Source organism: Salvelinus alpinus, chromosome 23 (genome assembly GCF_045679555.1).
Source record: "Salvelinus alpinus chromosome 23, SLU_Salpinus.1, whole genome shotgun sequence".
NCBI classification, from domain to species: Eukaryota; Metazoa; Chordata; class Actinopteri; order Salmoniformes; family Salmonidae; genus Salvelinus; species Salvelinus alpinus.
In genome coordinates this window covers 49334386-49478564 of record NC_092108.1, presented here as the reverse complement: position 1 = coordinate 49478564, position 144179 = coordinate 49334386, and the positions used below count along the sequence as shown (strand labels likewise).

General features: G+C 42.9%; 4 protein-coding genes and 1 pseudogene across 8 annotated transcripts; all 5 read right to left on the bottom strand.

Moving 5' to 3' along the window:
- Nucleotides 1–4710: 4710 nt before the first annotated feature.
- On the bottom strand, nucleotides 4711–17011 carry LOC139551201 (uncharacterized; annotated as a pseudogene).
- Nucleotides 17012–66053: 49042 nt separating this feature from the next.
- Nucleotides 66054–67859, bottom strand: LOC139551365 (B-type lectin plumieribetin-like). Its single transcript, XM_071362853.1, has 3 exons — nucleotides 67636–67859; nucleotides 67194–67287; nucleotides 66054–66552 (listed from the first exon to the last, which is right to left on the bottom strand). The coding sequence occupies exons 2-3, from the start codon at nucleotides 67281–67283 to the stop codon at nucleotides 66286–66288; spliced, it is 357 nt and encodes a 118-aa protein (XP_071218954.1). The 5' UTR covers nucleotides 67284–67287; nucleotides 67636–67859; the 3' UTR covers nucleotides 66054–66285.
- Nucleotides 67860–74466: 6607 nt separating this feature from the next.
- LOC139551364 (B-type lectin plumieribetin-like) lies at nucleotides 74467–76279 on the bottom strand. Its single transcript, XM_071362851.1, has 3 exons — nucleotides 76057–76279; nucleotides 75615–75708; nucleotides 74467–74971 (listed from the first exon to the last, which is right to left on the bottom strand). The coding sequence occupies exons 2-3, from the start codon at nucleotides 75702–75704 to the stop codon at nucleotides 74705–74707; spliced, it is 357 nt and encodes a 118-aa protein (XP_071218952.1). The 5' UTR covers nucleotides 75705–75708; nucleotides 76057–76279; the 3' UTR covers nucleotides 74467–74704.
- A 6466-nt stretch (nucleotides 76280–82745) lies between these two features.
- Nucleotides 82746–104958, bottom strand: LOC139551199 (tetratricopeptide repeat protein 19, mitochondrial-like). 2 transcript variants are annotated; one of them, XM_071362657.1, is made up of 11 exons: nucleotides 104859–104946; nucleotides 104494–104585; nucleotides 104145–104236; nucleotides 101220–101330; nucleotides 100999–101037; nucleotides 98431–98487; nucleotides 98106–98167; nucleotides 95001–95095; nucleotides 84525–84679; nucleotides 84111–84273; nucleotides 82746–83543 (listed from the first exon to the last, which is right to left on the bottom strand). In XM_071362657.1, exons 2-11 carry the CDS (start codon nucleotides 104507–104509, stop codon nucleotides 83335–83337), a joined length of 999 nt encoding a protein of 332 aa, XP_071218758.1. In that variant the 5' UTR covers nucleotides 104510–104585; nucleotides 104859–104946; the 3' UTR covers nucleotides 82746–83334. The 2 variants fall into 2 exon arrangements, with proteins under 2 accessions (XP_071218758.1, XP_071218757.1); XM_071362656.1 differs by having other exon boundaries at nucleotides 104494–104958.
- Nucleotides 104959–113508: 8550 nt separating this feature from the next.
- On the bottom strand, nucleotides 113509–136250 carry phb2a (prohibitin 2a). 4 transcript variants are annotated; one of them, XM_071362653.1, is made up of 12 exons: nucleotides 136106–136250; nucleotides 133781–133910; nucleotides 132300–132384; nucleotides 131921–132000; nucleotides 130842–131026; nucleotides 130372–130501; nucleotides 126078–126181; nucleotides 124695–124772; nucleotides 123492–123577; nucleotides 122498–122685; nucleotides 122240–122440; nucleotides 121776–121913 (listed from the first exon to the last, which is right to left on the bottom strand). In XM_071362653.1, exons 1-11 carry the CDS (start codon nucleotides 136124–136126, stop codon nucleotides 122247–122249), a joined length of 1281 nt encoding a protein of 426 aa, XP_071218754.1. In that variant the 5' UTR covers nucleotides 136127–136250; the 3' UTR covers nucleotides 121776–121913; nucleotides 122240–122246. The 4 variants fall into 4 exon arrangements, with proteins under 4 accessions (XP_071218755.1, XP_071218753.1, XP_071218756.1 ...); XM_071362652.1 differs by having other exon boundaries at nucleotides 120829–121913; nucleotides 122240–122685; XM_071362654.1 differs by lacking the exons at nucleotides 121776–121913; nucleotides 122240–122440; nucleotides 122498–122685 and adding an exon at nucleotides 113509–113620.
- Nucleotides 136251–144179: the final 7929 nt, after the last annotated feature.

Genomic DNA, 144179 nt, shown 5'->3' with positions numbered 1-144179 from the left:
TTCCACTACAATAGTAAAATTGTCATCTCCCTGGGGTATGAATGTACAACAGTGATCTCCTATCATTTGACACACCCCTCCTTCACGTGCTAGCAACATGTCAAGTGCCACCCTATTTTGTGTTGCCATGAGTCGAGTGGCTTGCAACTCTGGTCTTATCATAGAAAACCCTGCAGTGGTCAAATTTACCAGGGATTCCAAATGATATCCTAGCCTATCCAACTCATGTGCATTCTCCGATGCCCCATACCAAGGGATTAAACCGCGCCAGAACTTTTCCAATTTCGAGGATCGTCGCGAGTCACTGGGGACATAATTGGATTGCGAGATGTCCCTCTTAATTAGTCTTAACCTACTTGGAATTGAGGAATTAGTCTTATGCATTACCACAAGGGATATGTTTAGTTTACCAAAAATACAGCACCCTGTCCAATTTGTGGGTAGGTAGAGATAGGCTTTATCACCACAAATCCAATAATGATCAGTAAATGTTGCCGAGCCAAATTGATGAGGAGAACGATCGTCAGTTTCCGCATCAATAATGGTGTGCCCCATCCTCAGTCTAATGGGGTATCCAGAGCTGCATGTTCCCTTCTTCCAGCTACATCCTATTGGGAAAACACTATAATTGACACATGTTGACATTCCCAGATAGGATTCATTAAATTGTGGTATGGAAATATTGCTTGGATTGTGACAATGACAGGTCCTAAATGGGGTTCGCCGGGGTTGGACTTGAATAGGTTCTGGTACACGGGATCTAGGTTCTAAGATGATTCTACTGCACCAATGTGAACAATCAAATCCCCCTCGTAAATCTTTTGTTGGTGACAAATTACCATTAATGCATTTATCCCTCAGTGTTCTACTTAGTGAGGGTTGACCCCCTGTGTTCTCATTGGACAAGAGCACTTCTAGTGCACATAGAGTGTCATTTATGCTGACCTCTACTGAATACTGTAAGAATGGGGAGATCGCTGAATGTGGAAACAAGCTACATACATAACAGGAGGTATTTCCTAACATCAGTTCAGTCTTTACTGTATAGTTAACCTCTTGGCGCTAGGTTTTTTTTATTTTTTAAATAACGTTCCCAAGGTAAACGGACTATTTCTCGGGTCCAGATCGTAGAATATGCATATAATTTACAGATTAGGATAGAAAACACTCCAAAGTTTCCAAAACTGTCAAAATATTGTCTGTCAGTATAACAAAACTGATTCTGCAGGCGAAAACCTGAGGAAATCTAACCCGGAAGTGTTTAAAAAAATAATAATCTGTTTCCTTGCCCGTCTTTCTTCCGGAAGGTGGTGATTGACTCCGCTGACCTGGCGTCGTGAGGGAGTTTGTTCCACCATTGGGAATTCCACCCTGTTGCCGCCATCATCCTCCAAATCCCACCAACATCAGCCGCCTCAGTGCAATTGGTCCTTGTTTGGGAACACACACACCAAAGCACGCAACAGGCTGACCAATACAAGGGTTGAAAAATTGGTGGCCATCTAGGGAAATTTGAGGCTTTTTGAGCCTGACAACGAGCCATCCTCAACAAGGTTGGAAAGTGACAGTGAAGATGAGGCCTCAGAGTCTGATGTTCAAGAGGTGGACATTGAGGAGGTCCAGGGAGAAGATATGGAAGCCTGAGAGGAAGACAACCAAAGCTTTAGTTTCTCGAGTATCATTTTACAGATGTATGTGGAAAATGAAAATTGGAAGGATTTAATCATTTGTAATTATGTCTACTTATGATAAGGTAAAAGTTTTATGTTTCTGTCTCCATATGATATGGTAAATATATTCAATGCAAAAAACATCTACATTTAAATGCTATTAATATTAATTAGCATATATTTCCGTTAATTCCCATATATTCCTGTTAATTCCCATATATTTCTGCTAATTCCCACGGAAAGTTTCCACTTCTGAATATTCCCCAAAATGTGCAACCCTAAAACTCTCGTTATTTACCGACTGCCTCAGACCACGCGTACAACAACTACCTTATACACAGAAGAGCTGTACTAAACATAGAATCAATATTTATCTGTCTCTCTGTGACCGCCAATATCTTCACAACAAAGTTGAGTAGAAATACAAAGTTTCCCAATGTCTTTGCAATTGTTACAAACAAGTGAAAGATAAAACTGAAAACTGAGATGAAGGCATTAAAATATAAATAGCCTACAGTATAGGCTACATAGGCCTATATAATTCAATAATATGTAAATCAATTTAATGTACATTCAATTAAGTTCTATTTTGCTAATTGTTGGCTACTGTCTGTAATTTTTTTCCTCAGTATATTTCGTGATGTGTAACAATATGTGCAAAATGATGTGCCAAATCTTGATTTAGTGCATTATTATAAGGTAAGTGTCAGGACCCGGTGCGAGAAACAGTCACTAATAATCGTCAGAACCCAGAAGATGAGGCAGACACAGCAGTACTAGAGATGGTGGTTTAATTAAAGAACAAAATCTTCAGGCAAAGAAACTAAATCCACAATGTCCAAAAATAAAGCCAAGAGGCACAAAATGGAAATCCTCCAAAATACAAAAGAAACTCCACAAAGTGGTAAAAAACAGCAGGGAAAAACAAACCTCAAAAGACTACTCAAATAATACACAAGAACTAAACCAGAGAACCTCTGGAAAATCCAACAAGAGAAATATCTATATAAAACAAGGCTTGGGCTGGGGCTGGGTGCTAACTTACAAACACTGAGCAAGGAACTGAGGAACACACAGGGTTTAAATACTAACAAGGGAATGACCTACAGGTGCAAACAATAATAAGAGCAAGAAAAACAAAAGGTACAAAAAAGGTGCAATGGGGACATCTAGTGACCAAAACCCGAACAGTCTTGGCCAAAACCTGACAGTAAGCTTTAGAATAAGCAGCCTCAATATGTGCAGCCATAGGTGATATAATCTTTCTTGGAGCTGATCCGTAATCAGTAGCCTATTGTTGAATAATAATAATTTGAAGGTAATTTTTATTTTATTTGTATTATTATTCTTTTTTTTCTCCCCAATTGGTAGTAGTTACTGTCTTGTCTCATCGCTGCAACTCCCGTACGGACTCGGGAGAGGCGAAGGTCGAGAGCCATGCGTCCTCCGAAACACAACCCAACCAAGCCGCACTGCTTCTTGACACAATGCACATCCAACCCGGAAGCCAGCCGCACCAATGTGTCGGAGGAAACACTGTACACCAGGCGACCTGGTCAGCGTGCACTGCGCCCGACCCGCCACAGGAGTCGCTAATCCGCGATGAAACAAGGATATCCCTGCCGGCCAAACCCTCCCTAACCCGTGTAACAGTTTAACTTTAGTGCGTCCCCTCGTCCCGACCGCGAACCAGGGACCCTCTGCACACATCAACAACAGTCACCCACGAAGCATCGTTACCCATCGCTCCACAAAAGCCGCGGCCCTTGCAGAGCAAAGGGAAACCCTACTTCAAGTCTCAGAGCAAGTGACGTAACCGATTGAAACGCTATTAGCGCGTACCCGCTAACTAGCTATCCATTTCACATCGGTTACACTCACCCCCCTTTTGACCTCCTCCTTTTCCGCAGCAACCAGTGATCCGGGTCAACAACATCAATGTAACAGTATAACTTTATGTCCGTCCCCTCGCCCCGGGCGCGAACCAGGGACCCTCTGCACACATCAACAACGGTCGCCCACGAAGCATCGTTACCCATCGCTCCACAAAGGCCGCGGCCCTTGCAGAGCAAGGGGAACCACTACTTCTAGGTTTCAGAGCAAGTGACGTAACTGACTGAAAGGCTGCTAGCGCGCACCACCGTTACACCCGGACACCCGGACAACGCTGGGCCAATTGTGTGCTGCCCCATGGGCCTCCCGGTTGCGGCCGGCTGCGATAGAGCCTGGGCTCGAACCCAGAATCTCTGGTGGCACAGCTAGCACTGCAGTGCCTTATACCACTGCTCCACCCGGGAGGCCTGAAGGTTAAAATGTGAATTAATTTAGCTGATCTGAGAGCAGCACTGCCTTTCTGCCTTTGGGCTCCCGAGTGGTGCAGCGGTCTAAGGCACTGAATCTCAGTGCAAGAGTCGTCACTACAGTCCCTGGTTCAAATCCAGGCTGTATCACATCCGGCCATGATTGGGAGTCAGTTTACTAAACGATTACTGATTTAGAAGCACGGAGTTACCTCAAGTCAGCACAAAAACAACAGGAGCACTGCCTCCGCTATTCCAGCACCATTTCAACTTAAACATTTAAATATCATCAAATCAACAAGGCATATATGCTTAGTTTAATACACTGAAAACAAACTTAAAGACACCAAAAACAATTTTTTCCAATCAATGTTGCTAAATAAGGTATTTATTTTTAAGGTATTTGGTGCTTGCCTACGGAGCTGTGAGGGGAACGGCACCTCCGTACCTTCAGGCTCTGATCAGGCCCTACACCCAAACAAGGGCACTGCGTTCATCCACCTCTGGCCTGCTCGCCTCCCTACCTCTGAGGAAGTACAGTTCCCGCTCAGCCCAGTCAAAACTGTTCGCTGCTCTGGCACCCCAATGGTGGAACAAACTCCCTCACGACGCCAGGTCAGCGGAGTCAATCACCACCTTCCGGAGACACCTGAAACCCCACCTCTTTAAGGAATACCTAGGATAGGATTAAGTAATCCTTCTAACCCCCCCCCCCCCCCTTAAAAGAGTTAGATGCACTATTGTAAAGTGGTTGTTCCACTGGATATCATAAGGTGAATGCACCAATTTGTAAGTCGCTCTGGATAAGAGCGTCTGCTAAATGACTTAAATGTAAATGTAATGTCGCTAGGTTCGGAACTTTTGTGAAATAGCACAGTTACAAATAGAACTGGATGGACATCAGAAATAGAGGAAGGACTAAGAACAAACAAGAGAGAACTATTGTAAAGTAGACTGTGTCTGTAAAATGTGTATAAGATGTATAAATTGAAGGTAAAAGCAGAAGTGTTTATTAGTTTACTCCAATTGGGGGATCGGTGGTAGGGTTTGCAGGGAATAATAATAAAGGTATATTCTTTAAAAAAGTATGTATGTCTATATACAGTGGGGAGAACAAGTATTTGATACACTACCGATTTTGCACGGTTTTCCTACTTACAAAGCATGTAGAGGTCTGTAATTTTTATCATAGGTACACTTCAACTGTGAGAGACAAAAATCCAGAAAATCACATTGTATGATTTTTAAGTAATTAATTTGCATTTTATTGCATGACATAAGTATTTGATAACCTACCAACCAGTAAGAATTCCGGCTCTCACAGACCTGTTAGTTTTTCTTTAAGAAGCCCTCCTGTTCTCCACTCATTACCTGTATTAACTGCACCTGTTTGAACTCGTTACCTGTATAAAAGACAACTGTCCACACACTCAATCAAACAGACTCCAACCTCTCCACAATGGCCAAGACCAGAGAGCTGTGTAAGGGCATCAGGGATAAAATTGTAGACCTGCACAAGGCTGGGATGGGCTACAGGACAATAGGCAAGCAGCTTGGTGAGAAGGCAACAACTGTTGGCGCAATTATTAGAAAATGGAAGAAGTTCAAGATGACGGTCAATCACCCTCGGTCTGGGGCTCCATGCAAGATCTCACCTCGTGGGGCATCAATGATCATGAGGAAGGTGAGGGATCAGCCCAGAACTACACGGCAGGACCTGGTCAATGACCTGAAGAGAGCTGGGACCTCAGTCTCAAAGAAAACCATTAGTAACACACTACGCCGTCATGGATTAAAATCCTGCAGCGCACGCAAGGTCCCCCTGCTCAAGCCAGCGCATGTCCAGGCCCGTCTGAAGTTTGCCATTGACCATGTGGATGATCCAGAGGAGGAATGGGAGAAGGTCATGTGGTCTGATGAGACAAAAATAGAGCTTTTTGGTCTAAACTCCACTCGCCGTGTTTGGAGGAAGAAGAAGGATGAGTACAACCCCAAGAACACCATCCCAACCGTGAAGCATGGAGGTGGAAACATCATTCTTTGGGGATGCTTTTCTGCAAAAGGGACAGGATGACTGCACCGTATTGAGGGGAGGATGGATGGGGCCATGTATCGCGAGATTTTGACCAACAACCTCCTTCCCTCAATAAGAGCATTGAAGATGGGTCGTGGCTGGGTCTTCCGGCATGACAATGACCCGAAACTTACAGCCAGGGCAACTAAGGAGTGGCTCCGTAAGAAGCATCTCAAGGTCCTAGAGTGGCCTAGCCAGTCTCCAGACCTGAACCCAATAGAAAATCTTTGGAGGGAGCTGAAAGTCCGTATTGCCCAGCGACAGCCCCGAAACCTGAAGGATCTGGAGAAGGTCTGTATGGAGGAGTGGGCCAAAATCCCTGCTGCAGTGTGTGCAAACCTGGTCAAGAACTACAGGAAACATATGATCTCTGTAATTGCAAACAAAGGTTTCTGTACCAAATATTAAGTTCTGCTTTTCTGATGTATCAAATACTTATGTCATGCAATAAAGTGCAAATTAATTACTTAAAAATCATACAATGTGATTTTCTGGATTTTTGTTTTAGATTCCGTCTCTCACAGTTGTTCCGTCTCTCACAGTTCTCCCCACTGTAGGTATGTGTATTGTTGTGACAATTTCCTGTATTACCAAATGATGAGAGAGCAAACCACACACCAGTCAGAGTTATACTTAAACTTCACCTTTAATAATAATTAAGATTTTGCAATAGCATTTGACTTTCAACATTTCAGTATCTCTAATGAAAAGTTGAGAGTGGTCAACATAATGGCAACTGAGATCTTTTATAGCAAAGATCCACCCCCTAGTCGACATGACAAACCACAGATAATAGGAACTGTTCACAAAGAAAGACTTTTACTTGAGAGAGGAGTATCCCATAGCCAGACAGCATTCGCTATAAATTATCGTTCAGTTTGGTCTCCTAAACGAGGTTCTAATCTCGTTCTTGGTACCAAAACATTACCTCGTCCAATGGCATATATCAATTGTCAATTCTAGATACTCTCATCTCAAATACACCCCCTCCTGGACAAGCTCAGGGAGGAAAGTGAGCCTCTAGGTCATATACTAGGTCAAGAGAAGGGCAACATCAGAGGGGACATACAATGGTTCCAGACACTGCCATACTCCTCCCCCCAATGGGAAAAGGAGGGAGTGACTGGCGTACAGACATTGTGGAGATAACTAACTGGTTCCCCATTAATCACGCCATCCCTTCACATGCTTTAGGAATAGTTACAGACACATTCCCATAAGAAGACAATGTTCCATTCTGTCCTCCTCCCCTTCTGATATTCTGCATAGCACCACATTGTTTAACAGATACATTCACATATGAAGACAAGCCTGACCTCTCCCCTCTCTGGGCCCCACGTGTCTGAGCCCTAGCTGAGAAGGGATAACTACAACTGCCAACCCTATAGTCCAAAGGGAAACATTCTAATGACAAGTATCTCACAAGCATATTATGAAAATAAAACATATTATCTATGTTTACCCAACTAATTCTGATTCATCCCCAACATTCCCCTCTCAAGGGACTCCGTCCCTTCTGAAGAATCAGAACAGTAGCATGGTACCTTACTAACAGTAGTTGCAGAGTATATGAAAAAATATATATATATACATAATCAAAATTTAAAGATAATAGGGAATCAAATCCCTTCAATGTCGAGTACCTTATTTCCATGTGAGCTTTCTCCCTTCAGAAACTGAGTTTACAACCTTTATACCACAAGACTTGCACATGTTTAATCACACAGAATAATACATTTGTTGAGTAAAATAAAAAATAACAGAACATATAAATGCTTCCTAAATTACAGGAGAACCAGTGTCTAAACACAGGCCTCATCACAACATATAGGACAGTCATCCCTCTAAGTCCTCATGCTCAAAATTGGGTTCCCCACTATCAGAGATATAGTCAGGAATAGGTCAGGGAAATCATTCATATACTGTGAACCCTCTCTATCTACACTGTCCAGTGAGAATATTTCACTGTGTTCACCTGATTGTCGTCCATCAATCTCAGATTCTTCAACTTAATTTGCAAGCAAGGGCATAGTAAGAACAACATCAACCACTTTATTAAACAATTTCTTCACACAAATTATAATTAGCAACAGAGCAATCAGTAATATTACACCATAGATGAACCAGTGGAAAATAGTCGCTCCCCAAGCACAAAACACTGACTGAACCCACCCTAACGGATTCCAGTCGATGTCAGGCTGGTGTTCCCTTTCGAGAACACCACTAAGCTCTTTCAAATGTTCCACTACAATAGTAAAATTGTCATCTCCCTGGGGTATGAATGTACAACAGTGATCTCCTATCATTTGACACACCCCTCCTTCACGTGCTAGCAACATGTCAAGTGCCATCCTATTTTGTGTTGCCATGAGTCGAGTGGCTTGCAACTCTGGTCTTATCATAGAAAACCCTGCAGTGGTCAAATTTACCAGGGATTCCAAATGATATCCTAGCCTATCCAACTCATGTGCATTCTCCGATGCCCCATACCAAGGGATTAAACCGCGCCAGAACTTTTCCAATTTCGAGGATCGTCGCGAGTCACTGGGGACATAATTGGATTGCGAGATGTCCCTCTTAATTAGTCTTAACCTACTTGGAATTGAGGAATTAGTCTTATGCATTACCACAAGGGATATGTTTAGTTTACCAAAAATACAGCACCCTGTCCAATTTGTGGGTAGGTAGAGATAGGCTTTATCACCACAAATCCAATAATGATCAGTAAATGTTGCCGAGCCAAATTGATGAGGAGAACGATCGTCAGTTTCCGCATCAATAATGGTGTGCCCCATCCTCAGTCTAATGGGGTATCCAGAGCTGCATGTTCCCTTCTTCCAGCTACATCCTATTGGGAAAACACTATAATTGACACATGTTGACATTCCCAGATAGGATTCATTAAATTGTGGTATGGAAATATTGCTTGGATTGTGACAATGACAGGTCCTAAATGGGGTTCGCTGGGGTTGGACTTGAATAGGTTCTGGTACACGGGATCTAGGTTCTAAGATGATTCTACTGCACCAATGTGAACAATCAAATCCCCCTCGTAAATCTTTTGTTGGTGACAAATTACCATTAATGCATTTATCCCTCAGTGTTCTACTTAGTGAGGGTTGACCCCCTGTGTTCTCATTGGACAAGAGCACTTCTAGTGCACATAGAGTGTCATTTATGCTGACCTCTACTGAATACTGTAAGAATGGGGAGATCGCTGAATGTGGAAACAAGCTACATACATAACAGGAGGTATTTCCTAACATCAGTTCAGTCTTTACTGTATAGTTAACCTCTTGGCGCTAGGTTTTTTTTTTTTTTAAATAACGTTCCCAAGGTAAACGGACTATTTCTCGGGTCCAGATCGTAGAATATGCATATAATTTACAGATTAGGATAGAAAACACTCCAAAGTTTCCAAAACTGTCAAAATATTGTCTGTCAGTATAACAAAACTGATTCTGCAGGCGAAAACCTGAGGAAATCTAACCCGGAAGTGTTTAAAAAAATAATAATCTGTTTCCTTGCCCGTCTTTCTTCTATTTAAAGGGGTATCAACCAGATTCAGTTTCCAATGGCTTCCTCAGGCTGTGACCAGGCTTTAGACTTAGTTTCAGGCTTTTATTTAGAAAAATGAGCGAGATTTTTCAAAAGTAGGCAGGTGTCCTTTGATTAGTTCCTGCGCGCAAGAGGGGAGCTCTCCATTTTCTTTCTCTCTTTTATTGAATAGGTTACGGTTCGGTTGAAATATTATCGATTATGTTTGTTAAAACCAACCTGAGGATTGATTATAAAAACCATTTGACATGTTTCTACAAACATTACTGATACTTTTTGGAATTTTCGTCGAACGGAACCAGGCTTTGGTTTTCTGAACATAACGCGCAACCCAAATGGCGTTTTTTTGTTATAAAAGTAATATTTATCGAACAAAAATAACATTTATTGTGTAACTGGGAGTCTCGTGAGTGCAAACATCAGAAGATTATCAAAGGTAAGCGATTAATTTTATTGCTTTTCTGACTTTCGTGACCATGCTAATTTGGGGCTAGCTGTTGTAGCATTGATTGATACACTCACAAAAGCTTGGATTGCTTTCGCTGCAAAGCATATTTTCAAAATCTGACACGATAGGTGGATTAACAACAAGCTAAGCTGTGTTTAGGTATATTTCACTTGTGATTGCATGATTATAAATATTTGTAGTAATATTTTGCGCCATGCAATTCAGCGGTGTTTAGGAAAATGATCCCGCTAAAGGGATCCGTAGCACAGAGAAGTTAAGCAGTGACCACCAAGTGTTTCCCTCGTGATTCCTACTGTGATGCTCATCCAGTGGATGCATCGACCTTCTTCTTCTTTCGATATGGGAGCGGCTATTGTTTGCTGGACTCCTGTCCTGAGCCTGCCGTTGGCTTGAGCTGGAGTGGCTGTTATTTAAGTCCCGCAGTGGGACTGAACGGTCATCAGTCAAGTCCGTACCATGTTGTCTTTCCAAGACCAGTTGTCCTTGAGTTACTGTCCATATGGCAACTGTAATGAGAAGGCTCAAGACAAGAGCAAGAAACATTATGCGTAGAGTCTGGGCCTGATCCTCCCATGGCCATCTAGGCGGTGACTTCCGGCGTCTCTGTTCCTCCATCCTCAGGGTCTGGTGGGCAGTATGGCACCTTCCTGCAGTGGCTGGCGTGGATCCAAGTAGACTTCTCAGCTACGCGAACAGCAGTGGGGGTAATCAGCATCACCTGGTACGGTCCAGTCCACCTCTGCTGGTTCCAATGCTTTCGTCTCAGGTCCTTCACCACCACCCAGTCACCTGGTTGCAGTTTGTGCAGGATCCCCACCAGAGGCTGGGGTAGAGCCGCTTTCACCCTGGGGAAAATAGCCTTCAGAACATTGTTTAGAGCAGTTCAATAACTTACCATGTCATCGTCACAGCCCATCAGTGTCAGCTTGTTCTGTGGGAAGGGAGAATTAATCATCCTCATTGGTCTACCTGTCAGAACCTCATGAGGAGCCAATCCAGTGGTTCTGTGGGGCCGCCCTCGCATGTACATCAGAGCCAGGGGCATCACAGTGACCCAGGAAACACTGTCTCTGCCATAAGCTTCACCATCTTAGATTTTAGGGTTTGATTAGCGCGTTCAACTAAACCGCCGGAATGCGGCCTATAACTACAATGGGTCCTGAGGTCTATCTGCAGACTCTCAGACAAGTTCTGTATCACCAGGTTTACAAAGTGGGAGCCATTGTCGCTGGTTAATTTAGATGGTAACCCCCACCTTGGGATGATCTCCCTAAGGAGATTCTTGGCTACTGCCATAGCAGTGGAAGGTCGACATGGGAAAGCCTCTACCCACTTGGAGAAGGCATCCACTATCACCAGACAATATTTGTAACCTTGACAAGTAGAGAGTTCAATAAAATCCATCATTATGTGTTCAAATGGTCCTTCAGTGGTTGGATGTTCCCATGTTGTTAGTCATACAAATCACACATTTTGCACAAAATTGTTCAGCAAACACAGAAAACCCAGGTGCAAACCAAAATGTATTTACAAAATCAACAACTCCCAGCCAGAGTTTCTGCACCTGGTCATATGTACATAGTCGTTTCCACTTCCTCAACTCAACAGGACCTACAGAGGATTGCAAGTCAGAGATATCAGTGGGAGAGAAGAGGTTATGATCAGGAAGTAAAACCATCTGTAACACAGGGGCCTCCAAGGAGACAGCTGCTGCCTTAGATGCCAAGTCAGCCATAGCATTACCTTTGGAGACAGGGTCGGAAGAGTTAGCATAAGCAAGGCACTTATAAAACAGCAATTTAAGAAGGGAGCAAAATAGCTTTTAGCAAGTTATCAACAAGTTTTGAATGAGAGATTGTCTTACCAGAAGAGGTCAGGAAGCCGTGCTGTTTCCACAGAGTACCAAAATCATGTGCCACACCAAAGGCATATCTGCTATCTGTATAGATAGTAGCAGACTGGCCTTTAGCTAATATGCAAGCTCTAGTGAGTGCAAAGAGTTCTGCTGCTTGAGCAGAAAGGTGGGAGGGTAATTTAGCACTTTCCAGTGTGGTTGAGGCAGTAGTAACCGCATACGCAACCAATGGTTCTCCTTTCTCAGAACGCTGAGCAGAGCCATCTACAAACAGTTCCAAATGTGCATTTTGCAAAGGGACATCAGTTAAATCCGACCTTGGTTTAGAGACAAGCTCCACCAGGGCAGCACAGTCGTGCGGCTCTCCATCGTCCCCGGTGGGCAACAAAGTAGCAGGATTGAACACAGTGCACCTCTTCAGGGTCACATGACACATTGTCAGAAGAACATTCTGATAATGGAGCAGTCGAGCTGGTGTTAGATGGGCCGTCTTTGCCTGTGGAATAAGAGCATGTACAGCATGAGGAACGTGTACAGTGAGTTCACACATGGCAACAATGTCTGCACAAGCCAACACAGCTTCAAAAGCAGCAGCCACAGCTCTCAAACAACACACCAGACCTCTGGCCACACTGTCCAGCTGTTTGGAATAATACCCAACCGGGCGCTGCTTTCCTCCATGTTCCTGTGTTAAAACAGATGACATAAAACCATTTTTCTCACAAACAAAAAGGTTAAAAGGTTTAGAATGGTCAGGGAGTCCCAAACAGGGAGAAGTAGTCATGAGTTGTTTCAGTCTGGTCAGAGCAGTCAGTCCCTCTGGTGTCCACTTAACTTTGTCAATCATAGCCATTTTGTGGCCATAAATAAGGTCAGCAAGCGGCTGCACCACCTCAGCATAGTCAGGTAACCACGCCCTACAATACCCTGCCTTACCAGTCAATGACATCATGTGTCGTTTAGTAACCGGCTGTGGGACGGAGAGAATAGCCTGTATCCTCTCTTTACCCAGCTGCCTGCCATTGGGAGAGATGTCATGACCCAAATACCTCACTGTCTGTGAAACCAACTGTAACTTCTTCTTAGAAACGTTGTGGCCATTCTCAGCGGGAAATATCAACAGAGCCCGAGTATCAGTTTCACACGTTTCCATTGAGCTGGAGCACAACAACAAATCATCCACATACTGAATCAGAGTGCTGCCCTCAGGGGGTATAAAACCCTCCAGATGTGGTGCTAAAGCCGCTGAAAAAAATAACGGAGGATTCCACGTAACCCATTGGAGCCACAGTCCACGTAAATCTCTTTCCTAAAAACGTGAAAGCAAACCAGAACTGAGATTCTGGTGCCACTGGAATACTGAAAAATGCATTCGTCAAATCAATCACAGAGAACCACTCTGCTGTGGGTGGTACCGCCCCCAACACTGTAGTAACATTAGGAACCACCGGGGCACGGGCAAAAACTGCATCGTTCACAGGCCTTAAGTCCTGGACCAATCTCCAATCACCTGAAGGTTTTCTAACAGGCAAGATAGGGGTGTTACAGGGTGGTTCTGGACAGGGAATTAAAGCACCATTAGCTAACAGGGAAGCATGAACAGGAGTAATACCTGCTATTGCCTCCCTACTGAGTGGATACTGTGCTCTAGATGGGCGCCTGGTATCTTTAGGAGTGACCACCATTGGCTCAGCTCCCTTTATTCTCCCAAAATCATACTTGTCCCTTGCCCATAGGCGTTCAGGGACCCCTCTCAGGAGGGTTGAGTCTTCACTCAACAACATGATATTGGTAGAAAAAGAAACCTGATCAACACCATGCACACCCCTCTCAGTTGGAATTTCCCAACTGAGCGGGTAACAACTTGTCAGTGTGCTGGGTGAATAAGTTGACCCATCAGGGCGCATCTCCCAGTCTGTAGCATCAACCAAGCATTTCATCCAAATTCCAGTATCCACCCATTCTACTCTGTCTGATTTTGCCAGTGACACATGTGGTGCGCTATCCTCAAACAGGTAGAGCTCTTTCTGTGCAGGGGTTAGATTAACCCCCAAAGCACAGAAATCACTGCTACAGTATAAACCCTCACACTGCACTGACTCATCCTGTAATGTAGCACACAGCCATTGTTTCTCATAATGGAGATCTCTTGTCAATGGTGAAAAATGTGAGGTGCAATGTAAGCCTGCTTCAGACATGAAACTGCCCTCGTGGCCCCAATGGGTTTTGGTCATTGAGAAAACACAAGCAATATTGGGCACCTCATCATCAACATCCCATGCATAATACCAGTCACAAAACTCAGACATTAACATCAATTGCTCCCCCCCTTCCTCCACTTCCTCATGAATAACAGTTAAACCGGTTCGGCCACATGTTATGCTGATGCCAAGTTTACACAGGAGGTCCCTGCCCATCAGATTGACAGGACAGTGGTCAGAGTAGAGAAATTGATGTTGACTCTTCTCCTCACAAAAGGAGACAGGCATAGTTATCTGCTCTCTGAGTGGGAGGCCTAAAGCCCCTACAGTTTTGACTATTTCATTAGACATGGGAGGTGTTTTCATAGCCTTGCAGTTAATCACAGACATAGCAGCCCCAGTATCAACAAGAAATATTAGTGACTCACCATTGACGCAAGCCTCCACGGTTGGCTCTACTCTCGGAAGGGTGTGACACTTTAAAAACAAATGCTCTTGTTGCTCTGAGGATTTTAGCACAACTGTCCCTGTCTCCTCATCATGTCAATACACCTCCTCCTGTCCCTGTCCTGGATTGTACAGGGTCGTCTGTGCCGGCGACCCCGTCTGCCAGGCTCCAGGTTGTCCTCTGCCTGGAGGGACTCCTTGTGGGCCCCACTGTTGCTGTTGCTGGACCCCGTGAGGTGGCCCGACCTGCCATTGGTTGGGAGGTGGCTGCCACGGCTGTTGTTGGAATGGGGCTGTCCATGCATGTGCTCCTTTTCCTCCTCTTCTTGCCCCCTCCCTTTGGGCCCCTCTTCTCGGTCCGCCCCTGCCTTTGTTCCTCTGTGAATTCGTTGGCTCGGAGCAGTCAGCAGTAAAATGACCCGGCTTCCTACAGTTGTAACACTTGCGCACTCCACCCCCTTGTTCTGTCCCTGCTGGGGCTGCTCCCTGGTAAAATGTAATCTGGGCAGCCTGTAGTTTCTGTGTCTTCACTTTTTCTTCCTTTATTTTTTCTTTGTTGTCTCTCAGCATGCTTGCAGTGCTGTACCACCGTTGCTAATGGCTCAGTCTCCCAACTGATGCAGGTAGTCCTCACAGCTTTCTCCAGGCCCGGTGTCAGACCCCTCACCAGGACGTCTTTCAGCAGATCCCCATATGCATGTTTGTTTGGTCTGATACCACTGTGTAGCCTGAAACAGGTCTCAAGTCTCTTTCTGAAAGCCTCCAGGCCCTCATCTTTCTTCATAGTGCATTCTCTGACGGCAGTCCAGTCGGTCTTAGTTGGATACATCTCCACAATCCTGGCCTGCAACGCCGTTATCTGGTCCTGATATGCACCATTCACAGTCCACAGGTAGTTGCAATCAAACTGTCCCTGTACATCCGCCCACCTGAGTCCCAGTTTCTTTTTACAGATATGGGCTATCGCAGCAGCAGATGGTTTGTACTGACCCACCAATACCCTAATTTCTGCTGAATATTTCACAGCGTCCTTACTTGGGTCTGGTAGGTCTTCTACAATGTCTTTGATTTCATCATGTCTCCACGTCCTCTGGACATACACAATGGGGTTCCATGCTGCGGCGGCAGCAGCATTAGCATCATCAGGTCGAGGCTAAGGGTTGGGACAGGCCATCAGAGGGTATTGTCGATACATGTCTGATGCTGGGTCGTATGGGGAGGGGGTAGAGACACGCCTCTCCGTCCTGGCCCGTAGATGGTCCTTCAACGGGGGAGTCAGCTGGGATGCCCCTCCGTCCTCACTTTCCTCACTGGAGCTAAGTGGAGGAGCCTTGAGAAAAGGATTGTTGATCTTTTTACCCTTCTGGCGTGCTCCCCCCACTGCGCCTCCGGAGTCACTCCAGACCCTTTCAGGACTTCAGCCAGGCTCCGTGCCAGACGATCAATCACCGTGGTGTTGGGAGAGACAGGGGGTGGGGCTGCAGGTTGTAGTGGTCTTGCATCCAGCGGATCAGCAGGAGGCGGCTGAGGAGGAGGGAGGTCCGGCAACACTGGGTAGAGAGTTTGAGGAGTACAGTAGGGAGTGGGACAGTCTCTGTCATCATCATCCTTCCTATTCCTTCTCACTGTTTCATCTTTCCCCTTCTTTTCTCCTTCCTCAGTCTGAACTACCATATTCTGACAGGGTTTTCCCCAAAATGGGTCCTGTCTCTTCTTTCGTTTGTCAGCTTCCCTTTCCTGAATTTCACCCAGTAAATTTGATCATTTTCCCCTAGTTTACCTTCCTTCTCTACCAATCTCTGTCTTATCTCGTCTAACAGCGTCACACTTAGTGTCCCTGTCAAAGGAAAACCACTCTCTCTATGCCATAGAAGTACCTGTTCCAGAATATCCCTACCCCATTTATCTACTGTTACGGATACAAATATTCTGTGTGTATCCTGTGTGTTTCTTTTCTCTCCTTCTCCCCTACTCACAGGTGACAATCATCATTCCCCAATCAGTCATCAATTAGTCGCTAATCAGAAGACACCTGCTCCTTTTCCCTTACCCAATCACAGTTCCTTTCCCTTGGTTTAAAAACCCTGTCAGTTGTTTTCTCTGTAGCTCAATCTCTCTGTCAATGCCTTCTGTCTGTAGATCTCTTGTTTGTTTTGCATCTACATGTCACTTTGTCCCCACCTGTGAGTATTGTTTTGGTTATGGTGATTGAGTGTTTGTGTGTTTGTTTAATGGTGGGAAAAGGGGGTAACCAGATAAGTCGCCCATGGGCATACATTACCCGTAGGTAAACGTTGTTAAAAACACTAGTTAGAACTGGGCGGACCACCCCCTGTATTTATTGGTTAGTTAGTTAGTTGTTGTTGAAATAGGCTAGTCTAGCTTAGGGGTGTTTTTGGATTATTATTGTTTCATTCCTTGGGTCCAGCTCAGCCCCTTTTCCTGCCCCCCCCCCCCCCCCCCCCCTTACCGTGTGTTTATAAATAAACCTTGAGTGTTTGACGGTAGATTTAAGTTGTCGTGGTTATTTGTTCTCACTGTTACGTTTTCGCTATTATAATTTGCGTGAGTTGTGTTACGGGTCCCATTACCATCCCCCCCAGATTGTCGGGCCAAAGGGATTCGTAACATCTACCATAACCTTCAAGGCTCCAGTATGAGGGTTCGGAATGCCTGGTTCTTTGCACCCGCACGCACCCATGGCTCCTTAGTCACACACACACACACAAACACAAAATCTCACTCACACACACACACACAGACACACACACAGGGAGAGAAAAACAGTTATAACATAAATTCCTTAAGTACTCACACAGAACTTTAATGATCACCCACACAGGATTGGTCAGATGTCCACACAGAACATCAGAACATAATTGAAAGGTTACCCACACAGTCAACCTACCGCGCCCACACAGAATGCTTCTTACAAAACAAAACACTCCCACAGAGTAACCCAGGGCATACCTGGCTAGCACATTTAAAATAATTGGAAATCACCACCTCTGAGGGTCACTTAGACAGTCACACAGACACCTTCAGAATGAGGTCCTTCTTCCAATAGGGCTTCACAAAAAAGAAACTTGAGGAGGCGGGTGAAGTAGAGAGCCGACTGTACCCCTGACGCAAGGATTCAGAGACATATGTCTCCATAGCCACCGTCTCCGCTAGCGACAGGGGATACACGTGACTCCTGGGAAGCGCAGCGTCTGCCAGGAGATTTATCGCACAATCCCCCCGTCGATGAGGTAGTAATTGAGTCGCCTTCTTACAGAAGGCGAGAGCCAAATCGGCGTATTCTGGGGGGATGCGCACGGTGGAGACCTTGTCTGGACTTTCCACCGTGGTAGCACCAACGGCAACCTCTACACACCTGCCCGAGCACTCTTGCGACCACCCTGTGAGAGCCCTCTGTTGCCAGGAAATGGTAGGGTTATGATGAGCCAGCCAGGGAAGGCTTAGTACCACAGGAAATGCAGGAGAGTCAATGAGGAAGAGGCTGATTCTCTCCTCGTGATCCCCCTGCGTCACCATGGCCAAGGAGATGGTGGCCTCCCTAATTAGCCCGGACCCTAATGGTCGACTATCCAGAGCGTGTTCCGGGAAAGGTCTAACTACATGAAAAATGGGAATCCCTAAACTAAGTGCTAACGCTCTGTCAATAAAATTTCCAGCTGCGCCTGAATCGATGAGCGCCTTATGCTGGGAATGTGGGGAAACTCAGGGAAACAAACAGGTACAAACATTTGGTCAACAGAGGACTCAAATCAAATCAAATCAAATCAAATTTTATTAGTCACATACACATGGTTAGCAGATGTTAATGCGAGTGTAGCGAAATGCTTGTGCTTCTAGTTCCGACAATGCAGTAATAACAACAAGTAATCTAACCTAACAATTCCACAACTACTACCTTATACACACAAGTGTAAAGGGATAAAGAATATGTACATAAAGATATATGAATGAGTGATGGTACAGAACGGCATAGGCAAGATGCAGTAGATGGTATAGAGTACGGTATATACATATGAGATGAGTACTGTAGGGTATGTAAACATAAAGTGGCATAGTTTAAAGTGGCTAGTGGTACATGTATTACATAAAGATGGCAAGATGCAGTAGATGATATAGAGTACAGTATATACATATACATATGAGATGGGTAATGTAGGGTATGTAAACATTATATTAAGTGGCATTGTTTAAAGTGGCTAGTGGTACATTTTTACATAATTTCCATCAATTCCCATTTTTAAAGTGGCTGGAGTTGAGTCAGTATGTTGGCAGCGGCCGCTAAATGTTAGTGGTGGCTGTTTAACAGTCTGATGGCCTTGAGATAGAAGCTGTTTTTCAGTCTCTCGGTCCCTGCTTTGATGCACCTGTACTGACCTCGCCTTCTGGATGATAGCGGGGTGAACAGGCAGTGGCTTGGGTGGTTGTTGTCCTTGATGATCTTTATGGCCTTCCTGTGACATCGGGTGGTGTAGGTGTCCTGGAGGGCAGGTAGTTTGCCCCCGGTGATGCGTTCTGCAGACCTCACTACCCTCTGGAGAGCCTTACGGTTGTGGGCGGAGCAGTTGCCGTACCAGGCGGTGATACAGCCCGACAGGATGCTCTCGATTGTGCATCTGTAGAAGTTTGTGAGTGCTTTTGGTGACAAGCCGAATTTCTTCAGCCTCCTGAGGTTGAAGAGGCGCTGCTGCGCCTTCTTCACAACGCTGTCTGTGTGGGTGGACCAATTCAGTTTGTCCGTGATGTGTACACCGAGGAACTTAAAACTTTCCACCTTCTCCACTACTGACCCGTCGATGTGGATAGGGGGGTGCTCCCTCTGCTGTTTCCTGAAGTCCACAATCATCTCCTTTGTTTTGTTGACGTTGAGTGTGAGGTTATTTTCCTGACACCACACTCCGAGGGCCCTCACCTCCTCCCTGTAGGCCGTCTCGTCGTTGTTGGTAATCAAGCCTACCACTGTAGTGTCATCCACAAACTTGATGATTGAGTTGGAGGCGTGCATGGCCACGCAGTCGTGGGTGAACAGGGAGTACAGGAGAGGGCTCAGAACGCACCCTTGTGGGGCCCCAGTGTTGAGGATCAGCGGGGTGGAGATGTTGTTACCTACCCTCACCACCTGGGGGCGGCCCGTCAGGAAGTCCAGGACCCAGTTGCACAGGGCGGGGTCGAGACCCAGGGTCTCGAGCTTGATGACGAGTTTGGAGGGTACTATGGTGTTAAATGCTGAGCTGTAGTCGATGAACAGCATTCTCACATAGGTATTCCTCTTGTCCAGATGGGTTAGGGCAGTGTGCAGTGTGGTTGCGATTGTGTCGTCTGTGGACCTATTGGGTCGGTAAGCAAATTGGAGTGGGTCTAGGGTGTCCGGTAGGGTGGAGGTGATATGGTCCTTGACTAGTCTCTCAAAGCACTTCATGATGAAGGAAGTGAGTGCTACGGGGCGGTAGTCGTTTAGCTCAGTTACCTTAGCTTTCTTGGGAACAGGAACAATGGTGGCCCTCTTGAAGCATGTGGGAACAGCAGACTGGGATAAGGATTGATTGAATATGTCCGTAAACACACCAGCCAGCTGGTCTGCGCATGCTCTGAGGACGCGGCTGGGAATGCCGTCTGGGCCTGCAGCCTTGCGAGGGTTAACACGTTTAAATGTTTTACTCACCTCGGCTGCAGTGAAGGAGAGCCCGCAGGTTTTGGTAGCGGGCCGTGTCAGTGGCACTGTATTGTCCTCAAAGCGGGCAAAAAAGTTATTTAGCCTGTCTGGGAGCAAGACATCCTGGTCCGCGACGGGGCTGGTTTTCTTTTTGTAATCCGTGATAGACTGTAGACCCTGCCACATACCTCTTGTGTCTGAGCTGTTGAATTGCGACTCTATTTTGTCTCTGTACTGGGACTTAGCCTGTTTGATAGCCTTGCGGAGAGAATAGCTACACTGTTTGTATTCGGTCATGTTTCCGGTCACCTTGCCCTGGTTAAAAGCAGTGGTTCGCGCTTTCAGTTTCACGCGAATGCTGCCGTCAATCCACGGTTTCTGGTTTGGGAATGTTTTAATCGTTGCTGTGGGTACGACATCGTCAATGCACTTCCTAATGAACTCGCTCACCGAATCAGCATATTCTTCAATGTTGTTGTTGGACGCAATGCGGAACATATTCCAATCCGCGTGATCGAAGCAGTCTTGAAGCGTGGAATCAGATTGGTCGGACCAGCGTTGAACAGACCTGAGCGCGGGAGCTTGCTGTTTTAGTTTCTGTTTGTAGGCTGGAAGCAACAAAATGGAGTCGTGGTCAGCTTTTCCGAAAGGAGGGCGGGGGAGGGCCTTATATGCGTCGCGGAAGTTAGTATAACAATGATCCAAGGTTTTACCAGCCCTGGTAGCACAATCGATATGCTGATAGAATTTAGGGAGTTTTGTTTTCAGATTAGCCTTGTTAAAATCCCCAGCTACGATGAATGCAGCCTCAGGGTGTGTGGTTTCCAGTTTACAAAGAGTCAGATAAAGTTCGTTCAGGGCCATCGATGTGTCTGCTTGGGGGGGAATATATACGGCTGTGATTATGATCGAAGAGAATTCCCTTGGTAGATAATGCGGTCGACATTTGATTGTGAGGAGTTCTAGATCAGGTGAACAGAATGACTTGAGTTCCTGTGTGTTGTTATGATGATCACACCACGTCTCGTTAATCATAAGGCATACCCCCCCGCCCCTCTTCTTACCAGAAAGATGTTTGTTTCTGTCGGCGCGATGCATGAAGAAACCAGCTGGCTGCACCGACTCCGTTAGCGTCTCTTGAGTTAGCCATGTTTCCGTGAAGCAGAGCACGTTGCAATCCCTGATGTCTCTCTGGAATGTTACCCGTGCTCGGATTTCATCAACCTTATTGTCAAGAGACTGGACATTGGCGAGTAGTATGCTAGGGAGTGGAGCGCGATGTGCCCGTCTCCGAAGCCTGACCAGGAGACCGCTACGTTTGCCCCTTTTACGGCGTCGCGTAGGGTCGCCGGCTGGGATCAGATCCATTGTATTGGGTGGAAGGCAAAACACTGGATCCGTTTCGGGAAAGTCATATTCCTGGTAGGAACGATGGTGAGTTGACGTTAATCGTATATTCAGTAGTTCCTCCCGACTGTATGTAATGAAACCTAAGATCACCTGGGGTACCGATGTAAGAAATAACACATAAAAAAACAAAATACTGCATATTTTCCAAGGAACGCGAAGCGAGGCGGCCATCTCGGTCGGCGCCGGAAGTACTCTGGATGAGTGTGGTGCAAACTCACCTGAGGTGACGCCAGAGTGCCCTGTCTGTTACCTCGACTCCCAGAGGAACCGACACGGCACCGACTGGCAGTGTGTCTTCTGCGGCCACAGATAATGCACGTGATGGCTCCACCTCCAGTCTTCCTACACGCAGCCCCTCCCAACTCCATGGGCACCTGAGCGTTGGTGCTGGAAGATGGCACCGACAGAGCCCCCTCTGGACGTCCGCGGTTGACCAGCAGGTTATCCAACCGGATGGACAAATCTACCAGTTTGTCGAAAGAGATGGTGGCATCCCTGCAGACTCCTCGCCCCCTGCCTCAAATGGAAGAGCTGTTCTCCCGCTGCTTTCCCTTCGGGCAGATGGTCGAAAACGGCCCGGAAGCGACAGGTGAACTCCTCGAAGTGGTCTGGCACCGCGTCATCTTCTCCCCATACGGCGTTTGCCCACTCCAGAGCTCTCCCTGAGAGGCATGAGACGAGGGCTGACACTCTCTCCCTTTCCGAGTTAGCTGGGTGCACAGTGGCCAGGTAAAGTTCCAGTTGTAATAAGAATCCCTGGCACTGTGTGGCTGTCCCATCAACTATGACGTTAGCTAATATGGTGACAACGATGTAGGCTGTGTGTAGTGGTTAGCGGTTATGGTATGAAGGTTAAGCTTGGAACATTTTTTTTATCTGGTCACAGACAGCAGTTGTATTTTACACTGAAGTCCACAAGCGAAGGGAAAAGGTGAGAGGAGTTAAGCGCGTAGATGCGAGAAGGAATTATACAATGAGAAAAAGTGATAATGCTGTTTGTATGTGGCTGCTCTGAAAGTGAAATGTGTTTGCGGTAATCAGGGGTGTAGTCATTCCGCCGATTCTGTTGAAAAACATTTATTTAACGGAAGTGAAAGAAACAGAGATCAACACACCTGAATTTGTCCAATAGAAACTCTCTCGTTTGCAACTGTTAGACTAATGATTACACCGTAGATCAGCTAGATGCAGGAAAGAGTGTGCAAGGAGGTATTGAATGTGTCCCAGTCGGTCACCTTGACTACAAAAAATGTTCTCTCGACCTAAGTTGTAAACTTTCAGTCATACAATGGAGGCTCCTCAGAGAAGGAAGGGGAGGACCATCCTCCTCAGTGAATTTCATAGAAATAAAAATTGTATAACATTTAAAAAGTTTTTAGATAAAACTATACTAAATATAATCATGTCACCAAATAATTGATTAAAACACACTATTTTGCAAAGAAGTTCTACAATAGCCTCAACAGCACTCTGTAGGGTAACATCCTTGTGTAGCCGGAGGACAGCTAGCTTCCGTCCTCCTCTGGGTACTTTGACTTCAATACAAAACCTAGGAGGCTCATGGTTCACACCCCGTTCCATAGACTTACACAGTAATTATGACAACTTCCGGAGGACGTCCTCCAACCTATCAGAGCTCTTGCAGCATGAACTGACATGTTGTCCACCCAATCAAAAGATCAGAGAATGAATCTAGTACTGAAAGCATAAGCTACAGCTAGCTAGCACTGCAGTGCATAAAATGTGAGTAGTTGATTGAAAGAGAGAGACACAACAGTTTAACAATTTTGAATAAATTCATTTCTTCCAAAATGAAGAAGCAAGAGAGAAATAGAGAGAGATTGTTTTTTTTCAGTTTCACTTACTTAGCTAGCAAATGCAGGTAGCTAGTATAGCCTACTGAAACACCCTGCTCAAACAGAGGGATGCTATGTTAGCTAAGTTAGCTGGCTATGACTATCCAACACAACACTGGAACTTTTCCAAGTCAAGATAAGCTTTTGGTTTTGCAAATGTATTGCTACCGGGGCCCGCCAGTGTACCTGCTTACTGACTGTATACTGTAACGTTACTGCATGATTGTAGCGGGTTTTCTAACGCGTTAGTCCTATTAGCTATGCTGACTATGATGTTACTTTAGCTAATATGGTGACAACGATGTAGGCTGTGCGTAGAGATTTGGCTTGGAAAGGTTTTTTCGCCTGGTCACATACAGCTGATGTGTTGTGCATTGAAGTCCACAAGCGAAGGGAAGAGGTGAGAGGAGGAGAGCGCATAGATGCAAGAAGGAATACAATGTGGCTGCAATGAAAGTGAACTGTGTTTACACGTGATCTGGGGTGTATTCATTCCATTGATTCTGTTGAAAGACATTTCTTAAACGGAACAAAACAAGGATAAACATACATGAATTTGTCCAATAGAAACTGTCGTTTGCAACTATTGAACTAATGATTACACCCTATATCAGCTAGATGCAGGCAAGAGTGTGCAAGCTTGTATAGAATATGAATGACAGTCATCCAATGTGCTGAAATAGACATAAGGCAATGCTCATGATTTTTTTTGTTGTCCTCTCTGATCTTACCGCCACTGCATTCATAGACTAGGTTGTAGCAACCTCATGATGAGTATTGGGGAAATTTGAGTAACGTAGTAGCCTAAACCTGTCGATGTTACATTGAGCTTGGTGAATGGAATATGAATGATAGTAATCCAATATGCTGTAATAGAAATAAGGCTATGCTCCTAAATAAAAAAATCTACCTCCCTCATCTTAATATTGCAGTGGGCTAAATCAGGGTCACACAGAGTGTTTCTTGGTAGTCTTAAACAAATCTACTTTGAAACAAAAGTATACACCCCACACACATGGTTGTGGCCTTAAAAAAAAAAAAGTCCCCTGTACCATGTCAGATATAGAGTTGAAATGTATTACATTTTGAGTTCGCATCCCAATACTACACTTTATATATACATCACAGAAGACTGAAATATTAACAAAATCATTTGACACAGAAACATCGGATTTTCAGTCGTTTTTTGAAATTATGTTTATTAATTATGAAATTATGAAAGATATTAATAACATTCCAACAATGAGGCCACTCGATCATTTGACTGCAGGAATGGGCTACACGGCACCACTGGTAGATGGGTAAAAATAAAAAGCAGACATTGAATAGCCCTTTGAGCATGGTGAAGTTATTAATTACACTTTGGATGGTGTATCAATACATCCAGTCACTAAAAAAGATACAGACGTTCTCCCTAACTCAGGTGTCCTTCCTTTCTTGTCCTTCCTACTCAGGAAGGAAACCGCTCAGGAATTTCACCATGAGGCCAATGGTGACTTTAAAACAGTTACAGAGTTTAATGGCTATGAAAGGAGAAAACTGAGGATGGACCAACGACATTGTAGTTACCCCACAATACTAACCTAAGTGACAGAGTGAAAAGAAGGAAGCCTGTACAGAATAAAACTATTCCAAAACATGCATCCTGTTTGCAAATAGGCACTAAAGTAATACTGGAAAAAAGAATATGACAAAGCCATTCACATTTGTCCTGAATACAAAGTGTTACACATGTTTTCCATGTATTTGATGCCATTCCATTTGCTCCGTTCCAGCCATTATTATGAGTCGTCCTCCCCTCAGCAGCCTCCACTGTCCTCAACGTATCATTTTTCAAAATACATCGAGACTCGTGTCCTCTCAATTTACAGCTTTTCCCTTTCCCTCACTCAGAAAACAAAACATTTGCAAAAGTTGCCCAATTAGTGGGAGGAATGGGGGCAACTTCTTGTCGCATGTGGTGTCCAAGTTCAGAACGGCTGTCAGTCTTAACCCATATACCTAACCAAAAACAAAAGAAAGGCAATAGAAAAAAGAAAAAGAAGAACTCACGATCTACAGCAATCCTTTAAGTGGGCCACAAAAAATATTCAATACTTAGGATGCTTAATAAGTGACAACAAACAACAAATATATGAAGATAACTTTCTTCCAATACTCAACAATATGAAAGCAGATTTATTAATTAAATGTAATAATCTTCCCATAAATCTTACTCGGTCATAACAGACTTTATATGGTCTAGTAAAATTCGTAGAACAAAAAGGAAAGTTTACATCTTCCTAAGTCTGAGTGTGGTTTTAACCTCCCAGGATTGTATCAACTAGCTACCCAAGGCTTTTACTTGTGACTAATAGTTAAATGCACTAAAGAGGAACTATGGGTACATATTGAAGATGCGCCTTCTCCTCCCCAGAATCTTTTGACGTGTCTATTTTCAGAGGATGAAGCTAATAACATGAACAACTTCATAGTTAAGAGCACCTTAACAATATGGAAGAAAATGAAACGTATTCTACAAGAACCAAAATCACTCCCAAAAGCACAGCCTTACACTCTTAGAAAAAAAGGTGCTATCAAGAACCTAAAACAGTTCCACGTCTGTCCCCATAGAAGAACCCTTTAAAGAACCCTTTTGGGTTCCATGTAAAACCCTTTCCACAGAGAGTTCTACCTTGAACCAAAAAGGGTTCTACCTGGCTGGAACCAAAAAGGTTTATCCTATGGGGACAGCCAAAGAACCCTTTTTTCAGAAGTCACCATAGAAATTGGTCCACATGGAAAACTAAAGGCTAAATGACTTGGTAAGAGGAAATACATTTATTTCCATGACAGAATTAAAAAGTTATTTGGAACTGACCAGTTTAGATAGTTTCAAATACACAATATTTTAAATGAAATATTTTAGACATTAGAGCAACCTTGAGGGAATCTTATTTGATTCAGAAAAGGATGTTCATATGATAGGGACGATATACAAAACCTTCCAAAGAAAATATCCAACAGACAATGTCTTACAAAAAATATGGAACCAAGACTTAAAAATAACTGATGTTAGAACAAGATGGAGGGAAAGTTGGAGCTTAACTAATGAAATTAAAGGTTTACGCTTAATTTACGCTTAATTGAGTATATCAATTGTCTGAGAATTTATTATACGAGACAAAATTCACACATTCTACAGCACAACGGTAGACCCATGTCTTAAGTGTAAAACTAACAATGATTCAATAATCCATGCATTCTGGGAATGCTACTAAGTCCAAAAGTTATGGCCAGAACTAGAAAGTTGGCTGATAGAAGTATTACAATGTAAACATACCTTTAATACATCTGGCTGCATATTTTAAGACATGGCATATGGGGGTGTAGTGAGATACCCAATGATTTACTATTGAAATATTGAAATAGCATGGGCGACCGAGAAAATGTGTCAAATGTAAGACCATGTGGCAAACAATAATGCATGCACTAGGGATGGAGGTGTGTGCATGCGTGTCTGGGCAGAGGAGATGTACTGTAGTCGTTGTTTGTGTGTGTCTATAAGTTGTTCATATGTGTATGTTTTGTATTTGGTGTAAAAAATAATAATAAAAATGGAAATAAAACATTTACCCACACAGCCACACTATAAGAAATTATTCTGGGGTGAATTGAAATAGACACTGAGTATACAAAACATTAAGAACACCTGCTGTTTCCATTACATAGACTGATCAGGTGAAAGCTATGATCCCGTAATGATGTCACTTTTTAAATCCACTTCAATCGGTGCAGATGAAGGGGGAGACAGGTTAACGAAGGATTTCTAAGCCTTGAGACAATTGAGACATGGATTGTGAATGGGCAAGACAAAACATTTAAGTGCCTTTGAACAAGGTGTGGTATTAGGTGCCAGGCGCAACGGTTTGTGTCAAGAACTGCAACGCTGCTGGGTTTTTCACACTCAACAGTTTCCGTATCAAGAATGGTCCACCACCCAAAGGACATGAAGCCAACTTGACACAACTGTGGGAAGCATTGTAGTCAACATGGGCCAGCATCCCTGTGGAACGCTTGACACCTTGTAGACTCCATGCCCTGATGAATTGAGGCTGTTCCGAGGTCAATTATTAGTTAAATTAATTTGACCAAAATAATGTAAATCCAATTTAATATGTTGCTCAAAATGTAATCATCTTTCATGGGGTTAACCAAAGTGAGAGTGATAATAGAGTGATTGGAATTATTTGGTTTATTTTTATTGAATATTAAAACAATCTACTTGCAGTGAAGCCGCTCAACATTTACATTACATTCGGTCATCTACTGTAACAGACTCCCATCCAGAGCGATCCACAGAAGCAACTAGTGTCAACGGCCTGCTCAAGGGCACATAGACAGATTCCCCCCCACCCCCCACCCACGAGAAAAAATAATACGAATAAAATAAAATAATTAAATTCTCCCAACAATGCTATTTCTAGGGTCAATTTAATATTGACGTTATGCTTTTTCAGCCATTCCTGAACCTGAGACCAGAACTTGGATTAAGCAGACCTTCCCATACAATTATGATAACTCTATGAAATAACTCTCCCATTCCAATTTACAATATAATTTAAAAACAATACAGGTCTTTTATCAACCTGCACATTTAAGTTCAGCCATTATATTTGATTCTGCATCATCACAACAAAATCTGCAGAGACGCAATGATTGTATGCCCCACATATTTAACATTTTGTCAGTGGCAAGAATTCTGTACAGTGATTTTCCTGAAAAGCACAAAGTCTTGAATCTTGTCTTGTTTAATATATAAACTCATACACCCTGTACCATGGAATCAGTACATCAAAAATATCTTCCAAACTATTTTGCAATCTGTATGACACAGCTGTCAACATCCTGGTCCTCAAATGAAACTGGTATACTTTCCTATTTATGCTATTTTTATTCCTCCACCAGTTTTGATCTTTTATATTGAGCAGACAGACCAGTTCCCTACCTACTTTTGGGGTAACTGTAATCAATTGGTTGTAATCTTGGATTAAGCAGACCTTCCCATACAATTATGATAACTCTATGAAATAACTCTCCCATTCCAATTTACAATATAATTTAAAAACAATACAGGTCTTTTATCAACCTGCACATTTAAGTTCAGCCATTATATTTGTTGTAATATTTGCTCTGCAATGCTTGTTTGAAAAAGAGATACTTTGAAAGAGGTTTAATTTTCAATTAATCGAAAATGAGACATGGCAATCTGCACTAAGCTTGTTTTAGTAATCTACTTGAGAACCATTCAGGGTTCAAGTAAAACGTTTGTATGAGTGAAGCTTTTAGAGAGATGTTTAGTGCTTTTATATTTAATCATCTCAACCCACCCAGTTCATATTCGTTATATAGATAGGCATGCTTTATCTTGTCTGGTTTAGCATCCCAGATGAAGCAAAATATTTTTTGCTCATATGATTTGAAAAACGAATCATCAGGAGTAGGCAACGCCATAAGTGAGTAAACTGATATATGACTAAGGAGTTAATCAGTGCAATTTTTCCATAAATAGACAGTTAATTACCTCTCCATGGTTGCAGGATCTTGTCTATTTTTACTAGTTTTCTATTGAAATTCATTGTGGAGAGCTCATTTATATATTTTGTGATATGAATACCAAGTATGTCTACTTCACCGTCAGTGCATTTTATAGGTAAACTGCAGGGTAATGTAAAAGTTGTATTTTTTTAAAGTTCCAATACGTAATATTGTACACTTATCATAATTAGGTTTTAGTCCATAGAGACCAGAAAAGTTATCTACATCTTCAATGAGACATTGCAGGGATCTAGCTTGCGGACTTAATATAGAATTTGAGTCGTCGGCATACATGGACACATCTGTTTTTAAGCCTTGGATTTCTAATCCTCTAATGTTGCAATTTGATCAAATTTTAATAGCTAGCATGTCGATGGCCACAACAAATAGATATGGTGACAGCGGACACAGTTGTTCAACTCCTCTTGACAATTCTAAACTCTAAGAAGTAGCCTCTATTTACTATTTTACACCTGGGGTTGCTATACATTACTTTTACCCATTTTATAAGAGAAACTGAAAAAATACAGCCATTTATAAATAAAATCCAGTTTTACTTTATCAAAGGCCTTTTCAAAATCTGCTATAAATACCAGGCCTGGCTTCTTAGATGTTTCTAGTAGTTGTCGTATATTATCTCCGATGTATCGTCCATGTAAAAACCTGTCTGATCAGGATGAACAATACCTGGTAAAACCTTTTCAATTCTGAGTGCTATGTAATTCGCTAGTATTTTTGAATAACAACATTGAAGTGTAAGAGGCCTCCATTTCTTTTTAGATAGACTGGATCTTTATATTTGCCACCTGGGTCTGGTTTTAATAATAGCGAAATCAGACCTTCCTGTTGAGTACATGACAGACTAACATTTCTATAGGAGTAGTTAAAACAAGCTAATAATGGAGCTTTTAGTATATAAAAAAAGGCTTGATATACACTATTGTTCAAAATGGCCTTGTTTTTGAAAGAAAAACATTTTTTTTGTCCATTAAAATAACATCAAATTGATCAGAAATACAGTGTAGACATTGTTAATGTTGTAAATGACTATTGTAGTTGGACACAGCAGATTTTTTATGGAATATCTACATAGGCGTACAGAGGCCCATTATCAGCAACTATCACTCCTGTGTTCCAATGGCACGTTGTGTTAGCTAATCCAAGTTGATCATTTTAAAAGGCTAATTGATCATTAGAAAACCCTTTTGCAATTATGTTAGCACAGCTGAAAACTGTTGTTCTGATTAAAGAAGCAATAAAACTAGCCTTCTTTAGACTAGCTGAGTATCTGGAGCATCATCATTTGTGGGTTCGATTACAGGCTCAAAATGGCCAGAAACAAAGACCTTTCTTCTGAAACTCAACAGTTTATTCTTGTTCTGAGAAATGAAGGCTATTCCATGCGAGAAATTGCCAAGAAACTGAATATCTCGTACAACGCTGTGTACTACTCCCTTCACAGAAACGCGCAAACTGGCTCTAACCAGAATAGAAAGAGGAGTGGGAGGCCCCGGTGCACAACTGAGCAAGAGGACAAGTACATTAGAATGTCTAGCTTGAGAAACAGACGCCTCACCAGTCCTCAACTGGCAGCTTCATTAAATTGTATCCGCAAAACACCAGTCTTAACGTCAACAATGAAGAGGCGACTCCGGGATGCTGGCTTTCTAGGCAGAGATGCAAAGAAAATATCAGGAATCAAGGTAAGACCCAAGTGCAGACTGTGTGAAGTAACAATGTTTAATGTAACCACAGGGGCAGGCAAATGACAGGTCAAGGCAGGCAGGGGTCGATAATCCAGAGTAGGAGCCAAGGTACAGGACGGCACGAAAGGGTCAGGGTCAGGGACGGGCAGAGTGGTCAGGCGGGCGGGTACAGGGTCAGGACAGGCAAGGGTCAAAAACCAGGAGGACGAGAAAAAGAGAGGCTGGGAAAAGACAGGATCTGACAGGACGAACGCTGGTAAGCGAACTGGCAACAGACAGACATAAAACACAAGTATAAATACACAGGGGATAATGGGGAAGATGGAGGTGGATGGAGACAATCACAAGGACAGGTGAAACAGATCAGGGCATGACAGAAAAAGCCATACAGTATCTCAGACTGGCCAATAAAAATAAAATATTAAGATGGGCAAAAGAACACAGCCACTGGACAGAGGAAGATTGGGAAAAAAAGTGTTATGGACAGACAAATCTAAGTTTGAGGTGTTCAGATCCCAAAGAAGAAAATTCGTGATACGCAGAAAAATGAGAAGACGCTGGAGTGCTTGACTCCATCTGTCAAGCATGGTGGAGGCAATGTGATGCCCTGGGTGTGCGCTGGTGGTGGTAAAGTAGGAGATTTGTACAGGGTAAAAGGGATCTTGAAGAAGGAAGGCTATCACAGCCAATTTCCTCCTACAACAGGACAATGACCCAAAGCACAGCTCCAAACTATGCAAGAAGTATTTAGGGAAGAAGCAATCAGCTGGTATTCTGTCTATAATGAAGTGGCCAGCACAGTCACCGGATCTCAACCCTATTGAGTTGTTGTGGGAGCAGCTTGACCTTATGGTACGTAAGAAGTGTCCATCAAGCCAATTCAAGTTGTGGGAGGTGCTTCAGGAAGCATGGGGTGTAATCTCTTCATGGGGTGTAATCTCTTGTAACCTCAACAAATTGACAACTAGAATGCCAAAGGTCTGCAAGGCCGTAATTGCTGCAAATGGAGGAATCTTTGACGAAAGCAAAGTTTGAAAGAAACAATTATTATTTCAATTAAAAATCATTATGTATAACCTTGTCAACGTCTTGACTATATTTCCTATTCATTTTGCAACTAATTTCATGTATGTTTTCATGGAAAACAAGGACATTTCTAAGTGACCCCAAACTTTTGAATGGTAGTGTACCTCTACCGGTATGCCATCAAGCCCTGGGGTTTTCCAGACTAAAAGGATTTAATAGCCTCAAAAAGTTATTCCTCTGTTATTTGGCTTTCGCACTGATCTTTTTGTACATTTGCTAATTTTCCTGATTTTTTTGATTTTTTTGAAATAATTGGAATTTGGAAAGAATTCCTTACAGTAGTCGTCATTCAGAGGGTGAGGATGAGATGGAAAATAAAATATCTGCTGACGTGGTCTTCCTGTCTGGGTTGGCGCCCTCCCTTGGGCTGCGCCGTGGCGGAGATCTTTGTGGGCTATACTCATCCTTGTCTCAGGATGGTAAGTTGATGGTTGAAGATATCCCTCTAGTGGTGTGGGGGCTGTGCTTTGGAAAAGTGGGTGGGGTTATATCCTGCCTGTTTGGCCCTGTCCGGGGGTATCATCGGATGGGGCCACAGTGTCTCCTGACCCCTCCTGTCTCAGCCTCCAGTATTTATGCTGCAGTAGTTTATGTGTCGGGGGGCTAGGGTCAGTCTGTTATATCTGGAGTATTTCTCCTGTCTTATACGGTGTCCTGTGTGAATTTAGGTATGCTCTCTCTAATTCTCTCTTTCTCTCTTACTCTCTCTCTCGAAGGACCTGAGCCCTAGGACCATGCCTCAGGACTACCTGGCATGATGACTCCTTGCTGTCCCCAGTCAACCTGGCCGTGCTGCTGCTCCAGTTTCAACTGTTCTGCCTGCGGCTATGGAACCCTGACCTGTTCACCGGACGTGCTACCTGTCAACTCTCTAGAGACAGCAGGAGCGGTAGAGACACTCTCAATGATCGGCTATGAAAAGCCAACTGACATTTACTCCTGAGGTGCTGACATGTTGCACCCTTGACAACTATTGTGATTATTATTATTTGACCATGCTGGTCATTTATGAACATTTGAACATCTTGGCCATGTTCTGTTATAATCTCCCCCCGGCACAGCCAGAAGAGGACTGGCCACCCCTCATAGCCTGGTTCCTCTCTAGGTTTCTTCCTAGGTTTTGGCCTTTCTAGGGAGTTGTTCCTAGCCACCGTGCTTCTACACCTGCATTGCTTGCTGTTTGGGGTTTTAGGTTGGGTTTCTGTACAACACTTTGATATATCAGCTGATGTAAGAAGGGCTATATAAATACATTTGATTTGACTTAGGTTGGAGTCATTAAAACTCGTTTTTCAACCACTCCACAAACTTCTTGTAAACAAACTATAGTTTTGGCAATGCAGTTAGGACATCTACTTTGTGCATGACACAATAATTTTTCCAACAATAGTTTACAGACAGATTATTTCACTTAGAATTCATTGTATCACAATTCCAGTGGGTCAGAAGTTTACTACACTAAGTTGACTGTGCCTTTAAACAGCTTGGAGAATTCCAAAAAATGACGTCATGGCTTTAGAAGCTTCTGATAGGCTAATTGACATCATTTGAGTCAATTGGAGGTGTACCTGTAGATGTATTTCAAGGCCTACCTTCAAACTCAGTGCCTCTTTGCTTGACATCATAGGAAAATCAAAAGAAATCAGCCAAGACCTCAGAAAGAAATTGTAGACCTCCACAAGTCTGGTTCATCCTTGGGAGCAATTTCCAAATGCCTGAAGGTTCCACGTTCATCTGTAGAAACAATAGTACGCAAGTATAAACACCATGGGACCACGCAGCCGTCATACCGCTCAGGAAGGAGACGCATTCTGTCTCCTAGAGATGAACGTACTGTCACGTTCTGACCCTAGTTCTTGTGTTATTTCTTTGTTTTAGTTGGTCAGGACGTGAGTTGGGTGGGTTATCTATGTTTTGTGTTTCTATGTTGGGTTTCTCGTTTGGCCTGATATGGTTCTCAATCAGAGGCAGGTGTTAGTCATTGTCTCTGATTGGGAACCATATTTAGGTAGCCTGTTTTCTGTTGTGTTTTGTGGGTGGTTATTTCCTGTTTATTTCCTGGCCTGGTGCGTGGTGCCGGAACTGGTGGTACCAGGCTGGGAACACGCCAGTCAGGAGCCGCCAGAGCCGCCCACCAGTCAGGAGCCGCCAGAGCCGCCCGCCAGTCAGGAGCCGCCAGAGCCGCCCGCCAGTCAGGAGCCGCCAGAGCCGCCCGCCAGTCAGGAGCCGCCAGAGCCGCCCGCCAGGAGCTGCCCGCCAGTCAGGAGCAGCCCGCCAGTCAGGAGCTGCCCACCAGTCAGGAGCTGCCCCTCAGTCCGGAGCTGCCCCTCAGTCCGGAGCTGCCCCTCAGTTCAGAGGCGTCCCTCAGTCCCGTGGGGCCATTTATTAGGGTTCCCAGGCCAAGGTCGGCGGCGAGGGTTGCCGCTCAAAGGACGCCACTGAAGCGGACTAAGACAATGGTGGAGTGGGGTCCACGTCCAGTGCCAGAGCCGCCACCACGGACAGATGCCCACCCAGACCCTCCCCTATAGGTTCAGGTTTTGCAGCCGGAGTCCACACCTTGGGGGGGGGTACTGTCACGTTCTGACCCTAGTTCTTCTGTTATTTCTTTGTTTTAGTTGGTCAGGACGTGAGTTGGGTGGGTTATATTTGTTTTGTGTTTCTATGTTGGGTTTTTCGTTTGGCCTGATATGGTTCTCAATCAGAAGCAGGTGTTAGTCATTGTCTCTGATTGGGAACCATATTTAGGTAGCCTGTTTTCTGTTGTGTTTTGGTTATTTCCTGTTTAGTGTTTTTGTGTTTCACCTTTCAGGACTGTTCGTTTGCCGGGTTATTGTTTTGTTTCAGTGTTCAGTATTTTTATTAAAACATTATGGACACTCACCACGCTGCGCATTGGTCTGACATTTCTTACTCCTCGTCAGATGAGGAGGACGAATTCCGTTACACGTACTTTGGTGTGAAAAGTGCAAATCAATCCCAGAACAACAGCAAAGGACCTTGTGAAGATGATAGAGGAAACGGGTACAAAAGTATCTATATCCACAGTAAAATGAGTCCTATAACGACATAACCTGAAAGGCTGCTCAGCAAGGAAGAAGCCACTGCTCCAAAACCGCCATAAAAAGCCAGACTATGATTTGCAACTGCACATGGGGACAAAGAACATACTGTTTGGAAAAATGTCCTCTGGTCTGATGAAACAAAAATAGAACTGTTTGGCCATAATGACCATCGTTATGTTTGGAGGAAAAAGGGGGAGGCTTGCAAGCCAAAGAACACCATCCCAACCGTGAAGCACAGAGGTGCTTTGCTGTAGGAGGGACTGGTGCACTTCACAAAATAGATGGCATCATGAGGCAGGAAAATTATGTGGATATATTGAAGCAACATATCAAGGCATCAGTCAGGAAGTTAAAGCTTGGTCGCAAATGGGTCTTCCAAATGGACAATGACCCCAAGCATACTTCCAAAGTTGTAGCAAAATGGCTTAAGGACAACAAAGTCAAGGTATTAGAGTGGCCATCACAAGCCCTGACCTCAATCCTATAGAACATTTGTGGGCAGAACTGAAAAAGCGTGTGCGAGGAAGGAGGCCTAGAAAACTGACTCAGTTACACCAGCTCTGTCACGAGGAATGGGCCAAAATCACCCAACTTATTGTGGGAAGCTTGAGGAAGACTACCCGAAATGTTTGACCCAAGTTACACTCAATTAGTATTGCCTTTAAATTGTTTATGTAAACTTCTGACCCACTGGGAATGTGATGAAAGAAATAAAAGCTGAAATAAATAATTCTCTCTACTATTATTCTGACATTTCACATTCTTAAAATAAAGTGGTGATCCTAACTGACCTAAGACAAGGATTTTTTACTAGGATTCTAGGAATTGTGAAACTGAGTTTAAATGTATTTGGCTAAGGTGTATGTAAACTTCCGACTTCAACTGTAAATTAATGAGCCAAATCTACTTTCATATTCAAAAGGGTGCACTTTTCTTGCGACTCATTCTTTACTACTTGCACATTCAGATCGGCATTTCTATTAATATCGCCACACCTTTTGAGTTCCTTTGTCCATGACGGAGAATTATTTCACCACCCCATTCCTTTTTCCACGCAACTTCATCTAAGGATGTAGAGTGATTTTCCTGTAAACAGCATATGTTTTATTCCTTTTCTTTTAGCCACGTAAAGACTGATCTTTTTTTCTAATCTGCTAAACTGTTACAATTATAACTGGCCATACTTATTTCACCCCTTACCATAACTAGATTCTATTCTCAGTCTAAATCCACCATAATTAGTGCTAATTAGTTACTGCCATAAGAGGTATTATGACGGTCAAAATTAGAGATTTAAAATGTCTGATGTTTAGAATTCAAGAAACAGGTTCCAGTAATATTTTTTTTATTCCCTTGCCTGTTTGCCTGTGAGCCAATGCCAAAGATGTTAGAAAGTTTAGTTAAGATATTATCTGTGTAGTAGATCTGAGTAGGTTGATGTGTCACATCTGCTCCTGCTACGCCCTCTGGTGTTCATCCGGTGTCTTCTAGACCTGCAGTTGCTCCCCCTGTACACTCTCTCTCTCGCTCCCTCTACCTCTCTGTGTGATTGTGTTGTTGGAGACAGATGTGCTGGAGACAGAGCAGATCCCTACCAGCTGCAACTCGTTCCATAACCAAGACCTCTACATGTACTCAGTCCTGCCACTTCCACTCTGCCAGTTCGTAATCTCTGCTCAGTCAGTTCATGATTCTAGCCATTTATGATTATTCAAGATCCTGTTACTCTGCTGTGCCAGGGCTGTGCCCTGCCCGACACCGTTTGTCCTCTCATTGCAGTCTCACCACCCAACTACCTTGCTCTGTATTTTACTCACCACCACTACCTTGGATTCCCCTCAGGACCTGTTTACCCTGTTCTAATCAGCTAACTCCAACCTCAGTCTCTACATCTGTTTTTTCTGCAACTCATCTGAGCTTCCCCGGATCTGCACTCCATATCTCCCTGTGTAACAAATATTTTGCTTCATTCATCCCCGTTTCCTCATCTGAGTCTGCTCTTGGGTTCCCCTGTGTTGCTCTGCTTAACAGATGTGTGTGATATTCGATGTGATTTAGTGAGTTTGTATGTCTGGATAAGAGTAAGACTATAATGTGTGATGTCTAAATAAATAATAACCCAGCCAATTTACATGGTTGAGTGTCTGTGTGTAACATGAAGTAAGTATAGCCTTATATTCAGGATGATAATTGTAATCCATATTGTATCATAGTTGCATTATAAGTACACATCCCAGCATTTCCATAGCAATTGACGTCTTACACGATTATGAAAGAGACTTTGCATTACTATATAGACGGCTTCACTACAGTACAAATGTATCCTGTACAATATGTTATTATTCCCCAACATCCCTGTTCTGATATCTTCCCATTGCTTGTTGGAAACAGATTAACATGTAGCCAAAGACTTACAAAAGATAGACAAACAAAAAACATTAAATTATAGAAAAGTTCTCGACAATAGAGGGGAGAGAAGAGGGAGACATCAAGTTTGTGTATGCGAGCGTGTTCAGATATTTTTAGTCCCCATCATTTTTTGTTGTTGTAAAATGACATTTCCGTAGAATTTAGTACAGCCATGGTGTCATGGAGCTGTCTCAGAGCTGTCCTTCTATAAAGAATTTGTTCACAATGAGAAAGGAACGCTTACCCCTCTCACTCTGTTGCCTCTGTACAGGATACAGCCTCTCGCGACGTTCGTGTATCTCCTGGGGAAATTGGTCATTGAGACAGAATTTGGTCCCTTTAACCTCCCCCTGCTTTTGATCCTTTTGTTGGTAGTGTTCAAATTTTGCGACGATCGGTCGGGGAACCTTGGTCTTGTCGCTCGAAGTCTGTGCACTCGGTGGAAAGCCACCTTGTTTACAGTCTCTAGAGGAAGTTTCAAAGCGGATTGCATGAACTCTCTGATCACCCCCTCTGGATTATTGGATGCGTCTTCAGGAATCCCAGAAAATATTAGATTTTCACGCATGCTACGGCTTTGTATGTCTAGTAGCGACTCCCTCATTACCCTGTTTTTCCTGAGAAGACATTCCATGTTGGAATCAAGGGGTTTTACCTTGGCTGTGAGCACCTTTACTTCACTCTGGCTGAACTACAAGCTCCCCCTCAGCCCTGCTACCTCCTCACACAATTTTTGAAGTGTTGCATGGATTCCAGCAAGAGCACTAGCCTCTACTTCAATGGTAAGTAAATCGTCTGTGTCTGTAGATTAATTTGTCTTTCTTTTTTCTGTTATTTTGTGAGGTAGCCAGATCTTTCCAAGATGGAGTATGTTGTTCCTCCATAGCATAAAGCTGTTGATACTCGTCGATTTCCCTCAGGATCTCCTTAGATTTCCCTCAGGATCTCCTTAGTATTCAGGTTGGCTCAAAACTGCAAATGTAACAATGCTTTCCCACAATGACTGAAGATGTAATAATTGACTAGTTTGTACATAATGTTGCCGCTACCGTCTCTTATGACCGACAAGAACTTCTGGACTTCAGGACTGTGATTACTCACCACGGACTGGCAGAATCCTTTTTTTCCTTTAACGAGTCTGACGAGCACGAAGCGAACGATATACTGTTTTCTCGGGAACATGCCCGTGATGTGCGTGAAGAGGAGGTGGAGAAAAAGGGGCCGGAGGGCGGGCTGCCTTCTGAGAATTCGTTGGCGATTGAATAATCCCCCACTTCCTTCCATTCTGCAAGCAAACGTGCAATCTTTGGAGAATAAAATAGATGACCTACGAGCAAGATTAAGCTACCAATGGGACATTCAAAACTGTAATATCTTATGCTTCATGGAGTCGTGGCTGAACGACGACACTATCAACATACAGCTGGCTGGTTATACGCTGCACCGGCAGGATAGAACAGCGGCGTCTGGTAAGACAAGGGGCGGTGGACTATGTATTTTTGTAAACAACAGCTGGTGCACGATATCTTAGGAAGTCTCGAGCTATTGATCGCCTGAGGTAGAGTATCTCATGATAAGCTATAGACCACACTATGTACCTAGAGAGTTTATCTGTATTTTTCATAGCTGTTTGTTTTACATACCACCAGTCAGAGGCTGACACAAAGACAGCATTGAATGAGCTGCATTCCATCATAAGCAAACAAGAAAACGCTCATCCAGAGGCGGCGCTAGTAGTTGCCGGGGACTTTAATGCAGGGAAACTTAAATCCGTTTGACATATAAATACTCCTTGTCAAACTCTGGACCACCTTTACTCCACACACAGAGGCGCATACAAAGCTCTCACTCGCCGTCCATTTGGCAAATCTGACCATAATTCTATCCTCCTGATTCCTGCTTACAAGCAAAAATTAAAGCAGGAAGCACCAGTGACTAGATCAATACAAAAGTGGTCAGATGAAGCAGATGCTAAGCTACAGGACTGTGTCTAACCCGGAAGCTTATAAGAAATCCCGCTATGCCCTCCGACGAACCATCAAACAGGCAAAGCATCAATATATGACTAAGATCAAATTGTACTACACCGTCGGATGTGGCAGGGCTTGCAAACCATTACATACTACAAAGGGAAGCACAGCTGAGAGCTGCCTAGTGACACGAGCCTACCAGACAAGCTAAACTACATCTATACTTGCTTTGAGGAAAATGGCACTGAAACATGCATGAGAGCACCAGCTGTTCAGGAAGACTGTGATATCACGCTCCACAGCCGATGTGAGTAAGACCTTTAAACAGGTCAACATTCACAAGGTCGCAGGGCCAGACGGATTACCAGATTACCAGGTACTGCGAGCATGCGCTGACCAACTGGCAAGTGTCTTCACTGACATTTTCAACCTCTCCCTGTACAAGTTTGTAATAGCAACATGTTTTAAGCAGATCACCATAGTGCCTGCACCCAAGAACACTAAGGTAACCTGCCTAAATGACTACCGACCCGTAGCACTCATGTCTGTAGCCATGAAGTGCTTTGAAAGGCTGGTCATGGCTCACATCAACATTATCCCAGAAACCCTAGATCCACTCCAATTTGCATACCACACAAACAGCTCCACCGATGATGCAATCTCTATTGCACTCCACACTGCCCTTTCCCACCTGGACAAAAGGAACACCTATGTGAGAATGCTATTCATTGACCTCAGCTCAGCGTTCAATACCATAGTGCCCTCAAAGCTCATCAATATGCTAAGGACCCTGGGACTAAACACCTCCCTCTGCAACTGAATCATGGACTTCCTGACGGGCCGCCCTCAGGTGGTAACGGTAGGTAACAACACATCTGCCACGCTGATCCTCAACACAGGGGTCCCTCAGGGGTGCGTGCTCAGTCTCCTCCTGTGCTCCATGTTCACTCTTGACTGCATGGCCAGGCACGACTCCAACACCATCATTAAGTTTGCCATTGACACAACAGCGGTAGGACGGATCACCGACAACGACGAGACAGCCTATAGGGAGGAAGTCAGAGACCTGGCCATGTGGTGGCAGGACAATAACCTCTCCCTCAACGTGATCAAGACAAAGGAGATGATTGTGGACTACAGGAAAAATAGGGCAGAGCACATCCCCACTCTCATCGACTGGGCTGCAGTGGAGCAGGATGAGAGCTTCAAGCTCCTTGGTGTCCACATCACCAACAAACTAACATGGTCCAAGCACACCAAGACAGTCATGAAGAGGGCATGACAAAACCTATTCCCCCTTAGGAGACTGAAAAGATTTGGCATGGGTCCTCAGATCCTCAAAAGGTTCTACAGCTGCACAATCGAGAGCATCCTGACTGGTTGCAGCACTGCCTGGTATGGCAACTGCCTGGCCTCCAACCGCAAGGCACTACAGAGGGAAGTGCGAACGGCCTAGTACATCACTGGGGCCAAGCTCCCTGCCATCCAGGAACTCTATACCAGGCGGTGTCAGAGGAAGGCCCTAAAAATGGTCAATGACTCCAGCCACCCTAGTCATAGACTGTTCTCTCTGCTATCGCATGGCAAGCGGTACCGGAGCGCCAAGTCTAGGTCCAAGAGGCTTCTAAACAGCTTCTACCCCAAAGTCATAAGACTCCAGAACACATAATCAAATGGCTACCCAGACTATTTGCAATGCCCCCCCCCCCCCCCCTTTACACCACTGCTACTCTCTGTTGTTATCCTCTATGCATAGTCACTTTAATAACTCTACCTTCATGTACATATTACCTCAACTAACCGGTGCCCCCGCACATTGACTCTGGTACCCCTCTGTATATAGTCTCGCTATTGTTATTTTACTGCTGCTCTTTAATTACTTGTTACTTTAATTTCTTATTCTTATCCGTATTTTTTCAATTTTAAAACTGCATTGTTGGTTACGGGCTCATAAGTAAGCATTTCACTGTAAGGTCGACACCTGTTGTATTCGGCACGTGACTAATAAAATGTGATTTGATTAGTGTGCCCTGCTCATTGGCTGAAGTTAATAGGTGCATGACATTCCGCATGCTTGCTAATAGTAAAGAAGGAGAGACCTTACGCTATGCTGATGAGGTAACATTATGACACTACCATAGAAATACCTGCTATGCTGATGAGGAATCATTATAACCACTACCATATAAATACCTGCTATGCTGATGAGGAATCATTATAAGCACTACCATATAAATACCTGCTATCCTGATGAGGAATCATTATAACCACTACCATATAAATACCTGCTATAATGATGAGGAATCATTATAAGCACTACCATATAAATACCTGCTACGCTGATGAGTGAGATAGGAAGTGATGTGAACGATGTGTTCGCTAGATTAATAAACAAGGCTGAGCCATTCAGAACTTTCGTAACTACATTTAAATCAAGTACAGGCTTAACTGAATGACAACAGAGACAGAACGCCATACGGAATATAATTGAATAGGATGGGGGTAGGCCTCGTCTCAGAGGAATGCTCCTCAGAGACAGATGCTGATGACAGGTTGCCTTGTGCTGAGCAGCTGGCATCGAAACCCCCCAAAATGAATGAGTTACTCACCAGGGAGAAGGGACACGGTGGAGCAAAGGTTGGATCTAAAGGTTGAAGACAAGATAAATAGATGATTGTACAAAAGTACAATTATGCTGTAATGGAAAGTATCAAATGGAATGTTCATTAATGCGGGTGCGCTGAGCGCAGGATTAAAATCGTGCAATGTGTTTGGTTGAAATTAGACGTCTTGTGTGTACGTTTACCCAGCCACACACGCCGTAATATGATATGCACGAGTAACATTAAACGCTAGCCAAACTTTGGACCCAACAGTGCATGCCGAAATGCGGGAAGATATGGGCACATGCCAAAGTCCTAGCCCAATGCGGACCTACTGAGTGCCTCACGTTGTTATGCTGATTTGTTTAGAAGAAATGCTACGCATGATGGTATGCAAAACCCAACCACACATGCTGTAATGCGATTTGTAAGATATTAAATGTTTGCTGCTTTGAACCCAGTCGTGCATGCGGTAAACGAGCGAGAGGGACACGTACCAAAGAGTGTCTGACCCAAAAGCTGGGTGTGATATGAATGACCGGCACATGCATGTGTGTCATTGGAAACTCGCCAACTGAAGTAGCTATTGATAGCTATGGTAAGTAGCCATTGCTGAGAGATGTCAAATAGATTGGGCCCAACATATGAGGTGTAGCTGAACATAACCAGTGACCTAGTTTTTATTTTTTATTTAACTAGGCAAGTCAGTTAAGAACAAATTCTTATTTACAATGACGCCCTACCAAAAGGCAAAAGGCCACCTGCGGGGACGGGGGCTGGGATTATAAATACAAATAAATTAAATAAAAAATATAGGACAAAACACACATCACTACAAGAGAGACAACACAACACTACATAAAGAGAGACCTAAGAACAACATAGCATGGCAGCAACACATGACAACACAGCATGGTAGCAACACAACATGACAACAACATGGCAGCAGCACAACATGGTAGCAGCACAAAACAGGGTACAAACATTCTTGTGCACAGACAACAGCACAAAGGGCAAAAAGGTAGAGACAACAATACATCATGCAAAGCAGCCACAACTGTCAGTAAGAGTGTCCATGATTGAATCTTGATTGAAACTGTTCAGTTTGAGTGTTTGTTGCAGCTCGTTCCAGTCACTAGCTGCAGCGAATTGAAAAGACGAGTGACCCAGGGATGTGTGTGCTTTGGGGGCTTTTAACAGAATGTGACTGGCAGAACAAGTGTTGTATGTGGAGGATGAGGGCTGCAGTAAATATCCCAGATAGGGGGGAGTGAGGCCAAGATAAGCAACAACCAGTGGGTCTTGCGATGGGTATACAGAGATGACCAGTTTACAGAGGAGTATAGAGTGCAGTGATGTGTCCTATAAGGAGCATTGGTGGCAAATCTGATGGCTGAATGGTAAAGAACATCTAGCCGCTCGAGAGCACCCTTACCTTCCGATCTATAAATTACGTCTCCATAATCTAGCATGGGTAGGATGGTCATCTGAATCAGGGTTAGTTTGGCAGCTGGGGTGAAAGAGGAGCGATTACAATAGAGTAAACCAAGTCTAGATTTAACTTTAGCCTACAGCTTTGATATGTACTGAGAGAAAGACAGTGTACCGTCTAGCCATACTCCCAAGTACTTGTATGAGGTGACTACCTCAAACTCATAACCCTCAGAGGTAGTAATCACACCTGTGGGAGGAGGGGCATTCTTCTTACCAAACCACATGACCTTTGTTTTGGAGGTGTTCAGAACAAGGTTAAGGGCAGAGAAAGCTTCTTTTTTTAATACTTTGTTTTTATTGTAGGAACACAAAGTACAAATAAAGTCAAATAAAAGAACAACAAAAAAGATCTGGCAGTTACAGTGCACGTCATACCTTCATCATCATATCATCATATTAGTTACATTGACATCTTTGAATTAGACCTTTTCCAAGTACGAAACCCATTTTTCCCAGTATTCTTAACCTCTCTCCTGTTGAGTTCTTAAAGCAAAGGTCATACGCTCCATGTGGTGTATTTCTTCTACAATGTCTATCCATTGTGTCACTGTGGGAGGGTCTTTTTGTAGCCATTTCCTAGTGACAACCTTTTTACTGGCTGCCAGTAGGAACTTCAAGGGGTACTTTTCTCTATTGTGTAAGTTATCAGGTATTTCACCCAAGTACAAAGAAATGAATGTTTGTTTAATGTCAAATCCCGTTATTTTTCCAATGTTAGATCGTATTTCTCCCCAGTAAGTTTCGATTGCGGGGCAAGTCCAAAAGATATGAGAGTGGTCCGCCCTCAATAGACCGCATTCTCTCCAACAAGGGTGTAGTGAGCCAGTCTATTTTGATTTCAGTTTAGGTGTTATGAAGAAACGTATAACATTCTTTCAACAGAATTCTCTCCATGACCTTGAGTTGGTGGAGCTTTGTTGAGTCTCTAATATGTTCAACCATGTTTCATCAGTTATTTCAATGTTAAGTTCCTCCTCCCATTTCTTTTTAATATAGTTTGTAGAATGTTGGCTGAGAAAGCTTTTATATAACTAAGAAAGCTTTGTTGTAGAGCGTTTAACACAAAATTCGGGGAGGGGCCAGCTGAGTATAAGACTGTATCATCTGCATATAAATGGATGAGAGAGCTTCCTACTGCCTGAGCTATGTTGTTGATGTAAATTGAGAAGAGCATGGTGCCTAGGATCGAGCCTTGGGGTACACCCTTGGTGACAGGCAGTGGTTGAGACGACAGATGTTCTGATTTTGTACACTGCTCTCTTTGAGAGAGGTAGTTAGCAAACCAGCCCAAAGACCCCTCAGAGACACCAATACTCCTTAGCCGGCCCACAAGAATGGAATGGTCTACCGTATCAAAAGCTTTGGCCAAGTCAATAAAATAGCAGCACAACATTTCTTAGAATCAAGGGCAATGGTGACATCATTGAGGACCTTTAAGGTTGCAGTGACACATCCATAACCTGAGCAGAAACCAGATTGCATACCAGAGATAATACTATAGACATCAAGAAAACCAGTCAGTTGATTATTGACAAGTTTTTCCAAAACTTTTGATAAACAGGGCAAAATAGAAATAGGCCTATAACAGTTAGGATCAGCTTGAGCTCTCCCTTTAAATAAAGGACAACCCATAGTTGCTGGTGAGTGATGGTGGAATTATACTTATATATGTAGCTGCGGTGGTCATGGCTGCATTACAAAGGATTGAGTGTAAGTGCGAGCTATTATGATAGCACCCCAGGAACCCGACTTAGAATGCTTAAGAGTGAGGCTAGTGATTAAGGTGAAAAGACCAGTTCAGAAACCCTAAATCATGTGAAGGAAGTAATGGGAGGAGTTGATGGGAGGAGTTGTGAACCATGGAAAACCAGTAAGAAGACAACCTCGTGGAGACATCAATGCGGAGGGAACCGCCTTGTCTGCGAGCATATGCTCGAAAATAGTAAGTAGTAAGTAGCTTAGGTTGGAGATTAAAACTGTGCTGTTGCGATGAACAGTTGTGCCAACTGGATAAAAATGGGAAAAGATGGCACTAGTCAAAGCAACTACACGTAGTGCCTGACTAATGTGATTCGCCGAGTGTGCGACACGCTTATGCAAGGCCTATGAGTTGAGGCCCACTAAAGAGTAACCAATTATCCGTAACGTAAAAACCAATGAACTGCAGACTACTAGCCTGAAGTCCCCCCAAAAGTACACGGATGGGAAGCGTCCATAGTAAACCCCTACTGAGAACCAACTGTCTAACCCATAATGAGATCTGAGATCAAGCGTTATTGCAACCGTAAAAAGGCACTTGAGTAAAAGTGTAATGAAAAACGGAGTGCTACCCAAACCCGTGCAGGTGCCAGATGAACCTTGCACGCTAGCAGTAAAGGAACCAGCATAGTAAACCCCTTGCTGAGTAGCCTTAATTTGCAACCAGAGGGATGTTTGAAGCTTGCATAAAGAAGCATTTTCCCGGATCAGTTCAGCATGATGTCACCCGGTTCGTAAGAGACTGAAGCTCCACCTATAACAAGAACAATTATTTTTGAATGTTGACAAAACCATGAAATTAGCATTAATAAGCTACGGGCAACGTAACTGAAACTGAAAGCCACAGTTGATATATGTGACTCACCATCTGGATTCGGTTCTATGTAACAACATTAGAATTTCTGTTTTTTACATTGGATAAAAGTAGAGACTCAGAGCTACAAAATGGTATATCGTACACTGCACTTGAGGAAACAATGGGAAAGTAATTCTGCTTTCAAAGTTGATCAACTTGTAAACTCACTTTTGAGAGAACCGTATTTCAATGTTTTGGTACTACTATTGGGCAACTATTGGAGAGCCCTTCTTTGTCTACACCCATTCAGCATTGTTCACACCCTCTTAAGCCTTAGCCTCACCCATCTCTTTAAGAGTTGATCTGTGCGTTCTGTACTAACTTTCCAGCTACATCCAGACATCTAAGAGAGAGAACAGCTCACTGAAGATTACTCGCCCTATCGCTCTGTGGTTTCGCGTTCAGAGCGCACATTGGACAATACGTAGGGTTGTCAAGCACCCAAGCTAACTGGCAAACATCTGGTAAGCTACTTCCAGCCACATAATGAGAGAACAACACACTCTGACCATTTTACTCGCCCTAGCAGAGCTGGTTAGGCTTTTTTCATGTTATCCAGAGCATTGGTGACTGTAACTATGCTGTTGGCAACAATTGAATTATGCTTTGTTGCTGGTGTTTACTGACACTGAACATATTCAATGTGTGTTCAGCATTCAAAAATGCATCAGTTATTCTGAGCCGTGGCACACTAAGACGAGGATCTTTTGTTAAAAAATGTAGCTAGATAGCTAGCGAGGTAAACAATGAATCCCAATGCATGACGTAACGTTAGTTAGCAAGCCAGCCAGCTAACGTTAGCTAGCTAGCTAACAGTACACTTTGACTGGAAATGAAAATACTTTGTCAAAATTAGAATGGAGTATTTTGTTAAGACATGTAGCTAGCTAGCTAAACAATGGACCATCATCACAATTCATGACATTACTACCCTGCATGAATCTGCCTGTGTCTGAGATACGAAGAATACGAAGATACGAAGAATAAGATCATACACATAACATTAGCTAGCGACCCAGCCAGGTAATGTTAGCTAGCTAACAGTACACTTGAAATGAAACCACTTTCTGTCAAAATTAGAAACGTGTAATATCTGAAAATCTTACCAGTATACATCATTTACAAATTGGTGCATTCACCTTATGACATCCAGTGGAACAGCCACTTTACAATAGTGCATCTAAATCTTTTAAGGGGGGGGGGGGGGGGTGAGAAGGATTACTTTATCCTATCCTAGGTATTCCTTAAAGAGGTGGGGTTTCAGGTGTCTCCGGAAGGTGGTGATTGACTCCGCTGTCCTGGCGTCGTGAGGGAGTTTGTTCCACCATTGGGGGGCCAGAGCAGCGAACAGTTTTGACTGGGCTGAGCGGGAACTGTACTTCCTCAGTGGTAGGGAGGCGAGCAGGCCAGAGGTGGATGAACGCAGTGCCCTTGTTTGGGTGTAGGGCCTGATCAGAGCCTGGAGGTACTGAGGTGCCCTCACAGCTCCGTAGGCAAGCACCATGGTCTTGTAGCGGATGCGAGCTTCAACTGGAAGCCAGTGGAGAGAGCGGAGGAGCGGGGTGACGTGAGAGAACTTGGGAAGGTTGAACACCAGACGGGCTGCGGCTTTCTGGATGAGTTGTAGGGGTTTAATGGCACAGGCAGGGAGCCCAGCCAACAGCGAGTTGCAGTAATCCAGACGGGAGATGACAAGTGCCTGGATTAGGACCTGCGCCGCTTCCTGTGTGAGGCAGGGTCGTACTCTGCGGATGTTGTAGAGCATGAACCTACAGGAACGGGCCACCGCCTTGATGTTAGTTGAGAACGACAGGGTGTTGTCCAGGATCACGCCAAGGTTCTTAGCGCTCTGGGAGGAGGACACAATGGAGTTGTCAACCGTGATGGCGAGATCATGGAACTGGCAGTCCTTCCCCGGGAGGAAGAGCAGCTCCGTCTTGCCGAGGTTCAGCTTGAGGTGGTGATCCGTCATCCACACTGATATGTCTGCCAGACATGCAGAGATGCGATTCGCCACCTGGTCATCAGAAGGGGGAAAGGAGAAGATTAGTTGTGTGTCGTCTGCATAGCAATGATAGGAGAGACCATGTGAGGTTATGACAGAGCCAAGTGACTTGGTGTATAGCGAGAATAGGAGAGGGCCTAGAACAGAGCCCTGGGGGACACCAGTGGTGAGAGCACGTGGTGAGGAGACAGATTCTCGCCACGCCACCTGGTAGGAGCGACCTGTCAGGTAGGACGCAATCCAAGCGTGGGCCGCGCCGGAGATGCCCAACTCGGAGAGGGTGGAGAGGAGGATCTGATGGTTCACAGTATCGAAGGCAGCCGATAGGTCTAGAAGGATGAGAGCAGAGGAGAGAGAGTTAGCTTTAGCAGTGCGGAGCGCCTCCGTGATACAGAGAAGAGCAGTCTCAGTTGAATGACTAGTCTTGAAACCTGACTGATTTGGATCAAGAAGGTCATTCTGAGAGATAGCGGGAGAGCTGGCCAAGGACGGCACGTTCAAGAGTTTTGGAGAGAAAAGAAAGAAGGGATACTGGTCTGTAGTTGTTGACATCGGAGGGATCGAGTGTAGGTTTTTTCAGAAGGGGTGCAACTCTCGCTCTCTTGAAGACGGAAGGGACGTAGCCAGCGGTCAGGGATGAGTTGATGAGCGAGGTGAGGTAAGGGAGAAGGTCTCCGGAAATGGTCTGGAGAAGAGAGGAGGGGATAGGGTCAAGCGGGCAGGTTGTTGGGCGGCCGGCCGTCACAAGACGCGAGATTTCATCTGGAGAGAGAGGGGAGAAAGAGGTCAGAGCACAGGGTAGGGCAGTGTGAGCAGAACCAGCGGTGTCGTTTGACTTAGCAAACGAGGATCGGATGTCGTCGACCTTCTTTTCAAAATGGTTGACGAAGTCATCTGCAGAGAGGGAGGAGGGGGGAGGGGGAGGAGGATTCAGGAGGGAGGAGAAGGTGGCAAAGAGCTTCCTAGGGTTAGAGGCAGATGCTTGGAATTTAGAGTGGTAGAAAGTGGCTTTAGCAGCAGAGACAGAAGAGGAAAATGTAGAGAGGAGGGAGTGAAAGGATGCCAGGTCCGCAGGGAGGCGAGTTTTCCTCCATTTCCGCTCGGCTGCCCGGAGCCCTGTTCTGTGAGCTCGCAATGAGTCGTCGAGCCACGGAGCGGGAGGGGAGGACCGAGCCGGCCTGGAGGATAGGGGACAGAGAGAGTCAAAGGATGCAGAAAGGGAGGAGAGGAGGGTTGAGGAGGCAGAATCAGGAGATAGGTTGGAGAAGGTTTGAGCAGAGGGAAGAGATGATAGGATGGAAGAGGAGAGAGTAGCGGGGGAGAGAGAGCGAAGGTTGGGACGGCGCGATACCATCCGAGTAGGGGCAGTGTGGGAAGTGTTGGATGAGAGCGAGAGGGAAAAGGATACAAGGTAGTGGTCGGAGACTTGGAGGGGAGTTGCAATGAGGTTAGTGGAAGAACAGCATCTAGTAAAGATGAGGTCGAGCGTATTGCCTGCCTTGTGAGTAGGGGGGAAAGGTGAGAGGGTGAGGTCAAAAGAGGAGAGGAGTGGAAAGAAGGAGGCAGAGAGGAATGAGTCAAAGGTAGACGTGGGGAGGTTAAAGTCGCCCAGAACTGTGAGAGGTGAGCCGTCCTCAGGAAAGGAGCTTATCAAGGCATCAAGCTCATTGATGAACTCTCCGAGGGAACCTGGAGGGCGATAAATGATAAGGATGTTAAGCTTGAAAGGGCTGGTAACTGTGACAGCATGGAATTCAAAGGAGGCGATAGACAGATGGGTAAGGGGAGAAAGAGAGAATGACCACTTGGGAGAGATGAGGATCCCGGTGCCACCACCCCGCTGACCAGAAGCTCTCGGGGTGTGCGAGAACACGTGGGCGGACGAAGAGAGAGCAGTAGGAGTAGCAGTGTTATCTGTGGTGATCCATGTTTCCGTCAGTGCCAAGAAGTCGAGGGACTGGAGGGAGGCATAGGCTGAGATGAACTCTGCCTTGTTGGCCGCAGATCGGCAGTTCCAGAGGCTACCGGAGACCTGGAACTCCACGTGGGTCGTGCGCGCTGGGACCACCAGATTAGGGTGGCCGCGGCCACGCGGTGTGGAGCGTTTGTATGGTCTGTGCAGACAGGAGAGAACAGGGATAGACAGACACATAGTTGACAGGCTACAGAAGAGGCTACGCTAATGCAAAGGAGATTGGAATGACAAGTGGACTACACGTCTCGAATGTTCAGAAAGTTAAGCTTACGTAGCAAGAATCTTATTGACTAAAATGATTAAAATGATACAGTACTGCTGAAGTAGGCTAGCTGGCAGTGGCTGCGTTGTTGACTTTGTAGGCTAGCTGGCAGTGGCTGCGTTGTTGACACTACACTAATCAAGTCGTTCCGTTGAGTGTAATAGTTTCTACAGTGCTGCTATTCAGGGGCTAGCTGGCTAGCTAGCAGTGTTGATTACGTTACGTTGCGTTAAAAGAACGACAATAGCTGGCTAGCTAACCTAGAAAATCGCTCTAGACTACACAATTATCTTTGATACAAAGACGGCTATGTAGCTAGCTATGTAGCTAGCTACGATCAAACAAATCAAACCGTTGTACTGTAATGAAATGAAATGAAAATGTGATACTACCTGTGGAGCGAAGCGGAATGCGACCGGGTTGTTGAGTGCGGAAGTTCTATTCGGTAGACGTTGGCTAGCTGTTGGCTAGCTAGCAGTGTCTCCTACGTTAAGGACGATAAATAGCTGGCTAGCTAACCTCTGTAAATTAAGATAATCACTCTAAAACTACACACTCTAAACTACACAATTATCTTGGATACGAAGACAGCAAAGACAACTATGTAGCTAGCTAACACTACACTAATCAAGTCGTTCAGTTGAGTGTAATAGTTTCTACAGTGCTGCTATTCGGTAGACGTTTGCTAGCTGGCTAGCTGCTGGGCAGATAGCAGTGTAGACTACGTTAGGACGACGGAATACGATAATTACGCAATTATCTTTGATACAAAGACGGCTATGTAGCTAGCTAAGAAGAAATTGCTAAGATTAGACAAATCAAACCGTTGTACTATAGTGAAATGTAATGAAATGTAATGAAAAGTTATACTACCTGCGGACCAAAGTGCGAATGCGACCGCTCGCTCCAACCCGGAAGTGACTGGACATCATGGTTGGACGTGTCTCCTGTCTGATGCCATGCATGGCTGCCTTAGTTTGATTATGTATTTCAGACTGGTGCTTTTCTCCATCTCCTTAGCTATCATACTCAAATTCCACTGATTTCAAAACTCGGTCCCCCAGAAAGTGGGCATTTTGATAAAAAAATATTTTTTACGTTCAAACAGCTCTCCTGTGAAGTCGTGACTTGTGACATACGCCTAGTTTCCTGAATCGGGTCACATATTACTTCGATTGCCACCCTGTCACATGGTTTGCAGCTGGGAGGCTGCATAATATCGGCATTATTCGAAAGAGAACTGATTGCAGGGACTGACACGACAAATCAGGTAAACGGAATACGTTTTGTTTATGACGAGATTAAGTAAAAACACCAAGAGTGATGAGAGTTAAAGGCATTAATAGGTCTACTGAGCTCATAAAGCATGGATCAAATATTCCATATGAATTGCAGACGAATCAAATTATATAATTACTAATGTTGCAAAGCACCACTTGTGAAAGGCTTCGATTATGTAAGCCAACTTAATGTAAAATTTGAATAGCTTACAGACTTATGAAACATGTGCCTCTGATTATTGCTGCGATAGATTGTTGGCGAAGCCATTCGACAAGTTATCCTTTTGAGAATACAGGGGGTGCTGTTTCAACTTCGACATTTTGCGTCTCCAAATTAAACTGCCTCGTACTCAATTCTTGCTCGTACAATATGCATATTATTATTACTATTGGATAGAAAACAATCTCTAGTTTCTAGAACCGTTTGAATTATATCTATGGGTGAACCAGAACTCTTTCTACAGCGAAAACCATGACAGGGCATGCGAAGGTCATGAATGATACGCCAGTGTTATCATGGCCAGTTCCAAAGCTCTGTGTGAGCCACTACGCAGCGAGCATGATCTGCGCCCGTCTGTCCCCTGTAGAGCAGTAGTTCCCAAACTTTTTATAGTCCTGTACCTCTTCAAACATTCAACCTCTAGCTGCGTACCCCCTCTAGCACCAGGGTCAGCGCACTCTCAAATGTTGTTTTTTGCCATCATTGTAAGCCTGCCACACACAAACTATACAATACATTTATTAAACATAAGAATGAGTGTGAGTTTTTGTTACAAACTGGCTTGTGGGAAGTGACAAAGAGCTCTTATAGGACCAGGGCACAAATAATAATATAATAATAATCAAAAATGTTGCTCTTTATTTAAAGGCACAGTCTGTATGTAAACGTCTTACCCACTGTAATTGTGATACAGTAAATTATAAGTGAAAAAATCTGTCTGTAAACAATTGTTGGAAAAATTACTATCGTACATATAAAACCTTATTTGTTCATCGAAAATTGAATAACTCACCACAGGTTAATGAGAAGGGTGTGCTTGAAAGGATGTTCATAACTGCAATGTTGGGTTGTATTGGAGAGAGTCTCAGTCTTAAATCATTGTCCACACACAGTCTGTGCCTGTATTTAGTTTTCATGGTAGTGAGGGCCGAGAATCCACTCTCATATAGGTACGTACGTGGTTGCAAAGGGCATCAGTGTCTTAACAGCACAATTTGCCAAGGCTGGATACTCTGAACACAGCCCAATCCAGAAATCTGACAGTGGCTTCTGATTAAATAAAATTTTCACAGAACCGCTTGTTGCAATTTCGATGAGGCTCTCTTGTTCAGATATCAGTAAATGAACTGGAGGCAGGGCATGAAAGGGATAACGAATCCAATTGTTTGTGTAATCCGTTTAGAAGAAAGTACCTGCGTAATTGCGCACCCAACTCAGGTTCTGCGGTATATCACATTTGACATTGTCCGTAAGCTTGAGTTCATTTGCACACAAAACAAAATCATACAATGATAGAAAGACCTGTGTGTTGTCCTTGTTAATGCAAACAGAGAAGAGCTCCAACTTCTTAATCATAGCCTCAATTTTGTCCCGCACATTGAATATAGTCGTGGAGAGTCCCTGTAATCCTAGATTCAGATCATTCAGGCGAGAAAAAACATCACCCAGATAGGACAGTCAAGTGAGAAACTCGTTATCTTTCAAGCAGTCAGACAAGTGAAAGTTATAGTCAGTAAAGAAAACTTTAAGATCGTTTCTCAATTCCAGAAAACGTGTCCATACTTTGCCCCTTGATAACCAGCGCACTTCTGTATGTAGTAAAAGCGTTACATGGTCACTGCCCATATCATTGCATAGTGCAGAAAATACGAGAGTTCAGGTGCCTTGCTTTAACAAAGTTAACCATTTTCAATGTAGTGTCCAAAATATCTTTCAAGCTGCCAGACATTCCCTTGGCAGCAAGAGCCTCTCGGTGGATGCTGCAGTACCCAAGTGGCGTCAGGAGCAACTGCTTGCACATACGTTACCACTCCACTATGTCTCCCTGTCATGGCTTTTGCGCCATCAGTACAGATATCAACACACCTTGACCACCAAAGTCCATTTGATGTCACAAAGCTGTCCAGTACTTTAAAAATATCCTCTCCTGTTGTCCTGGCTTCCAGTGGTTTGCATAAGAGGCTGTCTTCCAGCTGTAACGCATATAATTCACTGGCTTGTATGCGAAGCAGTAATTGTTTCAAAACATCTCCTGCCATGTCACCGATGTGTCGTGAAACAGTGTTGTTTGATGAAGGCATTGTCTGTATAGTTTTTTGGGCCTTTTCCTCCAGCATTGTCCCAGCCAACTCTTCGGCAGCAGGAACAATTAAGTAGCATGGGGCTTGCCTGTCCTAGCCACTCGGTAGCTCACCATATAAGTCGCTTCTAGCCCCTTCTTATTAATGGTATCTTTTGCTTTTATACATGTCTTACTACTAGAAAGTTGTCTTAATTCTTGCAAAAAAAACTCCTGTGGCTTATCTTTCAAATTGGTATGTTTTTGTTTCTAAATGTTTGCGCAAGAGTGAAGGTTTCATCGAGTTGTGAGATAGTACTTTTGCACATATAACACACTGTGGCTGAAGAATGGCACTACCCCCAATATAAGTGAACCCCAAATCAATGTAGTTCTCATCATATTAGCACCTCTTCGATGGTCCAACGTCCCTGTCTGTTGTTCGGTGCTCTCCCGGATAAGGGGGCGGTGTCCATGCTAGCTAGGCTAACAACAAATGTAGAATTACTGATGCTAGCATTGGATGTGCTCGTGGAAACAGAACAACTTGTGTTGTCGACAGGTGCAAGTGTAGTACTTCTGGTAGTAGCAGTACTACCAGTAGAGCTGGTATGTGTCTCTATGGACATGGGCCTTACTAAATGGACTGTTTGAAAATGTGAAGAAAAAAATGAAAAACATTCTTCTTCTTATTATTTTTTTAATGTGAACCACATTTTTATTTGGCGTACCAATTTTTTTATTTGGCGTACCAGCAAATTATTTGCTATGAAGCCCCTAAATAAGATCTGGTGCAACCAATTACCTTCAGAAGTCACTTAAATAAAGTCCACCTGTGTGCAATCTAAGTGTCACATGATCTGTCACATGAGCTCAGTACATATACACATGTTCTGAAAGGCCCCAGAGTCTGCAACACCACTAAGGAAGGGGCACCACCAAGCAAGCGGCACCATAAAGACCAAGGAGCTCCCCAAACAGGTCAGGGACAAAGTTATGGAAAAGTACAGATCAGGGTTGGGTTATAAAACAATATCCGAAACTATAAACATCCATTAAATCCATGATCATTTTTTAAAAAGAATATAGCACTACAACAAACCTGCCAAGAGAGGGTTGCTCACCATAACTCATGGACCAGGCAAGGAGGGCATTAATCAGAGAGGCAACAAAAAGACCAAAGATAACCCTGAAGGAGCTGCAAAGCTCCACAGCAGAGATTGGAGTATCTGTCCATAGGACCACTTTAAGCCGTGCACCCCACAGAGCTGGGCTTTACGGAAACGTGGCCAGAAAAAAAAGCCATTGCTGAAAGAAAAAAATAAGCAAACACGTTTGATGTTCGCCAAAAGGCATGTGGGAGACTCCCCAAACATATGGAAGAAGGTACTCTGGTAAGATGAGACTAAAATTGAGCTTTTTGGCCATCAAGGAAAATGCTATCTCTGGAAGAAAAAAATATATATTTTGCATCTTCAAAGTGGTAGGCATGTTGTGTAAATCAAATGATACAAACCCCCCGGAAATCTATTTTAATTCCCCAAAAATATGAAAAATGCCAAGGGGGGTGAATACTTTCGCAAGCCACTGTATGTTCCCTTAGCCTTATGTGTCTGCCCTGCTAGAGCTGCCCCGCTAGAGCTGCCCCTACGAAGGTTCCCTAAGCCCTATGTTCCCTGGGCCCTATGTTTCCTCAGCCTTATGTTTCCTGGGCCCTATCTTCCCAAACCTATGTTCCCTGGGCCCTATGTTCCCTCAACCCTGTGATCCCTCAACCCTGTGATCCCTCAGTACCCACTGAACCAATTTCAATCAAAATGGGTACAAATGCTTATTGCCAAATAATTTGGCCTTGTTTCAGGATGGAGATCATTCGAATAATACCCGGTGGGCTTTGCAAGTGTTCCTTTTCACATAACATTTTGGCCATTTAGCAGACGCTTTTACCACATCATAGTGCCATAACACTTTTGATACCAATGCCGTGTAAAATGGGGCCACAAAATTGTGAGCCGCTATATATTATTTTATAGAAAAGTATTTATTATAAAAAAATTCTGTAACTTATTGCAAAATACATTACATTGTAGTTCAGGTTAGTGAAATACAAGTTACAAAATACTCAAAATAAATTTTAAATAATGCCCATCGCTGTTCTATCATGCAACAGGGATAAACTCACCAAACAATGTGTACATCAAGGGTGTGAAAAATAAAAGCTATGTAAAATATTTGTTATTTAGAAGACAACTTAAGGCTGAGGGAATAATAGATTGAGGGAACATAGGGCCCAGGGAACAACTGCAAAGACATTGGGAACTTTGTATTTGTCAACTTCGTCCTGAAGTTAACGGCGGCCATAGAGAGACAGATAGAATCAAGATGTTTATGTTTAAGATCTTCTGCGTATAAAGTGACTCGGAAAGGGCAAAAAAAAATCTAACGATGCACTTAGTTGTTCTATGACTGGTCTGAGGCAGTCGGTAAATAACTAGTGTTTTCAAGGGAAACTTTAGTAATAATGGTTTTAGGAAACAGCTAGGAGATTTAACAATGCTCCTACAAAGGTTCTTACGATGAACTTAACCTTAAGATGCTTTAAGGAAACCGGGCCCTGATCTGAATCACATCCATAACCTATTGCCAGAGCTGAAAACAGCAATTGGTGGAGGGCCACCCTCAAATATTGAAGAATTAGAGCAGTTTACTGCTGAAGAGTGGGCCAAATTGCCAGTAGAAAGGTGCAGCAATCTCATTGATGGCTACAATATGCATTTGTCGGCAGTTATCTTGGCCAAAGTGGTGCCAATAATTGTGTCCATGCCATTTATCTTAATTTTCTAAATTAGAATTGTAAACATAAGTTTACAAAAATATAATTGGTTCTGCAATGTTGAAAATCCAATAACAAGGCGTGGAGAACATATTTTTTTTCTATTTAAACATATTATTAAATAAATATGGAATTATTTAAAGATGCACTATGCATACGCCATTTCCTGGTTGCTAAAATTCTAATAGAATTATGCAATTCTAATAGTGACAAAACAAGCAATTATAGTGTAGAGAATCATTGTACAATATAAACTGCTTTGAAATATCTTTTCCATAACCAAATCATTTCAGCTGTTTGAAGCTGGTGTACAAAAACTAAAGTAAAAGATGTAAAAACAAAACTTAAGACCAGGAAGGATATAGCGCACATAGAACAGATTTACCGCTTCTTAGACTTGCTTTCAATGGCAAATCTATAACTTACATTTCTATGTGAATTTGGTCAGGTTGCTCAAAAAGTTACATATTGCAACTTTTAAGAAAAGTGCAAAGGTGCCAAAATATTGTATTTGTCCGGAACTGTATTTGGGTATGAGCAAACAGAATATGAGCTTTTAAAATGAGATTTCACTGGACAGTAAGTTTAAGGCTTTCTTCCTGCTACCCTCCCATAAAGGACAGGTTTGTGGAAAGTTCTTGAAATTGTTGAATAGTCAACATTGTCTCTCTGCCAGAGACTTCTGTAGCTCTTTTAAAGTTGTCATAGGCCTCACAGTGACTTCCCTTTTCAGTCTCCTCAATCCCCTTCAACTTATTTTGGATGGACGGCCTGATCTAGGTAGTGTGTGGGTGGTGTCAAACTTTTTCCACTTCACAATAATTCCCCTGACAGTGCCCCAAGGAATATTCAATGACTTTGACATTTTCTTTGACTTTGCAAAAACAGATAAAAACACCACACACACACACACACACACCTGTTCTCATTTGAAGATGTTTTATATGATTGTGGTTATTTTCGATGGATGCACAACACTTCAAGATATAAAACCAGCATGTGAGAATCCATCCCTACACAACTTGCATCTTCTCGAGACGGTAGTTTAACATGCTCTGAGTTGAGGTGCGTCCAATCGCCCTGATTGGTTGGAATTGATAGGTGATTGACAGGTCTGAAGGCCAGTCAGGTTAAGAGGGACAGCCTTTTTTGACATCCGCCCCTGGATTTCTGGTGGAAATCCACACATCTTAAAAGGCCTTAGTGGGGGGCTTAGTCCTGAAAGGGTCTAGTCCAATCCGGCAGGGCAGAGGGCCATAGCAGTTAAGGGAACAGACAGGATCGGGTCCAGTCCTAGTGTGCATCTGGCTGAACTAGAAGGGCAGCTGATTACTACCGTCACTTCAGAGGACCATGGGGGCCAGTAGGGTGCCGGCACCAGTGCACGTAAGGGATCAACCCATGAAGGAGGTGCACGGAGACGCAGGGACAGGCAGCTGGGGCCCATCCGTTGGTGTTGAGTATGGTGCCGGAGGCTGGCCATGGCTGGAGGAAGAGCCGTGCCTACTGCGGTGGAGGAATGTGGCATGCCAGTCACAACTGTAGTTGGCAGCTCACTGGCTGCTGCTGGAGTTGGTGACTTTCTCTGAAGACAATGGCTCCCCTGGTAGACCAGTGGGGACCCCTCGGAGAGCCTCATCAGGGATCTGGAGGCAGGAGCGAGCTGGGCCCCAGAGACGAGGTCAGGTGGTTCCCCAGGCGCAAGGGCCAGAGGATCTTCCAGTGCAGGAGGCGGGTGGCCACTCAGAACTGGAGACAGCAGGCCCCCTGGGTCAGGCCTAGCAATGCAAGAAACTCGGGGCCTGAAGGGGCAGGGGACTTGGAACCTACTACTAATGCTGAGGACTACAAGCCAGGTATGGCGGGAGGCTGCAAACCTAGCTGAACAGAGCTTAGCGGTAGGACAGGCAACTGGGCGCCGGCTGAGGCTGGGGTTGCGAACTGTCTATGGGCAGGAACTGCACACCTAGAGAAGCAGATAACTTAGAGCCTAGCAGGACAGGAGACCCAGGGCCTAGAACTAGGGCAGGAGGTTTGGCGTGTAGCACTGAGGGACCTGACTGCTTGCTGACTTGAGGCTGGGGGCTGCAGACCAACTGAGGGCAAAGGCTGCAAATCCAGTGGGACAGAGAACCTATAGCCTGGTGGAGCAGTGGACTGAGGGCCGGCTAGAGCTGGAGAAAGTGAAACTAGAACAGCTAAGGGCTGGGAGCCTAGTGCTGATAACTTTGGACCTTACAGGGAAAGCGACTCTGGACCTAACAGGCAAACTGATTCTGGGCCTGACAGGCAAACTGACTCTTGACCTGACAGGGAAACTGACTCTGGAGCTGATAGAGAGAACAACTCTGAACCTGACAGGGAAACTGGCTCTGGACCTGCAAGGGAAACTGACTTTGGACATACCAGAGAAACTAACTCTGGACCTGACAGGGAAACTGGCTGAGAGCTGGAGAGCAGTCGAGCTCTGGGCCTACTAGAGGAACTGGTAACTCTGAGCCTAGCCGGGCAGGAGCCTGGATGACCAACCTGGGCTAGGGACTGAGGGCCGACTAGTGCTGGAGACAGCAGATACCGTACAGTTGGAGACTGACGGCCAGTTGGAGACTGTCCATCGGGTCCACCATGGAGAGGACTGAAGGGTCCCCTGAGGCGAGGTCTGGAGGTCTTTGAGTTCTCAGGGCTGGAGCTAGCAGGGTGCTAGCAGTCAGGGCTGCAGGACCACAGGCCTGGGACCGGTATGTCCCACCAGGCAGGGGTTGGCAGGGCCGGGCCAGCAGGAGCAGGCTGAGTCCTTGTGGTGCAGGCTGAACTTGAAAGACCGGAAGGTGCTGATCCAACCAGGCTGTGACTGGAGGAGCTCCAACGTCTGGGCTGTACTTTACCTCTGCAGTAGCTGCAGGCTGTGACTCCATGCTAGGAGCGGGCGAAGAATCCACCGCAGGCTTGGGCTCTGGGCCAGGGAGAGGCTCGTGAGGGAGAACAGGTGGAGTCTTTGTGGCTGAAGGTTCCAGGGTAGCAGACAGTTGAACCTTGGGCACCCAAGCATCTGGCTCGAGCAGCAGGGGGTCCCCACTGGGAGGAGAGGACGAATCTGCAACGGCAGCCAGTACAGGACCAATGGCAGCAGCTGGTTGGCTCCACAACTGGAGTGGGAGGCTCATTAAAAACTTCTTGTCAATAGGGGGGCGCTGTTTTCACTTTGGAAAAAATCGTGCCCAATTTAAATGGCCTCGTACTCTATTCTAGATCATACAATATGCATATTATTATTACTATTGGATAGAAAACACTCAAGTTTCTAAAACTGTTTGAATTATATCTGTGAGTAAAACAGAACTAATTTGGCAGCAAACTTCCATACAGGAAGTGAAAAATCTGAAAACGAGGCTCTGTTTCAGGGCCTGCCTATTCAACTGGCTTTTATTTATCGATATACATGCACGTCATACGCCTTCCACTAGATGTCAACAGGCAGTGGAATGTGGAATGGGGTGTCTAGCTTGATCTGAGGTCGAACAAGAGCTTTTGGAGTGACAGGTCTGCCATTTTGTCAGTTTTCCAAGGCGCGCGAAGGAGCTCCACATTGTCTTCTGAAAAGCGTTCGGTTTACACGCCGAATATCTCCGGCTCTGATTTTATTTGATACATATTAGAAAAACATCATAAAGTAGGTTTTTTCAACCGAGTTTTATCAGTTTATTCAACGTTTATTGGGACTTTTGGAGTTTTCCGTTCTTTGCGCTAAGAGAGGATGGGAATGTTAGCAACCTTGGCTAGCATTGTGGCGCGAATTCGACAGAAGAAATGGACATTCTAAAACCAAACAACGATTTATTCTGGACCAAGGACTCCTTGTACAACATTCTGATGGAAGCTCAGCAAAAGTAAGAAAACATTTATGATGTTATTTCGTATTTCTGTGGAATATGTAGAATCCAACAGGGCGGAGAATATGTGAGCGCTGTCTCACAATAATGTATTTTTTATGTTGTAGTAAAGTTATTTTTTTAAATCTAACACAGCGGTTGCATTAAGAACCAGTGTATCTTTCATTTGCCATACAACAAGTATTTTTATGTAAAGTTTATGATGAGTTCTTTGGTCAGATTAGGTGAGTGTCCAAAATATCTCCGGACATTCTGGGAAAATGTTGCTACATATTCACAATGTATAACCACGATTGCAGCGCTAAATATGCAAATTTTCTAACAAAACATAAGTGTATTGTATAACATGATGTTATAAGACTGTCATCTGATGAAGTTGTCCAAAGGTTAGTGATTAATTTTATATCTTTTGCTGGTTTTTGCGAAAGCTACCTTTGCGGTGAATAAATGTGTTTGTGTGTTTGGCTATTGTGGTAAGCTACATTGTGTTTTTGCTGTAAAACACTTAAAAAATCGGAAATATTGTCTGGATTCACAAGATGTTTATCTTTCATTTGCTGTACACCATGTATTTTTCATAAATGTTTTATGATGAGTATTTATGTATTTCACGTTGCTCTCTGTAATTATTCTGGCTGCTTTGGTGCTATTTGTGATGGTAGCTGCAATGTAAAACTATGATTTATACCTCAAATATGCACATTTTTCGAACAAAACATAAATGTATTGTATAACATGTTATAAGACTGTCATCTGATGAAGTTGTTTCTTGGTTAGTGACTAATTATATCTCTATTTTGTCGGTTTTGTGAAAGCTACCTATACGGTGGAAACATGGTGAAAATATGCGGTTGTGTGTTTGGCTATTGTGGTTAGCTAATATAAATACATATTGTGTTTTTGCTGTAAAACATTTTAAAAATCGTAAATGATGGCTGGATTCACAAGATGTTTATCTTTCATTTGCTGTATTGGACTTGTGATTTCATGAAAATTATATTATATGATATCCCTGTCCCGTTAGGCTAGGCTATGCTAGTCAGCTTTTTTGATGAGGAGGATCCCGGATCCGGGATGGGTATCACTGAAAGGTTAAAGGTTGAGACCGAGTCTGCGTCTCTCACATGGGTAGGCAGACCATTCCATAAAAATGGAGATCTATAGGAGAAAGCCCTGCCTCCAGCTGTTTGCTTAGAAATTCTAGGGACAATTAGGAGGCCTGCGTCTTGTGACCGTAGCGTACGTGTAGGTATGTACGGCAGGACCAACTCGGAAAGATAAGTAGGAGCAAGCCCATGTAACGCTTTATAGGTTAACAGTAAAACTTTGAAATCAGCCCTTGCCTTAACAGGCAGCCAGTGTAGGGAAGCTAGCACTGGAGTAATATGATCAAATTTCTTGGTTCTAGTCAGGATTCTAGCAGCCGTATTTAGCACTAACTGAAGTTTATTTAGTGCTTTATCCGGGTAGCCAGAAAGTAGAGCATTGCAGTAGTCTAACCTAGAAGTAACAAAAGCATGGATTAATTTTTCTGCATCATTTTTGGACAGAAAGTTTCTGATTTTTGCAATGTTACGTAGATGGAAAAAAAAGAGTTTTCAGCAATCCACAGTATTTCTCCAAAGCTCAGTTGTCCTGAGTCTGCACAACTCTGCCAGGACCTAGGATCAAGGGACACACTCAAGTGTTTTAGTACTATATCTCTTGACACAATGATGAAAATAATCATGGCCTCTAAACTTTCAAGCTGCATACTGGACCCTATTCCAACTAAACTACTGAAAGAGCTGCTTCCTGTGCATGGCCCTCCTATGTTGAACATAATAAACGTCTCTCTATCCACCGGATGTGTACCAAACTCACTAAAAGTGGCAGTAATAAATCCTCTCTTGAAAAAGCCAAACCTTGACACAGAAAATATAAAAAACTATCGGCCTATATCGAATCTTCCATTCCTCTCCAAAATGTTTGAAAAAGCTATTGCGCAGCAACTCACTGCCTTCCTGAAAACAATGTATACGAAATGCTTCAGTCTGGTTTTAGACCCCATCATAGCACTGAGACTGCACTTGTGAAGGTGGTAAATTACCTTTTAATGGCGTCAGACCGAAGCTCTGCATCTGTCCTCGTGCTCCTAGACCTTAGTGCTACTTTTGATACCATCGATCACCACATTATTTTGGAGATTGGAACCCCAAATTGGTCTACACGGACAAGTTCTGGCCTCGTTTCGATCTTATCTGTTGGGAAGATATCAGTTTGTCTCTGTGAATGGTTTGCCCTCTGACAAATCAACTGTAAATGTTGGTGTTCCTCAAGGTTCCGTTTTAGGACCACTATTGTTTTCACTATATATTTTACCTCTTGGGGATGTCATTCGAAACATAATGTTAACTTTCACTCTTATGCGGATGACACACAGCTGTACATTTCAATGAAACATGGTGAAGCCCCAAAATTGCCCTCGCTAGAAGCCTGTGTTTCAGACATAAAGAAGTGGATGGCTGCAAACGTTCTACTTTTAAACTCGGACAAAACAGAGATGCTTGTTCTAGGTCCCAAGAAACAAAGAGATCTTCTGTTGAATCTGACAATTAATCTTGATGGTTGTACAGTCGTCTCAAATAAAACTGTGAAGAACCTCGGTGTTACTCTGGACCCTGATCTCTCTTTTGACGAACATATCAAGACTGTTTCAAGGACAGCTTTTTTCCATCTACGTAACATTGCAAAAATGGTGCAGAAAAATAATTCCATGCTTTTGTTACTTCCAGGTTAGACTACTGCAATGCTCTACTTTCCGGCTACCCGGATAAAGCACTAAATAAGCTTCAGTTAGTGCTAAATACGGCTGCTAGAATCCTGACTAGAACAACTTTTTAAAATCATATTACTCCAGTGCTAGCCTCCCTACACTGGCTTCCTGTTAAGGCCAGGGCTGATTTCAAGGTTTTACTGCTAACCTACAAAGCATTACATGGGCTTGCTCCTACCTATCTTTCCGATTTGGTCCTGCCGTACATGCCTACACGTACGCTACACTCACAAGACGCAGGCCTCCTAATTGTCCCTAGAATTTCTATGCAAACAGCTGGAGGCAGGGCTATCTCCTATAGAGCTCCATTTTTATGGAATGGTCTGCCTACCCATGTGAGAGACGCAGACTCGGTCTCAACCTTTAAGTCTTAACTGAAGACTCATCTCTTCAGTAGGTCATATGATTGAGTGTAGTCTGGGCCAGGAGAGTGAAGGTGAACGGAAAGGCTCTGGAGCAACGAACCGCCCTTGCTGTCTCTGCCTGGCCGGTTCCCCTCTCTCCACTGGGATTCTCTGCCTCTAACCCTATTACAGAGGCTGAGTCACTGGCTTACTGGTGCTCTTCCATGCCGTCCCTAGGAGGGGTGCGTCACTTGAGTGGGTTGAGTCGCTGACGTGGTCTTCCTGTCTGGGTTGGCGCCCCCCCTTGGGTTGTGCCGTGGCGGAGATCTTTGTGGGCTATACTCGGCCTTGTCTCAGGATGGTAAGTTGGTGGTTGAAGATATCCCTCTAGTGATATCCCTCTATCCTGCCTGTTTGGCCCTGTCCGGGGGTATCATCAGATGGGGCTACAGTGTCTCCTGATCCCTCCTGTCTCAGCCTCCAGTATTTATGCTGCAGTAGTTTATGTGTCGGGGGGCTAGGGTCAGTCTGTTATATCTGGAGTATTTCTCCTGTCTTATCCGGTGTCCTGTGTGATTTTAAGTATGCTCTCTCTAATTCTCTCTTTTGCTCTTTCTTTCTTTCTTTCTCTCTCTCGGAGGACCTGAGCCCTAGGGCCATGCCTTAGGACTACCTGGCATGATGACTCCTTGCTGTCCCCAGTCCACCTGGCCGTGTTGCTGCTCCAGTTTCAACTGTTCTGCCTGTGGCTATGGAACCCTGACCTGTTCACCGGACGTGCTACCTGTCCCAGACCTGCTGTTTTCAACTCTCTAGAGACAGCAGGAGCGGTAGAGATACTCTCAATGATCGGCTATGAAAAGTCAACTGACATTTACCCCTGAGGTGCTGACTTGTTGCACCCTCGACAACTACTGTGATTATTATTATTAGACCATGCTGGTCATTGATGAACATTTGAACATCTTGGCCATGTTCTGTTATAATCTCCACCCGGCACAGCCAGAAGAGGACTGGCCACCCCTCATAGCCTGGTTCCTCTCTAGGTTTCTTCCTAGGTTTTGGCCTTTCTTGGGAGTTTTTCCTAGCCACTGTGCTTGTACACCTGCATTGCTTTCTGTTTGGGGTTTTAGGCTGGGTTTCTGTACAGCACTTTGATATATCAGCTGATGTAAGAAGGGCTATATAAATACATTTGATTTGATCGATTTGATTTGATGACACAGGTCCTCGTATTCCTTCTGCAGCTTCCAACTGGAGAAGGCCTGGTAGTCTCTTAGATGAGAGAGGTGTGTAGGGCCTTCCTCAGGTGCATGACGGCTTTGTGTGGCGGTGTGGGCTGAGGCGGGTGGTTAGTTGTCTCTTGACTCTTCTTTGGAGCACCTCAACATATCAACTATAGCAGGTCAGAATCCGACGATACAAAGGACCATGAAAAAACTGTTGGTCTCTAAATCCGTCAAGACCTAGGACCATGAAAAACAACGGCTAGCTGGAGCTCGTCTGAGCAGTTGGCTGGATATGCCCTCACCCACTATATACTTAATGCTGGTTGGTTTGGTTCTGCCCACTATAGTGCTGCCCGGTTAGAACATGATGTTGAGGCCCATCACTGTACTCTTGATAGTCACCACCACACACACACACACACATCTGTTTCCATTTGAAGATGTTTTATATGATTGTGGTTATGTTTGATGGATGCACAACACTTCAAGATATAAAACCAGCATGTGAGTGTCCATCCCTACAATATTTGCATCTTCTTGAGGTGTGCGGGGTGGAGCCCTGGTTTGCGTCCAAGCACCCTGATTGGTTGGAATTTTGATAAGTGATTGACAGGTCTGAAGGCCAGTCAGGTTAAGAGAGCCTGCCTTGTTTTACAACCTTAACTCTGAGTTCTTTTGGAAGCTCCTTCCTTGTCATATTTGAATCTTTGCTGGAAATTCACTTCATGAAAGTGGGACCATCAAGAGAGAGCTTGTTTCTTTTCCTTGATGAATTTAAATGGTTTGAACCACAGTGATTGGACATGGGGAGTCTAAAGCTGTGTTCACACTGCAGGCCTTAATGCTCAAATCAGTTTTGTTTTTCAAATCTGTTTTGGAATACTGACTGTCCAACCAGCAAGCTACAAGGGAACAAATTAGATCATCTATAGGGAACTATCAAAATAAAGTGTGACCAACTTAGCAACCTAAGGCTTTCCTCTTGCCAACTTTATCAGACCAGTGATTACTTCATGGAAAGAAGGATGCATTTCTCATCGGGCCCAAAAAATCATATGGACAAGCATCAGGAACTGAAAAACATATGAATCACAAGAACGTTTTGGGGCATTTAAAGTGTTTATTGCATAATCTTTTCACTGTGAGTCAGATACCTTAAGGCTATGTTCTGATATACACACTAGCATACCACTTACAACTCATACACAGCACATCACTTCATTCTAAGTGGTATGCTAATGTGGATATTGGAACACAGGGATTTGATTTATGGTACAGAGTGAGAGGAGTCATCTTCCTTGATGACCCTTAGAACAAAGCCCGTTGCGGTCAAGACATTCACTGCTTGTGGCCCTTGGAGGAAGAAGAGTTCCACATTTCTTCACCGTCCTTCTCAACGACCAGGTTGCCGTCGTTGCGCAGGTACATGCGGCACATCTTGAATCCTTGAGCCTGGCTCTTGGTTTGCCACATCGTCTTGTTATCCCTCTTGTACATGACAAAGTTGCAGTCGTCCTGCATGCACAGGCGGTAGGCGTCAACCTGGCCGGCGGTGTCAGAGGACCACATCTGCCGCCAGCCATAGATGACAAAGTTACCGTCCTCCTGTGTAGACGAGAGATTTTTTATTTTTTTATTTCACCTTTATTTAACCAGGTAGGCTAGTTGAGAACAAGTTCTCATTTGCAACTGCGACCTGGCCAAGATAAAGCATAGCAGTGTGAACAGACAACACAGAGTTACACATGGAGTAAACAATAAACAAGTCAATAACATGGTAGAAAAAAAGAGAATCTATATACAATGTGTGCAAAAGGCATGAGGTAGGCAATACATCGAATAATTACAATTTAGCAGATTAACACTGGAGTGATAAATCATCAGATGATCATGTGCAAGAAGAGATACTGGTGTGCAAAAGAGCAGAAAAGTAAATAAATAAAAGCAGTATGGGGGGTGAGGTAGGTAAATTGGGTGGGTAGTTTACAGATGGACTATGTACAGCTGCAGCGATCGGTTAGCTGCTCGGATAGCAGATTTTTAAAGTTGTTGAGGGAGATAAAAGTCTCCAACATAAAGGATTGTGGTATGCACAGAACAATTTGGAAGGTTTTAGGTAGGTGCAAACACACAAACCGTTTGGGAGACACTATCCTAGTTCAGCTGACTGCAAGATGACACATTGTCCGTCTATCTGTCATTATATAGTAGTTTATATAGCAGCTTTAAAGACGCTTCAAACCTACCTGGAAAACTGCCTTGTATTCCTTGTTATTGGACCATATGTAGTCTCCCTTACGCATCTCATCATACTTGGACATGTAATTCCTGCTCATGATTCTGAAATAAAGAATAAGTAAATAAACCCTGCTTAGCAGAAAATGTAATATATACCTTGCATTTTCTAAATTCCCTTAGCAAATATTTCCATGGCAAAAATGTATAAATGAATAGCTTTTGAAATAGTACAAAAATTGGCCATTCAATGGACCACCTTTCAAAAGGTGAATAACACCCTTCACATGAGGCATTTTGACAGTTGGCAAGAGTTTAAGTGGCCTCCAAAGACATTTCCGTTTTTAGATTATTGAAATCACTGCTTGGAGTTATCTCCCGTAACACAGCATTTAGCAGGATACATGCTATACCCAGATACTTAAGTTGGTAAACTCCCGTTATGATACTCACAGGCCGTATGTGGTTCAGTAGTTTGGATTGATGAGGCTGGAGGTTCCAGATGAAGTGAAGCTGGTAAAGAACTGTCCTTTTTATACCCACGGAGAAGAGGGCAAGACGGAGAGAGTGGAGGAGGAGATCGAAGCAGAAGACGGCTTTCTTTCATGGCTGAATGGACACTGAGATGCATAAGATACCCATGAACCCAGTAAAACGTGTGGTAGTTAATTGGACTGGAATCTTGAAAAATAAGATGCTTTCATAGTGTGGATTAGATTGCCTAGATTAGACTTTAATCATCTTCAGCTGGTGGATCTGGCTGGACACATTGAAGGTGCTAAATACTTGTTTTGATCTGGTCTTGTGATAATCTTTTAAAAGATCAAATAGTTTTTAAAGTTACATTTGATTTTTGGTGGCCAAGTGTTCCTCTGAATTTCGTACGTAGTAGTGACTAATTAGCCCCTACATTTTTGGGGAATTATTTAGCTAATGGAAATGTGTTAGCTAGTAGGCATGCTTTGCATTCTAGATAAGTATTGAATGTTGTTTCAACACATCTACCTTTAGCCGATCATTACAGTATATTGTTACTTTGATGTGTCCTATTTAGTTTTCGAGGTACCAGTACTGGTCGTGCTTAAGATTGGATAAGAAATATCACTAACGGTGTGGCCTTCAGTAAGCATATTAATGCTGTCTTCAAATACTCGTCGGAACTGGGAAATCTCCCAGTTATGAGTCATAAATTTGACGTGATTGTGTTAGTTAAAAAAATTCTTCAACCAAGGAGATTTTAGCTAGGTAGATGAGCTATCTAACGTTGCTCATGATAAAGTTAGCTAACTTGCTTAACATTAAGAGTATGGTCACACTAGCTACATTATCCACATTGATAAGTTTGACACTGTCAATGGATTTGCTTGATCATCTTTTGGTTGAAAAGGTGAAAGGTCAGTGATGAAATGTCACAACTTGTAAACTCGGGGTATCAACGTTATCTCTTACTTTCCCACTTGGAATTCCAACTTGGGAGAGTTGTTCAAGTGGTTATTTTCCAGTTGGAACCTTGTCTTTCCCACTTCCAAGGAGTTGTTGGAAATGTTGGAAAGCTTCCCTTCAATCAATCAATTGTATTTTCTTATTTTTGACTTTTGATGTTTGAAAACAGCTTCCCTCAGAACCTGACCTTTTTGATGAAGGTGCACTTTCCCTTACAGTAAAACCATCTGTTGGAGAAGATAAAAACAAATAATCACAAGTATTTATTTGTGATTGAAGATGTGGATGAAGACCAAATAAAAGTATCCGTTTTCACTGATAACATCATTTTGTATGAATGCCTTTCACATCCGTTTCTTCTTTGAAAGAGATACTTTTAATGTAATGTGTCGAACGATCACCAAGCAAGTGAGGGCACACATGTTCAATTACCAATAAACTCTGAAGGGTTTGGTATGAAAGCATAGGCTACTGTAATATGAAATGTTTTGTTACTACAAAATAGCTAAGTCGTTCACATTCTTTCCCTCTGAGTAAAGGCCAGCATTTAACCGTCAACATCAATAATAATATTTGACCACGATTTAACGTGAAATCAAATAAACTGTAGCTTTCCCTTTATTTCAGAAATGCCGTCGCTCTTCTGCCGAAGTCAGCATTCCTTCCAGACCAATAGACCAGCTTCTTTCAGGGTGTAATTTAAAATAATCTGATTAGATTTGCGAGAGGCGTCTGACTTGTTTGTGAATATGATTAGATCCAACATGCACACGGTTTTTATCTGTGAAAATGGAAAGAAAACTGGACCTGTTCTCTGCATTGAGATCCAGGTTGAGTTAGCTATCTGTTAATGTACTGAAGTGTAATCCAAAGGGACATTATGAGAGCATCACTATCTGTGCAAATTCAGTTAGAATGGGGTGAGGGGGGAACATGGGATCATGTCCCTGGCAGGCTGTAGTCGTTTAACCTATCTGCAAATCTGAAGATGGACTTCAGTTGAAATTGTATTTATAGAGATGATATAAACTAATACTCTACTACACCGTGTACATTGTTGTTAATTTTCATATTCAGGTGTGAAGTGTCAGATCGAACGACGATGTAAAGACGGTAATAGAATAGTGTAACAGGAAAGTACAATGTGTTGAAGAAATGCTTGGGCACATAATTTATCATTTTATTTGCTTATGATGGTGCAATAGTGACAATCCATAACACTCTGTCCTTCATAGAAGTCCCTTAACATTTTGGAGATAGTGTTGTTTTTTTTTCTTCAAGGGACGTTCTTAACCTTGAAGGTTGGGCCCCCTAGGGCCTAGGCACCAGGGCAGTCTAATCAATCAAATTTATAAAGCTGTTTTTACATCAGCAGATGTCACAAAGTGCTACACAGAAATACAGCCTAAAACAGCAAGCAATGCAGATGTAGAAGGTGGCTAGGAAAAACTTGACTATAGCATATTTTTTATTAGTCTATTTATATACTCAATATTTTCTGCGCAACATTATATGCTTTATTACCTGTATATACACTGCTCAAAAAAATAAAGGGAACACTTAAACAACACAATGTAAATCCAAGTCAATCACACTTCTGTGAAATCAAACTGTCCACTTAGGAAGCAACACTGATTGACAATAAATTTCACATGCTGTTGTGCAAATGGAATAGACAAAAGGTGGAAATTATAGGCAATTAGCAAGACACCCCCAATAAAGGAGTGGTTTTGCAGGTGGTGACCACAGACCAAATTCACCACTGGCGCCTTGTGCTCTTCACAGATGAAAGCAGGTTCACACTGAGCACATGAGCACATGTGACAGACCTGACAGAGTCTCGAGACACCGTGGAGAACGTTCTGCTGCCTGCAACATCCTCCAGCATGACCGGTTTGGCGGTGGGTCAGTCATGGTGTGGGGTGGCATTTCTTTGTGGGGCCGCACAGCCCTCCATGTGCTCGCCAGAGGTAGCCTGACTGCCATTAGGTACCGAGATGAGATACTCAGACCCCTTGTGAGACCATATGCTGACACATGCACATTTGTGGCCTGCTGGAGGTCATTTTGCAGGGCTCTGGCAGTGCTCCTCCTTGCACAAAGGCGGAGGTAGCGGTCCTGCTGCTGGGTTGTTGCCCTCCTACGGCCTCCTCCAACGTCTCCTGATGTACTGGCCTGTCTCCTGGTAGCGCCTCCATGCTCTGGACACTACGCTGACTGACACAGCAAACCTTCTTGCCACAGCTCGCATTGATGTGCCATCCTGGATGAGCTGCACTACCTGAGCCACTTGTGTGGGTTGTAGACTCCGTCTCATGCTACCACTAGAGTGAAAGTACCGCCAGCATTCAAAAGTGACCAAAACATCAGCCAGGAAGCATAGCAACTGAGAAGTTGTCTGTGGTCACCACCTGCAGAACCACTCCTTTATTGGGGGTGTCTTGCTAATTGCCTATAATTTCCACCTTTTGTCTATTCCATTTGCACAACAGCATGTGAAATGTATTGTCAATCAGTGTTGCTTCCTAAGTGGACAGTTTGATTTCACAGAAGTGTGATTGACTTGGAGTTACATTGTGTTGTTTAAGTGTTCCCTTTATTTTTTTGAGCAGTGTATTATATTATTATATATATATATATTATTATTATTATTATAATATTTTATATATACTGTATATAGCCCTTGGTTCTCTCCAGACCTGACTGTCCTTAACCAACACAAAAACATCCTATGGCGTTCTGCATTAGCATCGAACAGCCCCCGTGATATGCAACTTTTCAGGGAAGCTAGAAACCAATATACACAGGCAGTTAGAAAAGCCAAGGCTAGCTTTTTCAAGCAGAAATTTGCTTCCTGCAACACAAACTCAAAAAAGTTCTGGGACACTGTAAAGTCCATGGAGAATAAGAACATCTCCTCCCAGCTGCCCACTGCACTGAAGATAGGAAACACTGTCACCACTGATAAATCCACTATAATTGAGAATTTCAATAAGCATTTTTCTACGGCTGGCCATGCTTTCCACCTGGCTACCCGTCAACAGCACTGCAGCCCCCACAGCTACTCGCCCAAGCCTTCCCCATTTCTCCTTCTCCCAAATCCAGTCAGCTGATGTTCTGAAAGAGCTGCAAAATCTGGACCCCTACAAATCAGCCGGGCTAGATAATCTGGACCCTTTCTTTCTAAAATTATCTGCTGAAATTGTTGCCACCCCTATTACTAGCCTGTTCAACCTTTCTTTCGTGTCATCTGAGATTCCCAAAGATTGGAAAGCAGCTGCGGTCATCCCCCTCTTCAAAGGGGGGGACACTCTTGACCCAAACTGCTACAGACCTATATCTATCCTACCCTGCCTTTCTAAGGTCTTCGAAAGCCAAGTCAACAAACAGATTACCGACCATTTCGAATCCCACCATACCTTCTCCGCTATGCAATCTGGTTTCAGAGCTGGTCATGGGTGCACCTCAGCCACGCTCAAGGTCCTAAACGATATCTTAACCGCCATCGATAAGAAACAATACTGTGCAGCCGTATTCATTGACCTGGCCAAGGCTTTCGACTCTGTCAATCACCACATCCTCATCGGCAGACTCGACAGCCTTGGTTTCTCAAATGATTGCCTCGCCTGGTTCACCAACTACTTCTCTGATAGAGTTCAGTGTGTCAAATCGGAGGGTTTGTTGTCCGGGCCTCTGGCAGTCTCTATGGGGGTGCCACAGGGTTAAATTCTTGGACCGACTCTCTTCTCTGTATACATCAATGATGTCGCTCTTGCTGCTGGTGAGTCTCTGATCCACCTCTACGCAGACGACACCATTCTGTATACTTCTGGCCCTTCTTTGGAGACTGTGTTAACAACCCTCCAGGCGAGCTTCAATGCCATACAACTCTCCTTCCGTGGCCTCCAATTGCTCTTAAATACAAGTAAAACTGAATGCATGCTCTTCAACCGATCGCTGCCTGCACCTGCCCGCCTGTCCAACATCACCACTCTGGACGGCTCTGACTTAGAATATGTGGACAACTACAAATACCTAGGTGTCTGGTTAGACTGTAAACTCTCCTTCCAGACTCACATCAAACATCTCCAATCCAAAGTTTAATCTAGAACCGGCTTCCTATTTCACAACAAAGCATCCTTCACTCATGCTGCCAAACATACCCTTGTAAAACTGACCATCCTACCAATCCTCGACTTCGGTGATGTCATTTACAAAATAGCCTCCAATACCCTACTCAATAAATTGGATGCAGTCTATCACAGTGTCATCCGTTTTGTCACCAAAGCCCCATATACTACCCACCACTGCGACCTGTACGCTCTCGTTGGCTGGCCCTCGCTTCATACTCGTCGGCTATGAAAAGCCAACTGACATTTACTCCTGAGGTGCTGACTTGTTGCACGCTCGACAACTATTGTGATTATTATTATTTGACCATGCTGGTCATTGATGAACATTTGAACATCTTGGCCATGTTCTGTTATAATCTCCACCCGGCACAGCCAGAAGAGGACTGGCCACCCCTCATAGCCTGGTTCCTCTCTAGGTTTCTTCCTAGGTTTTGGCCTTTCTAGGGAGTTTTTCCTAGCCACCATGCTTCACACCTGCATTGCTTTCTGTTTGGGGTTTTAGGCTGGGTTTCTGTACAGCACTTTGATATATCAGCTGATGTAAGAAGGGCTATATAAATACATTTGATTTGATCGATTTGATTTGATGACACAGGTCCTCGTATTCCTTCTGCAGCTTCCAACTGGAGAAGGCCTGGTAGTCTCTTAGATGAGAGAGGTGTGTAGGGCCTTCCTCAGGTGCATGACGGCTTTGTGTGGCGGTGTGGGCTGAGGCGGATGGTTACAGTTGTCTCTTGACTCTTCTTTGGAGCACCTCAACATATCAACTATAGCAGGTCAGAATCCGACGATACAAAGGACCATGAAAAAACTGTTGGTCTCTAAATCCGTCAAGACCTAGGACTATGAAAAACAACGGCTAGCTGGAGCTCGTCTGAGCAGTTGGCTGGATATGCCCTCACCCACTATATACTTAATGCTGATTGGTTTGGTTCTGCCCACTATAGTGCTGTCCGGTTAGAACATGATGTTGAGGCCCATCACTGTACTCTTGATAGTCACCACCACACACACACACACATCTGTTTCCATTTGAAGATGTTTTATATGATTGTGGTTATGTTTGATGGATGCACAACACTTCAAGATATAAAACCAGCATGTGAGAGTCCATCCCTACACAATTTGCATCTTCTTGAGGTGTGCGGGGTGGAGCCCTGGTTTGTGTCCAAGCACCCTGATGGGTTGGAATTTTGATAAGTGATTGACAGGTCTGAAGGCCTGTCAGGTTAAGAGAGCCTGCCTTGTTTTACAACTTTCAACAACCTTAACTCTGAGTTCTTTTGGAAGCTCCTTCCTTGTCATATTTGAATCTTTGCTGGAAATTCACTTCATGAAAGTGGGACCATCAAGAGAGAGCTTGTTTCTTTTCCTTGATGAATTTAAATGGTTTGAACCACAGTGATTGGACATGGGGAGTCTAAAGCTGTGTTCACACTGCAGGCCTTAATGCTCAAATCAGTTTTGTTTTTCAAATCTGTTTTGGAATACTGACTGTCCAACCAGCAAGCTACAAGGGAACAAATTAGATCATCTATAGGGAACTATCAAAATAAAGTGTGACCAACTTAGCAACCTAAGGCTTTCCTCTTGCCAACTTTATCAGACCAGTGATTACTTCATGGAAAGAAGGATGCATTTCTCATCGGGCCCAAAAAATCATATGGACAAGCATCAGGAACTGAAAAACATATGAATCACAAGAACGTTTTGGGGCATTTAAAGTGTTTATTGCATAATCTTTTCACTGTGAGTCAGATACCTTAAGGCTATGTTCTGATATACACACTAGCATACCACTTACAACTCATACACAGCACATCACTTCATTCTAAGTGGTATGCTAATGTGGATATTGGAACACAGGGATTTGATTTATGGTACAGAGTGAGAGGAGTCATCTTCCTTGATGACCCTTAGAACAAAGCCCGTTGCGGTCAAGACATTCACTGCTTGTGGCCCTTGGAGGAAGAAGAGTTCCACATTTCTTCACCGTCCTTCTCAACGACCAGGTTGCCGTCGTTGCGCAGGTACATGCGGCACATCTTGAATCCTTGAGCCTGGCTCTTGGTTTGCCACATCGTCTTGTTATCCCTCTTGTACATGACAAAGTTGCAGTCGTCCTGCATGCACAGGCGGTAGGCGTCAACCTGGCCGGCGGTGTCAGAGGACCACATCTGCCGCCAGCCATAGATGACAAAGTTACCGTCCTCCTGTGTAGACGAGAGATTTTTTATTTTTTTATTTCACCTTTATTTAACCAGGTAGGCTAGTTGAGAACAAGTTCTCATTTGCAACTGCGACCTGGCCAAGATAAAGCATAGCAGTGTGAACAGACAACACAGAGTTACACATGGAGTAAACAATAAACAAGTCAATAACATGGTAGAAAAAAAGAGAATCTATATACAATGTGTGCAAAAGGCATGAGGTAGGCAATACATCGAATAATTACAATTTAGCAGATTAACACTGGAGTGATAAATCATCAGATGATCATGTGCAAGAAGAGATACTGGTGTGCAAAAGAGCAGAAAAGTAAATAAATAAAAGCAGTATGGGGGGTGAGGTAGGTAAATTGGGTGGGTAGTTTACAGATGGACTATGTACAGCTGCAGCGATCGGTTAGCTGCTCGGATAGCAGATTTTTAAAGTTGTTGAGGGAGATAAAAGTCTCCAACATAAAGGATTGTGGTATGCACAGAACAATTTGGAAGGTTTTAGGTAGGTGCAAACACACAAACCGTTTGGGAGACACTATCCTAGTTCAGCTGACTGCAAGATGACACATTGTCCGTCTATCTGTCCGTCTATATAGCAGTCTATATAGCAGCTTTAAAGACGCTTCAAACCTACCTGGAAAACTGCCTTGTATTCCTTGTTATTGGACCATATGTAGTCTCCCTTACGCATCTCATCATACTTGGACATGTAATTCCTGCTCATGATTCTGAAATAAAGAATAAGTAAATAAACCCTGCTTAGCAGAAAATGTAATATATACCTTGCATTTTCTAAATTCCCTTAGCAAATATTTCCATGGCAAAAATGTATAAATGAATAGCTTTTGAAATAGTACAATAATGGGCCATTCAATGGACCACCTTTCAAAAGGTGAATAACACCCTTCACATGAGGCATTTTGACAGTTGGCAAGAGTTTAAGTGGCCTCCAAAGACATTTCCGTTTTTAGATTATTGAAATCACTGCTTGGAGTTATCTCCCGTAACACAGCATTTAGCAGGATACATGCTATACCCAGATACTTAAGTTGGTAAACTCCCGTTATGATACTCACAGGCCGTATGTGGTTCAGTAGTTTGGATTGATGAGGCTGGAGGTTCCAGATGAAGTGAAGCTGGTAAAGAACTGTCCTTTTTATACCCACGGAGAAGAGGGCAAGACGGAGAGAGTGGAGGAGGAGATCGAAGCAGAAGACGGCTTTCTTTCATGGCTGAATGGACACTGAGATGCATAAGACACCCATGAACCCAGTAAAACGTGTGGTAGTTAATTGGACTGGAATCTTGAAAAATAAGATGCTTTCATAGTGTGGATTAGATTGCTTAGATTAGACTTTAATCGTCTTCAGCTGGTGGATCTGGCTGGACACATTGAGGGTGCTAAATACTTGTTTTGATCTGGTCTTGTGATAATCTTTTAAAAGATCAAATCGTTTTTTAAAGTTACATTTGATTTTTGGTGGCCAAGTATTCCTCTGAATTTCGGACGTAGTAGTGACTAATTAGCCCCTACATTTTTGGGGAATTATTTAGCAAATGGAAATGTGTTATCTAGTAGGCATGCTTTGCATTCTAGATAAGTATTGAATGTTGTTTCAACACCATCTACCTTTAGCTGATCATTACAATATATTGTTACTTTGATGTGTCCTATTTAGTTTTCGAGGTACCAGTACTGGTCGTGCTTAAGATTGGATAAGGAATATCACTAACGGTGTGGCCTTCAGTAAGCACATTAATGCTGTCCTCAAATGCTCTTCGGAACTGGGAAATCTCCCAGTTATGAGTCATACATTTGACGTGATTGTGTTAGTTAAAAAAATTATTCAACCAAGGAGATTTTAGCTAGGTAGATGAGCTATCTAACGATGCTCATGATAAAGTTAGCTAACTTGCTTAACATTGAGAGTATGGTCACACTAGCTACATTATCCACATTGATAAGTTTGACACTGTCAATGGATTTGCTTGATCTTTTTTTGGTTGAAAAGGTGAAAGGTCAGTGATGAAATGTTACAACTTGTAAACTCGGGGTATCAACGTTATCTCTTACTTTCCCACTTGGAATTCCAACTTGGGAGAGTTGTTCAAGTGGTTATTTTCCAGTTGGAACCTTGTCTTTCCCACTTCCAAGGAGTTGTTGGAAATGTTGGAAAGCTTCCCTTCAATCAATCAATGTATTTTCTTAATTTTTACTTTTGACGTTTGAAAACAGCTTCCCTCAGAACCTGACCTTTTTGATGAAGGTGCACTTTCCCTTACAGTAAAACAATCTGTTGGAGAAGTTAAACACAAATAATCACAAGTATTTATTTGTGATTGAAGATGTGGATGAAGACCAAATAAAAGTATCCGTTTTCACTGATAACATCATTTTGTATGAATGCCTTTCACATCCGTTTCTTCTTTGAAAGAGATACTTTTAATGTAATGTGTCGAACGATCACCAAGCATGTAAGAGCACACATTTTCAATTACCAATAAACTCTGAAGGGTTTGGTATGAAAGCATAGGCTACTGTAATATGAAATGTTTTGTTACTACAAAATAGCTAAGTCGTTCACATTCTTTCCCTCTGAGTAAAGGCCAGCATTTAACCGTCAACATCAATAATAATATTTGACCACGATTTAACGTGAAATCAAATAAACTGTAGCTTTCCCTTTATTTCAGAAATGCCGTCGCTCTTCTGCCGAAGTCAGCATTCCTTCCAGACCAATAGGCCAGCTTCTTTCAGGGTGTAATTTAAAATAATCTGATTAGATTTGCGAGAGGCGTCTGTCTTGTTTGTGAATATGATTAGATCCAACATGCACACGGTTTTTATCTGTGAAAATGGAAAGAAAACTGGACCTGTTCTCTGCATTGAGATCCAGGTTGAGTTAGCTATCTGTTAATGTACTGAAGTGTAATCCAAAGGGACATTATGAGAGCATCACTATCTGTGCAAATTCAGTTAGAATGGGGTGAGGGGGGAACATGGGATCATGTCCCTGGCAGGCTGTAGTCGTTTAACCTATCTGCAAATCTGAAGATGGACTTCAGTTGAAATTGTGTTTATAGAGATTATATAAACTAATACTCTACTACACCGTGTACATTGTTGTTAATTTTCATATTCAGGTGTGAAGTGTCAGATCGAACAACGATGTAAAGACGGTAATAGAATAGTGTAACAGGAAAGTACAATGTGTTGAAGAAATGCTTGGGCACATAATTTATCATTTTATTTGCTTATGATGGTGCAATAATGACAATCCATAACACTCTGTCCTTCATAGGAGTCCCTTAACATTTTGGAGATAGTGTTGTTTTTTTCCCTTCAAGGGACGTTCTTAACCTTGAAGGTTGGGCCCCCTAGGGCCTAGGCACCAGGGCAGTCTAATCAATCAAATTTATAAAGCTGTTTTTACATCAGCAGATGTCACAAAGAGCTACACAGAAATACAGCCTAAAACCCCAAACAGCAAGCGATGTAGAAGGTGGCTAGGAAAAACTTGACTATAGCATATTTTTTATTAGTCTATTTATATACTCAATATGTTCTGCGCAACATTATATGCTTTATTACCTGTATATATTCCATTGCATGTTTTACAAATGACTTCATTATCAAGTAAAAGATAAAGACCCCAGGAAACAAACACAAGCACACAGAAAATATACTTAACATTCTCTTTACTGAATAAGCTCTGTCGACAGTGTTGAGAGCACTCCTCTAAAATGTAAATTGAAGGTTGTTTCGCGACTCTCTGGAGGAGCTGCAGTCGACCACTTCACTTCTGACCCTTGGAGGAGGCAGAGATCCACACCTCCCCACCGTCCTTCTCGATGACCAGGTTGCTGTCGATGCGCAGCCACTAGATGGTTTAATTTTATTTTAGGCTGTGAAACGAGGCTACTCAGGCGAGAAAAAAAGCATTACCCAAATGTATAGCCCCGTTGGAAAATCTAAATGGACTGTTTGAAAATGTGAATAACATTTGTATTTGGCGTACCCCCTACGGCATTGCGTGTACCCCAGTTTGGGAATAGCCGTGCTAGGGCAACAAGGACATTAACAAAAATAGCAAATTAAACTGAAAAACACTTACATATGTTTTTCTTAACAGAATAGCATGTAAATGCACATAAATAATTAGCATAAATGTAATGATAGGCTATGGGTATTGGGTACTGTCTGTCATGTCCAGATCGATGCTGACAGGAGGGAGGCGCCAGAAAATGTAGCCAAACTTGAATGAGATTTTATATGACATATACAGTATATCACAAAAGTGAGTACACCCCTCACATTTTTGTAAATATTTGAGTATATCTTTTCATGTGACAACACTGAAGAGTGTAAATTTGCTGTCCCCTCAAAATAACTCAACACACAGCCATTATTGTCTAAACCGCTAGCAACAAAAGTGAGTACACCCCTAAGTGAAAATGTCCAAATTGGGCCCAATTAGCCATTTCCCTCCCCGGTGTCATGTGACTCGTTAGTGTTACAAGGTCTCAGGTGTGAATGGGGAGCAGGTGTGTTAAATTTGGTATCATCGCTCTCACACTCCCTCATACAGACTGGTCACTGGAAGTTCAACATGGCACCTCATGGCAAAGAACTCTCTGAGGATCTGAAAAAAAGAATTGTTGCTCTACATAAAGATGGCCTGGGCTATAAGAAGATTGCCAAGACCCTGAAATTGAGCTGCAGCACGGTGGCCAAGACCATATAGCGGTTTAACTGGACAGGTTCCACTCAGAACAGGCCTCGCCATGGTCGACCAAAGAAGTTGAGTGCACGTGCTCAGCATCATATCCAGAGGTTGTCTTTGGGAAATAGAAGTATGAGTGCTGCCAGCATTGCTGCAGAGGTTGAAGGGGTGGGGGGTCAGCCTGTCAGTGCTCAGACCATACGCCGTACACTGCATCAAATTGGTCTGCATGGCTGTCGTCCCAGAAGGAAGCCTCTTCTAAAGATGATGCACAAGAAAGCCTGCAAACAGTTTGCTGAAGACACGCAGACTAAGGACATGGATTACTGGAACCATGTCCTGTGGTCTGATGAGACCAAGATAAACTTATTTGGTTCAGATGGTGTCAAGTGTGTGTGGTGGCAACCAGGTGAGGAGTAGAAAGACAAGTGTGTCTTGCCTACAGTCAAGCATGGTGGTGGGAGTGTCATGGTCTGGGGCTGCATGAGTGCTGCCGGAACTGGGGAGCTACAGTTCATTGAGGGAACCATGAATGCCAACATGTACTGTGACATACTGAAGCAGCGCATGAGCCCCTCCCTTCGGAGACTTGGCCGCAGGGCAGTATTCCAACATGATAACGACCCCAAACACACCTCCAAGACGACCACTGCCTTGCTAAAGAAGCTGAGGGTAAAGGTGATGGACTGGCCAAGCATGTCTCCAGACCTAAACCCTATTGAGCATCTGTGGGGCATCCTCAAACGGAAGGTGGAGGCGTGCAAGGTCTCTAACATCCACCAGCTCCGTGATGTCATCATGGAGGAGTGGAAGAGGACTCCAGTGGCAACCTGTGAAGCTCTGGTGAACTCCATGCCCAAGAGGGTTAAGGCAGTGCTGGAAAATGATGGTGGCCACATAAAATATTGACACTTTGGGCCCAATTTGGACATTTTCACTTAGGGGTGTACTCACTTTAGTTGCCAGCGGTTTAGACATTAATGGCTGTGTGTTGAGTTATTTTGAGGGGACAGCAAATGTACACTGTTATACAAGCTGTACACTCACTACCTTACATTGTAGCAAAGTGTCATTTCTTCAGTGTTGTCACATGAAAAGATATACTCATATTTACAAAAATGTGAGGGGTGTACTCACTTTTGTGATATACTGTATATAGGCTAAACGTCGGTCATGTTTAACAAATATAATGTAGGATAATTGTCCGGTGTCCGCGATATGGCTGGTTTCCCTTTTGTAGTCAATGATTGTCTGTAGACCCTGCCACATATGTCTCGTGTCTGAGCCGTTGAATTGCGACTCCACTTTGTCTACACTGTTTCTGTTCGGCCATATTCCCAGTCACCTTGCCATGGTTAAATGCGGTGGATCGTGCTTTCAGTTTTGCGTGAATGCTGCGTGAATGCTGCTTTCAGTTTCTGGTTAGGGTAGGTTTTAATAGTCACAGTGGGTACAACATCTCCTATACACTTCTTGATAAACTCAGTAACCGTTTCAGTGTACACGTCAATATTATTTTTCGGAAGCTACCCGGAACATATTCCAGTCCGCGACTGAGGTATTCTTGGTCGGGTGAACAAAAGGACTTGAGTTCCTGTATGTTATTAAAATTACACCATGAGTCGTTAATCATGAAACATACACCCCCTTCTTCTTCTTCCCAGGGAGATGTTTATTCCTGTCAGCAAGATGAGCTGAGAATCCAGATGGCTGGACCGACTTCAAAAGTATATCCCGAGAGAGCCATGTTTCCGTGAAACAGTGTGTTACAATCCCTGAAGTGTCTTTGGAAAGAAACCCTTTCCCTGATCTCTTCAACTATGTTATCCTTGGACTGAACATTAGCGAGTAATATACTCGGAGGCGGTGGGTTAAGTCTGACTAGAAGACCGCTCCGAGTTCCTCTTCTCCGCTGTCGTTGTTTTGGGTCGGCCTCTGGAATCAGTTAAATTGCTCTGGGTGGTGCGAACAAAGGATCCGCTTTGGGAAATGTATATTCCTGGTCGTAATGCTGGTAGTGCTGGTGAGTTACCACCGCTCTGATATCCAATAGTTCTTCCCAGCTGTATGTAATAACACATAACATTTTCTGGGCTAACAATGTAAGAAATAATACATAAAAATCAAAATACTGCAAAGTTTCCTAAGAACTAGAAGCGAGTCAATAACCCTAAGCACACAGCCAAGACAACACAGGAGTGGCTTCGGGACAAGTCTCTGAATGTCTTTGAGTGGCCCAGCCAGGACCCAGCCTTGAACCCGATCGAAAATCTCTGAAGAGATCTGAAAATAACTGTGCAGCGACGCTCCCCATCCAACCTGACAGAGCTTGAGGGGAACTGGAGAGAAGAATGGGAGACACTCCCCAAATACAGGTGTGCCAAGCTTGTAGCGTCATACCCAAGAAGACTCAAGGCTGTAATTGCTGCCAAAGGTGCTTCAACACAGTACTGAGTAAAGGGTCTGAATACTTATGTAAATGTGATATTACAGTTGTATATTTTTAACATTTGCAAAAACAATCTAAAAACCTGTTTTTGCTTTGTTCTTAATTCTTCTTATGGAGAATTAGATAACTGAGGATTATTATTACTTTTAATCAATTTTAGAATAAGGCTGTAACGTAACAAAATGAGGAAAAAGTCAAGGGGTCTGAATACTTTCCAAATGCACTGTATCCCCATGAAACTGATTGACACCAAATCGTCGGTATGCAGATGCAGCATGGACGTTTCACCTGTAACATTTGACGAATTATCATTCACGATTGACAGTGCGAAATGTGAAGGGAGGTTCTCAACGAGTTGAGCAGAGATTGTGTGCAAAGTACAGAATCCCCCACATGCGCAGAAGCCACAAGACCCCAGCCGCTGGAAAGCGGGGTCCAGAGAAGTCGGACCCTCAGCCTTATGTTATCTTGGTTGTTCACACAAAGGGAAAACAATACAATTATTGATTTGGCATTTCACTCTTGAAGCTGACAGTTAAGTCCCATGTCACTTTCCAGTCTGTATGAAATTATTGTGCTGTATACACATAAATTGTACATATCTTACACAGTTTTATTTATAGTCATTCACATGACTTGCCATTTATTCAGGCTGGGATTCAATCAAAAGCGGGTTGTCAACAAATCGCATTTTCCCCGACGTTCGTAAAGAGATCGCATTCATGATAAACGCTGCGGATGATGTCTCAAGCGTAAATATAAAGGAGTAGCAATTTAAAAGTAAATGTGCAATACGCTTGTCGACAACATACCTTTGACTGAATTCCGGCTTTGGTCTTACTTATTTTAGCTCCAAGTCTTTCCCCTTACATCTTGAGCCAAACTGACAACAAAAGAACACCTCATTGGAGTGAGATTTCACACAATACAGACAAAAACATTGCAGGGTTTCACAGATGAGATTGTTGCATGCCCATAGTAAGATAAAATTGTTTTCTTGAAAACAGTGTGATTGTGTTATTGCATTTCTCCTTCTCCTCCTGAGCTACTCTATATGCCATATGCTCCGTATCTTGTGCATACATGACCCATCGAATTTCGTTCCCTCCAGATTTGCAAACAGAAAGTTTCAGAGAGATGGCTTGGGGTTGTGTTAATATTCGTTTGGTTGATCCAACTGGTCAGTCGGTCCCAGTCTTGGGGGCTTCGGTCCCAGTCTTGGGGGCTTCGGTCCCAGTCTTGGGGGCTTCTGTTTCCGCCTTCTTTGCTTTCCTCCTGTTGCCCACCTCTTTCAGCCCCTCCCGGATCTGCTCTACTGCTTCTTCATCTCCTACGGACTGGGCCAGCGCCAGGGCCTCCTTGTACAGCTTCACAGACTCCTCAAACAGACCTGGACCAGGGGGAACACACAAAGATTTTGTTCATTTGACATGAAATTAACAAAAACGGACTGAAACAGGAATTGGGTTTCTCCAATAAGAAACTCAGTTTTATTTTCTGTTACAAATAGTTAAAACGTTTTCTGTTGCGTGCCGTAATGAACACGACAGAGATATTCTCCGATATTAACAGCGCTAAGTCTTCACAGTACCTCCTTGAACAAAATGTTATCCATTAAATGTTAATGGCCTGTACAGTTACTTATGCAGCTGCACCAAATTATAAAACTGACCTGTACCAGAAGGATAACGTGCATAGAGAAATATAATATGCCATTTAGACACTTTTATCCAAAGTGACTTAGTCATACATGCCACATTTTTTACGTTCGGGTGGTCCTGGGAATCGAACCCACTATCTTGACGTTGCAAAAGCCATGCTCTACCAACTGAGCAACATTAATTGAGTAATTCTCAATAAAAAGCTAACGTTTTGACATTGAAAACTGACTTGTGTTGAGGAAAGAGGAAACCGAGGCACTCCTAGAATTTCAGTCCTCATCTTTAGCCCTCCTTACCATTGTGCAGTAGGACGCCTGCCATGTTTCCCAACAACACGTGCTGGTCAGGGTGGCCGGCTTCTCTGCTCAGCTCCACGGCCTGCTTTACCAGGGGCAGGGCCTCATCGTGGCGGCCCTGCAGGTCCAGGATGGTGGCCAGGTCACTCAGCAGCACCAGCGACTGTAGAAGACCAAGAAGAATATTACTTTCTTGTCAATTGTCTTTAACACCACAGTAGAGGTGACGGTAAGTCTTTAGGTCCCAACCCACTAGGTTGTATAAACATTGTTTCTTCATTTCAGTGATGTTGCAATAAACAAAGAAGACATTTGAACTCAGATATATATTTTAAAATAATCCATTCAACTTTGTGGAGAGAACAAAAAGCAGGCGTTCTCTCTATCTACAATGATTAAACATTTAACTGGTACCTGTGGGTGGGTCTCTCCCTGCTCTTCCTGGCAGATAAGTAGGGCTCGCTTGTAGTCCAGTGCCGCCCGGCTCAGGCGGTGTGTGGCGGCCATGTAGCGAGCGTGGGAGTCCAAGGTCAGGCCCAGCAGCAGCCGGGTCTCCATCCGCAACTCCTCTGAAAAGAGGGAGAAACACGAGGAGGGATGCAGTCAGCAAGCAAGCTCAATATCAAGAAGGAAGGGTCACGAAAGTCGAATGCACATACAAAATCAAGGTTTCACAACTTTTCAGGAGGATCACGTCACACGAAGCAGACCAAATTCTTTGGTCCTTTAAAAATCTGCTGAATGTAAAGTATTGTGTGATATAGCTTGGAAAATAAATACATGCGACTGTGGATGACAACATTAGGGCTGTTTTCCTAAAGACGTTAAAAATGGGCATCGTGTTTCGTTTCCTTGCAACGATACTAACGAGTATCGCGATACTGGCCCTACAACCTACGCCTGCCTGAGGCAGAAGCATTTTTGCTAGACCAGCCAGGCCACACACACACTCCATAGTTTCAAGCATGGTTGTGGCTGCATTGTGCAATGGGAATGCCTGTCATCGGCATGGACTTGACTTGTAAGGATTAAAAGTTAAAGGGATTGAGCAAGTTCTGGAGGAAAACCTGCTTGAGAAGTGCAAGTAATGGTAAAGGAAGAGGGTTATTTAAGATACTGTTTGAAGAGGTAGGGTTTCAGATGTTTTCAGAAGGCAGGGACTCTGCTGTCCTAGCTTCAGGGGGAAGATGGTTCCACCATTGGGGTGCCAGGACAGAGAAGAGCTTGGACTGGGCTGAGCAGGACATGCCCTCCTGTAGGGGTGGGAGGGCCAAGAGACTCAAGCTGGCAAAACTGAGTGCTCGGGTTGGGGTGTAGGGTTTGAGCATAGCCTGAAGGTAGGGAGGGGCAGTTCCTCTTGCTGTTCTGTAGGTAAGCACCATGGTCTTGTAGTGGATGCGAGCTTCGACTGGAAGCCAGTGGAGTGTGCGGAGGAGTGGGGTGAAATGAGAAGTTGGCAAGGTTGAAAAGTTCAGGATAAGTTGCAGGGGTTTGATAGCACAAGCGGGGAACCCAGCCAACAGCGAAGTAGCAGTAGTCCAGACAGGAGAGGACACATGACTGGATTAGGACCTGCGCCGGTTCCTGAGTGAGGTAGGGTCGTACTCTACGGATGTTGTACAGCATGAACCTGCAGGAGCGGGCCACTGCTTTGATGTTTGCAGAGAATGACAGGCTATTGTCCAAGGTTCTTTGCACTCTGAGAGGGCGACACCGTGAAGGTGTCAACCGCGACGGAGAGGTCTTTGAGCGGGCAGGCCTTCCAAAGGAGGTAGAGCAGTTCTGTCTTGTCGAGGTTGAGCTTGAAGTGGTGGGCCAACATCCAAGTTGACATACACTACCGGTCAAAAGTTTTAAAACACCTACTCATTCAAGGGTTTCTACGGTGTAAAATAATAGTGAACACATCAAAACTATGAAATAACACATTAAATCATGTAGTACTCCAAAAAAGTGTTAAATAATCCAAATATATTTTAAAATTAGATTCTTCAAAGTAGCCACCGTTTGCCTTGACGATCGCTTTGCACACTCTTGCCCTTCTCTCAACCACCTTCATGGAGGTAGTCACCTGGAATGCATTTTAATTAACAGGTGTGCTTTGTTAAAAGTTAATTTGTGGAATTTATTTCCTTCTTGAGCAAATCAGTTGTTGTGACAAGGAAGGGGTGGGGGGGGGGTGGGGGGTGTACAGAATATAGCTCTATTTGGGAAAAGACCAAGTCCACATTATGGCAAGAACAGCTCAAATAAGCAAAGAGAAACAACAGTCCATCATTAATTTAAGACATGAAGGTCAGTCAATATGGAAAATTAAGTGCAGTTCAAGTGCAGTTAAAAAAAACATCAACCGCTATGATATAACTGGCTCTCATGAGAACTTCCACAGGAATGGAAGATGCAGTTACCTCTGCTGCAGAGGATAAGTTCATCAGAGTTACCAGCCTCAGAAATTACTTCCCAAATAAATGCTTCAGAGTTCAAGTAACAGACACATCTCAACATCAACTGTTCAGAGGAGACTGCGTGAGTCAGGCCTTCATGGTCGAATTGCTGCAAAGAAACCACTAAAAGGACACCAATAAGAAGAAGAGACTTGCTTGGGCCAAGAAACACAAGCAATGGACATTAGACTGGTGGAAATCTGTCCTTTGGTCTGGTGAGTCCAAATTTGAGATTTTTGGCTCCAACCGTCGTGTCTTTGTGAGACGCAGTGTGGGTGAACGGATGACCTCCGCATGTGCATTTCCCACCGTAAGGCATGGAGGTGGTGATGTGATGGTGCTTTGCTGGTGACACTGTCTGAATTATTTAGAATTCAAGTCACACTTAACCAGCATGGCTACCACAGCATTCTGCAGCGATACACCATCACATCTGGTTTGGGCTTAGTGGGACTATCAATTGTTTTTCAACAGGACAATGACCCAACACACCTCCAGGATATGTAAGAGCTATTTTACCAATAAGGAGAGTGATGGAGTGCTGCATCAGATGACCTGGGCGATACACCATCACATCTGGTTTGGGCTTAGTGGGACTATCAATTGTTTTTCAACAGGACAATGACCCAACACACCTCCAGGATATGTAAGAGCTATTTTACCAATAAGGAGAGTGATGGAGTGCTGCATCAGATGACCTGGGCTCCAAAATCCACTTACCTCAACCAAATTGAGATGGTTTGGGATGAGATGGACCGCAGAGTGAAGGAAAAGCAGTCAACAATTGCTCAGCATATGTTGGAAATCTGATTGAGAGAATGCCAAGAGTGTGCAAAGCTGTCAAGGCAAAGCGTGGCTATTTGTAGAATCTCAAATATGTTTTGATTTGTTTAACACTTTTTTTGGTTACTACATGATTCCATGTGTGCGATTTCATAGTTTGATGTCTTCACTCTTATTCTGCAATGTAGAAAATAGTACAAATAAAATAAAAACCCTTGAATGAGTAGGTGTTCTAAAACGCTTGACCGGTAGTGTATCTGCAAGGCAACCAGAGATGTGTGTCGCCACCTGGATGTCAGAAGGGGGGGAGAGAAAAGTTGTTGAGTGTCATCCGCATAGCAATGATAGGAGACCATGTGAGGATATGACGGAGCCGAGTGACTTGGTGTAGAGAGAAGAGGGCCTAGAATCGAGCCCAGAGGGACACCAGTAGTGAGAGTACGTGGTAGACACACAGATCCTCTTCACATCACCTGGTAGGAGCGGCCTGCCAGGTAGGATGCAATCCAAGAGTGTGTATAGCCTGAGACACCAAGCCCTGAGGTTGGAGAGGAGGATCTGATGGTTCACAGTGTCAAAGGCTTAACGATTGAGAGCGAGAGAGAAGATTGCGACGGCATATGACCATCTGGGTAGGGGCTGAGTGGTAGGGTTGGAGGAAAGGGAGACAGAAAAGGAAACAAAGTAGTGATCAGAGACCTGGAAGGAGGTGGCAGTGAGGTTAGTAGGCGAGCAGCCTCTAGTAAAGATGAGGTCAAGCGTATTGCCTGCCTTGTGAGTTGGAGGGGATTGGGAAAGGGTATGTCAAAAGAGGCAAGGAGGGGAACGAGAGAGTTGGAAAGAAATTCATCGAAGGCAGACAATAGGAGGTTGAAGTCGCCAAATACGAAGAGCGGTCAGCCATCGTCAGGAAATTAGCTTATCAAGGTGTCAAGCTTATTGAGGAACTCTCCAAGGGCACCTGGTGGGAGATGGATGACAATAATTTTAAGCTTGAGTGGACAAATGACAGTGACAGCATGGAATTCAAATGAGGAGATGGGTAGGTGAGGGAGAAAAGAGAAAATCTCCACTTAGGAGAAATCGCGACGACCAGATGCTCTCGGACTATGACAGAAAACATAGTCAGATGAAGAAAAAGCAGCTGGAGTAGCAGTGTTCTGTGGGGTGAGCCATGTCTCCGTCAGAGACAAAAAGGTCAAGGGACTGAAGGGCAGCATAGGCTGAGAAGAACTCTGCGTTCTTGACCGCATATAGGCAGTTCCAAACGCTGCCAGAGACACGCAATTGCACATGGTTTGTGGAAGATTGATTCTTTGTAATCTTCTCACCAATGGAAGAATGAAGAGTGGGCAGAAGGAGAAAGATGAGATGAAGAGAGGCGAGGTGGAGAGAGATGAGGATGGAGGATATGAGTGAGCCTTCAACAGAGAAGTGGAGAAGGAGAGAATAGCGAAACTGATTTCAAACCACAGGAGTAGAAATGAGCTTCACATGATGGAGAGATCAGAAGGAGAAAGGAAGTCGTGGAGGCAGGCAGGGGAGAGGATAGAGGGAAGAGAAGATGCTGAGAAAGGAACTCAGTCTGCAGGAGATAAAGAGTAAGGAAAAGAGAGGCAGGATAGGAATGAGAACGTATACCTTAAAGTAATTGTACAAAGATGGAGAATGAAGCAAGGGAAAGGAAAGAGCGGCAGAAAAGGAGGGCGAGAATTGCCAAAGAAAATGGCAATTTCCAGACTGATGATGTAAGAATGGACAGATCACGGTAACGAGCAGACTGATAAAAGAAAACAAAATTGAGAGTAAGTAAATTATTTGGAAAGTAAGAGAATACTCCTGAGGAAAGAGAAAGATGAGGATGAGTTAAAGGAGACCGCAAGAGTTTTTGGGAGAATAACAAGTGACGAAAGAAATTGACAGAAATGGATGATTGTGAGTTTTGAAGGGAAAGTTCACCCAAATGTCGTCATTCTTGAATCGTCTTCTTACCTGGGAAGTAATCTAAGGGTCAGGAGTGAACGCACCATACACTCACTGTTGCAGTCACTCCTGGAATAGACCAATTCAAAAAGATAAGAAAAATTATGAAATTTGGGTGAGCGATTGCTTTAAAATAAAAAGTGAAAATGAAAAAAGAGGTCTTCCAAAAAGAATGGACCGGTAGTGATCAACTAAAAACTAAAAAGAGACGGGGTGAAGAAATAGAGTTGGAAAGACTAAAGAGAAGGAGGTGGCAGAAAGGTGGAGAAATAGATGTGAAAGAACGGGAGGACAGACGCAAGTCCAGGAGGGCGGAAGAGGTACAGGAGAGGGAGGAAAAAGGGAAGAGCGCGCAGTCTCGGAAAACACTGCAGGCTTAGCCTTAGTCTAAAGCAGGGATGGGCAACTTTGATGGGGGTGGGGACCACAAAGTCTGGACTCATCATTAACCTTGTGTATTCTACTATTCTAACTCACAACAGTACGTTTTGCTTTGGAGGAGCATGATTAACTTAACTCCTAGACTAGGGTTGCAGTACTACTGGTTATAGTTCCTTTTGAATCTACGGTAGTTTGGAGTTTTAGGATACCTGTAATTGGACAGTGTCGCATGTGTGCTCAGGCTCAAAGTAACAAATCCAATTTGTATTTCCTTTTTTTAAATTTTTTTTTTACCCTTCTCCCCCTCTGATTTTTTCCATATTTTACCCACAGATAAACCCAGAGGGTGGCCAAAGGTCCCTCCAGACCAGCAGGTCAAAGTGGCACCACTTGGCAGAAAGTAAGAGCAAATTAAGGAAAACACTCAACTTGATACCTCTGCCATAGACCTATATTACACTGTCACAGTAATGATATATTCAGCTAGCGCATGTCATAAACAGTCATAAGAGTTGACTTCCAACTGCCGTCACTGTCTTGAGGAAAATCTAAATTTTAGTTGACCTCTTTCTCCCTTCCTTCCAGGTTTGCTATAGTGATACCAGAGAACCAGAGTATTCATGTGCTGTAGTGGATAGCAGCTACTGTAGCTTGCTACAACCCCTGGAAGCTAAGGAGTCAATGCCAACAGCACAATGCGAAGGTGAGAGTGGATTAATCAGACACCCTCTCAGAACTGACCGTCTTCGACCCATCGTTTTCATGAGTCATACTTGTCTTTATCTGATTATTCCGTTTTCCTGGCAAATGTGTGGCAGTGACCACTGGAATTATGTTGTTACATCTTCTTTTCTGCATCTTATAAAAATGTATTTCTTCAGAGTCCGGAATATACCGTGCCTTCAGGAAGCATTGACTTTCACATCCTGAATTTAAAATGGATCAAATTGAGATTGTCATCACTGGCCTACACACAATACCTCAAAATGTTAGTGGAATTATGTAAAAAAAAAATATATATATATATATATTTTTTTTTTTACATAATTCCACTAACATAAATAAATCATAAATGAAAAGCTGAAAAGTCTGGAGTCAAAAATTCAACCCCTTCGTTATGGCAGACACAGCGGTTGGAACCAAAATCTCAAATTTGGACTCAGACAAAAAGGACATATTTCTACCGGTCTAATGTCCATTGCTCGTGTTTCTTGGCCCAAGCAAGTCTCTTCTTCTTATTGGTGTCCTTTAGTAGTGGTTTCTTTGCAGCAATTCAACCACGAAGGCCTGATTCACACAGTCTCCTCTGAACAGTTGATGTTGAGATGTATCTATTACTTGAACTCCGTGAATTTCTGAAGCTGGTAAGTAATGAACTTATCCTCTGCAGCAGAGGTAACTCTGGGTCTTCCTTTCCTGTCGCGGTCCTCATGAGAGCCAGTTTCATCTTAGAGCTTGATGGTTTTTGCGACTGCACTTGAAGAAACTTTCAAAGATCTTGACATTTTCCGGATTGACCGACCTTCATCTCTCAAAGAAACGGACTGTCGTTTCTCTTTGCTTATTTGATCTTTTCTGCCATAATATGGATTTGGTCTTTTACCAAATAGAGTCATCTTCTGTATACCCCCCCATTCCTTGACACAACACAACTGATTGGCTGAAATGCATTAAGGAAATACATTACACAAATTAACAAGGCACACCTGTTAATAGAAATGCATTGCAGGTGACTACCTCATGAAGCTGGTTGAGAGAAAGCCAAGAGTGTGCAAAGCTGTCATCAAGGCAAAGGGTGGCTACTTCGAAGAATCTCAAATATAACATATTTTGATTTGTTTAACACTTTTTTGGTTACTATGTGATTCCATGTGTGTGATTTCATAGTTTTGATGTCTTCACTATTATTCTACCATGTAAAAAATAGTAAAAATAAAGAAACCCTGGAGTGAGTAGATGTGTCCGAACTTTTGAGTGGTACTGTATGTATGTATGTATGTATGTATGTCAGTGAGGATCCCCACTATTTTAAGAATGTGAAATGCCAGAATAATAGTAGAAAGAAAGATTTATTTCAGCTTTTATTTCTTTCATCACATTCCCAGTGGGTCAGAAGTTCACATACACCTAATTAGTATTTGGTAGCATTGCCTTTAAATGGTTTAACTTGGGTCAAACGTTTCGGGTAGCCTTCCACAAGCTTCCCACAATAAGTTTGGTGAATTTTGGCTTGAGATGTTGCTTCAATATATCCACTTAATTTTTCTTCCTCATGATGCCATTTATTTTGTGAAGTGCACCAGTCTCTCCTACAGCAAAGCACCCCCACAACATGATGCTGCCACCCCCGTTCTTCACGGTTGGGATGGTGTTCTTGGGCTTGCAAGCCTCCCCCTTTTTCCTCCAAATATAACGATGGTCATTATGGCCAAACAGTTCTATTATTGTTTCATCAGACCAGAGGACATTTCTCCAAAAAGTATGATATTTGTCCCCATGTGCAGCTGCAAACAGTCGGCTGTCTTTTTTATGGCGGGTTTGGAGCAGTCGATTCTTCCTTGCTGAGCGGCCTTTCAGGTTGTCTATATTGGACTCGTTTTACTGTGGATATAGATACTTTTGTACCAGTGTCCTCCAGCATCTTCACCAGGTCCTTTGCTGTTGTTCTGGGATTGATTTGCACTTTACGCACCAAAGTACGTTCAGCTCTAGGACAGAATGCCTCTCCTTCCTGAGCGGTATGACGGCTGCGTGGTCCCATGCTGTTTATACTTGCGTACTATTGTTTGTACAGATGAACGTGGTACCTTCCGGCGTTTGAAAATTGCTCCCAAGGATGAACCAGACTTGTGGAGGTCAACAAATTTTTTTCCTGAGGTCTTGGCTGATTTCTTTTGATTTTCCCATGATGTCAAGCAAAGAGGCACGGAGTCTGAAGGTAGGCCTTGAAATAAATCCACAGATACACCCACAATTGACTCAAATGATGTCAATTAGCCTATCAAAAGCTTCTAAAGCCATGACATAATTTTCCAAGCTGTTTAAAAAGGCACAGTCAACTTACTGTATGTAAACTTCTGACCCACTGGAATTGTGATACAATGAATTATTAGTGAAATAATCTGTCAGTGAACAATTGTTGGAAAAATTACTTGTGTCATGCACAAAGTAGATGTCCTAACCGACTTGCCAAAACTATAGTTTGTTAACGAGAAATTTGTGGAGTAGTTGAAAAACTAGTTTTAATGACTCCAACCTAAGTGTATGTAAACTTCCAACTTCAACTGTATGTATAATTATTCAGACCCCTTAACTTTTCCCACATTTTGTTACAGCCTTATTCTAAAATGGATTAAATAAAAAATGTCCTCAATCTACACACAACATCCAGAATAACATAGCAAAAACAGGTTTAGACATTTGTGTATCCATTTTTGTGTTTTCAATGTATTCAGACCCTTTGCGATGAGACTCGAAATTGAGCTCAGGTGCATCCTGTTTCATTGATTATCCCTGAGCTATTTCTACAACTTGGAGTCCACCTGTGGTAAATTCAATTTATTGGACATGATTTGGAAAGGCACACACCTCTCTATATAAGGTCCCACAGTTGACAGTGCATGTCAGCGCAAAAACCAAGCCATGAGGTCGAAGGAATTGCTTAGTTTGGCTGGGCGGCCAGCTCTAGGAAGAGTCTTGGTGGTACCAAACATCTTCCATTTAAGATTGATGAAGGCCACTATGTTCTTGGGGACCTTCAATGCTGCAGAAATGTTTTGGTACCCATCCCCAGATATGTGCCTTGACACAATCCTATCTCGGGGCTCTACAGAGCTACAGAGCCCCGAGAGCCCCGAGATAGGATTGTGTCAAGGCACATATCTGGGGATGGGTACCAAAACATTTCTGCAGCATTGAAGGTCCCCAAGAACATAGTGGCCTTCATCAATCTTAAATGGAAGATGTTTGGTACCACCAAGACTCTTCCTAGAGCTGGCCGCCCAGCCAAACTAAGCAATTGGGGGAGAAGGGCATTGGTCAGGGAGGTGACCAAGAACCTGGTCACTCTGACAGAGTTCCTCTGTGGAGATGAGAGAACCTTCCAGAAGGACAACCATCTCCGCAGCTCGCCACCAATCAGGCCTTTATGGTAGAGTGGCCAGACAGAAATCACTCCTCAGTAAAATAGGCACGACAGCCCACGTGGAGTTTGCCAAAAGGCACCTAAAGGACTTTCAGACCATGAGAAACAAGATTCTCTGGTCTGATGAAATTAAGATTGAACTCTTTGGCCTGAATGCCAAGTGTCACATCTGGAGGAAGCCTGGCACCCTCCCTATAATGAAGCATGGTGGTGGCAGCATCATGCTGTGGGGATGTTTTTCAAAGGCAGGGACTGGGAGACTAGTCAGGGTCGAGGAAAAGATGAACGGAGCAGACTAGAGAGATCCTTGATGAAAACCTGCTCCAAAGGACTAAGGACCTCAGATTAGGGCTACAGGTTCACCTTCCAACAGGACAACGACCCTAAGCACTTAGCCAAGACAAGGCAGAAGTGGCTTCAGGACAAGTCTCTGAATGTCCTTGAGTGGCCCAGCCAGTGCCTGGACTTGAACCCGATCGAACATCTCTGGAGACCTGAAAATAGCTGTGCAACAACGCTCCCCATCCAACCTGACAGAGCTTGAGAGGATCTGCAGCGAAGAATCTGAGAAACTCCCTAAATACAGATGTGCCAAGCTTGTAGCGTCATACCAAAGAAGACTTTGGCTGTAATCACTGCCAAAAGGTGGTACAACAAAGTACTGAGTAAAGGGTCTGAATACTTATGTAAATGTGAGTATACAGTATGGTGTGTGTATAGCAATAGTTACTGTATATAGGATGAGCTATGACTAGAATACAGCATATACACAAAGTGGGTAAAACAGCATGTAAACATTATTAAAGTGACCAGTGTTCAATGATTATGTAGATAAGACAGCAGTCTCGAAGGTGCAGGTTATTTTACTGGCACCACTCCGCCAGGGCTCTCACCACCTCCCTGTAGGCTGTCTCGTCGTTGTTGGTAATCAGGCCTATCACTGTTGTGTTGTCAGCAAACTTGATTGAGTTGGAGACGTGGGTGAACAGGGATTACAGGAGGTGGCTGAGCACGCTACCCTGTGGGGCCCCCCTGTTGAGTATCAGTGTGGCGGACCATTAGGAAGTTGTGCCACACACACACCCACCCACAAAACATAGAATATTATGCTATTACAGCAACAAAAAACAATTTGAAGGTTTGGTCATTAGATACCTGACTGTTCCTCAGCAGGAAGTTCCTTGAATTTCTCTAACTTGGCTTCAAGGGATTCAGTGCAAAACTGGAAACCAGTCTCTGCCAGGTCATTCCTGAGAAAAAAAGAAAAACATTCATTTAATATAAGGTTACACATCATACATGGTGAACTGTGGTATGTAGAATTTGGGGGTGGATCGTGAAATGTAGTCATGTTATAATAATATACTACTACAGGACTATAACCAGGGATGGGCATAAAATGACAAAATACAACTACAAAATACCCAAATGACCAATTTATCAAAATAAAATATTTTTAATAAATTCAATACTTTTGCAAAAGTATTGTATTTAGTATTTTAAAATACATGTGCAAGTTGCCGGCCGAACAGCATCAACATTCTCCGTAACGGTTACATAAACTTATTTCTAGCTATAACTGCAATATGTTGTTGTGTATCTACCTTAGTTGAATACACTGTCACTCTGGATAAGAGCGTCTGCTAAATGATCAAAAAATAAATATATATGTGAAAATGAACAACTGCAAAGCATACGGTAAACGCTGCCTTTGTCAGCTCAAATGGAATTTACCTTCATTTGCAGTGCGCAATAGATAGACTCCTTAAATTTAGTTCATTTAGCAGATTCTCTTACCACACCATCATGCCATCAGACTTTTGATACCAATGTAGGGTGAAAGGGGGCCACAAAATTGAGAACCACTATATAAAAAAAAAAAAGAGAAAATAAGAGTAATTTGAAAATACAAATTACAGCTTTCGAAAGTATCTTGTTACAAAATACATTTGAGTATAGTTCATTCCAGTGTAATACAACATACAAAATACTCAAAAGTAATTAAAATAATTATTTCAAATACATGTAACAGAAATACTGCCCATCTCTGACTACAGCCAACCACAGAAAATGATTTCTCAACTTAAAAGCTTGGCTTTGGCTTGAAACCCTATTTGATGGTGTATGCTGCACTCTCTTCAACTAAGCTGGCTAGCTCCTATCCAAAACGTATTTACATCTATTAAATGGAATTTGAAGCAAATATGCCTCCTAATATTCAATTTTGCACGACTCAAGCGGTTTTCCCTATCCAGCTGTTTCATTCTCCGTGTAGCCTGCTGCCAGAATAGACGGAAAGGTATTGCTCGAGTTGCCACAAAATGAAATATAACGTTGCGGATAAAGTTCAGAATTACACAATTTCATATGTACAATATCTAAATACCTGTATCAATGTATGAATAAATGTTGCTTTTCTAAAAAGATGTATTTGGGTGTTTTTGGAGCATTTGTTCGTATTTTTTCAGAGCCCCCGTACTGCACAACGAGGATGAGGAAGTGAATCGCTGGTTGGCATAAGTTTGTCAAAAACAAGTGAAATCAACAACAAGTGTCTGGACCCTTCTAAAACCTTCCATTTACATTAAAAAATATATACACTACCGTTCAAAAGTTTGGGGTCACTTAGAAATGTCCTTGTTCTTGAAAGAAAAGCACATTTTTTGTCCATTAAAATAACATCAAATGTATCAGAAATACAGTGTAGACATTGTTAATGTTGTAAATCACTATTGCAGCTGGAAACAGATTTTTTATGGAATATCTACATAGGCGTACAGAGGCCCATTATCAGCAACCATCACTCCTGTGTTCCAATGGCACATTGTGTTAGCTAATCCAAGTTTATCATTTTAAAAGGCTAATTGATCATTAGAAAACCCTTTTGAAATTATGTTAGCACAGCTGAAAACTGTTGTCCTGATTACAAAAGCAATAAAACTGGCCTTCTTTAGACTAGTTGAGTATCTGGAGAATCAGCATTTGTGGGTTCGATTACAGGCTCAAAATGGCCAGAAACAAAGAATTTCTTCTGAAACTCGCCAGTCTATTCTTGTTCTGAAAAATGAAGGCTATTCCATGTGAGAAATTGCCAAGAAACTGAAGATCTCGTACAACGCTGTGTACTACTCCTTTCACAAACTGGCTCTAACCAGAGTAGAAAGAGGAGTGGGAGGCCCCGGTGCATAATTGAGCAAGAGGACAGGTACATTAGAGTGTCTAGTTTGAGAAACAGACGCCTCACAAGTCTGTTTCTTCATTAAATTAAATTAAATTTCTTCATTAAATAGTACCCGCAAAACACCAGTGTCAACGTCAACAGTGAAGTGGCGACTCCGGGATGTTGGCCTTCTAGGCAGAGTTGCAAAGAAAAAGCCATATCTCACCCTGACCAATAAAAATAAAAGATTAAGATGGACAAAAGAACAGACACAATTAAGATTGGAAAAAAGTGTTATGGACAGACAAATCTAAGTTTGAGGTGTTCAGACCACAAAGAAGAACATTCGTGAGACGCAGAAAAAATGAAAAGATGCTGGAGAAGTGCTTGACACCATCTGTCAAGCATGGTAGGGGCAATGTGATGGTCTGGGGGTGCTTTGGTGGAGGTAAAGTAGGAGATTTGTACAGGGTAAAAGGGATCTTGAAGAAGGAAGGCTATCACTCCACTTTGCAACGCCATGCCGTACCCTATGGACGGCGCTTAATTGGAGCCAATTTCCTCCTACAACAGGACAATGACCCAAAGCACAGCTCCAAACTATGCAAGAACTATTTAGGGAAGAAGCAGTCAGCTGGTATTCTGTCTATAATGGAGTGGCCAGCACAGTCACCGGATCTCAACCCTATTGAGCTGTTGTGGGAGCAGCTTGACCCTATTGTACGTAAGAAGTGCCCATCAAGCCAATCCAATTTGTGGGAGGTGCTTCAGGAAGCATGGGGTGAAATCTCTTCAGATTAAATCAACAAATTGACGACTAGAATGCCAAAGGTCTGCAAGGCTGTAACTGCTGCAAATGGAGGATTCTTTGACAAAAGCAAAGTTTGAAGGAAGCAATTATTATTTCAATTAAAAATCATTATTTATAACCTTGTCAACATCATGACTATATTTCCTATTCATTTTGCAACTCATTTCATGTATGTTTTCATGGAAAACAAGGACATTTCTAAGTGACCCCAAACTTTTGAACGGTAGTGTTCGTTTGGTTGTAAAAGAACGAAATTGATTCAATTGCTCCACTTTTGAAGTCCACTTACTTATTCTGGCCGGCATATATGGTAGCAAGCTTCAAGGACATCTCAATGACCCCATTGTCGTCCTTTGAAAAGAAGGGGAAAAAAACTGAAGCAGCAATAGCATTGAGTGTCTAGACAACAACGCAACATACAATTCAACATAGCCAAAGCCTATTTATTCCAGACAGTCCTCCTTTGTTCAGACTGACGATAGATGTAAAATGACAGATTATTCTCTTCATTTCAAAATCAGAAAGATGCCACAGTACCCAATGACTCTACTGTCCAGTTGTCACGACATTCCTCATCTATTAACCTATTACTTAAACACATGACCAACCCTCACCTCTGGTGTTCCTCCGGACAACATGAAACTCATGGCCGCTTTGAACAGTTTCTCTGCCTGTGGGAGAAGAGCACAGGGGTCACTGGAAGTCGGCAAAACAGCTCAAAACACCAAACATGAAGAAAAAAAAGGTACAATCTAGCATATTTACCTCAACGGTCATTTCAATTAATTATATACTATTGATACTTTAAGAATATACTTATGAACGCATTATGAGCTTAGTAAAACTGAATGGCTTTCACATCACTGGCGTTTTGTTCCACCTGTTCCGGTTCCTGGAAGGATGTGGGGACTGTGATGTGAGGCAATGGCAGAGGCTCGCCTCGTGGGAGACTGTTCCAGACTATTGTCGAAATGTTTTCTGCCGCTTTTACAGTCGCCAAAACATTACCCGGGTGGGTGCTACGCTTTGATAGCGGATGACCGAGCCTACTTACGGAAGAGGAGACAAAGTGCCTGATGAAGAGCTCCGGGCCTGTCTACCATTATCTGACTGACGTTGTCTCCCTACCTGTCTGTATCATCGATGCGCCCTCCACTCAAGCTACCGACTGACTTCATGCCTTTCCAAACTGCCTAGACATCTGAAGCTGTGGAAGACCAACTATGAACTACATAGTACATAGTCCCTACATATGTTTGTTTTAAAAAGCGACTTTGAGATTATTGTTTGTAATGAAAAGAGCTACAGTTTAAGTCGGAAGTTTACATACACCTTAGCCAAATACATTTAAACTCAGTTTTTCACAATTCCTGACAATTAATCCTAATACAAATTCCCTGTCTTAGGTCAGTTATGATCACAACTTTTTTTTAAGAAGGTGAAATGTCAGAATAATAGTAGAGTGATTTACTTCAGCTTTTATTTCTTTCATCACATTCCCAGTGGGTCAGAAGTTTACATACACTCAATTAGTAATTGGTAGCATTGCCTTTAAATGGTTTAACTTGGGTCAAACGTTTCAGGTAGCCTTCCACAAGCTTCCCACAATAAGTTCCTGACAGAGCTGGTGTAACTGAGTCAGGTTTGTAGGCCTCCTTTCTCGCACATGCTTTTTCAGTTCTGGCGACAAATTTTCTGTAGGATTGAGGTCAGGGCTTTGTGATGGCCACTCCAATACCTTGACTTTGTTGTCCTTAAGCCATTTTGCCACAACTTTGGAAGTATGCTTGGGGTCATTGTCCATTTGGAAGAACCATTTGCGACAAAGCTTCAACTTTCTGACTGATGTCTTGAGATGTTGCTTCAATATATTCACATAATTTTCCTTCCTAATGAAGCCATCTATTTTGTGAGCTGCACCAGTCCCTCCTGCAGCAAAGCACCCCCACAACATGATGCTGCCACCCCCGTGCTTCACAGTTGGGATGACGTTCTTCAGCTTGCAAGCCTCCCCCTTTTTCCTCCAAACATTTATATTATTGTTTCATCAGACCAAAGGACATTTCTCCAAAAAGTACCATCTTTGTCCCCATTTGCAGTTGCAAACTGTATTCTGGCTTTTTTAAATGGTGGTTTTGGAACAGTGGCTTCTTCCTTGCTGAGCGGCCTTTCAGGTTATGTTGATATTGGACTTGTTTCTGTGGATATAGATACTTTTGTACCAGTGTCCACCAGCATCTTCACAAGGTCATTTGCTGTTGTTCTGGGATTGATTTGCACTTTTCACATCAAAGTACGTTCAGTTCTTGGAGACAGAACGCCACTCCTTCCTGAGCGGTATGACGGCTGCGTGGTCCCAAGGTGTTTATACCTGCGTACTATTGTTTGTAGAGATGAACGTGGTACCTTCAGGCATTTGGAAATTGCTCCCAAGGATGAAACAGACTTGTGGAGGGCTACAAATTTTTTCGGAGGTCTTGGCTGATTTCTTTAGATTTTCTCATGATGTCAAGCAAAGAGGAACTGAGTTTGAAGGTAGGCCTTAAAATACATCCACAGGTACACCTCCAATTGACTCAAATTATGTAAATTAGCCTATCAGAAGTTTCTAAAGCCATGACATCATTTTATGGAATTGTCCAAGCTGTTTAAAGGCACAGTCAACTTAGTGTATGTAAACTTCTGACCCACTGGAATTGTGATACAGTGAATTATAAATTAAATAATCTGTGTGTAAACAATTGTTGGAAAAATGACTTGTCGTACACAAAGTAGATGTCCTAACCGACTTGCCAAAACTATAGTTTGTTAACAAGAAATGTGTGGAGTGGTTGAAAAACTAGTTAAAATAAATGTATTATTATTACGGTAGACTCCGCAATATGACATCATCTTGACCTCTAGCTAACAGACATCAACAACACGAATAAAAAATGCCCAGACTTCCTCTATTGGCTCTTAATTTCTGCCCTCCTTTGAAGCATACATACACTGGGAAGCGCCAATAGTGGCAGTCTTCTTGCCAGATTTAAACTTTGTTGTTGATTTCGATCAGCAGGAAGTAACCACGGAGTGACTGACATTGTCACATTGCCGAGTGTACCTAATAAATACCAAAAGTGGGACAGCAAGTAGTTCACTGAAGAAGGGAGAAAGAGATGGCGACCTCTGCTATTACTCACATTATCCAGCTCACCTTGGACATAGGCAAGGTTTGCCATCTGTAGAGACAGGGGAAAATAAAATGATCTACTGTAGAGTTTTTATGCAAACTTTATTGCTATGACAAATTAAAAACGCTTACAAAAATGCCTCAGTAAGCAAAATACACCTTTTTCCATCTTGACAACATGAGCACAGAAGATACTTTAAAAACATCACTATTTATCATCATGGCTTTTACCAGGCTGTAGGTGTAGATGATTGCTTGTGTATTGTGAGACTGGTGGGCCAGCGCAATTGCCTGGTGAAGGAATCCGTTGGCTCCATGCAGCTGCCCCCGCATTATACTGAGCTGGGACAGAAGACACATCAATGTTACTCGGACATAATGTAATGTATATAATGTACATAATGTAAAGAAAGACATTATACAAATGTCATTGACAGATAAACAGTTCACTCTGAATTGATGCAATAAAAATGCTGTCATTGACTTGGCACTTTTGGTTCATGAGATTGCATGTCATCTTTTGGCAAATAGAGTAGCATGAAGAAATGTTCAAAGTTCTTGGAATTGACTGACCTTCATGTCTTAAAGTAATGTCGTTTCTTTTTGCATATTTGAGCTGTTCTTGCCATTACATTTACATTTAAGTCATTTAGCAGACGCTCTTATCCAGAGCGACTTACAAATTGGTGCATTCACCTTATGATATCCAGTGGAACAACCACTTTACAATAGTGCATCTAACTCTTTTAAGGGGGGGGGGGGGGGGTTAGAAGGATTACTTTATCCTATCCTAGGTATTCCTTAAAGAGGTGGGGTTTCAGGTGTCTCCGGAAGGTGGTGATTGACTCCGCTGACCTGGCGTCGTGAGGGAGTTTGTTCCACCATTGGGGTGCCAGAGCAGCGAACAGTTTTGACTGGGCTGAGCGGGAACTGTACTTCCTCAGAGGTAGGGAGGCGAGCAGGCCAGAGGTGGATGAACGCAGTGCCCTTGTTTGGGTGTAGGGCCTGATCAGAGCCTGAAGGTACGGAGGTGCCGTTCCCCTCACAGCTCCGTAGGCAAGCACCATGGTCTTGTAGCGGATGCGAGCTTCAACTGGAAGCCAGTGGAGAGAGCGGAGGAGCGGGGTGACGTGAGAGAACTTGGGAAAGTTGAACACCAGACGGGCTGCGGCGTTCTGGATGAGTTGTAGGGGTTTAATGGCACAGGCAGGGAGCCCAGCCAACAGCGAGTTGCAGTAATCCAGACGGGAGATGACAAGTGCCTGGATTAGGACCTGCGCCGCTTCCTGCGTGAGGCAGGGTCGTACTCTGCGAATGTTGTAGAGCATGAACCTACAGGAACGGGCCATAATATGGACTTGGTCTTTCACCAAATAGGGCTATCATCTGTATACTCCCCCTACCTTGTCACAACACAACTTATTGGCTCAAACGCAATGAGGAATGAAATTCCACAAATTAACAAGGCACACATGTTAATTGAAATGTATTCCAGGTAACTACCTCATGAAGCTGGTTGAGAGAATGGCAAGAGTGTTAAAAGCTGTCATCAAGACAAAGGGTGGCTATTTGAAGAATCTCAAATATAACATTTGATTTGTTTAACACTTTTTTGGTTACTACATGATTCCATATGTGTTATTTCATAGTTGTGATGTCTTCACTATTATTCTACAATGTAGAGAATAGTAAAACTAAAGAGAAACTCTTGAATGAGTAGGTGTTCTAAAACTTTTGACCGGTAGTGTAGCTCTCAAACTCTAGGTGGCATTTTGCCTTCTCCCTACAGTTTTCAGCCATTAGCGTCGCCCACAACTGGCTCATGTGAACTACAATTCTGAATCTGTGTTTTAATATTTAGAAAAGTCAATGATAAATCGCTTGCGATACAGCTTTCGAAACATATGGTCCATATCTTTCATCAGCGAGAATGAATCCTTAAAAAAAAAAAATAATACACTTACTATTGCAGTTTTGCACAGGTCCATATAGCTATGGTTGCCTCCATCCGAGGAAACTACACTGAACAAAAATATAAAATCGCAAAACACATTTTATTGATTTTACTGAGTTACAGTTCATATGAGGAAATTACTCAATTGAAATGAATTCATTAGGCCCTAATCTATGGATTTCATATGACTGGGAATACAGATATGCATCGGATGGTCAAAAATACCGTGTTAAAATAAAAAATAAAAAAATGGGCCTCAGGAACTCGTCACTGTATTTTTAATGCTTTAAAATTGCCATCGATAACATGCAATTGTGTTCGTTGTCCGTAGCTTATGCCTGCCCATACCATAAACCCACCGCCAACATGGGGCACTCTATTCACAAGGTTGACATTAGCAAACCGCTCTCCCACACGACGCCATGCACGTGGTCTACAGTTGTGAGGCCGGTTGGACATACTTCCAAATTCTCTAAAACAACGATGGAAGCGGCTTATGGTAGAGAAATGAAAATGTAATTCTCTGGCAACAGCTCTGGTAGACATTCCTGCAGCCACCATGCCAATTGCACGCTCCCTAAGAACTTTAGACATCAATTGCACAACTGTCAGGTGAATGGATTATCTTGACAATGGAGAAATACTAACAGGGATACAAACAAGTTTGTGCACAACATTTTAGAGAAATAAGCTTTTTGTGCGTATGGAAAATTTCGGGGATGTTTTATTTCAGCTCATGAAACATGGGTCCAACACTTTACATGTTGGGTTTATATTTTTGTTCAGTGTACATTTCCGCTACGCTTCCCGAGTTGGCTTACAGACAAATGTTCGGAGAAAGCTAGATAGCTAATTAGCACAGGTGTTTGCCTCGTCTTACGTCTGTTTTCATGAACAAGCTCTGTAACATGGAGAACACTACCACGGTGTGTATCAATTTAACCTTTAGGTATTTTTTTTTTACAAGGTCCTTATGCTCCTAAAACCGTACCGCAAGCGGCGTGTTTTAACGTTCAGATTGAGCGTCTGGGATCTTAACATAACTCCCCCATACATAAGACACCTTCGTCCAATGACTTATGTGTAATGTAATTGAACTGAGAGTCACGATCAAGGGCTACGTGCTACTGTAGCCCTCTTGTTTAGATTACTGCTAAAAAAACTACATTGAGGAGTTGCCTACAGTGATGACAATTAGCTACCTTGGCTCTCTTCAAAAGTAAAATGACCTCATCTTCTTTCTTCTGAGCTTCAGTTCTGGTGTCCTCCTCAGCTTTGCCGAAGAGAGAAAACGCTATCACGAAGGAGAGAGAGGGATGCATTATAAAACATTCGTGTCACTTAATGACTTAAATGGCCGGTTATGAGTATTCACATGTAGAAATACAAATACATGTTCTTGTAATTGCATTTCATGATGAAGCACTCATAGCTATGTAAATCAATGGAAAAGATGGATTGATAATAGCCTTTTGACTGCAATTTACAGTACTGACAATGACACCCACTAAGGAAGAGTACTGTAACCTATCTAACATGACAATAACTCACCAATTGCACTCCACATTGCATAAGTCCAGTTACTCGTAGCACGACTATTTCCATCCCCATTGCTTTCGCATATTCGGTATAGCTGTGACCTTCTGTGCACAGTAACAGCATTCGATTGAGAAGTCGCCGTTTTCAGACATTGCAATGATTGTGTCTTAAAATTTAATCGGCTACTTAATGACAGGTTGCGTAAGACCTCTGAAATAAATGGTTTTATTTGACTCCTATTAGCAAAGAGCGCACGATTGACAGCCGGTAGCGCCATATTATATATTTAAAAAAATCACTTGGTAATGGTTAGAAGGGATCCAGTTATTGGAAAATATAAGTAAAAAGCACAACAATTTCAATAAAATTACGCTAACCTGCTGTGTTAATTTTCATAACCTGCTTCGTAAACTTGCCTTTTACTTGCGACGAAAAATCAACTCTGACGTTAATTTGACAAAAGCGGTATACGTTCTAGTCGTAAACAATTCCAGTCGGAAGTTTGAGGCAGAAAAAAAAGTTACTTCCGGAAATCAAATAAAAAATCGATCAACCACACAACGTGCATTTGTACCTTATAGTTACAATAATATTATTCATCATACAAATATTTTAGCATATTTATTGAAAAAATACATGTTTTCAATTATAGAGGGCATTTATTTTGAAGGCCATGAAAAAACATAACCCGGAAATGAATCTTCACGCTCAAGGTCAAGAGGATTCTAAACATTGCAACAAATAATTGGTCCTCTATAACAAGACTAGTAAAGGCCCAATGCATTACTTTTGTGGATTTTTTTTAACGAAATGTATTTGAGTGTTTACCAGCGTTTATAACCTGAGTCTGATAATTATCTGTACAAAACAGTTAAAAGTTTGGACACTTATTACTCATTCAAGGATTTTTCTCTTTTTACTATTTTCTACATTGTAAAATAATAGTGAAGACATCAAAACTATAAAATAACACATATGGAATCATATAGTAACCAAAAAAGTGTTATTTTACATTTTGATTCTTCAAAGTAGCCACCCTTTGCCTTGATGAAAGCTTTGCACATTCTTGGCATTCTCTCAACCAGCTTCATGAGGTAGTCACCTGGAATGCTTTTCCAACAGTCTTGAAGGAGTTCCCACATAATGCGGGCAATTGTTGGCTGCTTTTCCTTTACTCTGCAGTTCAACTCATCCCAAACCATCTCAATTGTGTTGAGGTCAGGTGATTGTGGAGGCCAGGTCATCTGATGCAGCTCCCCATCACTCTCCTTCTTGGTAAAATTCGCACTGAGCTAAAGGGTAGAGCTGCCGCTTTCAAGGTGCAGGACTCTAACCCGGAAGCTTACAAGAAATCCTGCTATGCCCTCCGAAGAACCATCAAACAGGCAAAGAGTCAATTACTATTACAGACTACAAATGGAAGCACAGCCGCGAGCTGCTCAGTGACACGAGCCTACAAGATGAGATAAATCACTTCTATGCTCGCTTCGAGGCAAGCAACACTGAGGCATACATGAGAGCATCAGCTGTTCCGGATGACTGTGTGATCACGCTCTCCGTAGTCGACGTGAGTAAGACCTTTAAACAGGTCAACATTCACAAGGCTGCGGGGCCAGACGGATTACCAGGACGTCTGCTCCGGGCATGTGCTGACCAACTGGCAGGTGTTTTCAATTACATTTTCAACATGTCCCTGATTGAGTCTGTAATACCAACATGTTTCAAGCAGACCACCATAGTCCCTGTGCCCAAGAACACAAAGGCAACCTGGCTAAATGACTACAGACCCGTAGCACTCACATCCGTAGCCATGAAGTGCTTTAAAAGGTTGGTAATGATTCACATCCACACCATTATCCCAGAAACCCTAGACCCACTCCAATTTGCATACCGCACAAACAGATCCACAGATGATTCAATATCTATTGCACTCCACACTGCCCTTTCCCACCTGGACAAAAGGAACACTTATGTGAGAATGCTATTCATTGACTTCAGCTCTGTGTTCAACATCATAGTGCCCTCAAAGCTCATCACTAAGCTAAGGATCCTGGGACTAAACACCTCCCTCTGCAACTGGATCCTGGACTTCCTGACGGGCCGCCCCCAGGTGGTGAGGGTAGGTAGTAACACATCTGCCACTCATCCTCAACACTGGAGCTCCCCAGGGGTGCATGCTCAGTCCTCTCCTGTACTCCCTGTTCACCCACAACTGCATGGCCAGGCATGACTCCAACACCATCATTAAGTTTGCAGACGACACAACAGTGGTAGGCCTGATCACCGACAATGATGAGACAGCCTATAGGGAGGAAGTCAGAGACCTGGCCGGGTGGTGCCAGAATAACAACCTATCCCTCAACATAACCAAGACTAAGGAGATTATTGTGGACTACAGGAAAAGGAGGACCGAGCACGCCCCCATTCTCATCGACGGGGCTGTAGTGGAGCAGGTTGAGAGCTTCAAGTTCCTTTGTGTCCACGTGAGTGCTACGGGTCGGTAATCATTTAGGCAGGTTACCTTTGTGTTCTTGGGCACAGTCACTATGGTGGTCTGCTTAAAACATATTGGTATTACAGACTCGGACAGGGAGAGGTTGAAAATGTCAGTGAAGACACTTGCCAGTTGGTCAGCGCATGCTCACAGTACACGTCCGTCCTGGTAATGCGTCTGGCCCTGCGGCATTGTGAATGTTGACCTGTCTAAAGGACTTACTCACATCGGCAGCAGAGAGCGTGAGTAAGACCTTTAGACAGGTCAACATTCACAGTTCACAACATTCACAGTTGATGTTGAGATGTGTCTATTACTTGAACTCTGTGATGCATTTATTTGGTCTGCAATCTGAGGTGCTGTTAATTGCCGATTTCTGAGGCTGGTAACTTTAATGAACTTATCCTCTGCAGCAGAGGTAACTCTTGGTCTTCCTTTCGTGGTCCTCATGAGAGCCAGTTTCATCATAGCACTTGGTTTTTGCAACTGCACTTGAATAAACTTTCAATGTTCTTGAGATTTTCTGGATTGACTGACCTTCATATATTAAAGTAATGATGGAATGTCATTTCTCTTTGCTTATTTGAGCTGTTCTTGCCATAATATGGAGTTGGTCTTTTACAAAATAGGGCTATTTTCTATATACCAACCATACCTATATACCAAACTGATTGGCTCAAACGCATTAAGGAAAGAAATTCCACGAATAAACTTTTAACAAGGCACACCTGTTATTTGAAATGCATCCAGGTGACTACCTCATGAAGCTGGTTGAGAGAATGTCAAGAGTGTGCAAAGCTGTCAACAAAGGCAAAATATATTTTGATTTGTTTAACACTTTTTTGGTTATAACATGATTCCATATGTGTTATTTCAAAGTGTTGATGTCTTCACTATTATTCTACAATGTAGAAAATAGTAAAACTAAAGAAAAACTCTTGAATGAGTCGGTGTTCTAAAACTTTTGACCGGTAATGTATGTAGCATGCTACTCTATTTACCAAAAGATAATATGCAATCTCATGCATACTCTTCAACCGGTTGCTTTCCGCACCCTCCCGCCCGACTAGCATCACTACTCTGGAAGGTTCTGACCTAGAATATGTGGAAAACTACAAATACTTAGGTGTCTGGCTAGACTGCAAACTCCCCTTCCAGACTCACATTAAGCATCTCAAATCCAAAATTAAATCTAGAATTGGCTTCCTACTTCGCAACAAAGCCTCCTTCACTCATGCTGCCAAACATACCCTCGTAAAACTGAGTATCCTACCGATCCTTGATTTCGGCGATGTCATTTACAAAATAGCCCCCAACACTCTACTCAGCAAATACACCAACAAATACAAATACAAATAACAAATAACAAACAAATACACCATGACAGCGCAATACACAAGGGGTGGAACAGTGGCAAAGGTACCCACAGGACAAACAGAATAATATTAGGCTGAGGAGAGATTAAATAGCATTAATACAACAAAAATAATTCTAAACACACCTATAGTTTATCACACTGCCATCCGTTTTGTCACCAAAGCCCTATATACTACCCACCACTGCGACTTGTATGCCCTCGTTGGCTGGCCCTCACTACATATTTGTCACCAAACTCACTGGCTCCAGGTTATCTATAAGTCTTTGCTAGGTAAAGCGCCACCTTATCTCAGCTCACTGGTCACCATAGCAACACCCACCCGTAGCACGAGCTCCAGCAGGTATATTTCACTGGTCATCCCCAAAGCCAACACTTCTTTTGGCTGCCTTTCCTTCCAGTTCTCTGCTGCCAATGACTGGAACGAATTGCAAAAATCACTGAAGCTGGAGACTTATATCTCCCTCTCTAACTTTAAGCATCAGCTGTCAGACAAGCTTACCGATCACTGCACTTGTACACAGCCAATCTGTAAATAGCACACCCAACTACCTCATCTCCATAATATTACTTACCCTCTTGCTCTTTTGCACCCCAGTATCTCTACTTGCACATCATCTGCACATCTATCACTCCAGTGTTAATGCTAAATTGTAATTATTTCGCCTCAATGGCCTATTTATTGCCTTACCTCCCTACTCTTCTACATTTGCACACACACTGTACATATATTTTTCTATTGTGTTATTGACTGTACATTTGTTTATGTGTAACTCTGTGTTGCTGTTTGGAAAGGCACACACCTGTCTACTTAAGGTAACCACAGTTGGCAGTGCATGTCAGAGCAAAAACCAAGCCATGAGGTCGAAGGAATTGTCCGTAGAGCTACAAAACAGGATTGTGTACCAAAAAATGTTGACAGCATTGAAAGTCCCCAAGAATACAGTGGCCTCCATCATTCTTAAATGGAAGAAGTTTGGAACCACCAAAACTCTTCCTAGAACTGACCGCCCGGCCAAACTGAGCAATCGGGGAAGAAGGGCCTTGGTCAGGGAGGTGACCAAGAACCTGATGGTCACTCTGACAGAGCTCCAGAATTAGTCTGTGGAGATGGGAGAACCTTCCAGAAGGATAACTATCTCTGCAGCACTCCACCAATCAGGCCTTTATGGTAGAGTGGCCAGACGGAAGCCACTGCTCAGTAGAAGACACATGACTGCCTGCTTGGAGTTCGCCAAAAGGCACTAATGGACTCTCAGACAATGAGAAACAAGATTGTTTGGTCTGACCAAACCAAGATTGAACACTTTGGCCTGAATGCAAAGCGTCACGTCTGAAGGAAACCTGGCACCATCCCTACGATGAAGCATGGTGTTGGCAGCATCATGCTGTGGGGATGTTTTTCTGTGACAGGGACTGGGAGACTAGTCCGGATCAAGGGAAAGATGAATGGAGAAAAGTACAGTGAGATCCATGATAAAAACCTGCTCCAGAGCACTCAGGTCCTCAAGACTGTCGCAAAGGTTCACCTTCCAACAGGACAATGACCCTAAGCACACAGCCAAGACGACGCAAGAGTGGCTTCGGGACAAGTCTATGAATGTCCTTGAGTGGCCCAGCCAGAGCCCTGACCTTAACCCGATCGCACATCTCTGGAGACCTGAAAATAGCTGTGCAGCGACACTCCCCATCCAACCTGACAGAGCTTGAGAGGATCTGCAGAAAAGAATGGTTGAAACTCCCCAAATAAAGGTGTGCCAAATTTGTAGCATCATACCCAAGAAGACTTGAGACTGTAATCACTGCCAAAGGTGCTTCAACAAAGTACTGAGTATAGGGTCTGAATAATTACGTAAATGTGATATTTTAGTGTTTTTATTTTTTTTATACTTTTGCAAAAATTTCTAAAAACTGGGTTTTTGCTTTGTAATTTTGGGTTATTGTGAGTAGATTGTTGAGGAAAATAAATAATACATTTTAGAATAAGGCTATAACATAACAAAATGTGGAAAACGTCTGAATGCACTGTAGGTACAGGAATGATTGTCGTCATCTGAGAACACGTGGTGATAACAGACTGGGACAAGGAAAGGTTGAAATTTACAGTGAATATGCCTGCCAGCTGTTCTGCACATGCTCTGAGAACGAGCTCTGGAATACTGTCAGGGCCCGCGGCCTTGCGGTTGTTGATCTGATTAAAGACCATTCTCACGTCGGCATTGGAGAGTGAGATCACCCAATCCTCTGGGTCTGGGTCGGTAACTGCCCTCACACCAGGCTCGATGTTGTTGGCATAGCAGGCATAAAATGCATTGAGTTTGTCTGGTAGAGAGGCATCATTGGGCAGATCACGGTTTGGTCTTCCTTTGTAATCCGTAAAGGACTGTAGCCCCTGCCACATGCAGCGGGCATGATTCTACCTTATTCCTATATTGTCCCATAGCAGGACTTCTTGTACTTATTCCGGTATTGTCCCATAGCAGGACTTCTTGTACTTATTCCTGTCCTCGGCCGTAGCCTCAGGGTTGTCTATGATAGCTCTGTGTGCGGTAGCCCTGCCCTTAAGTTTAGCGTCAACCTCAGTGTTAAACCAGGGCTTTTGATTGGGGAAGCAGCGAACCCTCACCGTGGGGACAACGTCGCCGATACATTTTCTAATGAAGCCGGTGACGGAGGTGGTTAGCTCATCAATGTTTTTGGCGGAGTCTCTAAACGAAACATATTCCAATCAGCACTAGCCAAGCAGTCCTATAGCATATCCTCCGAGTCTGGTGACCATTTCTCAATGGAGTGAATTGCGGGTACTTCCTGTTTCAGCTTCTGCTTGTAGACAGAAAGCAAGAGTACGGAGTCTTGATCTGATTTTCTGAATGGTGGACGAGGGAGAGCCTTGTATGCTTGCTTGTGGGTAGCAGTGGTCTAGGACTTTATCGCCCCTTGTGGAGTTGGAGACATGTTGATGGAAGTTGGGCATCACGTGTCTTAGTGACACTGAATTAAAATTGCCGGCAACCAGTAAGGCAGCCTCTGGGTGTAGGTTATCCTGCTTGTTTATAACCTTGTACAGTTCGTTTAGCGCCAGCTGTTATTTCTATTGTCCTGAGGTGGAATGTATACAGCAGTCACGATAACAGCTGAAAACTCCCTCGGGAGGTAGAAGGGTCGGCATTTGATCATCAGGTATTCCAAGATGGGTGAACAGTGGGTCAACACTTCCACCGCGCTGGAGATAGCACACCAGCTGGTGTTGATGAAGAGGCAAATCCCTCCCCCCCTCGAATTCCCTGACGCCACTGGCCTATCCGTCCGGTGAATGAAGAATCCATCGAGTTGGATAGCCGTGGGCGGTAACTTGTCCGAGAGCTATGTTTCTAAAAAACTAAGAAAATTAGTAGCAAATCCGCGATCGGATGTCAACCATCTTATTATCAAGTGGCCAGTAGAATGGACGGCAGAGGTTTTCCCCTTAACCAGGATCCCCCCTCTCTTGCCTCTTTAACTCTGATGTTTCCTCATGGGTAGCCCAAAAATTGGGTCGGAATTACAGAGAGAGCCCAGGGCAGATGAGTAGAAGTTGAAGTAGAAGCTGGAATTGGGTTAAGGAACTGCCGATCTGATGTTCAAAAGTAATTTTCGGTTGTAAGAAATAATAGCGGATACATTTGGTAAAAATAGAGTACAAATAAACGATCAAATAATCACAAAGTAGCTAAGTTGGGTCAGAGCTTGCAAAACGGCGGCCATCCAGTACAGCGCCATTTGGAAACAGAAAACTGTACTGAGATCAAATGTTTTATCGGTGAGAAAATTTGCAGAATGTCGGCCAAAATCCATCTTGCTCCATCTTCTCCCACTGGGCTTCCACTCATCAACTCTGAATGCTTCACGTTTATACATCTGGTGAAATATCTGACTCATTGTTCATCTGTGGCACCGCTATGTCTTCTTCAGTATTATGGCGGCCCAAACAAATGTGGTAGGTGCATGCCGCCACCTACTGTATTGGCTGTGTATCAGCCTACTATTCTGTAGTATAAATTCATTACACTATTCACCGCTCTGTCAACAGAGCTCGGTGCTTATCATCAGATGTGCTAGGTTTCGAAATGTGACTTTTTGGATATAATGTTAATGATATGTTAGAGAAAGCCCCCACTGAACGATTCAGAACATGAATAATCACATTTGTCTTGGTAAAATGTATTTTATACATAAGGAAGTGACATTTCATCGCCAAAGAAAATGTTCACCTTACTAATTACAAGCTCAAAATGCAACAACATCATTGAGTAGCAGAAGGTGAGGCTTTTGCTAAAGACAGTTAGTATTGTTGCTCTACTATAAACACATTTCTTTAGAACCTTATGATACATAGCGATGAGGGCGTCCTACAGGGCTAACTAATTGTTAAGATGTCATGCACATACTACCTTTGGCTTCACCCCGCAACTATCCGTTTATATTCAAAGGACCCCCTACACAGGAAGTTAACACCATTTCGACATAATTCCTGTCCTAGTGCGAAAATGCTGAATATGAATGCCCATCCATGATGTAGGCACACTGTTTGTAAAACAGGCCTCTGGCTTTATTAGTTCTGATTCTTGTGACTAATCAATTTGCCTCTTAAACTCTGAATATCAGCTACCCAACTTTATCAGGAGGAGTTATTCTCAGCCTGTTTGCAATGTGTTTACACAGCAGGAAATGCAGAAGTATTTTATTTTTTAGCTATGATCAGCTGTGTGAGTAGCCTGATTCGTTTTGGCTATTTGATCAGAGAAACCTGATGGAAAAAGTTTCCTTCACATTACATTGTCATACATTTTATCTTCAGCCTGTAGGCTACAGAAAAGGCCACATACTCTTTCTACCATATGCTATGTCTGCTACAGGATTTTTTACAGAATGTTGGTGGAGCACTGCAGCAATGCATCTCCCCAACAGCACCCTGGAGAGGTGCGCTGGGAATGGACGAGATCAATATTTTCCGTCCCTGCATTTGACAAAGTGGGCACTGCTTATGACAGGGCGGCATCAGGTGTCACCTAAAAAGCCCATATGCCACTGGTTGAGAAAAATGGTTGTGGTTTTTGGGCATAATTATATGAGGTTTTATGTGTTGTTGGAGGTGCGTCTTGGTCAGTTTAGCTCAGAAAATGCCGCCCTCGTCAAACTTCCATCCATATGCGGTTGCCTAATCCTGCCTAATGAGTGGGCCGGCGCTGCTGTCCATGGTTTACATCAGTCAGCCCGGGGAATCCTCGGTCCTGTAAGACACATGAAACACAGCTAGGTTCTCACTGCGCACAAACAGGTTGAATAAACATTGTTTCAAGGTAAATTGTCAACGTATTGTGACGTGGAATCTACATGGAAAATACATTGGATTTGAAAAAAGTAATCAACTGTTGTTTGAGGGTGAAATTTCAACCACAGGATTATGACAACGAAGACAAACGTTGTATAAATATGTTGAATTTGTACAGTACGTTATATCCACTATCAGAAAAAAACTATAGGCTGGGCAGCACCTCTTACTGAAAGAATTGATCTATCTACAGATACCCTTTGGCCTCCCATCCAGGGTTTTAACCAAGACCAGCCCTGCTGAGCTATGCTATTTCCCTAATAATCCTGTTTACATGGATACATCTGAAATCAGGCTACCTGACGGGACTTTTGATAAATGCAGAAAATCACCAATCAAAATAAACGTTCTACCACAGTGCCCATGTCATTTTTGCAAAGCCTATTTGATTCTGAGATCGGACATATAAAGTTTGTATGTGAAAACCATTTCTAAGATGCATACTTTCAGTTTTTCAGAACTCACTACACCACAAAGAGATGGAGGCTTGTGCAACCGGTGCTAGCAAATGCACAGACCAAATACACCCCTGAAACGTCGATTAAGCTGTTTACATGTCCTAATAATTTGAAAGAGTGCTCAGAAAAACAGCTGTTTTAATCAGCGTATGAAGTCTTCAACTATAGCTCTCCTAGCTGTGCCTTAAGTACACTTGTAGTTGTTGTGTTTGGAACACAGCCCTGCATTTATTATAATCCTCGATGTCTCATCTTTCAGAATACATTGAGTCACCTTCATTTACAGATATCCTCAGCCTGACAACCAAAAATGTGCAAAAGTTGCCCAATTACCGGGAGGGATGGGGGCACCTTGTTGCACACGGTTCTCAAGTTCAGAACGTCTGTCAGTCAAAACCCATACAGTGCTGTGAAGCGCAGAGCCAGAGCTCTGAGGTAATGTATAGCATGTTACCGTACAGCCACTACGTTCCAATTTAGGTACTTATTAGTGCCCAAATCTACCATTTTAAACCCTTATACGTGCACAAGTGTAAAGGATAAAAGAAATAGGACTAAATCAAACCTTTATTTAATGTGCATCTAAAGTTTGATTTAGCCCTATTCTTTAACTGTTATTTAAGGTTGAGATGGAGACGTGAATCCAACATACAGTATCAATTATTCATTAGTAGACAAACCGGAATTAAAGACAGACTAAAAGCCAATTTATGCTTGATCCAGCAATGTGGCCCGGAGACTCAGTACGGAGGGTGTCACGCAATTGTTGTAACAATGCGGAGGGCTCCGTATAGCTCCGCATTGACATGATTGGTTGACGGTAGGTGGGGGCGGGCGGGAGGTCCTGTAAGAAGTATGAATGCTCTGACTTCTGCGGAGGCCGCATCGCAGTAGATGCTATACGGACACTGCAGATGTCAGATTGATAATGCAGAGCCTTTAAGTCAGTGGCTATCCAAGCAGAAGATAAATATCCTTCAAATGTTGATGTTTGGTTGCGTTGAAGTGCAATAAATAGCCTACTAACTTGTTGACAGGTTAACAAATATGTTGTGTTCCCGTCTCCAACTCAACCAAAAATCATTTAACGATTAAGCCAGTTGCTCAGATGGAACTATCCAAGCAGTAGATAGTGATTTCAGAAAGTATTCATACCCCTTCACTTATTCTAACATGTTTTAGCAAATGTATTGAAAATTCTTAAAGTTGGTTGTTGATCATTGCTAGACAGCCATTATCAAATCTTACCATAGATTTTCAAGCCGATTTATGTCAAAACTGTAACTAAGGCCAGGAACATTCACCATCATCTTGCTAAGCAACTCCAGTGTATATTTGGTCTTGTGTTTTAGGTTATTGTCCTGCTGAAAGGTGAATTTGTCTCCCAGTGTCGTTTGGAAAGCAGACTGAACCAGGTTTTACTCTAGGATTTTGCCTGTGTTTAGCTCTATTCCATTTATTTTTATAAAAATAAACTCCCTAGTTCTTGCCGATGACAGCATTCCCTTAACATGATGCTCATCCATATCTTTATATATTCTTAATTCCATTCCTTTACTTAGATCAGTGTGTATTGTTGCAAAATTGTTAGATATTACTTGTAATATACTACTGCACTGTTAGAGGTATAAATAACATCTGCTAAACATGTGTATGTGACCAATAAAATGTGATTTGATGCCACCAAGCTTGAAAATACTGTATGAAGAGTGGCACTCAGTGATGTGTTGGATTTGCCCCAAACATAACACTTTGTATTCAGGACATTAAGTTAATTTCTTTGCCACATTTCATGTAGTTCTACTATAATGCCTAATTGTAAGCAGGATGCATGTTTTGGAATATTTTTATTATGTACATGTTTCCTTGTTTTCACTCTGTCTTTATTTTAGTATTGTGGAGTAACTACAATGTTGTTCTCCTATCACTGCCATTAAACTCCGTAACTGTTTTAAAGTCACCATTGGCCTCATGGTGAAATCCATGAGCGGTTTTCTTCCTCTCCGGCAACTGAGTTAGGAAGGACGCCTGTATCTTTGGAGTGACTGGGTATATTTATACACCATCCAAAGTGTAATTCAATGTCTCCCTTTTTTTACCCATCTACCAATAGGTGTCCTTCTTTGCGAAGCATTGAAAAACCTCCTTGGTCTTTGTGGTCGATTCGGTGTTTGAAATTCACTGCTCGACTGAGGGACCTTACAGATAATTGTGTGGGTTAAACACTATTATTGCACACAGAGGCCATGCAACTTATTATGTGACTTGTTAAGACATGTTTTACTCTTGAACTTACTTAGACTTGCCATACCAAAGGGGTTGCATACTTATTGACTCAAGACTTTAAGAAAAACATAATTCCTCTTTGACATTATGGGGTATTGTGTGTAAACCAGTGACAAAACATCTCAATTTAAATTCAGGCTGTAACACAACCGAATTTGGAAAAAGTCAATGAGTGTGAATACTTTCTGAAGGTACTGTTCGTCTAAATAGTGACGTCAGGGCTAGTTCAAACTGCAGGACTTGGTGAACAGGTCATGGGAGACAATAATGAATAAAGATGCTCAATCAAGCATGTGTATCTATAGTGGGTGTTCTTCAACTCTTAAATGCACTAGACCGTATTAGATAAAATCCAGAAAAATAAAAACAGACAATTGCAAATGTGGTCCCAATGTCTAAAAAGAGACAGCAAGGCTATTTCAAACTGCAGTAGGATGGTTCTCCTCACAGGTGAGTGAATCAGCCCATTATTGGTGAATAGCACTTAGTTGATCTCTGGGAGCAGGACACAGGAGAGCTGAATAGCACATGTGAGGCAAAAGTGAGATACAAAAATGAATAAAATAAATCACATCACAGCAAAGGAATGTAGTTTGTGAGCTAGAGGCAGGGTGCTCTACAATCATCCACGCCAACTATTGACAGGATAATGTGGCATTTCTTATTTGTAGGAATGATCTGTGAAACTCACTCCTTAGCCTGAAGGAATGAAATGTGTGGGTCCTGCCTTGATCACTGTATCAGACTTACACTACTTGTCCTATACATTTTTGTAGTCTTAAATTACTTGGAATAAACTGAAAGCTAAAATGCTCCTTTCCCCGGAATGATATAGTAGCTAGTGATAAAACTAGCTTAACTTGATAGTAGTTTGTTGGACGGAGTTCCCTCTCGAGATGTCACCAGCTGTCTACTACCTTAGATACGAATAACGTGAATATCAGACATGATCAGCAGAGATAGTACCATGGATAGTACACAAGATTTCATTGTTGAGTACTCAGCGGCGTTTGCCATAAAAGTAAGTATTTTGAAAAGATTTACAAGAATTGACATTGCCAACAGAAGTGTGTTCAGAAGAAATAAATACACTATATGTAAAAACAACCTCCTCCCTTGACAGAGATCAATCTCAAAAACTATAGCAGATAGCTTGCTACGGCCCACCACCTACAGTGCATTCAGAAAGTATTCAGACCCCCTGACTTTTTCCATATTTTGTTACGTTACAGCCTTATTCTAAAATGTATTAAATAGTTTTCCCCCCTCATAAATCTACACACAATACCCCATAACGGCAAAGCAAAAAAGTTTGAGATTTTTTTTGTTAATTTATAATAAAAAATTGAAATATCACATTTACATAAGTATATAGTTATTTTTAGGTCTCTCCAGAGATGTCCGATTGGGTTCAAGTCCGGGCCCTGGCTGGGCCACTCAAGGACATTTAGATACCTGTCCTGAAGCCACTCCTGCCTTGTCTTGGCTGTGTCCTTCGGGTCGTTATCTTGTTCGCCCCCAGTCTGAAGTCCTGAGAGCTCTGGAGCAGGTTTTCATCAAGGATCTCTCTGCACTTTGCTCCGTTCATCTTGCCTCATGCAGCACGAAATCTCCTTCGCATAGAGTTGATTAGGCTGTTGATTGCGACCTGTGGAATGTTGTCCCACTCCTCTTCAATGGCTGTGCGAAGTTGCTGGACATTGGCGGGAACATGAACACGCCGTTGTACACGTCAATCCACAGCAATGGGTGATATGTCTGAGTATGCAGGCTATGGAAGAACAGACATTTTCAGGTTCCAGGAATTGTGTTTAGATCCCTGCAACATGGGGTTGTGCATCATCATGCTGAAACATCAGGTGATGGCGGCGGATGAATGGCACGACAATGGGCCTCAGGATCTCGTCAAGGTATCTCAAATTGCCATCGATAAAATGCAATTCTATTCATTGTCCGCAGCTTATGCCTGCCCATACCATAACCCCACCATTGGGCACTCTGTTCACTTCAGAAAACTGCTTTACCCCCACGACACCGTACACGTGGCCTGTGGTTGTGACGTCAGTTGGACTGCCAAATTCTCGAAAACGAGACTGGACATTCTCTGGTGGACATTCTTGCAGTCAGCATGCCTTTTGCACGCTCCCTCACAACTTGAGACATCTGTGGCATTGTGCTGTGACAAAATTGCACATTTTAGAGTGGCCTTTTATTCTCCCCAGCAAATGGTGCACCTGTGTAAAGATCATGCCGTTAAATCAGCTTCTTGATATACCACACCCGTCACCTCTATGGATTATTTTAGCAAAGGAGAAATGCTCACTAACAGGGATGTAAACATGTGTGCACAAAATTAGAGTAATAAGCTTTTTGTGTGTGTAGAACATTTCTGGGATCTTTTATTTCAGCTCATGAAACCAACACACTACATATTGTTTTTGTTCAGTATAGTATGCCTTAAGGCAGTGTTCCCCAAACTCGGTCCTCGGGACCGCAAGGGGTGCACGTTTTGGCCCTAGCACTACACAGCTGATTCAAATAACCAATTAAAGCTTGATGATTAGTTGGTTATTTGAATCAGCTGTGTAGTGCTAGGACAACAACCAAAGCATGAGTCCCTTGGACCGAGTTTGGGAAACACTGGCTTAAGGGATAGTTCAGTCAAATGTCTACATTTATTTCCTTGTATTGAAAGCAGTCTAAGGACAAGGAGACTGCAACCCACACTCTGGTTTTTGGTTGAACTATCCCCAAACAGCTAATGTAAGCATTTTCTAACCAAACAATCAATGAACTATGCCTTTACAGAGCAACTGCCCATAAAAACCAACTTCTCAAAACTGACTGTGGCACCAGGAACATTTATTCAACTGTCAAATTTTGCTACAAAATGTAAATAGGAACATTTTGATCATAAAGTCAGTCTCATCCTAAACTGAGTTTTGAGATTTGTGGTCATGACTGCATTCCAACGTAAATGAAGGTTGGGTTTGTTTCAAACCTGCCCACAGCACACAAGTAATCATCAATTCACAGCAGCACGTGACCCGATGGTAATACCTGTGGTATATTTGGTTAAAACTTTGGATATCCCTAACGGACTAAGTTTAGGTAAATTACAATGTACATGGAACAATATGCAAATATTCCAATGATTTAAAAATCAAACCAACTAAATTGTAGAAATATAATATATACAAATATTGAAAGAACTTAATGTAAATTAGACTTGTTGCACATCTTTTAGTTGTCATTGTCTAATTTATTGACGGTTCTTAACTAGCCACGGAGATTGGTTTCACTTTGTGTACGTGAAACCAACTTTGCCAGATGAAGCTAATTGCCGAAATAATTTGGCTAACTCTTCCCACCTGCCGAACACACACCAAACCACACCCGAAAACAACTCACTTTTGTATTTTGTCATGGCTGCTAGTATTTCTTAATGAACCAAATCTAAAAACAAAGCCAAATCAGGAAGTGTAGTCACCCTTTAAGGGTGTGAAAAGTACTACCAAAATATCACAGGGTCAATAGTGACAAGTAGATCTGAAATCCAATAAATAGTAGCCAGTGTAAAGGAATTCACGCTGCATGCTTAGAGTACAGCTTCCCCTCGATTCAGCTCATACCGAGACGCCAACTCAGGACCTCTGCCTCCCAAACACACCACCCTCCTGAAGCGTTCCAACCTATCGCGCTATTGAAAACGGTCTTTTCAACGGCGCAATGGGCGACACTTCAGGCTAAGGAGTGAGTTTCACAGATCCCCATCTTCTACAAGGGAGCGTGCCCACTCAAATGTTTTGCTCTACAAAAATCACATTATGGCATCTGATAGGGTTGGGCGGTATCCAGAATGTAATACCGTCGTAGCGTTTCTGTACAATAACTGGGGTAAACGGTATTACTGGAAGTGCACACAATTTAGGCAACTGGGATCTTGATCCAGGAGTGGATTGAATGTCTTGTCTGGGTACCAGTCTTTTTAGCTAACATTCCACTCCATGTCATTGCCAAAAAGATACAAGCCTTTCTGCCATCTTCAGATATTAACATTGTACTATTAATGAGCTCAAGGAAGACAGGGTTATCGAACCAGGATCAACTCCTCTAACAGTTTAAACGATATTGAAATTCATACCGTCAGTATTTCAAAATACCCGGTATATCGCCCAAGCCTAGCATCTGATACACCCCAATTTGTTAAAGTAGCCAGTATAAGGGTTTTGGAACACACTGAAATACTTGCTGCAAACGTTGCATGGTATCATGACATCACAGGACAGCATGATATTATTGTGCATATGGGATTAAACAGTTTTGTATCAAGTCTGACGTTAGAGATTACGTAGACACACTGTTGTGATCCAAAAACATGTATTTATTCAAACCCAATTTGAGTGCTTCAGCCTCTAGTTAGGATTAAGAACACAGTAATGAAGACCTTTTTCCTCGAGCCAAGATGAACAAATAGTTTGAATTGCAGTGGAAAAAAAACATTTAAATGAAAAGGGGGGGGGGGGACATGAACCAAAGAAAATACATTTTTGCATTACAATTAGATGTATTACGCTGGTGTAACATGTTTCGTGACACAGGACATTAAGATTCATTGGTATTCATTCATGACACTTCGTGAAGATCCGGCATGACACTTTCAACAGGTATGAAACAGAGGTATAACCAGGACAAAAACTGCTGATGTTGAGTGTTACACAACACAAATATAGTAAAAGTACAGAGGAGCCCGTCTCCTAGAAATGTCAGAGTAGGACTCTGGTTGGTTCTCCAATGCATGACGTTGTCACATCTAAATTTAACCAAATAATATAAAGGCAGGGTGGTGATGACACTTGTGGAGTGTAAGAAACCACTGGGTTGCATCTGCTGTGTAGTTAGTCGATTTAGTGCCACTATGGAGTTGTTAACTCAAACCAGGGCCCACATCCAAAAAGCATCTCAGAGAAAGAGCGGTGATCTAAGATCAGGTCCCCCTTTCCATATAATCTAAAAGGCTAAACTAATGCTACTGTATATCAGCACACCAATTCGGAGGCTCTGTGAATACAGGCCGAGAGCTAGGCACTGTGACAAGGAGATACGGTACACTGGTCCTTACAAGTAAGTGCTCCTTTGTGCTGGTCCGTGAGGACCCCGGTACAATCCGGTTTCTATTAATCTGTGCATCATTACATTTAAATACGAGGTAAAGCCAGGCAACTGTAACATGATACCATATGTGGAAAGCCATTTCAAAGACAAATTGAACATAACATAATTCAAGTGAATGACTAGACAGAAAAACCTGTACGCATAGGGGTCTTCCAGGACCAGTGTTGAAAACCACTGTGTGGCGAAGAGGTATAATGTGTAGAGATGGCTCAAATTGAAGATACGGAATGCATACTCTTCAGGGACGCTTCCCTTTACCTCGGCAACGATAAACTGAAAAAAAATGAAAAAAGCATATCAATAAAAAGAGGAAACCTACATTAAGACAAGGCCGTTCACAAGCAATCAGATACAGTTTGATGATATTCTTTGTATATATTTTTAGTTAATCAAATAAAAAGGAGTATTCTTTCCCATGCATTTTACATTTACATTTAAGTCATTTAGCAGACGCTCTTATCCAGAGCGACTTACAAGTTGGTGCATTCACCTTATGATATCCAGTGGAACAACCACTTTACAATAGTGCATCTATTTACCAGTACCATCTCTTCACCACTGGGTAAGAAATTGTCTTAACCCCTCCCCATCCCACGCACCCTACGTTCAAGCCTCGCCATTTTGCTCCACGTCCCCAGGACCCGCCGCCGCAATATGGGGGACCAGGTATTCTCCTGCCTCACTCCATGTCTCTGGAACAACGACCATCTCATGGAACTTCAATTCATGTTCTTCCTCAATCTTTGGAACAGTCATGCTGACAATATCAGGGCTCTTCGAGACGTGTTGTTCCTCAATCCTTGGAAGCGTCGCAGGGACACTGGCTGTCTCAGGGCTCTTCAATTCTTCCTCAATCCCTGGAAGCGTCACAGGAACACTGGCTGTCTCAGGGGTCTTCAATTCTTCCTCAATCCCTGGAAGCGTCGCAGGGACACTGGCTGTCTCAGGGGTCTTCAATTCTTCCTCAATCTCTGGAAGCGTCTCTTGAACAGCCTTGCTGATAATCTCAGGGCTCGTCCAGCCTATTTCTCCCAACCTGCTCAAACTGTTGGGGCATTTAAAGCAGGTCCAAAGCAGCCGTTCTCATCTCAAAAATCAAATCATTTCTGGGTAACAATTAAGTACCTTGCCAATGATTGCTTTCAATTAAAATATTTTTTTTAAATTTAAAAATTGCTTCTTAGCAAAGAGCCATTTCTCAAGCAAGAATTTTGATAGGACTGTCTGGGAGTGGTCTGAGTGGGGAAAGGGAAAACCGAAAACTAGCTGTTATTAGCAGAGAGACTTAACGGTCTTTCTTATTGGTTTATTAACTACTTTACCGACTGGTTATGTCACCAGGCAGGTCAAAACTCCATCCCACCAAAACAGTCTAAAATTTCACAGTGTCTTTTCAAAATGCTCTTATACTAAAAGGGCATCATAACTTTCACAATATCACAGAATTATTCTAACCTCAGTGTGCAAATATATATAAAACAGGGAAAATCACATTTTTGACTACACTGAGCTTTAAGGCTCATTTCCACCCCTGGCCCACCTTTCCCCTTTCGTCAACTGTGTATATCATAGTCTTATATTGTCATATTTCTTGTTTGTTATATTTTTATTTCATTTTAAATACGATTATTTATAATTTAATGCACTTTGAGATTAAAACTAAACCAAAGTGCTATTATACGAATACAATTAATAAATTAGGGCACACAATGGAAAATGTTTTACAACATGAAAAACCAGGAGTGTTTCTTATTGGACAAGTCTAAGTAATTCCGCCCTGTTTCAGCCCGTTCTATTTGGTGCCTAATGAAATGGGCCCAGGTAAATAGGAACAGTGTTAAGGGAACCTACTTGCTGAAGCTGTTGCTTGTGTTGTCCTGGAGGTTCAACACAAGGTTATCTGCACTCAGGTACACCTTGTTCTGCGATGTTGCCACCTGGAGATCAAACACACTAGTCAGTAGGGTTGGGTAATGTCTGGAATGACATTGTCCCATCGTCCTGTCCAAACATCGTGGATATACGATTGTGTCGTAAAAAAATAGATATATTTGTTGCACACAGAGGGCACAATTTGCGGGAAAAACGCAATTTAAAAAGGCCTCATTGGTTATATCAGAACTGTGATTTGGTGCATAATGTCATTCTTCTTATTCAAATGGTTATGAAAGGCACAAACAATCTCATTAAATAATTGTTCAAAACAGTGTTAGGTGAAGTTATTTTTTAATCTAATCCAGGCTGCAGAATGATTTTCAAAATTGGAAGGGCTGTTTCTCTTGTCCATAAAAATACTCAGTTAGCCTACCTTTTGAAAACAAATATTATAGTCGTATCAAGTGTAGGCTATTGTCATTTCATCTTGCTCATCCGGGTAAGCGCATTTGCAATATTCTTTCTTCCATTAGGTTGCTTTTCGACAGTTAAAAAAAAGAGGGGAAGTGACGGGATTTCACCTAGTAACTATAGTACAGCCTGCCTTACGCTAAATCAGAAAAAAACGACTTGGTGGGGGAAAAAAAGCACATGTTCGCAAGTTTTGCAGTTCTTCGGTTTCAGGCCGAATGAAAAAGGTGAGCCAGCAGACCTGACCAAAGTCACTTGCAGAATATGCAAAAAGATTCAGGGCAAAGGATGGACAGACTACAAACCCCCCATCAACATTCACAAGCGAGTTATGTTCCTTGCCAGAAACCTTTAGATAGGCCTAAGACATTGTAAAAAAAACTAGACCTAATGGTTTCTCATTGCACTTAAATGTAGCCTATAGGACTATAAAAATCCAGCTGCATCCTACTTTAGAAAGTGATCATTGTGCACCATCTAGTGGAAAAACATCACTATGGCCCTTTTGACCACCATTCCTTCCTTCCTTGTTTGTTCACTGATCGCACACAAATGCGCACACAAATTGATCGATGTAACAATGGTTTCATCACATAGCTTTCACCAATCCCACCATGTCAGATTAGGTAAGGGAGGAAGAAAGAATGCAATCTTAAAGTATTTAAAACAGGACCTATGAGCGATTAACAAAAAGCTGGATTTCCGTACCGTCTTGGCAATGTTCTGAGCCGCTCGGATCTTCCGGAGTTTCAGGTAGCCAGGGTTCTTTGTCACCGCCTCACCCAACTACAGTTACACAAATAAGGAAAATGCAAATGTGTTAATGTATGCCATCTTGGTTCCTCAATATACCCCAGAGGGCATAGCCTAGTCCACATCCAGCAGGTTTTACTGGTCTGACTCTGGCTTTGCCTATGATCCAGCCATGATCCCAAATCACACTAGTCAACTCGTTAAGCTGGGTCAGTTAAATGTGGCATGCACATGTCCTAAAATCACCAGAAAGGTATTTCAAAGAGTGAATGAAATTAGGATAAACCCAGTTCACTTGTTCTCTTTAGTCAATGATGTGTAGACCTGAAATGGTTCATGCTTTAAAAAAGAAAAAAGGTGAACAGAAGGTACCTTTAGTGTATTCCATTTTAGCCAAACATTTCATGACAAAAAATAAAGCCTGACAGACATCGGCTGTGTTTGAAAACATCTAGAAACGTAAATAAGTGAGCAAAATGTAGTATCCACTTGATCTCGCCAAACACTTCAGAGCGGTCAGAGAGCTTAAAGCGACAATAATATAGATGTAAAGTTCCCAAGGTAGACAGGAGCTCATCACTTTTGAGACTAAAGAAGGTCTCTGGCATCTTGTTTGAGATGGAACTACAACTGATGTAAACAGAGGAACTGAACATCCGTTTGGAGAAGTCAAAAATGAAGCATTGCTTTTACAAAATATGGAGATGCATTACTCCCTGCCTGTATTGGATTTTAAAAAAGAATCAATGAACAGTCTCATACCTGCAGTGCCGTTTTATTCAGCATTACCATCTTATCTAGGGTTGCAAAATTCTGGCAACTTTCCCAGAATTACCTGGTTTTCCAGAAATCCTGCTTATTCTGATTCCGGGAATCTTCCAAATGGGATTTCTGGAAAACGACCAGAATTTTGTAATACAAATCTTATCTATACACCACTGGAGACTGGACACATCTGTGAGATTAAAATTAAGAGCAAAACCACACTCTAGTGTTTAACCTAAAAACCACAAGTGTGTGATGTGCTGCCATAGAAATAGATAAAATAATACATCCATGTCTATGGATACAGCAGTGTGTGGACTCAGCTGTATGGTAGACCAACACGAGTGCAAGGGAAGGGAATGTGTAACAGCTGGTCCAAATCGCTCCCTAAACCCCCATTTGGCCTAAGCCCTTCAATATTTGCAGATCTGTAAAGGCAGAAGCAATATTGTAGAGGTTCTTCCACTAAACCTATCCAGACCCTTCATATATAACATTAAAAAGTTAGGAAGAGATTTGGGACCGGCTTTAGCTGTGAGTGTTGTTGAGTGGAGTCTCCTCTTCAGAGCTCACCATTTTAGCAGCCTCTGCCTCTCCTTCAGCCTGGATGATCTTCTGCCTCTGGTCCTGCAAGGCTTTCTCCACATAGAAGAAGGCCCTCTGCGCCTCCTGCTGGGCTGAAAATACAGAGCGAAGTGGTCACATTACCATGACAAGAGAAATGATTCCAGAACTTTCTTTACTACATCAGACAAGATCAATGAACCATAGCCTAAAGCAGGGCTGCCCAACCCTCTTGGAGCTCTACTGTCCTGTAGTTTCAGTCCAACCCTAATTTAGCATATCTGATGCAGCTAGTTTTGTATTTATTATGGTTCCCGATTAGCTGCTGCCAAAGCAGCAGCTACTCTTCCTGGGGTCCAGCAAAATTAAGGAAGTTTATATAATTTTAAAACATTACAATACATTCAGATTTCAAAACACACTGTGTGCCCTCAGGCCCCTACTCCACCACTACCACATATCTACAGTACTAAATTAATGTGTATGTATAGTGCGTATGTTATCATGTGTGTGTATGCGCCAATGTTTGTGTTGCTCGTGGCATGTCTTGTGAGGTATGCATGGATGTCCGAGCTGTGTGCGAGTAGTTTAGACAGACAGCTCGGTGCAGTCACCATGTCAATACCTCTCATAAATAAAAGTAGTGAAGTCAATCTCTCCTCCACTTTCATCCAGGAGAGATTGACATGCATATTAGATTTCTGTGTACATCCAAGAGCCAGCCGTGCTGCCCTGTTCTGTGCCAATTGCAAGTTCTTTTTTGTGGCACCTGACCACACGACTGACCCGTAGTCCAGGCGCGATAAAACTAAGGCCTGACTTGTTGATAGTGTTGTTAAGGCAGAGCATCACTTTATTATAGACAGACTTCTCCCCATCTTAGCTACCACTGCATCAATATGTTTTGACCATGAACGTTTACAATCTAGAGTTACTCCAAGAAGTTTAGGCATCTCAACTTGCTCAATTTCCACATTATTTATTACAAGATTTAGTTGAGGTTTAGTGAGTATTTTGTTGCGAATACAATGCTTTTAGTTTTAGAAATATTTAGGGCTAACTTAATCCTTGCCACCTACTCTGAAACTAACTGCAGCTCTTTGTTGAGTGTTTGTGTGTCATTTCAGTTGCTGTAGAAGGTGACGTGTATAGTGTTGAGTCATCCGCATATACACACACTCTGGCTTTACTCAGTCAGTAGCATGTAGCTAATAAAAAAAGCAAAGGGCCTAAACAGCTACCCTGGGGAATTCCTGATTCTGACTGGATTGTATTTGATAGGCTTCCATTAAAGAACACCCTCTGTGTTCTGTTAGACAAGTAACTCTATCAACATTATAGCAGGAGGAGTAAAGCCATAACACAAGTTTTTCCAGCAGCAGACTACGATCAATAAAGTCAAAAGCTGCACTGAAGTCTAACAAGACAGCCCCCACAATCATTGTATCAATTTCTCTCAGCCAGTCAGTCAGTCATTTGTGTAAGTGCTGTGCTTGTTGAGTGTCCTTCCCTATAACCTCTTTGGGCCAGGGGGCAGTATTTTGATGAAAAGCGTGCCCAAAGTAAAACTGCCTGTTTCTCAGGCCCAGAAGCTAGGATAAGCATATAATTGGTAGATTTAGAGAGCGTTTTCTAAAACTGTTAAAATCATGTCTGTGAGTATAACAGAACTCATTTGGCAGGCGAAACCCAGAGGACAAACCATCCAGGAATTTTTGTTGTTGTTGAGATCACTGTGTATTCAATTGGTTTTCTATGGGGAACTAGATATGAGGCACCTGGTTGCAGTTCCTATGGCTTCCACTAGATGACAGTCTTTAGAAATTGGTTGATGTTTTTTCCTTTAAGAATTTAAGTAGTAGCCCTTTCCTTTTGAGTGTCAAGCCAAGTGTACTTTGTTTGGTGCGCGCGCCCTGGAACTCGCTCCACTTTCATTTTATCCGCTATTGAACACAGTATATTCCGTCTTAAATTTTATGATTATTTATGTTTTAAAAATACCTAAATGTCCTTCCCTATAAGCATGCTGAAATTCTGTTGTCAATTTGTTTACTGTGAAATAGCTTTGTATATGGTAAAACATATTTTTTTTGCTAAGGGTTGGTAACAGGCGGATTGGTCAGCAATTTGAGCCAGTAAAGGGGGCTTTACTGTTCTTGGGTAGTGGAATGACTTTATCTTCCCTCCAGGTCTGAGGGCACACGCTCTCTAGTAGGCTTAAATTGAAGAGGCAATATCGTCTGCTATTATCCTCTAATTTTCCATCCAGATTGTCAGACCCATGTGGCTTGTCATTGTTGATAGACAATTCTCACCTCTTCCACAATGACTTTACGGAATTCAAAAGTACAATTCTTGTCTTTCATAATTTGGTCTGATATACTTGGATGTGTAATGTCAGCGTTTGTTGCTGGCATGTCATTCCTATGTTTGCTTATTTTGCCAATGAAAAAGTAATTAACTTCTTATGGCTGCAGGGGTAGTATTGAGTAGCTTGGATGAAAGGTGCCCAGAGGTGCCCATAGTAAACTGCCTGCTCCTCAGTCCCAGTTGCTAATATATGCATATTATCATTTGTATTGGATAGAAAACTCTGAGGTTTCTAAAATTGCTTGAATGATGTCTGAGTATAACAGAACTCATATGGCAGGCAAAAACCTGAGAAAAAATCTAACGAGGAAGTGGGAAATCTGAGGTTGGTCGATTTTCAACTCAGCTCCTATTGAAGATACGGTGGGATATTGGTAATGTTGCACTTACTAAGGCTTCCACTAGATGTCAACAGTCTTTAGAACCTTGTCTGATGCTTCTACTGTAAAGTGGGGACAAATGAGAGGGGAATGAGTCAGAGGTCTGCCAGCAGCCACGAGCTGACCATGCGCATTCACATGAGTTAGCTCCCGTTCCATTTGCTTTTCTGAAGACAAAGGAATTCTCTGGTTGGAACATTATTGAAGAATGTTAAAAACATCCTAAAGATTGATTCAATACTTCGTTTGTCATGTTTCTACGGACTGTAATATAACTAACTTTGTCCGTAGTTTCCGCTGGACTTGCCCGCGCGTCGTGAGTTTGGAAAGTGTACTGAACGCTAGTACAATTAGGACATAAATAAACATTATCGAACAAAACAAACATTTATTGTGGAACTGGGATTCCTGGGAGTGCATTCTGATGAAGATCATCAAAGGTAAGTGAATGTTTATAATGTAATTTCTGACTTATGTTGACTGCACAATATGGTGGATATATTTGTGTCTTGATTGGGCTCTGAGCGCCGACTCAGATTATTGCATGGTTTGCTTTTCCGTAAAGCTTTTTTGAAATCTGACACAGCGGTTGCATTAAGGAGAAGTGCATCTAAAATTCCATGCAGAACAGTTGTATCTTTTAGCAATGTTTATTGTAAATTGATGTGGCTTTCTGCAAAATCAAAGGATGTTTTGGAACTTCTGAACGTAACACGCCAATGTAAACTCAGATTTTTGGATATAAATATGAACTTTAACAAACAAAACATACATGTATTGTGTAACATGAAGTCCTATGAGTGTCATCTGATGAAGATCAAAGGTTAGTGATTAATTTTCTCTCTATTTGTGCTTTTTCTGAATCCTCTCTTTAGCTGGAAAAATGGCTGTTATTCTGTGAAAAGGCACTCTAGGCTATTTTTAAGGACACGTAAATGTGGCTCTTCTGAAAAGGTAAGAAACAATCTAGCTGGTTGGTCAAAATCTTGCTTTTGTATGTAGGGCGCTGTCCATGGTGCTGAGAGTGCAGCGGAGAATTCGTACCAACCGGTCACTTCTTGGTCATTTCCTACAATTGTAGGAAATTAGCTTTCCTGAAAAAAACAATTTAAGCTCCATGGCAAAAATGTATAGAATTGCAGGAAACTGGCATGAAAATGCAACATTTTCATTCAGCTCCATTGCAGAAGATAAGCTTTGAAACTGCAATTTCTCTCTGCTGCCAAGTTACTATTTTTACTTATTCTTTGTTCCGTGTATGTTTTTTCACCGCTCAACACTTATGGTGAGTCGCTACTCAAAAGACACTTCAACCGGTGGGTCACGAAGCAAAACATTTTGGGGAACCACTGATCTAGAGTGCAGTCTATGAATTTGAGTGGTTACATTTCCCCAGTCCCATCCGTCAGCTGTATCCAAAAAGTGGGGGCCCAATTCAGTTTTTCAAATACCAGAATGTAGTTTAGCATTTGCAAAATCCCATAGAGTTCTGGTAAAAAGTAGTGTACTATATATATATGCAATAGCAAGTGTATGAGCGTGAGCCTCCTCACCGACTTGCTTTGCTTCCACCGCGGCAGTGTACTCCCTGCTGAAGCTCAGCTCGGTGATGGCCACATCGTCCAGGATGATGTTGAAGTCCTTGGCCCGTTCAAAGAGCTCCCGCCGAATCATCAGGGACACCTAACGACAGAAGAACCCTTTTAGTTCCATTGGTCCATCATTCTAAAATGCATTTCGATTGGCAAACAAAAACCTGTTCCAAGTGAAAAGGCCATTACTGAGCTCAATTCATTAAAGTACATTCAGTAAGCTGCAGGTGCATGGAGCCAGGACAAATGTAGTGTAAATGTTTGCATAATGCAGAAAAGAACAGACTCAGATCTAACAAAAAAAATTGGATTTAACAAAATGAAAGGTGATAAAGTGCATACCGGTAGTGCAAAAGTCTAATAGTGCAACTACAACTTTACCATAGCACTTTAAGAGAAACAGCATTCCCAAACCACCCCTTCCTGTATACCTGAGCTCTCTGTGTGATGAGCTGCGAGGCGTTGAACTTGGCCACCACACTCTTCAGCACCTCATTGACGATGGAGGGCAGCACCTTCTCATCGTAATCCTTGCCCAGCCGCTGGTACATGGCAGGCAGGTTGGAGGCCACAGGACGGGACAGCACACGCAGGGCGATGTTCACCATCTGCAGGTCTGTACCGAGACAATAAGGAGGAGAGAGTCAGAGCCATTTTAGGTGATATTCAAGACTCAATAGGGGAAAGGAGATACCTAGTTAGTTGCACAACAACGCATTAAACCGAAATGTGTCTTCCGCATTTAACCCAACCCCTCTGAATCAGAGGCAAGGCCTTATCAACGTCCATGTCATCCGCACCCGGGGTGCAGTTGTTTTTGGGGGGTTAACTGCATTGCTCTAAGGCAGAACAGCAGATTTTTTCCATCGTGCCGGCTCAGGGATTCAAACCATCAACCTTTTGGTAATTGGTCCAACGCTCTTAACCACTAGGCTAAAATGGCTTTAAATATCAGAGTGGTCCTTTAACATAGCCTCCATTCACTGTTTGCCAGTCTTTCCTTTTCTATGAAAATAATGAATGTACTTTGTCCAATATTTTTTCCACTCGCCTCACTGCAGCCAGGAGGTAAGATAATGTTTTGAACACATTCTGTACGGACAACAGCAATAAAAAATACATTAAATCCATCCTGCCATGGAATCAATGTGTTGCAATAGCAACAGCAGGAATAATGGACCTTGTTACAATTCAGTAAATCTGGATCTAGTTTTGGTGAATGTCATTCTACACAAATACACAACTGTTTAGAATGGCCCAGGCCACTGACTGAATTGCTGTTTGCTGAATTGCTGAGTCAATCAAATCACAAAATTATTTTTGTACAGATGTTGTTCCTAGATGTGTGTACAGATGTTGTTCCTAGATGTGTTCCATAAACAAAACTGAACAGCATCTCATATGCAACAAAGAGGTTTTATTTCATCCCAAGACAAAGGATAACTTTCATCAGGTTTAAATGTTCAGAAAAACTGTCCCCTGCAGACACATTAGTGTCCAATCAAGTCACCTTTGCTTCCGGTTAGGGACGATATCTTTCTTGGTCTCGCCCTTATGTCATAGATGACAGGGTACTGGAACCATGGTATCCTGTCAACAAGAATGTAGAGTGAGGATAATGAATATAGCCTTGTTTAAACAGTCCACCAAAGATATGGATCACCCTCATCCCCCCGCTGTGAAAACAGTTCATGGTCGTTCGTGTTCATTAGGGCACACAACCGAAAACAAAACGTTTCGCAAAGGAAAACGAAAATGAGTTTCTTATTGGACATGTGCAGGTAGTCCCTACCCATTGCAGTTTTCCTCCATTATGAGCCTAATGAACACGACAACGCTCTGCCCTGCCAGTCAAGGTCAAAAGGTGAGTGATAACAAAGGACATGTACCTAAAGTGGAGCCCTTCAGAGAGTACCGTGTCCATCTGCATCCCACCAATCCTGTTGAAGATGATGGCCCTCTGCCCACCTTCCACTGAGGAGAAAAGGAACAACTCATGTAAAACCAGTTGCAGTACAGTTTAGCAATGACGCATCAAAACATGGTCCAGGGGTAATTTGCATCCCATGGTAATGAGGACCACCGATGCAATAGCGTTAATAGAAAACTTCATGCTGCCCATCTCTGCATGATTGAAGAAAATGATCTCCGTCTGGTCTTTTTAAAAATGGCGGGTGCGGAAGCAAAACCTACTGCGTGATAGGGGCAGATAAGCTGTGGGCAAACTGCTTTTTTCACCCGATCTGTCCAACTTATCACCTCTAAAATGTAAATAAAACACTAAAGATTTCTATGTGTCATTACATACGTATTTGAAGGTTTGTGTCAAATTTGAATAGGGTTTTTAGGGCGGCGCTAAAGTTATCTTCAGAAGTAAACAGCGTCTGTTGCGGCTTTTAAGAGTCATGATGGCTTGCAGTGATGATGCAAAAAATGAATGCATTCAGTTGTACAATTGACTAGGTATCCCCCCTTACCCTGTCACTATCCCCTTCTTGTTTTTAATCTGCAAGAGAAGTGCTACAACTGGTGGAGAGAGGCTGTACGACAGAATAAGTTGCATTATGCATGCTGTACGGTATGTCATAATTTAACGGACAGCGTCAGAGTGGCCAGTTTTTTCAACTTTCTCCAATACTCATCGGGCTATTACCATGTCAATCAACGCTAGAACAGAAACGTAGTTCACACCCCAGATTGTAGCAACTGTTGGCATCAGTCTAATTTGTTTTCATTGAAGCCGTACGGAATGGGGTTTGTCAACAGTAGCTGGCTAGTTACAACAACCGTATCATGAAGGCAAGCACATGGACTAAAGGAACTGCACCAACTGTCTTGCTTTTTGTAGATTGCATATTTCGGAAAGCTAACTAAACCGACACATAAGCCCAGACAGTAAGTGTTACTTTTGTATTAAGTCAAAAGACGAGTTAATTTATGCGTCAGTCCAGCACTAACTAACAGCTGTTAGCACATCAGCAGCAAAGGATTGCTAGCTAGCTAGGCTAACTACCACCCTGCTGGCTAGATTTACAAGGGTTAACTAGCTAAGTGAGGACGTGATAAGGACAGGCCTGCTTGCTCGGTGAACTGTACTTTTGATTATTTCAAATGTTCTGGCAGTGCAGGCCACTCATCAAACCACCATACTTTCCCCCATTATAGCACTGAATGATATTCAATGAGCAGCTCACGTAGCGCCCTCTTCAGGCAACCATTGAATATTTTCGAACATTAACACATTTAAGTTGCAGGCGTATTTGTTCATTCTATCGGCACGATCGGTGGAATAAAGATCGATACAAATAGACATCTGTAAAAGGCTAACCGATAAATTGGTCAGGCTCTAATAGTATGTCTTGTCCTTTACCTGTGTATGTGGTTTCCTTGACACCATAGGCAAGTGCTCCTGCCCCTATAAGCAGCTTGACCCCGAGACCTGCACCCCTTGGACCAGAGCCCATTCTGCCAGCAATCTGCCTCAACTGCTCTAGCAAACCCTGTAAAATGAGGGAGAGAAAAGAGAAAGCTCAAACAATGGCAGCTTACAGGACAGTCAGACAGAGATTACATCAGTCACAGTGGTAGCTAGCTGGACTTTAAGAGCATGTGGTTATCACATAATGGAGCAGACTTCAAAATAAATTGTTTAACATCTACTACTAGAAAAATCTGTAGATATTGTTATGATGTTCTGGTTAATCAGGCTCTAATACACAATTAATTGGTATATACCACCCAAGACATTTGTGGGCAAAATTTTCCTTACAAGCCACAATGTTGAATAAAATGACATTTAAACTTACGATACCGTTAACGTCAGCGCGGTTTCGCCTTTTGCTACTCAAAATTTAACAATATCCACAAGAGGTTATTCTTTACCCGAGTTAGGCACGGAGGTAAAGTTATTTATCTTTGATATTCAATTCATGACAATGAAAGTGGTACATTCGGAATCAGGGCAGAATATAAAACTCATTTTACCTTGGTGCCAACCAACCCATATAGAATACCACAGTTTGAGTCATAATACCCATAAAACCTTGATGGCAAACAGGGAAATAGTTCAAATTCACCATATGGGAAAGCAAGCATACCCTGGCATTACGTTTTGACAACCGTTTAATATATTCACCTGTATTTACCCCCCCCAAAAAATGAAATGCTAATTGATTGCTAATATAAAGATGTACATATGCCATGATCTGGATGAGACTGCTGAATCAAGGCAAAGGGAAGAATCTCTGGATTAACTATCTAATGTCAGCTAAATGTAGTTTTGAATATATTGGCCAAATCTCTTTAAAAATGGACAATTCTGTAAACTGTCTTGTGCATGATTTGAACTGACACAATAGAGCCCCACATTGGTGGTGTCATAATACCCATAAAACCTAGCGGTCAAACATGGAAATGGTTCCAATCGTTTTTCCACCACTCATTTTTCCCATAAGGGATTTTAGAAACACTTAATATAAAGGGCTGTGTTTCGTGTAGCCTTACCCAGGCGTGATGTTTTGATAACCATGTAAATCTCTCTCAGACAACCTGACTTTCATCCTTATATTCGACTCCATTTACTTTCAGATGCAAAACTGCTAAATTGGCATCAACATAGAAATCATGCAAGACTACAAATCCCTGCAAGGTCCTGCAGGTAGGTCATCTCTAGCTGACACCTTTGCTAAATTGTGTCAATTTAAAACGTGCACAAGACAGTGCACAGAATTGTCCATTTAAAGAAATGTAACCAATTTATTCATTACTACATTTAACTAATATCAGAGAGATTCTTACATTTGGCTCGTTTCGGTAGTCTCATCCATATCATGGCATTTGTAATTCTTAATGATGGCCACATTAGCAGCTAGCTAATTAGCATTTCATTTTGGGGGAGTAAATACAGACAAATATATTGATAAATCACCTTGTCCCAGAGAGATTTACACAGTTATCAAAAGGTCATGGTAAGGTAAGCCTACATGAAACCGAGACCTAATTTTAAGTGTTTCTAAAATCACATATGGGGAAAATAAATGGTGCCAAAAAACTATTGGAACAATTTCCCTGTTTGACCGCTGTGTTTTATGGGCATTATGACACCTCCACAGTTGAGCTCTACCTGCCCATCTCTAAAAAAAAATAAGAAAAAGTTTACTGTGGATATTTTGTCTCAAATTTCGAGCAGCAGGACAACACTGGCTTGTAAGGAACATTTACGATTTTGCACACGTCTCAGGCTGTAACGATATAACGTTACGAATTGTGTTTTACAGCCTGATTCATCAGACTAGTGTCATGATATCTTCGTGGCAACCTTCAACTTCATGCTTTTATAATGGACAGTTACAAAACAAGTGGGTGTGGACTAACGTTAGTAACGTTAACTAGCAAAGATTCTCAAATGGATACGCTTAATGCAGTATACTAGCACCTGACTTTTGAACATCGGTCTCAGGCAGGCTAATATAGTTACTATCTATAAGAATATTTGTCTCAGCTATGAATGGTCTATCTTACTAGTTAAGTCAGCTATCGTTCTCATTCAAAAGCTAATGCTAGTTTGCATAGCTAGCTAACATGCTTGCTTCTACGGCGTTCCGTTTATGTTCATTATTGCACAAGACAAAGTTAATTACACAAATAATGTAGCTACTGTATTCGCTAGCTGCTAAAAATGACGGTTTCAACTTACACCGGGCTCTTTATTCGCCATGCTGCGTTCTTGCTGGAAAACGTAACTTGAAGTAAATCGAAGGTCGCGTGTGTTGAAAGAAGCACTTCCTGTGGGTGGAGCATTATTAAAAATGTAGGCTTTATTTATTTCAGCTAGCTAAACCCAGCTGCTGCTGCAAACAAAGGCTCAAATTGCACAGATTCCAGTATGATGCAATCCAGTATGCTGAAATTGTACAATTATTACAAAACGGAGGTAAAGCAATGGTCTCATTCTGAAATGTACAGAAGTTGAATTCACTGTAGACAATTACATTTTACACATTGCACATAAATTTGACTCAAATGTATCCAGTCCCTATATGGTCTATTGGCCCCTATGAGTCTCTAAAGCCTTGTTCACACTGGCAGTTTGAAGTAACTCAAGTGTTCTGTATATAGCCGAATTGAATCTGATCTTTTTCCTGCAGTCTGAACAGCATAAAAGCACATGCAATCAGATATTTCTAACCACCTTCATAGGTAAAATCAAATTGTATTGCTCACATACACGTGTTTAGCAGATGTTATTACGGGTGTAGCGAAATTGTGTTTCTAGCTCTGACAGTGCAGTAACATCTAACAATTAATATCTAACAATTTTACAACATATACCAAATACACACAAATCTAAGTAAAGGAATGGAATTAGGAATATATAAATATATGGACGAGCAATGTCAGAGCAGCATAGACTAAGATAAAGTAGAATAGTATAGAATACAGTATATACATATGAGATGAGTAACGCAAGATATGAAAACATTATTACGTTTTTACCTTTATTTAACTAGGCAAGTCAGTTAAGAACAAATTCTTATTTTCAATGACGGCCTAGGAACAGTGGGTTAAATGCCTTGTTCAGGGGCAGAACAACAGATTTGTACCTTGTCAGCTCGGGGATTAGCCCAACGCTCTAACCACTAGGCTACCTGCCGACTAGTGTTCCATTTATTAAAGTGGCCAGTGATTTCAAGTCTATGTACACTACCGGTCAAAAGTTTTAGAACACCTACTCATTCAAGGGTTTTTCTTAATTTTTTACTATTTTCTACATTGTAGAATATTAGTGATGACATCAAAACTATGAAATAGCACATATGGAATCATGTAGTAACCAAAAAAGTGTTAAACCGATTCTTTAAAGTAGCCACCCTTTGCCTTTGACAGCTTTGCACACTCTTGGAATTTTCTCAACCAGCTTCATGAGGTAATCACCTGGAATGCATTTCAATTAACAGGTGTAGCTGTGGAATTTCTTTCCTTCTTAATGCTTTTGAGCCAATCAGTTGTCATTGGCTCAAACGGTGGTATACAGAAGATGGCCCTATTTGGTAAAAGACCAACTACATATTATGGCAAGAACAGCTCAAATAGGCAAAGAGAAACGACAGTCCATCGTTACTTTAAGACATGAAGGTCAGTCAATCCGGAAAATGTCAAGAACTTTTAAAGTTTCTTCAAGTGCAGTTGCAAAAACCATCAAGTGCTATGATGAAACTGGCTCTCATGAGGACCGCCACAGGAAAGGAAGACCCAGAGTTAACTTTCCTGCAGATGATAAGTTTATTAGTTACCAGCCCCAGAAATTGCAGCCTAAAAATATATGCTTCAGAGTTCAAGTAACAGACACATCACAAGCATTTCGCTACACTCGCATTAATATCTGCTAACCGTGTGTATGTGACCAATAAAATTTGATTTTGATTTGACATCTCAACATCAACTGTTCAGAGGAGACTGTGTAAATCAGACCTTCATGGTCGAATTGCTGCAAAGAAACGCCTACTAAAGGACACCAATAATAAGAAGAAACTTGCTTGGGCCAAGAACACGAGCAATGGACATTAAACTGGTAGAAATCTGTCCTTTGGTCTGATGAGTCCAAATTTGAGATTTTTGGTTTCAACCGCTGTGTCTTTGTGAGACGCAGAGTAGGTGAACGGATGATCTCTGCATGTGTGGTTCCCACCGTGAAGCATGGAGGAGGAGGTGTGATGGTGTGGTGGTGTTTCAAACTACCTTCGTAGGTCAAATAAATACAACTTTATTGGTCACATACACGTGTTTAGCAGATGTCATTGTGGGTATAACGAAAAGTATATTTTGACCAAGAAGGAGAGTGATGGAGTGCTATAACAGATGACCTGACCTCCACAATCCCCCGACCTCAACCAAATTGAGATAGTTTGGGATGAGTTGGACTGCAGAGTGAAGGAAAAACAGCCAATAAGTGCTCAGCATATGTGGGAACTCCTTCAAGACTGTTGGAAAAGCATTCCGGGTGAAGCTGGTTGAGAGAATGCCAAGAGTGCAAAGCTGTCATCAAGGCAAAGGTTGGCTATTTGAAGAATCTCAAATACACTGCTCAAAAAAATAAAGGGAACACTAAAATAACACATCCTAGATCTGAATGAATGAACTATTCTTATTAAATACTTTTTTCTTTACATAGTTGAATGTGCTGACAACAAAATCACACAAAAATTATCAATGGTAATCAAATTTATCAACCCATGGAGGTCTGGATTTGGAGTCACACTCAAAATTAAAGTGGAAAACCACACTTCAGGCTGATCCAACTTTGATGCAATGTCCTTAAAACAAGTAAAAATGAGGCTCAGTAGTGTGTGTGGCCTCCACGTGCCTGTATGACCTCCCTACAACGCCTGGGCATGCTCCTGATGAGGTGGCGGATGGTCTCCTGAGGGATCTCCTCCCAGACGTGGACTAAAACATCCGCCAACTCCTGGACAGTCTGTGGTGCAACGTGGCATTGGTGGATGGAGCGAGACATGATGTCCCAGATGTGCTCAATTGGATTCAGGTCTGGGGAACGGGCGGGCCAGTCCATAGCATTAATGCCTTCCTCTTGCAGGAACTGCTGACACACTCCAGCCACATGAGGTTGTCACGGCTCCTCCTCTGCAGTGCAGGGGGCGGTTCCTCCTGCAGGCAGAGGAGGGTCGTTAGTGATTGGAGTCACCTGGGCTCAGGGTATTTATAAACTGTTTCACTAATCACCTCTCTCTCTCTCTGCTCCTCCAGGTATGATCCTGTTTTGTTTGTTCCTTTGTAGTTTTGCATAGTTTTCACTCAATCATGTTCACACACACATATTCACACATCCATGCACTTTACATACACCTTACATTATGATACTTCCACACCTCATTCCTTTTTCTTAGTTTAAAGTTAATAGTTTTGTTTATAATAAAGAACACATTTAATTGGCCTATACCTGTTGTTCGTGTCCCCTCATTTTTGTCACAGGCTATGAGCCGGCTTGTGACAAGTGGGGGCTCGTCCGGGATAGTAGTCAACTTGGGTTAGTTTAGTTCAGATTGCCACTTTTTTGTTTGAGGAGATGTTTTGGTTGGGCCAATTTTGTTGAAGAGAGCGTTGAGAGCCATGTGTTCTTTTGGTTCAGTTAGCTTAGTAGCTAAGCAATTCACTGTTTTTCTGGGTTTTGTTCAGGTGGGAGTCCTCTCCTGTTCAGGCATATCAGCGAGTGTCAATAGGAGGCTTGTGGTGTTTTTGTTTTAGGTGGCAGTGAACGTGGGTAGAGCATCCCTTTCCCTTTTCCCCTACATCGGCTCGGGAGCACCTCCGTGGATATGGGAGGGCCGCCAGTTTCTGGTTGTCTTTTCCACTCCACTGGTTTTGTGTGCATAAAACCCCACCACATGTGACTGCACGAAGACCAGGGCCAGTTAGTTCGTAGTTTTTGGAGGATAGTGGGATGTGGCTCCTGTCCTTGAACCCAGACTGACAGCAGGTGAGTTGTGTGTTTTTGGAGCATTTGTAATAGTTGTATTGGTTGAGGAAAATGTCTTCCATTTTGAGTAGTTTTGTTCAAGCTCCTTCAGAGGTATCCTTAGAGTTGTGTACTAAGGAGCAGTTAATTGAAATTGCTGAACATTATCAGATTGAGATTGTTGATAAAAAAATTAAAGAGACTGTTAACTAGATTAAAGCAGGGTCTTAGGGAAATGGGTGTTTTTGACGGTCAGTCTGCTAGTAGTGAGGGTGCAAGTTTTCAGTCTAGCCCTTCATTAACTTTGAGCAGCAGAGGGAACTGTTGCAAATGCAGTTAGAGAGAGAGCGATTGAGAAATGCTAATAGACCAGAAAGACTACCACAGTTTGATGTTTTACAGAATCTTTGTTTGTTGCCTAAATTTGATGAGTCAGATCTAGACACATACTTTGCTTTATTTGAGCGTATTGCGGAAGCTACAACTTGGTCAGATTTGGACATGACTATGTTGTTGCAATGTGTACTTACAGGTGAAGCACGTGAGGCTTTTGCAGCACTGAGTGTAGCTGACAGTAAAGTTTATGCTAAAGTTAAATCGGCAGTTCTGAAGGTCTTTGAGCTTGTGCCAGAGGCATATCGTCAACGTTTTCGTTACAGGAAAATGTTAGATTCACAAACCTATTCTGAGTTTGTTCGTGATTTGACTTCTGCATTTAATCGTTGGTGTACAGCTTCGGAAGTTAGTACTTTTGAGGGTCTGTCTAACTTGATTGTGTTAGAACAGTTCAAAAATTCTGTTTCTGACCAGGTTGCTACATACATGAATGAACGTAAAGTTAAGACGCCAAGTGATGCAGCAATCCTTGCAGATGAGTCCAGGATAACACATAAAAGCCATTGAGTCAAATAGTGACATGTACCATAAAAATAACTTTGATCCTAGGAATAGTAGGTCACATTTTTTTGGAGTTTCTTTTCAAAGGCCTCAGCAGACGTTTGGGTCTGGAGGACTTAAAGCACCGGTTAATGCTAATACCTATCGCTACTGTTTAGTTGAAGGACATTGGAAGAAAGATTGTCCTCTGCTTAAATCAAAACAGTCAGGTCAAGTTAAACCTGCTGTGATGGCAGCTCTTGTTACAGCCTCTGACCACCAGGTTGAGCTGTTTCATCCACTAGTTGAGTTTGATTCTCAGCCTTCCCACTGTGATTTTTCAGCCTTTATTTCAGATGGTGTAGTGTCCCTGGTAAATGGCAACCAAAATGTTTCGATCAAGATCTTAAGAGACACTGGAGCTTTATTTTATTCTGGAATCTCTTTTGCCGTTCTCTAAAGAGTCTGATACTGGCCGTTGTGTAATGATATGTGGTATGGGTTTAGTTCCATTCTCTTGTCCTTTACATGAAGTTACCCTAAAATGTGGTCTAGTGGAGGGTGATGTTGGGGTTAGACCCCAGTTGCCAGTAGAGGGAGTCCACATGATTTTGGGGAATGACTTGGCAGGTAGTAAGGTGTGGGCAGATGGCAAACTAAACATCTGTAAGAAGCAACCTTCAGTGTCCCCTGCAAGGGAATCTCCGGATCAAAACTATGTCTCCTGAGGTATTTCCAGTTTGTGCGGTTACCCGTGAAGCCTCTCGTAAGGAGATTGAGAGTAAGCCAGAAAGTCTGGAGTTGCCAGTCAAACTCCAGACAGAACAGTTGACTAGTTCTAGAGATTCATTGATGGCTGAGCAAAAGGCCGATACTACTTTGGCTGATCTGTTTGATAAAGTGGTTCCTGATTCAGTGGTGAGGAATAGTGCTCAGTGTTATCTTCTTCTTGATGGGCTGTTGGTCAGGAAATGGGTTCCACACTATGATCAGGGTCTAGGAGAACCAGTCTTTCAAATAGTTGTACCTACTACCTTGCGAAATAAAGTGTTGCAAACTTCACATGGTGATGTGGCAGGTCATATGGGTGTTCGTAAAACTTATGATCGCATACTTTGTTATTTTTTCTGGCCACGTTTAAAGCGGGATGTATCTCAGTTTATTAAAACTTGTGATGCGTGTCAGCGCACAAGCAAGCCAAATCAGGTTGTAAAGCCTGCACCGTTGTATCCAATACCAGCCGTAGGGCAACCTTTTGATAATCTTATTATCGATTGTGTTGGGCCATTACCAAGGTCCAAGTCAGGTCATAGCTACTTATTAACTGTTATGTGTCAAGCAACCAGATATCCGGCAGCTTTTTCCTTCCGTACCATAACTTCAAAATCAGTAGTTAAAGCGTTAAATTGAGTTATTTCAACATTTTGGATTCCAAAAACCATCCAGTCAGATCAGGGGTCTAACTTTACCTCCCATTTATTTGCTCAGGTTCTCAAACAGCTTAAAGTCAAACACAACAAGTCTACTGCGTTCCATGCCCAGAGCCAGGGAGCTTTGGAACGTTTTCATCAAACTTTAAAATCTTTGCTTCGTGCATACTGTACAGAACTGTCTGCAGATTGGAAGGAGGGGTTACCTTGGCTGTTACTAGCTGCTCGTGAAGTAGTGCAGGAAAGCACAGTGTTTAGCCCAAATGACTTAGTGTTTGGTCATAAGGTGCGTGGGCCTTTAGCAGTGTTGCAGGATGGTTGTTTGCCTGAGGAACCACCTCGGCACCTTATTGACTATGTAAATGGTTTTAAGTTGAAGTTGTCTAGGGCTGGTGAACTAGCGAAAGAAAAACTAAAATGTTCTCAACGGAAAATGAAACTGAAATATGACGGACAGGCTGAGCTGCGTGAGTTTAGTCCCGGTGATCGTGTACTTGCTCTTCTGCCTCTTGTAAGTTCACCTTTTCAGGCAAAATACTGTGGTCCTTTCACTGTGTTGCGTAAAGTGTCAGATTTGAACTATCTTATTGAAACATCTAGTCATAGGAAGTCCTCTAAATTATGCCATGTGAACTTGTTAAAATCTTATCACTCCCGTGATCTAAGCAAAGTTGAAGGCACTCCAGCGGTGAGGTCAGCGTTGACTGCTGCTCCAGTCACTGCATCTTGTGGCTTTAATTTGGTGGAGGGGGGAGAAGAGGAAGTTAAAGTTTCGGGTGAGGTCTTACAAGGTCGGTTGAAAAACTCCCAGACTTTGCAAAACTTTGGTGTTTTGGTAGATCATTTAGACTCTGAGAAACGTGATGAATTGGTAGTTCTTATTAGAAACTACCCTGTTTTGTTTTCTGACACTCCATCGCAAACCCACTTAATTGAGCATGATATAGACATCGGAGATGCTAAGCCTATCAAACAGATTTTATCGTGTATCTGAGGAGAAGAGACTGAAACTGGAAACAGAGATGCAGTCTGTTGGACAATGGTATTGCGGAGCCATGTTGTTCAAATTGGGCTTCACCCTGTCAAAAAGTCTGATTCCACTTTCAGACCTTGCACTGATTATAGAAAAGTTAACAATGTAAACTCAAAATGTGAGTTTGCCAAAGCTACAGTCACATACCTAGGCAAGGTTGTTGGTCAGGGATTTGTCTGTCCCGTGGAAGCCAAGGTTCAGGCTGTGAAGCAGTTCCCACAGCCCTCCACAAAGAAAGAACTGATGCGCTTCCTGGGAATGGTGGGGTACTACCGTGCTTTCTGTAACTACTTTTCGGTAGTAGTGTCCCCCCTGACCAATCTGTTGAAGGCCAAGGCTGAATTTATCTGGTCCACCCAGTGTCAAGAGGCATTTGATGCAGTTAAGGCTCTTTTGTGTTTGGCACCTGTGTTGGCAGCACCAAATTTTGGGAAACCTTTCAAATTGCAGGTAGATGCCAGTCAAATCGGTGCTGGGGCTGTGCTTCTCCAGGAGAATGATGACAAGGTTGAGTGTCCAGTCAGTTTCTTCTCCCGGAAATGTAATAAGTATCAGAAACTATTCTGTAATTGAAAAGGCGGCTTTAGGTCTCATTTGGGCTTTACAGCACTTCGAGGTCTATGTTGGTTCTGGTTTGACCCCTTTAACTGTGTTCACTGACCACAACCCACTTGTTTTTCTGAGGTCCCAGCAAAATCCCAACCAGCGCCTGATGCGTTGGGCTTTGTTCTTGCAACCATTCAACCTTGATATTAGACACATTAGTGGTAAGGATAATATCATTGCTGATGCTCTGTCCCGTGCTCCTTTAACCTAGCTTGTATCTTTTCTCTGCTGACCCCTACGGGCTGTCTGCGCCTCTTTCCTCTTAAATTGCTCCCCAGGTACCAGGGCTGCTGAGTTTGAGGGGCGGACAGTCAGCTGGGGGACAGGGGGCTACTGCTAGGAGCCGGGACTG

Coding starts and splice junctions, on each gene's coding strand:
- LOC139551365 (XM_071362853.1), bottom strand. CDS start 67,283: ATGAGCAGGAATTACATGTCCAAGTATGATGAGATGCGTAAGGGAGAC. Junction 66,553..67,193: donor AATACAAGGCAGTTTTCCAG/GTAGGTTTGAAG, acceptor TCGTCTACACAG/GAGGACGGTAACTTTGTCAT.
- LOC139551199 (XM_071362656.1), bottom strand. CDS start 104,758: ATGGCGCTACCGGCTGTCAATCGTGCGCTCTTTGCTAATAGGAGTCAA. Junction 98,168..98,430: donor TGTCCGGAGGAACACCAGAG/GTGAGGGTTGGT, acceptor TTCTTTTCAAAG/GACGACAATGGGGTCATTGA. Junction 84,680..95,000: donor TCCTGCTGAGGAACAGTCAG/GTATCTAATGAC, acceptor CCCTCTTTTCAG/AGGAGTTGCGGATGGAGACC.
- LOC139551364 (XM_071362851.1), bottom strand. CDS start 75,704: ATGAGCAGGAATTACATGTCCAAGTATGATGAGATGCGTAAGGGAGAC. Junction 74,972..75,614: donor AATACAAGGCAGTTTTCCAG/GTAGGTTTGAAG, acceptor TCGTCTACACAG/GAGGACGGTAACTTTGTCAT.
- phb2a (XM_071362652.1), bottom strand. CDS start 136,126: ATGGCGAATAAAGAGCCCGGT. Junction 131,027..131,920: donor GTCCCTAACCGGAAGCAAAG/GTGACTTGATTG, acceptor GTCTCGGTACAG/ACCTGCAGATGGTGAACATC. Junction 126,182..130,371: donor GGTGGAAGCAAAGCAAGTCG/GTGAGGAGGCTC, acceptor CTGTATTTTCAG/CCCAGCAGGAGGCGCAGAGG.